The sequence below is a fragment of the Diorhabda sublineata genome, chromosome 6 (genome assembly GCF_026230105.1).
Source record: "Diorhabda sublineata isolate icDioSubl1.1 chromosome 6, icDioSubl1.1, whole genome shotgun sequence".
NCBI classification, from domain to species: domain Eukaryota; kingdom Metazoa; phylum Arthropoda; class Insecta; order Coleoptera; family Chrysomelidae; genus Diorhabda; species Diorhabda sublineata.
Window position 1 is genome coordinate 32,426,281 of NC_079479.1, and position 125,240 is coordinate 32,551,520.

At 32.6% G+C, this 125,240-nt stretch overlaps 1 protein-coding gene across 2 annotated transcripts; it reads right to left on the minus strand.

Moving 5' to 3' along the window:
* Positions 1-1,948: 1,948 nt before the first annotated feature.
* Positions 1,949-112,564, minus strand: LOC130445714 (homeobox protein araucan-like). 2 transcript variants are annotated; one of them, XM_056781539.1, is made up of 8 exons: positions 111,815-112,564; positions 69,465-69,494; positions 47,760-48,098; positions 25,335-25,453; positions 16,479-16,792; positions 13,064-13,643; positions 12,233-12,309; positions 1,949-5,600 (listed from the first exon to the last, which is right to left on the minus strand). In XM_056781539.1, the coding sequence occupies exons 1-7, from the start codon at positions 112,058-112,060 to the stop codon at positions 12,270-12,272; spliced, it is 1,668 nt and encodes a 555-aa protein (XP_056637517.1). In that variant the 5' UTR covers positions 112,061-112,564; the 3' UTR covers positions 1,949-5,600; positions 12,233-12,269. The 2 variants fall into 2 exon arrangements, with proteins under 2 accessions (XP_056637517.1, XP_056637518.1); XM_056781540.1 differs by lacking the exons at positions 69,465-69,494; positions 111,815-112,564 and adding an exon at positions 57,542-57,800.
* Between the last annotated feature and the right edge of the window lie 12,676 nt (positions 112,565-125,240).

Genomic DNA, 125,240 nt, shown 5'->3' on the forward strand with positions numbered 1-125,240 from the left:
TAAATGAATAGAAAATCGAAAAATTAACATTTCCAATATTTTTTTCTACGCTTTGTATGTTTTTTTTTGATGCACAACATTTGTTGAAATGTTGGTTTTTGAACTTAAGTCTCATAATTAATCAGAAAAATCTATGACATCAACGAAGACACAAACACATGGCGGATACAGAAAATCAAACTTCGATTTCATCTGCAATGTTTGCGTCCAATTCAACGCAGATCTAATCGTTTCTAGTTAATAAAAATGCTAAGAAAACTGAAAATATATTATAAAAAAACCTTTTCAAAATCTACACTAGATAAATATTTGAAAATGCGAGCCGTGGCTCATAACTTTGATACGTATGATGTCAGAAATTTGGATTTAATAAGTTTTGTCTTGTTGAGTATATTTATCGTTGATTGCTACTACTTAGAATTGTGGAAATATTAGGTTTCCATACAATATAAATTTACGATTCGTAAAGTATTGAAATTCAAGGGTTTTAATAATTTTCTCTTCTTATTGCGAGATATATTTCAATATTGAATTTGCAAAAATAGGTAAGGATAGATCATAGATAGTACAATAGAATTAAAGACAAACAGAAAAGTTTACCACATTTTTACCGTTTTATAGTAACCTTTCTACTATTGAATAACATCATAAGCGTAGCTTTGAATTTTCAAGGAAATGCATTATGGCCCACAAACATCACTCTTTTATGTCAACACTGTAATTACTTTGAAGGAATTGGCGACAAAATTTCGCAAATTGCATATCGCAAGCTGTCTTATATTTCTTGCACTTAAAAAGAATTTGTTCCAAGGTACCATTCTGGTAGATTATTCCCTAACATATTTACTTACATGACCTGCTATGAAACTATTATGATACACTGTTTTCATATAAAAAATTATTGACTAATATTCTCATCATAGTTGCCAGATTGATGAAATTGGATATAAATTAACAGATTTGAATTTTTGAGGTGAAAAATTCAAGCAGAAAAACGATTTGGTAATAAGTAAAGAATGATAAAGCTATTAAAGATATCAATAGTTTCTAAACTCAAGAAAATAATGAATAAGGAATGAAAAAAGAACGTATACCAACGAGAAGATACAATTTACGGCAAGATGAAATTTGATTTAATGGCCAGGAAAAGGTGATTCAAACTTGGAGAATTATCAACGAGACGCGTTAGTAAAAATGTGAGTGGAAGGGAAGTAATAATCTTTATTAGTACAAGAAAATCATGGGTTCTATTCAGTCTACAAAATAAATTATAAACACGGAACATTACATATCTAGAGAATGTTTTTTAATCATTATACATCATTATAAATATGAAATAATATATAATATTTATATGATATAGTATGATCATATAAATATGTCACCACGACAACCACTGGGGATTGACCGCCCCATTGTTTACTTTTTCGTCATAAAGACTTTTCGGAAATTACAATCCGGGTTCAGGTAGATCACTTACCAGCTGACTACGGGTTCTAACCCAAAACGAGATTCAGATTCAGATAATTTCCGAACGTGGTGTTTAATTTCGATGGAAATTTCAAATTTAAGACAGAAACTTTTGATTTTTAACACTTCTACTCACTCACGCGGATTTTGCAGTGAATACTAATAATTTTCGTTTGTATTCTGAAATACCGAAAAATGTGAAAACCTCGGTATCCCATCAATGATGCTGCTCATGAGAATTAATAGTAGGCAGCCAGTTATGGGGAATAAATAACTAAAAAAACCATAGATTGATGAATGGCGAATTTTCTAGAACACATGTGACCCGCTATACTTTGGATAATGTATTGTTTGTTTCACAAATTTTGAAAATTTATATTCCCTCTGAGTCAGATCAGATAAATCGATTGATAGTGATTGATTTTGTACTAAAAAATGGATCAAGGTGAAATAAATGAAACTCATACTAATCATGATATAGTCTCTGTTAATACTTTAATCAAGACAATCATAATATCCTTCTATACATTGAACTATTTACAAACAGATAAAATAATTTACAACTTTTCGGCTCGAAGCCAACAAAAATGATGTTAGTTTAATAATAGAATCTTACAAATCCATGATATGGTATTTTTTTATACACAACAATTGTCTAATTATTTAAAAAACGAACATAACAATAATAAGTATGTAAAACCAGAAGTACAACTAGAACGACTCTGTGATTGCATCTAGGATTAATACCACAGATAATTTCTAGGTAATAATAACTTTTTATGAAAAAATTATAACAATAGTTTATTTGATTCTCTTTTTTACATTTAAACGTAAACTAGATTTTTCTTTATTTCATAGTTTCACATTAGCCAGCTTTGTCATTTTTAATGTTTCAAAGAAGCAAAAATATTGGGGTGAGTGAATATTGAATCGTATCAAAATGTATTGCAACAAAAAAAATACTCAACAACATAGTGTGTGTCTAATGATAATAATTTTATTTATTACGATCTTAACGATTTATGGTGTAGTGAACTATTTGTAACAAATTTCTAGAAATCTCACGAAGACTATGAAGAGCTTTCTAATCAAAACAGGCTGTCAGCAACTTTTTCTTTTAGAAATTAATTAGGCAACTTTGTACGTTCAGGAGCTGTTAAATTCCATTTATATTTTAATATTTCGAGTTTCAAATGCATATTTTTTGTTGGCACACATCGTTGTATAGAAGAGGGACCCACATCGTTGTGTAGCTAAGGCGTTAAAGAGAATTAACAAAAATAAACATTAAAAAAAATATTATGATTATTAATTCAATTATTAATAATTATAATACATTGTTTAGTTAATTATAACATAATTTTGAAGAATACCAACGATATAGATGAATTTCGTTAAGCAAATTGTCACTTATTACTAATTCTACGGAGGATTGTATGAGGTACAAAATGCAGAAATGTGCAGATACCTATATCAGACAATTTATTGACAATTTAATAGTCCAATGTATCTCTGTTTTGTAGATTATCAAAAAGCGTTTGATGAAGTTAGCTGGAGCCATATTTGGACCATAATAGGGGAAATGAGAACGCCAAAATACCACGCGAAAGTCGGAATCGATGGGCTTTACTCGGGGACATTCAGAACGGCAGCAGGAGCTAGACAGCTACCTTATTTAACTTTTATAACGAATACATCATGAGAGAGGTTCTAGATGAGTGACAAGAAAGAATATCAGTTGGCGGAAAGAGGATCAACAACCTGCGCTACGCCGACGACACACCGGTCATAGTATTAACCATACCAGCGATAATAGAAATCATGAGCAAAATGTCTGTTATCAGAGACCACAATTCTTCACAAATATCAGAAATTGCAGGTTACAAAGTGGTTAACAATTTTAACTATCTGTAACTCAATACTCCATCTAGCAGATAAAAACCGAATAGAGGCTTTCGAAATGTGGGTTTTTAGACTACTCTTACGAGTATCATGAATACCAACCAACGTATCCGTATTACAAGAAATTGGTTCGAGATTGGTAACCAGAATAAACTACTGGGACAAAGCTAGAAGATCATGAATAATGGAACGATTAATCAGGGAAAGAAGGCAAACGCCCAAGAGGTAGATCTCCAAGTAGATGGGTAGACCAAAAAAATCCTTGATAAATATGAAACTGCATCATGGCGAAAAGATTGGCAAGCATGGAACAAACTGCTGAATCAAATATAAATGGTGTCACTTTATCCTTTTTGGAGGATAATGGAGAAAAGAGGAGGAGTGGATACCTCCTTTTGCTATGGTATTCCAAAATTTCATGTGCCATCAATTTTCTGATGAATAATACATGTTTGTGACCTTTCCATTTACCACTTTGGACAATAATAACGAAATTGCAATAATCCCTTCATCGTCGTAAATTTTAAATATAGTTTCTAATAACTCTTTGTTATGATGAAATTTTTATAAATTTTTCATATTGGAACATTTATTGGTGGTCTGTAAATGTTTGATATTATCTGAGCTGAGTAAACGCTTGAAGTGGGAATATTTTTTACTTTCTTGTCTTTGAAAACGGACCACGAAATAACATTGAAACTCAATTCAAATATTTGATAAACCGAGTAAGGTTATTTTTGAAATTGAAAGTAAATTTGTACGTCAAGTTACTTAAAATAATACAATGAACTAGTTGCTTGTTAGCTTTTCCCAATTAAATATTAGATGTGTTTAAAAGTTTGTAAATATTTCATAAAAAAATAACAAATTTGTAACGAGTATGAAAAAATTGATGGTCCATATACTTAATCATCTAAATACATTTTAGAGGATTGCACTGTTTGTTAATTAGATTTACTATTATTTGAATTGTCTCTTAAATATTAAAGAATTGTATCAGAAATCTAAATCTGACATTCTTTAGAAATAAAGACGTAATTAGAGAAATTATTACAGTTATTGAAGATTCATTATATCTTTGTTTTTCACATAATTTAATTACTTCTTTAAACATTGAATATGTATTTCTGTATTAGTTCTGAGCCTTACTTTAGTTTCATACCATTTTTTTGCTGGTAATCATTCACATGTTGTACCAGATGCTATACCGTTCAAATTCTTTATTCAACAGAAGATATTTAGTAATAATTCAATTAAATATAACAATCAATGATTTGCTAAACTGTCTTAAATTTGTTTCAATATCCGTCGCGGTATATAGCCAGTTAAGTAGTTGTTTTTTTTTTGTTTAATGCCAAAATTTAGCTTGAACCTATCAATACACAAAATATGAGTCGTTAATCTATACAACAGAATATAAACCATAATTGTAATAAAGATATTATGAAGAATTGTGATAAAAAAAAATTCATTGTTTTACTAATGATTTTTTTTTAATCAGCTTCATACCCAATCCTGTATAAAATATGATACACTGGATTTAATGCCGCTCCCAATATTATTTTTGACTAATGATAATCATTAACATTTAAATAACAAAGCAGCTTCGTCTAAGTTTTGGTCCAGATATTAAATGATTGATTGCACATAAAAGTATCACGACATATTTTTTGCCACCGTTAAGCGATTCTAATAATTTGTGATTGCCACATTAACATAATTATAAAAGTAGTTCGTATAGAATTTAAAAAAATAAAACCGTTGTTGACATGTTTAATTGATCGAAACTATTAAGAAACAGTTTTTTTTTTAAATATATAATCCTGGTATTAAATCCATTAGATACTATAACTGTAGATCGGGCAAAAAGTATTTGCTTTGAGGGGATATTTGAATAGTTGAAAAAGCATTCGAAATATCCTGTTTCTACTTTCGATATTTGAAAACCTGTTGCCTGATCGGTTTATGTGATTGGAAAATACACAATAATTTACAAATTTAAAGTGCGAACAATTCCTAGAACTACTTCTATCCATCGTCGCCAACAAGTCTTCTTCGTTATCTTTTTATCATCATCAAACTTTCTTTTGTTCTTTATCACAGATATAAATAAATGCATTTACACAAATGTACAAACAGATTGCATCTCAGAGTTCTTCACTCACATTGTATATTTATTTCATTTGCACTTTGCCCATTAATTGTCAATGACATCGATAGGGCCAAATCTGAAACAGAAAAATAGACGTTTTATTTAGAGAAGTTTCATTGGACCAATTCAGCTCTCAAGTTAATACAAGATATGTGGTAGTTGAAATCAGAGGATAAACACCCACAAATACAGCAAAAAAGTATAAAAAAATGTATCAACTCCACTATATATACACCAAACTATGCTGTGCATAAAAATTATTCGAAGATTTTTTGGTATTGGAATATAATGGATGCACCTTTGTAAATTAAAAATAGTATCCGATTAGGGATTAGTCAAACTGCAGTGATCCAGCTCTTTGCCATTGAAGGAATAGCGAGAAGAATCCAGAGGATCAAATGTTGCTGAAGTAAGAGCTTAATCAGTTACTGTTCAGTAAGTTAAGTTACTAAATTATTTTAATATCAGATTGTAGGGCTAAGGGTAATTGTTTTCTACTAAAATATTTCCTGGTGTATATACGTATAGCTGACAAGAGTTTTTGGAACTGCCACATTTTTTTTCTCTGCTTTCTTTTGCTGCTTTGCACTATTCGAATGTTTTCTTGATACACTGTTTTCGTAAACCGGCAACATCTCCAAAGTTTATGCTTTATATAAAATAAAAATCAAAAGCTTTATTCCACTTTCGCCCAATAGATGAAGGTGTTTTGATTGGTCTACAAAGTTTTTAAAATATTTCATTCCATTCTCCTTGGACGGGGCTGTGCTAGACATTTCTTGCTCGAGAAACTTCAAATACTATTTTCAAAATCTTCACCTTTTGGGTGGAGGTGTATGAAACAAGATCAGTCGTATTATAACGCTTCGAAATTGGAATATTCGAAAGTATTCTATGAATAAAGCAATAAGCGTGAAGCTTTTAATTTGTATTCTATATTAGTCCTGTGTACAGAAAGTAGAACAAAAACAAAGAGAAAATAAGAGTAGTTGAGATAAAAATGTTACTATTTACAGGGTATCAAGAGAATTGTGAATCATTCAATAATCAAAATGTCATGTCGACTGCTAGATATCATCCTCTGTTATTTATAAATGATATAAATACAGAATTTCTCAAATTACATACAGGAAAATTTCTTATTTTTATTGTCATTTCAACTGATTTTTTCTATCGCTATAGGTAAGCATAATTACATTTCCATGTTAGTGAATAACATCTTAATCAAGAGCAGAATATTAAGAAATTATGTACGAGTCTAGTTGATCATAAATATCAATTAATCAAAACTATCTTCGAGTTAACAGACGAATCTTTACCCGTCGGCTATTACCGTTAAACAATTTCCTAAACAATTGAAAAGGTTATTATGTCAAAACTGGTTAGGCCACCAATAGCTGCTACATGATCTATATCTTGAAGAACTTTTAAGGCCCAGCTGGAGACACATTCTAAAATAAATGTTAGAAGCAGAGGAATTTATATGATTGTAACAAATCTTACTCAATTATGTACCGAAATTAGTTATTTTATATGAAAACTCATTATTTGCATTGGTTCACTTCCTCGTTCAATATATTTATAATACAGGTCTGTATTGGTGTCAATTTCCATATTTTTTTTATAATCAACAACTTACGTTGTCCCTCATCGTACTGAATTACTTAATTATATCAAACCCGAAATAGATCGAAACATCAATTCTAACTTGTTTCTTTAAGCTTATTTTATATGAAAAGACATAAAGTCAAGACGATTTTCCAAGAAAACATATAAAGAGAAAAGAAGTAAAAAAGTTGAAACAACTCATGTTTTTCAAGGTATCGAGTTAATTTTTCCAATAGAATGTTTTTTTCCGATCTCATGATCTGTTAGTTTTGCAGGTTCCTCTGTATCAGTTCCTGGGAGGTGGACTGCCAGCTGTCCATCCATATATTAGGTGGTCGTCCGGGTTCTCTTTTCCATATTGGTTTCTTTCTTTCTTTCTTCTTTCTTTCTTTCGTTTCTTTCTTTTTTCGTTCTTTCTCTCCCCCATCTTACGATGTCTTGCACCTCATATTGTTCCCTGATGTCAATGTTCCTGATTCGATCTACTCTTGTTTTTTCCACTATAGTCCCGAGCGTTTTCATTTCGGCTACTCGAAACATGCTTTTAGTTGTGTTGGTTTCCTCTCTGGTTTCTATTCCGTATGTCATGATTGGACTCATACAAGTCTTTAGATCCTAACTTTGCTATATTTTCGCATGTATTCGTTCGTCCATATTATCTGCTTAAGCAGCCCGATATGGCAGTCGCTTTTTTGATCCTGCTTCTTACGTCCTTCACTGGGTCCTGATAACTCGACAGGTCCATACCCAGATGTTTAAATTGTGAAACTTGTTCGATGTTTATTTTCCTGAACTACCAGCTTACACACTTTTAGGATCTGTTTGAATCCATTTTAGATTTTTCTCAGGAAAAAAATACTTATTCAAACACGTAACTCTTACAAAAATCGAAATAAGGCAAGAAACTGACTGAAACTTTGTTAATGTCTGTAAACACCAATACCTGTTTTGGATTTTTTTTTATTTTCCAAAATGATATTTTTATACTATTGCTTGGAACTCAATTATCAATCAAACTCAATTTGAATTCTATGTGTCTGATTGTCAAAAACCCAATGGAAAACAACATTCTTTGGATTCATAAATTTACTTTCGTAGTTACCAGAATGATTTTTGGAATTTAATATTATAAAATAGTACGAAATTAAAATAAATGAAAAAAAAATAAAAAAAGAAACTAAAAATGCCTTAGTAATAGGTTTCTTGTATTTGTTCTCAAATGTAATCTATCATTATCTCAAAACATTGTCTTGGATATCATTCAAAATTCATAATAACTGTATAATAGTGTCCTTATTCTCCTGACGTTTCCTGGAACGTGTTCAAATTCTTTTATAGTTAACTGAAGTTGAATGTTCTTTAAAAATCTCAAATGTAATTTCTTTATAATTTTCACTACCAGGAATCTCGTCTCTACTATCGCTTAAATCAATATTTTTACTATAAGCTTGTATCTCCAACAGAAAATCATCAACTTGTAGTTTCTCATATATGGCAAGGCAAAGGAAAGATCAAAGATCTGCGATCTATTAATCGAATTTATTGGTTATTTTGTTTCTAATTTCCACATCCAATAAAATACAGTTATACAAAGGCTTGAAGTCGCTTTGCTACTTTCCTCCATCTATTTTTGATCGTGGCTACTTCACGGCAATTCTCTATTCAGTTTCTTTCTTAATCTTCTCTACATGCTTCTATCCATTTTTCCATGAACGCCCTTTTCCCCTTATGTTTTCACTCAGCTATCTTCATCCATTTGTTTCATCCAACGTAGTTTTTTTCCCTTTCATATGTCCATTTCGTTTTTACAACACAAATTATTTGACGAATTGAAGATTTGACAAATAGTAATGGAAATGGAAATGGAAAAGACTGAAGATGATATACTATGGAAAAAAATTATTAAATACTGTTGTTTATCCAACAATGTATCAAAATCTGGATATCTTCAACTTTATATAATGTAGAAACAAACTATATTTGTTGAAATTAGTATTTTTATGGTCTAAAATGTGTATGGAAAATCTATAAGACTTCAAAAATCTTTTCGATTCCATTAATTTCTTGCAGATAAATAATTTCGTAAATGTGATAAGTATTTTTTTAACTTCGTTAACCACGCCTATCTATTTACTTATCGATTCAATTCGTACTCACTTTTTTACTTATCTATATCAATAACAAATAAAATTTGATCACAAGGCCGATTAAACAATCTTTGATACCAATTGTAAATTTTCATTATAAAGAAAATTGTGAAATTGTAGAAGGCTGAAAAGAATTTACGATGACCAAATAACTTAAAGGTTTTTTTGACAAAATAGAAACGTAATCATTCATCTTCTGGTTCTTGGACAAATGGAAACTTGTCAATTTTTATTCCTCAATACTTTATAACTTTCAATTATGTAAAAATCATCAAATATTAATACATATACAATTTTTATAGATTATATAAAATCTTAATTGTTAAAAAGGCTTTATAAAATTTTCTCTTTTTTCTATGTAGAGACATAGAGAGTCCTTCTTAGTTAGTCTCAAATCCACATTCATTTACATTGGTTTTCTTGGAACATATAACATGTATTCTTAATTATTCATATATTTATCCTGATTAATGTCTTTGGATTAAATTCTATTTTTATATAGTTACGTAAAAAGACAAACTTCTTCAATGAATTAACCTTCTCTTCCTGTCACTAATTAATAACATAGAAAAACTTCCTCGAATAGGCATATCCCAGAAAAAAGCCTTAGTATGGTAATAACTAAATAAACAGGTAGACTTGCGGTGCAACAGAGTCGGATTCATTTGATTTATACATACTACACAAAATCTAGTCTAACATAAAATTATAAAAGCAAAGGGGATTCTTAAATTGTTATCCTGGAATCAAATAGATTCTACTGGGATAAATTCGGCGAAACAAGGTGATGTATTATCATGAAATAAGCAAATAATAATCGATTTTGTTACAATAAATTTATTAATTTTCATCTATCTGGTTACGTATTAATGTGTCCTTCATATAGAATGCCTCGCCTCCCGCGTTGTCTTCTTCATCTTAGACTGAATCCATCTCAGATGCCAACATCACTTCCATTTTTTAGTAGACCTGTCGAGAGTCTCAGATGAGGGTATAGTGAGCATAAGGGGTTGAAAGTTACGTTGTGATGTCCTTTTAATCGAAAACGATAAGGTAAATGGTTGGTAATATAAGGTACATGCCTCCCCAATTCCTAGTCAAATCTACATAATCGCTTCATCTCTTTCTTGGTCATCCGATAATAAAGCGACCCAAAAGCGAGCAGCATAAATATTTATTGTATCGTTCATTTCGCGAATCAGTGTCATCTGGTCTACTGTTTTTCTAATCGTCTCACTTTTCTCAAGGAAAACTCGCACCTTGCTGTTTGTCTTTGTCGTACCTGGTTCTTATTATTGGCCATGGTATGTGGTTATTCGGCCACATTGAATTGTTAAAAAGCTTGGTTGTTCGGTTCTCGAACTTTGAACAGCTTCTACATCCAGATATTTCGAATTCTATTACTTCGATGATCCAGGTTTAAATCTTTTTAAATTTTGTCGTTTTGTTTGCTATTAACAACGCGTTTAGTTATTTGGCCTTTCGATTAAACACCTGTAGAAAGTGCGTGTAAGCCGTCTTCGTTTTTTACCGTAAAATTTGCTTTTTATCACTCAACCAATATTCCATATTCATATATCCGTTCCTTGATTTTATTAATCGCTTCCCACATTAATTTGGTACCTTGGTCCGAAAGTTGTACACGACCGAATGCTTTTTTTATGTCTACAATACATGATATAGTGACTGGACATAACCTTACGTATCGATTTGTTCAATTTATAGGTTTTAATGGGTTACGTTGTTTATAGATTTCGTGTGGCCCGGATTTTGTGTGGGTCAGTCCGAACCTAGTCTAGTTAATGGCCGAGGACCATTCACTGATCGCTATCTTGCTTCATTTGTCAATGTCACAGAGGTGGCGATTGTGACTGCAGGGCATTCTTCATTCTGCGGACGATTCTCAAGCGTGGGCAATGCTTACGACGATGTTGCCAGATCGTAGAGATAAATTAAGAAATATATTTTATAAATTAGTATTACAACAGGATCAATTTATTCTATTTTGAACGAGCTATTTTTTTTTTTTAGAAAATTTATCTAATTGCTACATAATTTTTTCTATGATTTATTATACTGGATGCTTCATCGATATATTAAGTAAACATTTTTCCACAACATAGTTTCCTTTTAAGTGTATCCGTCGATGCTCTAATCTTTTTATTCCTTCCAAATAGTTGATCTGGTTGGAGATCAGATCTGGTAAATACGGTGGGTGGTCAACCAATTAGAAGTGCATTACTTTTTTTTCAATTATTGTTTTATTTTTTGGAAGTTAGTCGATAGATAAAACTCCATGAATATACCAAAAAACGGTCGCCATCACTTTTTCTACCGATGAAATATACTTTGCCTTTTTCAGAGGAGTTTAGCCCTTTGCAAACTCATGTTTTGGCTGTTTTTTCGTTTTAGGATCTTAGTAATGCAAGAAGTCTTAATATTTAGTTAGGAATCGACCCAAAAAATCCGATTCAGCTGGGAAATGATCTTTCCAATGCGCTTTTGGTCCAAAGTGAGCCAAACGCATAAGGCAAATACGTTCTTTGGATATGGCAATAGCCGTCATCCTACGGTAGCTCAAACTATAGACTTTTCCCCGTGTTCTAGCAATAACGTTTCACTTCCAGGAGAGAGATTCTTATCAGACTAGAGGATCTAAGGAGTTTTTGTTGGGAATAAAATGTCTTGTTTCTTCGTTAGGTCGGAAATTTATACGATATCAAAATGTTCAAACCGGTTCTACAGGATGTTTTTAAGAAAAAAATTGAAATTAAATGATTTGTTTTTGCCAAAATAATCAAATATCACATTCTGAATCATCATTAAATTACCTGCTACATTTCTTTAATTGTTATTAGTGCTTAATAACATGCATCATTAATATCATCATTGATCTTGGAATAAAATATATTTTGTGTTATTGCGATACATTCTAAAAATAGACAGGGCTTACCAGGTGGACGAAACGACGAGGCCCAGGAGGGAGCGGCTCATACTGGTGACACGAACCCTCCGTTCATGGTTTGGGAGCTGAAACAAAAAAAAACAAAAGAATTAGGATATCAGTCGGATAAGAAGGTCCAATTAAACTGTGGGAAGATTCTAAATGGACCCGAACCGCGATTTGCGTGGGGTGAGGCAACAAGTTCGAATTTCTCTCTGATGACGGATATATTCGTTTTAATTGTATGTATCTTTTTACAAATAAACAGCTGTTTTGGAGAAGTGTCTAGAAATGTTTTAAAAAGTTGCTATGGAAATCTGATAAATTGTTTCAGTTATTTATAGTTTTGACTGTCACTACGATACTATCAATCGTGGTTACACAAAATTAAACAAAAAAATGTGTCAGACAATTCGTATTAATTGTTTTCAAGCATTTTTCAAGTCTCACTGTCGAAATACTTGGAATAGTTTTCAATAGTTATTTGAATTTTCTGGCAACAAAGATTATTTCGTATGAATAACAATCAATTTAAAATGTTGACGCTTCTATAACAAATAAACAAATACGTTTCCGTTTTTTTTTTGAAACTTTATAAAAATTTTTACTTTTATATTACTTTTCACTATTTATTACATAATATTTTTTCATTATCGAGATAAATTTATTTCCACTATTGAATCAATTCTTCCATATTGTCAAATATAAAGATTCTTTTGAGTAGAATTTATATTGAAGAAAAAAAAATAGAATGTCTAATGTTCCCATAATTTACAAGAACTTTTTTATAAAGGATAAGTTTTTTTCCTAAGATTAATAAAATTGTAAATCAACACAAACCTTTTATAAAAAGGCTTGAAGGCTGCATTGTCCGTCGTCGAAGGAGGCATTTGATTCGATTGCGGAACCGGTGGCCTCTGAGGTGATTGTATTCTGCTAAATCCACCTAGAAAACTTGATTGGGAATACCCACTATTTCCAGACGACGATCCTATACAAGGACCTTGACCAGGAATTAAATTACTCGCTACACTAGGAAGTTTCATACTAGGAGGAGTTTGGGGTGGCGTATCCGTCTGTACTTCTGGGAAACCCTGTTGACAATGACTAGGTAAAAACCCACTACCGCTGTACCTCGAACTGGGAAGTGCAAAACCGTTACTTCCGAGCCATTGCTGCGACGCTGGTGGAGGTGGAGGAGTTTTGCAAGCTGCAGTATCTGCTAACGACCATATTTTTGGTTTTGAAGGAGGTAGTGGTACACCGCAATCTGAAGTTTTCATTTCGGATTTCATTCCGAATCCGTTACCCAAGATGTGGTGCATGCTCGTTCCAAGAATGTCATCTTTCCTATCTTCGTCAGTCATATCGTCGTCGTCTAATTCTTTGTTATTTTCTGATTTTATTCTACCGTGAATGTCTGCAAATAAAAAATCTAGTAACAATTTCTACTGATATATCATCACAAATACTACCAAATGAATAAGTTTATATATAACTTTCATATTCAATATTGAAAAAATAAAAATTCCGTCTAATTAATTGTTCCACGTATTTATGAATAAATTCTAATCAAATTTTTCTTTTTGTTTCTTGTTTAATTTATTTTCCGTATTCATATTCCAATTTCTAGTCGAATTTACAACGCTCGGACTGTCCTATTCGGAGGCTGATCGTTGGATCAGTGCGCAGATAAATTCTTTTTACGTCCGGCAGGTTGCTGGCCTCACCTGAGAACCCTCCTCCTTTACGCGGGATTGGGACCAGCAGTGGCAGTCACCAGGCTACGCTATCCACCCAGCAACCAACCACCCACACATAGTCAGATGGGGACGTAAACGTAGAAGACATGTGGACAAAATGACCAGAGAAAGATTAGCAAAGATCGCACGATGACCTTTAGGAAGACCTCCAAAGATGGATGGATTCATGGACATCAAGCTGGAAACTACAGGCTTAATGCCTACAATACGTTGAAGAAGAAGAAGAAATCTTTCTAGTGAGAAAATAAAAATAATTCGTGGATATACAGTATAAATACGAAATAAATCTTTTTCTGTGTGTATATTTCCAGTAAGGGGGAATTGAATTGGAGTTAATGGAAATCAAAGAGCGTATCCCTGTGAAGTAATTAAGGGCCATGATAGGGTGGGTGATGGCAATATCTTTCGAAAAGGGCGCAACGATCCAGATTAGAGGGCGTTAAAGGGAAACAAACTTTCACTTATGGCAAATTGACTTGGAAGTTCATCAACAGTTAACTTAATATTTGAGTTTATTACGAGAATTATTGAAATAAATTGGAAACAAAATAATGGGGAGAAACAAAATAAGTAGCACTCAACTCATTTAAAATAAAGATTTTAGTACTAAAAAATAAGGTATAAAACGTTATTAAACGATCTTGGAACATCATATGTTGTTCTGAAAACTGAATATATTATGGAGGTATAACAAGCAAGAAAAGACATCACAATTCCAAATCTCTAGGATAATAGATTGTTATGTAGAAACTTTTTTTATTAACGTTCACAATAAAATAATTACTCAATTTTTTCTCATTTTCTAGCCTGTCAGTGGATAAAAACATTACGGACTAATGAAAGTCCTTAAATTCAGAAAATCACTATATAAAAATAATCATTGCCTCAACAGCGATGGTCATTCTCACAGAAACAAATTGTATTGGATTCTTTTTGCGATCTATCTATCTTTCCCTTGTTTTCATAATGTTTAGGGATTCTCGATTCTTATTTAGTTATCTGAGTACCTCTTTATTAATGGTATGTACAGTCCAGGGGATTTCGAGGACTCTTTGATATCATCACATCTCGAACGCTTCTATTTTATCCATACAAAAAATGTCCACGAACTGCGACTTTTTTATAAGTGAGAGTTGGTTTCCATTTGCTGAATGACTCAAGTTTATTCTACCTACAGTCATCTATTTCGTTTTTCTGATGTTTATACTAATACCCTGTCGACCAGTCTGCGTACCCCTACATATTTTTGAAAAAGATTCTGGAAGTTATTCTTGAAATGATTATCATATGCTGAACTAGCATTTCTGGAGGGTTGTTGGTGATTCCAGTGTGAGATGGTTAATGAGAGATTGGTAGATTTCATGTATGTTTTGGACCGTTGGCTGGGCAGTAAAAATGATTTTAATTGACTGTATAGATAAAAGAGTCAGTACATATGACGATATGTTTGAAGGGGGTCAGTGATATATTTGGAACCATGAAGAATGCTGTCTAGTTCGTCAGTATAATCATTACGCGTCCAAGGTACGCGAAAGGAATTTTTATATCCACGATTTCATTATTTTTAGTGATTATTATAAAATGTTTTCATTATTATTAATTTGTACGTTCTAATAAGTTATTTGTTAAACTAATAATTTATTTTGTGACAGTTAATCTTATGAAACAGACACTTTTCTTTGATTAAATTCAGTTTCTAATAGTTGATGTGGTATTAAATATGTCATTCATGATAGATACAGACGATTCGTGATGTGGCTCTAAAAATATGTGAACAACAAACTCATTTATTTTCATATCAAGACGTTTTTCGCTTCCGAGGAAAATTTATTATCGTATATTGTCTTCGAAATTTCGAAAATGTTTATTAACAGTTCGGGCATTTCTTTTTCATTTGCCAATTTGTTTTTCTAGCATAATTATATTTAGAGACACATTGAAAACTGAAATTTTATCAAAATTCTTTTCTTTCGCTGCATCAATTGAATGAATAAAATTTTCCTTTTACTTATTATTGAACAGAATATTTCTGGTGATAGTACGGACAAAATTACCGTTAAAGGAATTAATCCCCTGTCCAATAAAACTCCAAAGTATAAAACAAGATTAATTATGTCAATCCTTATAAATCCCAGCTCTACAACTATTTTTATATATATACAAGGTCGTCTAAAGTTTCATGTATGTACAATAAGGATTTACCTTATAGACCTGATTCGTGGTGTACTTACCACTAAGGTATTAATGTCGGAATTTAATTATACATCTAATGAAATTACATTTTATTTAATCGAAATTCGAGACTATCAATACTTATTTGTCGATTCAATCATTAAATAGTATATTTCTTTTAGAAACCAGTGCTTTATTAATAACAGAAATATGAAATTCGATTTTACGTGAAGTACGGGACGGAAATATATTTCCTTTATTTAATTAAAAACAAAAAAATGTTAAAAATAAAATAAATAACAAATAAAAAGTTTGTTTACCTGTTTCGTCCCGTTTCTCATCATCATCTTTGTCCTTATCATCGCCATCGGACACAAGAGCATCGTCATCGTCGTCTGTCTTATTTTTTGGTTCCCACGTCATTTTGTTTTCTTTCTTCAGTCTCCGTCTTGCGTTAGCAAACCACGTAGAAACTTGCGTTAATGTCATTTTAGTTATGATTGCCAACATAATTTTTTCTCCTTTCGTGGGATATGGATTTTTTTTGTGTTCGTTCAGCCATGCTTTTAATGTGGCCGTAGATTCTCTAGTAGCGTTTTTACGTCTGGCTGCTAAGTCGTACCCGGCACCATACCTGCAATAGAAAAATTTATACAAAATTTAAATCTACTAACCAAAAATACAATTAGGAGTTGTACAGTGTATTTCATATAGTCACTACATATAAAATAATTCCTGTTGTTATGTAACTAATCTAATATGATCATCTACAGAGAATGTCAGGAAACAGAATACCCAAAATAGCTTCTAGTGTGGACACCAGAAGGGTAAAGAAGAGGAAGACCACGAAGAAGCTAGAGAAATGAATTAAATAAGGAAATACAGGAGAAAGAACTAACAGAAGACATTTTTCATGATATATATAGAGGCGGTTGAAAATTGAAAGACGTTGTTAACTGAGATATTTATTAATACCAACCTAGAGAAGAGACTAAAGAGGAAGGCCTTTGAATTAGTTGTCTAAGTGCTTAGCGTACAAGCAAAGTGCTAAATCTTCTACTAAGTAAAATTATTAGTTTTAAGACATCTACAGTAATCTAAGTTGATTGATGTTGATTGTGTTTATGATCAGATTAGAATATTAGGGAAACGTAAATAGCAAATTTTATTGATATTAAATTAGAAAAAAATTATCGTTACCAATGAAAATAAGAATTTAATTTCCCAAAAATTGATTCTTGTTTTCTGTTTTTAAACAAAAAGTGTTTATGGATCCAAATTTTCACTAAATTGCAAACAAAATATTGACATGAACTTTAGTATAATTTCTCGTATTTGAATGACAATACATGAGTCAATAAAAAGTTTTGTGAGATATTTAATAGCACACTTTATCTTTATATGATAAAATTAATTATATTTTACTAATTTGTACCAATATTCACGCCCAAAATTCCAGTTTTCGTACTCAAGTAAAGTGTAGTTATTTATGAAATTAAAATTTATGACAAAAAGTTGTTTAGTATATCATTCTAAAACACTATATCGTTTTTCATAACAAAATCGCCGTTTTCATTGTTATTGTCATTATTTTGGTTTATACCCGAAATCAGTTCAAGTTTTTCTTTCCTATTTTATAAACATTGTTTGTTAGTTTTAACAGATTGCTTCAAAACAAAATTATAAATACGAAAACGAAATAATTTTTTGAAAACCAGCTAATTTTCATTTGTATATAAAACCTCTTCGCAGTATAATCCAAACAATTCATTTCAAAATCGTCAATTTTTAGGAAAAGTAGCTCGAAAAATAAATTAAAAGAAAAACATATTTTGAATTGTACTTTTATTATTTCGTGCTAATGCATGAAATCGTTAGCATTTCAAAATAACAATTTTCAAACATTCTTATTACAAAATGTCATTTGAATAAATTGAAATCACCTCACAGTAAAATGAATCAAAAATATCAAATGTAAATGGCTTGCTTGCTTGCAGATTGAGCGGTCTTTGCCTTCTTTGGTTTTATTTCTGTGAATCATTGCCAAACACTCGATGTAAACATCATCACAAAGCTGTTTCGTTCTATTGTGAGCCAACGCGGCATCCATCTTGTCCACAGATTTCTCATGTCCAAGTTTTTAGTTAATATGCGATGTATCGCACTTTTTGACATGCCTACTATGTCTGCCAACTCGTGCACTTTCAATCGACGATAATCCAGTGCCATTTTGTGGATTTTCTTAAACATTTCTGTAATCGTCACCTAATTTGGTCGACCTCTGCGTTGCTGGTCTTCGCAGGTCGTACGGTCTCGTTTAAACTGTGCTATCCAATATTTTACTGTTGATAATGCAGAAGCAATCTCACCCAGAGTAGAATCTAGTTCAGCTTTTATATTGATTGGGCTAAGACTTTTCAAATAAAAGTATTATAATGATGATGACTAATTTTTTCCATGTTTACAGCTTCTCTGGAAACGTTCACTATTTATGACTGCCAAACAAATAATAAACAACGTGGAGTCCTCAAATTTGAAACATATGCTGTATAGATTATGTACTTTCTAATACAGTTGTATTTTTCAAGCAACTATCGCCATCTCTAGGTCATACCAGGTTCTTCTGGGACCATTCTTATATTAGTAACAGAAAATTAATCCATTTTAAAGTAAGTGTTATGAATTAAGAAATTTTAAGTACCTTGAAATCAAAATTTTGTCGCCAAATTGCGGATTAAGTCACAAATACTTTACGAAGAAAAGTGAATTTTAAAAATTATTAATCATATCGATATTAATGCAAGAATTTGTTGTGAATTGAATTGTCAAAATATATTCTTCGTCTAATCTATTAGCCATCTTAATAGTCATCGTTTTATTCCGAATTTCCCTAGAATTTTTCCGTTCAATTTACTAAATGTTTCATGTTCACTAAGCTGTTTAATATACCAATATTACAACGATACGGAACTACACAAAATATCTCGCCCAAAAAAAAACAAATATCATAAATAAACCATAACCTGCTAGTTACGTAAAATTATTCAAAAATCACGTGACTCGTAGTATTAACTCCGTAAAAACACTTAAAAAACACCGGAGCAAAGCAAACATAAATAAATATAACCTCATTTTAATAAAAGACGCCGTTTTAGCTGCCACAAATAGGGAAATATTTTCAGTTGAAATTTATGTGTATCGTTACCGTGCCGGGTACTAACCGGTGATATTAAGAACACGATATTCGACGCATTATTTAATAGTTACAAGAATGTCTATAACGTCGAGTTAGTTGTAATTCATCACTAAAAATACAAACGAAACTAACGAAAAAAGTTTCAGAGTCACTAGAAGTCAGGAAACGATTGTGACATCACTTAAATTTTTTAATTTGGTTAATACAGTAATTCCCTGAAGTGGTAGAACGCTTTTCCATTATTTCCATACCAGTTTTTGGAAAACAATTTCGAATTTTGAATAGTGTTATGGGTTGAGAACTCAAAATAAAATGTCTAAGAGGTATTGAAGACACTGAAGCCTTACTAAAAATCAAATAAAGGATCGAAACGTTGGCATTCTAATAAACTTTTGGACAGTTTTATTTTGAGTCCTCAGCCCACAATACTATTCGAAATAATGTACTAGGAAGGACAATAATATAAAGAATAGCATCTTCATCTGGGTTTTCCAAATCTATCGACAGCACATATGGCACAGAGCCTTGATAAAGATCAAATAAAGGATCGAAACGTCGACATTAAAAAAAACTCAAAAAAAACAGTTTTTTTTGAGTCCTGGACCCACTACACAACATTGGAAATTTCTGATATTGATTAAGTAGTTCACAGAAGTTTTTCCAGCCTCTTTTTTATTATTTATATAAATATATTTTCCTCTGGCAGCATAATAGGTTTTGTTTTATTGATTACTTCTTCATTTTATTGATATGTTTTTCTTTGGAGTAGTTCGATGAAATTCATACGATTTGAACATCATTTTCATCGCCTTGATGAAAGAAAGTTTGTTTCTTCTCCAAATGAGGTTGTTTCCTTGTAACTTACTCCTTCAATCGGTATAATAATGTATTTTCCTTTTCTTTTCCCATCAATCGAAGGATTATAATATGAAATAATTGGACATATTTATATTTTTTAACGGTCAAATTATTCAAATTCCGCTTATCATTATATTCGTTCTTATTAGATAAATCAACAGACATCCCCCGAACGAAAATTAATCAGCGCTTTTCTTCGGAAAGCGAAAAAATGATTTAATGGCAGATTTCTTTGTGGAAAACTGTCAGACTGATGTATAGAGTTGCCCTCCCTAGTCGGCGGTTTTCCCCTACACTGGGATTTGATTACGGCTAGAGTGGTTTCACCCCTATTAAACTGGCTACTTTTTGTCATAGACAGGGAAAAGGCGGTCACCGATGTCACTTTGATGAAAAAAATAAAAGTTACGCTCAACATAGGCGTTTCGGAAAAAATTGACAATTTGGAAAATACATCCATCCAATTTGTTACCATTTGTGATGAATCGTATTTATTCGTGGGTATCTATTTTTTTGAAAATTCACGATTGTGAAAGAACGACTACTACTAAACTATTTGACTCAAAAAGGCAATGACACTAAGAAGAAAAATTTGTTGAATAATTAGTCATTTTCCATCAGAGAATCAAAACATTGAAAAATGTGAAGATACAGATCCCAGTTCATAAAAACACAGAAAGAATTAGAAATAACATTTGCAGTGATATAACTAAAAATTTTGGTAAATTTGAGCTAAAGATTCGGAGCTGCAAAGCAGAAATGTAAACTTCAACTATTGACAAATTGTTTGAAAAATTAGTTTAAAGGAAGTTCTAAATAAAAAGGAATCCATTTAGAATATTCTAGTACTTTTAAAAACGAGACTTTCCACGGAATATTCTGCTTCAAAATTATTTGGAGTTTTTCAGCCGATGCAATCTTTTTTTATTCATTCAAAATACATAGACGCTTTCCAAAGAAAACTATTTTTCTGGGGTTTTTTTGTCCCACTTAGTGTTAACACTACCCCATCGATGACCCACGGGTCCAAAGATAGCAGCTCGCATCATTAAATCTAGGGAACTACCTTTGAGATTGCTTTTTTGGATGATGGCAGTGAGAAAACTTCAAAATAAAATGAAAAAGTTGTAGTGGGCTGAAGAATATGTAAATTGATCGTATGATGTTTGGAGTGATGAGTCAAAGTTTGAGATTTTTGTGCCTAAGAGTGTTGGATGTTTTGTAGGAAGGGCGACTTGAGACCTGGTACAAATTGAAGGGATTTTAAAGATAAAAGGCTACACAAATCGAAGGAAAATGTAGTACGTTTTTGGTCAACGCCTGACCAGCGAAAAATTCATCTTCTAAAATCTAATTGGAAATACTTAAAAAATAGTTAAACTTGATACAAAAATTGGAATAGTGAAGATTTAACAACTGACGAGGATTTGACATAAAACAATTTCTGATTATAATATAATGCAAATACGTATTTTTATATGTATTGAAGAGTCATCTTAGACATTTTATTGAATCAGTAATGGACTCTATTTCATCCATTTTATGAAAAATTAAAGTTTATACATCACACTCTTCAGAAACTTCGATCAATTAACATAAGAAATATAGAGTAGGTTTCCGTGGAATGAACTTTTTCTATTTCTATTGTACAATTGACTTAATCTTCTTTAGGACCAAAAAAAATCATTTCAGCGTTTCCGTAATATGTCTTCTAATAGTCCATTCTTCTTTTGTTGTATGTATGTTTATAGTATTATACACTAGGGCCAATAAAGGTAATTCATAATTGAATGTTATTACACATTATTATGTCATTTTCAACGACTCGGTATAAGGTAAAACGCCAACTATACGATTGTATCTATAAGCAATAAATTGAAATGGTGCATTGCGATTTGAGTTTCTACAGTCACCACCTGGGTCGCGGCGCCGCCGGCGCACCGACGCGCCAATCAATAGCTCTCCCTCTTCAGCCATTTTGTCTTAAAGCCATTCCGGCAGTGGCAGTCGATCCGTGACCGGGAATTAGCGGCACAACAATTCAACCGACCGCCGGATCTACTTCATATACTCGAAATACTTTATACCTTAAGCTCAGCTTTCCGCTTTTATTCGTCGAATGTATATCGACGAGGCGGCGTTGCCGTTTGTTTATTTAACGTAAATAATGAATGATGCGTTTATTGATATTTTCTTTATTGAGGTTTTGTATGTATTCGTCGGTGAATTGTGGAGCCTCATTTTTATATTAAATAGTAATATATTGGATAATTTTGTTAAAATAGTATAGGCTAAAAACAAATACATAAGGTGTTGTTAAAATAAAAGATATGATGATTAGGTAATTTAATGAAGTTCTCGAAGACGGCACTCCCTTAAACGCGGACGCGGATTTGTGAAAACTCTTGTCAAATAATCTGGGGTGATTGCTGCCATTTCCTGGCGGATATTTTCCTTTAGCTGACTGATATCCCTCCGATTGTTCATGTTTGAGGTGCCCACACAAAAAAAAATCAAGAGGCGTCAAGTCAGGGCTACGTGGAGGCCAAGGGATATATCTCTTTTGGGAATAAGTCTTGCAGGAAACATCCGCCTCACAGTCGCCATAGATTACTTTAATATGTGACAGGTCGCTCCGTCTTGTTGGAAGCAAGTTTTCGTATTCGCTATTCTTCATCCGGCAAGTTCTGAAGTCAAATAGCCCTCTAATATCGCAATATAGCGGTCAGTGTTAACGGTGAAGTTTCGTCCTCGTGAATCTTCAAAGAAGAAAGGGCCAATAATTCCCTTTCCTGAAATTGCTGACCATACTGTTACTCTAGGACTAAGCAGTGGTTTTTGATGATTTATTTTTAAATTTTTTTCGATCCAATAGCAACTGTTATCGGTTTACGAATTCATTTAAATGAGCCTCATCTTTCTTTAGCAAATGCCAACCTTGCTCCAAATTCAGTATCTTTTAATTCCTGTGTTAACTGGAGCTTATAAGGATGCAGTTTAAGTTCCAACTTCAAAATTCGCTATAAAGTCGCGACAAGTTTAAAGCCGCTGATCGCTTCCGAGTAGACACATGCAGATTTTCTCGTACTGACTCCTTTACCCATCAATATTATCTGTGGTCCCAGACCTTCTTGGACGACCTTTTGCTGGCGGTTTAAACGTGGTTCCCTCAAAACGCTTAACGCATATTGAGGGTAATTGTGTTTTGATCTATATTCTGAGCGTATGAACGACCGTTCTCGTAAAACGTGCGAGCACAAAAAGTGCGACGCTTTCCGCCTAAGTGACTCATGGCAACTAAAACTCCACAAGGGCAACTATCCAACCACTGATGATGCAATATGCACGTTTTATTGCGCCACACTGTATTTCAAGATATGAAATAAACTTTCCTATTTCTGTTCTAATAATAATAAAGCAAATTTTTATCATTGAAGCTACTTTAAGTGTTTTTCATAATATTCTTTTCAAATATATACAATTACTTCCATGCGTTTTTAGAGGCAACTCCAGAAGGAAGATTTGAATGCTGGATAGCTCATCAACTTTAACCTTCTGACTGATGTAAAACAGTTTCTTTAGATTGGTCTTTGCAAGCAATCAGCCTTTTAATGTACATTTAGCTTTTTTTTCAATGCACCAGTCGACGCTATAATATTTTCTTTGATCAGGTCATGAGGGATCAACTTTTCGTCCAACGCCCAATTGCATCACAATCTCACAGTATGTCACAATAATCACATCCAAATGACACGTTTGGTTGAATGTAAACTCAACAATGTAAAATTTGTAATGAAAATGCCAGTGACATGCTAATGATAAATAGCAAATTTGCTATACCGGAAAACATTATCGTTGTTTCCACATACCTTTTTTTATTTACTTTGCCCCGTGGAAACATACACCATTAAACCGCGTTGTTGTTTCCAATGATAATTCAATCGACACGGAAAATTTCACAAGGAAATTTGATTTGGTAACTTGGCAACGCTGCGAAAATGAAAGCTTTGGTATTTGTTTCGTTAGCACAGCCCCGTTTTTCAGCCATATAGTAGAGGTTAATATTTCTAATTTCCAAGTAAAAGATTACTTAGCAAAGCGACAATGATGGCAGTTGAGAACAGGAAGAGGTATTATACAAAACCGCAACTAGCATGTCCGTTTGATCTATCTACCCGATATCGCTGTTTGTGATCTCTCGTGTAGTTTCAGTGTGGAATAAAGAAATGTGAATGCGCTCATCGTATCATCATGCAACGTATGAACACGCTCGATGTTCGACAAAATCATTTTGACAACAACGTTGTGACAAACTGGTCACGACATTATACGTTTTAAACTGTTGTGTTCAATGAAGGGGAACACAAAGAGACACAGGCAAATGTAGCATGATTTTCCGTTTATTAGAGATTACGTGTGAGGATATCCGTTTCAGTTCAAATACTAGAATGCACATAACTGTTTTTTCTTTTCAAATTATAGTACAGTGATATTGAGGTAGGTTCCGGAAATAAATACGGCAAGAGGTATGAAGAAATATGCTATTAATCGAAGGTGTTTGTTGGTTTTTAGTAATAATTTAAAAGCCTATAGATTCTCTAGTGAAAACATGATACGATTAAGATTCATGACGTTTAATCAATTTGCTATGATGAACCCAAAAACTCAGTTAGACAAGTCTAACTTAGTTCATTTTACCTCTAGACACAATTAGTTTAAACTTGAATGTTAACAGGAACAATCAAGTAAGGAAAAGTAATAAAATAATAATAGACAGAAATAGGGCAAATTTTTGTACACTTTTTGAAAATCTATAAAGTCGTTATAAGAATATCTGGGAGTTAATTTCGGACATAGCATTATTATCAAAATACACCTATAAACAAGATGGTGGAGCAGTGCTGAATTCGATTTCAAAACATAGATAAAACCCGAGTATCTACATCAAATGAAACTGTTTTATATTCTACAGAATATGCAATAAGGAACCAGATCTAACGATGTATAATAACGACCAATAAAAACGGTTAAAGCTATCGGGAAGTTACTAGAAAATCATGAGGAAAAGATAAAGATACATTTTTAGTGTTTATTTACTATGATATAATATTCTAGAGCTCACCCGTAAGCTGCTAACGTTGGATCATAAGGATAATATCCAGTCGTAGGCTGTAGACCCGCCGTAGTCCACGCTGACATGTCAGCTGCACCACTTGCATCTTTAAGGGCGTAAGGGTTACTCTGGAACAAGAAAACATCACAATAATTTTTTTAACAAAGTTAGTTTTATCAATTTTCATACACAATCGTATGCAGTATGATTTACAAGAAAATTGAGTGGAAACTTATTTTGTTCTCGCGATCATATTAGAAACAATTTTATGTTTTACTGTTGAACTAACAAAATGTTCTAATTATGAGCATCCCCATAACTCCCTATGCATTTGTGTTATCTGGAGGCACCACGCCCTCTACCTCTACCTTTAACTTCTCACCATACGACTGCAGCAGCAGAATTTCGAAACTTATCTATCGTTATGATACGTGCATCAAATCAACAAACTTCCTAAATATCCCTCGTATTTTCAACATGGATCTATTCTTTCCATATTATTGAAACCTTCTTTATTTGTTTGTCTTATCTTTTATAATTATGGTAACTAAATTCTTAACCAAAAAGAAAAAATAAATTGTAACCAGTTATTTCTACAAAATTGTTTTTCCAAAAGCTTTTTGGGTACTTAACTCAAAATACGATATCTAAAATTAACAATAACCACTTATTTTGACAAATATTGTAACAAAAAGTCATCCAGCGTGAAATATCGAACAATGCTCAACAGGGTAAAACCGGAGATAACGTCCATCGTAGTCGCTCTGGAGGAAGACACATTCGAAAATTGTTTACCTTGGTATACATTATAGGATTTATATAAATATCACCTGGAATGAGCTATAATCGCACCGCCTAACGATAACAAACTCTCTTATCAATATTTATATAGTTATCTGACTGTGATTGAGTTCTTTGTCGGCATTTAATGGCGACATAACAACCTCGATTATAGTCAACAAGATATGTGCTAAAGTAAAAGATAAATCCGAAGACGCCTACATAGGTCTTTTAAAAATGGTGGTCAATCGTTTGCACCATTGAAAATACTAATATCCATAATACTAAGTTCCAAATAATTATTTTTTGCTACTTAAAAATCATTTTCTTTAATTCCGTAAACTGCCAGAGGTAAGTAAATAGACGTGCTTCCCGTAAAATATCGATTCTGATTCTCTAAAGACGATTTCTAAATTTATGAGTAGTTTATCTTGCTTTCAATACGTGATGCGACGTCTAAAAAAGGAAAATGAAATATTTTTTCCGATTTATACAAACCTTTGCACTGCCACAATAATATTTCATATATGAAATTTGAGAGTGGAGTTTTTCGTAACTTTTTTTAGTCTGAAAAATGTTGAATTTTACTTAATTACATCCAACAAACATTATGGAGGTACATGACTACTCATCACATTCTCAAATTGGAATTTAATTAAATACTTTCGGCATCAAATAAACTCTGATAAAGCGATAAATATTGAACGGATAGATACAAGACATACTCTCTCTTCTTCGTGGTCTTCTCCTTACTCCCTGTGGTGTACATTTTAGAACCTATTCTTTGTACATACCAGATTAGTTATTCGATTTGGATGTCATCGATTAATGTGTGTTATCTTCCTTATTCAATCATTTCCTGCACAGTCTCTCCTGGATTTGGTTGCTCTTTACCATAACTTCATTTCGATCATAATTAACATTTTTTCCTTAGGTTTAATCATCCATATTTCGCTACCATATGCTAGGAATCGAGTTGTTCCATTCATCATAGATATAGTCATAGATCCGCGATCGAAGATTTTCAAATTGCGCATGCGATCGGTTCCCGAAGAAGTGACATTATATGTAAAGTTTACTGTTTCTACAGCATCTCATTTGAGAACTATCGCCAAAAATGCTCTACCTACAAGACCTTGATAATTCTAGTATAGACTCGTGGTTCTGCAAGCCCGTAAAGCACCGTTTTAGTAGACTCCTTAATATCTAAGCATCTTATGAAAATTAATCTCCTATCCAAACTGAAACATCAGATGATAAGTATGTGATTACGTTCAGCTCAATCGCACATTCCATATAAAAATTAACAGCTTCTGTATAAACGCCTGTCGAAGAATTTAGTTCAATCAAAAACAAAAAACCAAATGAAGAAAAGAATGTAATAACGTATACATATTTTCAAAATTACAAATAATTGTTGTTGGTAGATGTAACACGTTATCATTTATACCAGTAACAAGTGTTATTCTCAATAAATGCCCTTACGCAACTTAACAAAATCAATTGAGTGTTGTTTACTGTAATATAATGTCGGTAATTTAGCGAACAGTGGTTAGAAATGGTCTTTTTTATAGACGGCCGTAACAGCGGCGCGAGGCGCGAAACCTTCCATCCATCTTCTCGATCCCTAAGGGTTTTCCCTCTTTTACCGCTAGCGCCCTCCGAATCGTCTTTCCGCAGAAAGATTTACGCGCCCAGAATAAATATACTGAAGAACAGAGTTGGAGAAGTTATCTCTAAGAGATAACTGTGCAAGTAGCCACCGAAGGCAATAGAAAAATGGATCGTTTTTTATTCCCAATTATCTTAACTTAACTATAAAATTTTACAGTATAAAACTTGATAGAAAGTAAGTCGTTACACCTCGACAATGTTGCCAAACTTTGAGAGTAATAAGAAGATTGAGGAAGTGTTAATCAATGAGGTTATGTTGATATTTGTATAATTAATCGTTACTTCTACTTTTAGTTGATAAACTTATAGTAAATCTGAAGCTTTTTCAACTATTTAAAAGTGTCATATTTTCAGTAAAATCCGATTTTCATCACAAGAATTATTACTTCGGAAGATAGTTGAGTCTATGGATATGATTCCGAGACAAAAAATAAGATTCATCAATAAAAAATTAATGACTCATCTCGTCCTTGAAATAATCATCAAATTATAATATCTGCACCCTTTATAACACGATTTGTGAAGAAAAAAAATTGAAAATCGGACTTTTTTGATAAAAGTCTTTCAACAAATGTTTCACTACTAGAATCACCACCATGCAACTATTTGGATTTTGACGATAAAAGGAAATCATGATAGAACAATAGTCATTCCAAAAACCTTCCAGTCAAGGCAGTATCGCAGAAATTGCCTTTTTTATTGTATGTTGAATAATACCCCAACTCTATCTAAGGGTAACTTCACTTCATAGGCCTCAAGTATCCGGTTAGGGCGGGAACACTTATATAAAGTGAATTTCGAAATCATATCTATCAAACCTTCGAGATTTCAGTTGCCAGAGTTTTATCAGTGGGATACTTTTAGGGTAAGGACTTTCTTTCTCATTGATTCAAACAATTTTATTATGATAATGCAATGTTTATCATTTGAAGGAAATTCAATAAAAAGAAACAGTCGTGAGACTTTGGAATTCTTCTTTTGGATGTTGATAAATTTAGACAGTTTGTATATCTTGTATTCGTCGATTATAATAATAATTACGTTATAAAAATAAAAGTTATTAGAATGGTTCAAGTCATTAATTGTACTTTTATGGAATTTAAATCGTACTTAGACAGTTTTCTTCGAATCACACTGTAGTTTTTACTTGGAATTAACGATTTTAAACCCTTTTTAACACTAATCTAATTAGTTATTAATGTTATATATATATATATATATATATATATATATATATATAAGAATTATATAATAATTTACTGGTATCAATATTAAATAACAAGTTATTCCATCGAGGCCATCGCAACAAAAAGAACAACATTTTGATTTTATAATATACATATTTAATTCGCCGTAATGAATGATAATTAATAATTTTATTCGAAGAGCGTGCACGAGAGTGACAGCATGGCGTGCAAATAATTTTTATTTCACTAACACAACATTCGAACAATTATTATTGTGTTTACAATGCTCCAGCGATGTGTACTACATATTAAATTGCTTTATATCGTTATATCGACATACAAGCTCAAACTTGCAATTTCACGTTGTAATAAAATATAATGAACATTCGGTAATACCATCGAAATAAATACCATCAACTATTTTCTCGAATAATTTCTCCATTGTTAATAATTTTGGTATATAAAGGTGTTTTAAGACAAAAAATTCGAGTGTATTTGAGTATATTTTCTAAATCATACATTCGAAAGTTAATAATCCGTTAACAACTTTTGCGGAGACAACCTGTAGGTACAATCGAAAGAATATAATAGAAATGGATTTTCGAATCAATTTTTTAACGAAAAGTACTTTTGGATTGTTCTACATGCCAAGGAAACCGTTCGCCATAAAGAAACATTCGTAAGAAAATTATCATAAATTGTAGTTATTTATTGAAAATATTTATTAAAACACAATGAAACTGTTAATTGTCGAATATCGTTTTATTTACTTAAGGAAAAGATTAGCTGAATTTGTTTATGAAATCCTTTAATTTCTTTTGATATGTTTCTAAATATTCTTGATTTTAGATCTCTTCTGTTTCAAAATAATTTTTCAAAAGAAAGATAAAAATCGATGTTTCGACATTTTTTTAAGTCAAAATTTGTTATTGATACTGACAAAATTGAAGTATTTATATTAATCAATAGATCACCTATATCATGTACAGCAAAATAGGAATAAAATCAAAATTTGTTCTAATAAGAAAAATTAATTTTTCCCTAGTCCTTACATCTCAAATATATAGCAATAATCAATCAAATTATTTATAGTTTTATTTACGAAATAAAGTTATAAATTTTACCTGAATTATTTAGGTATTTTTTTTCATTTATAGCTTTTTCTTTTTTATGAATATGAACTATATTTATGTTTTTTTGATATTTCACGGTTCGTTAATGAAGTTCTATTTTTTCTATCGTATTGATGACCTCTTAGTCTATTTTCTAAATACTGAGATGTCTGCCCTATGTAGACAGAATCACAATAAGTACAAGCCACTTGATATATGATAAATCTTCTTTTGTTTTCATGTACATCATTATTTTCACGTCATCTACGCACTCTCGAAGTCCCGGAGCACCCTGTATAAAACACTAATCACAATTATTCTATCGTGTATCGTTTGGTTAGTTATAGTAACTAAGAACTGATTTTTTTTTAAGTGATATTTCTACCAATGCCGAATATTACGTATGTTATTTTTGAACATTCCAAGTTTTAGTTGGTTTATTGTGAGGAATACCTTTTTGACAAGATGTTCTTTGAACTTGTGTTCCTCTATTCATTTCGTGAAGAACGTACATCAACAGTTTAATTAATACGGGTTCGTACATTTATAAAACTAAAATAGCAGCGTCTAATATTCGCCTGAATAACGAACATTCTTGCATTTCAAGAGGTAGTATATGTGTCTTCGCATAATTAAATCTTTTTTTCTATTTTTCCTGTCTGATCTGCATTAATGTTTCGTAAGGCAAACAGAAATTATAGATACCTAGTGATTCTGCATAAAATTAATGAATTAATAGATGTTAAGCAAGCATTTGACAATGTGTATCATTAAACTTCATAAACATAACTCTTGAGATACAATTTCCATTCAAAAAATAATAATAATCATGTTTTTTTCATGACAGGTGATCTGGAGAGTTTACTGTTTATTTGTAACAAACCTTGTCTCATCCAGGATGTTTTTTTTGTACCAAATCCTTTTATTAACTTCCCTCAAATCATAAACTGACTGAATTTCTTATGGCATTCGGGAGTTGGAGATTATGTGAAGACAGCTCTCTTCTCTTTATGGTATTGATAATATTTATTATTAATAATTAATAATTTCTTTGGGGTTGGAAATATCAATATCGAGAATCTGAGGGAAGATTAATCTTGGTTTGATTCTAAAAACTTGGAGCTGAACGAAGCAAAAACTAAATAAATTACATTTAGCTCTGCAAAATGACGTACCAGAGGGGAATCTGTGAAGTTGTTGGTTATCCTGTTATTAATTTAAGGGAATATATAAACTCATTATACTCAAAATTTCATTAGAGCATATTTTGGGACAATTACGTTCCTCTAGTGGCAGACGATTCACTCTGCATCATCTGGCTTATAGTATCTCTCTTTACCAGAGTTCAAAGGATTTTTACTCTTCGGTAAACTTCTTTGTAATGTAAGAAGTCGAGTACATAGCAGCAAACTCTACAAGGAATATCCTTGTAGATCCTGCAATTGCTTTGCATGTGTATATTTGAAACACTTGTATGTATGTATAGGGGTGTACGAAATAAGGCAATTCATTCTATACCACCAGGGTTTCGTGTGGACTCAATGTACCGTTTTCTAGGCTGCATCAAACACAATTTTTGGTAACTATCATATCACTTTAGATATCAGTTTTTAACACCCAAATTGCTTGTACCATTGACCGTTTTTCTTCAATATTCAACTAACTGTTTACGACGACCTCCTGCCTTATATACGCTCTTCAATAATTTGAAGACATTGTAAAAACATTAACCTAGTTACAGCTAACCAAAACATTTAGAATAATAGTTCGACCCAATAATACATAGAGCAGCATTATGTTCTTTTGGTGTTGTCAGATGGCGTGCGCCTGTGTAACCGTCAATACGCAAATAATGCTTTTTGTACCCTTGGAGCTCAACCCATTTGGCAGAAGAGAAAAGACGTTATTAGACAGCTTTTATTCTTTGAGACATTTTTAAATTTATATATACACAGAATCTTCTTCATGCATAAGAAGCATTAGCTTATCTAATCTCTGATCAAAATTCTACTGGAATTTGATCTTGTATGCTCTTGAAGAACCACGTTGTCCTCGTATTTCAAAATTTTCAATTTCACATTGTGGTATTTCTTGAAGAATAGACTATACAAATACATGGTATAGAAAAAACAGGATTCTCACTTGCAGATATCTTTTTATGGCAGATTTATAAAACCCTGAGCTCATTGTTAAATTTAATTGGTTCAATTTATATTATTTAATTGATTTAATTGCCTGATATGATTTTAAAATGCGTATTTACAAGAGCACATGTGAAGACAATGTCGAGACAAGTATTTTCAGAATAACAAGCAGATATTTTATTTAATATTCAAAAGGTGTAGCATCGTATTTTCATTCATATCAACACAAATACTTCTTAATGACATCACTTGTGAACGTTATTCAGTAGAATAAGTTTAATTAAAACAGAACGAAGAGCGGTATTTATAAGATCAACGCACCGCACGTTGTTCGACATTAATGTAGCCTTGATAGTGGAAATCAGTAAATGGTAGTAATTAAACTAAGCAACAAGAAATGAAAAAAAAATAGAGAAGATACAGAAGAATACAAAGACATTTTTTTTAAATAATAATACGAAGTCAATCGTAGGCCTACAGTAGTATCATTGACTTTGGATTATGCGAAAGAAAAAACTATAAATAGTTGAAATAAGTGAAATATGGAACGATTCCGACCTAAAAAGGAAAGAAGACACTTTTTTCCATAACCATTTCGAGAGGTTGTATGATAAAAATCTCTATGCTGCAAGTGAAACTTTTAGGAAACAAGAAATAATCTCTTGTGGACAAATCTGTTGAATATGGTGGGTAGTCAACCAATTCGTGAATTTTACCCATGACGATCATCGAAGACCCGTTCAAAACGGCTAAAACTTTATATTGATACATAGGTACTGTCTTTTTCAAGTTGAAATCAGAAGCTTTCCAGATAATTAATCTAGCCAAGATGAAATGGTCACAGCGATAATTTTTTTGGAAAAAGCTACCTAGAAGAAAGGACAAATGATCAATGACAGATATTATGTCAACTTATTGGGTGCTTTACAAAACAAAGTGTTCACTTACACAAAATATTTTTGGGTGATTGTATGAAATAAGGTCTTCAATCTTAAGAACAACAAAACTAAGACTGTTCCAGACCAATGTAAAATCTGTTTGGCCAAACCGGATGGATTTGGAACACAACTGAAGAAGAGAAAAGATACGTTAAGACTTTGAAGCGCAAATGGAGATGCATACGTCGTACCCTACGGAAACCAGACAAATGCAACTTGCAGAAGAAAAGAGGCAGATCTGAATAATCATCACGAAGAACTTTATAAAATGAAATGCAATACATAAACTTGACATGGTAAAAGCTAGAGACAGGAAGAAATGGTTTTACTACAGCTGCTGAAATTCCAACGGGTGCCTTCTGGAAGCTATATGGTTATGGGTGAAAGACAAAACTCATAGATTTCATGGCAGAAATCCATGAATTGGGCTGGGCAACGAGATTGTTCGTCTATCCAAAATGTGAAAAATCTCCACTCACAAGCAAATATCTATTAAATAAATTGGAGAACTTGGTACAAACTATTTAGATCTCAAATAGAAATAAAATGATTTCTCATCCAACAATCTATGGAGAAAGAATGAATATGGAAGAGGAAATAAAAGCTTGAAACAGCTTGTAGGCTGAGCCTCAATTCTTAGAACGAATAAGGTTATTTTTTGTTTTAGAAAAAGGTCGTAGCGGTTCCAATTTTTGTTCTAAATAAAGTAAATTGCTAATCGTAATTTGACGTTACTATATTACCTTTGTGAGTTATGATTCTGTGATTCTCGCTTCGTCGGCCGAGAATTTCACAAAAAAAAGTAAGATCCTCTTCGGAGAAGTATTGTTATGAGCTAACGGCGTGACAATAAAAATTCAATTTTCACATTCCTGTCGGTCGTCGGTAAACAAAGTCTAAAACCGAAAGCGATTTCATGCCTCTGGCGAAACTTCATTGTTCGCAGTTTTTCAGCAGTCGTCTACAGTATTTTACAACGTATATAATTAGTTACTTCATCCATTATTTTCAGATACCGCGACACGAGTATATATGGTGACAAGTACCGCAATTCTTTGGTGCTAAGTGTAGCTTTATGATCCAATAAAAACCAATTCGCTCACAACAAATTTCAATCTCAATGTATCTGCGCTGTAAATGTATATGAGTGAGATTTTCCTCTAATAGATGTTTTTTTGTGTTATATAGTGAATTTTTTAAATTAAAAATAAAAAGATAGAAGTTTGGAAACCAAAAAACAACGCAAAACCATAGATTTCCAGTTAAGGAAACAGTATTTGAAATTTTTTTCGAAAAACGTATTTTTTTGGAAAGTACATTCAAGCACCTACAATTTGAAAGAAAAACAATTGATTGTCATAAATCTATCTAAATTTTTAGGTTAGGATTTCCTTACTTCATGATTTTTTTACTTTTAAGATTAATAATGTTTTGTATTTTTCTTAATTAACCAAAAAAGTGTTGAAATTTTGTTTTTTTTTAACTTAGGTCTCATTTTCACTTAAAATGAGTTGAAAAAATTAACCTAATAAGAAAAAAATATTGAAAATAACGATTTTTCCGCCGCATTTCATAACGTTTCATCGCTGGTAAGCCTACATCGTATAAGCGACAAGATTTGAAGAAAAAAGTGCTTGTCCATGAGGACCATCAAGACCTTCTCTTACTTTTGTAATCACCATAGCTAACATTTACCAATTTTTATTCGAGTTAGTTGAACACCCAACCTATTCACCATATCTGACACCCACTGATTTTTTACTGTTTTCTTATCATAAAATTTCATTTGTAGGAGAGAAATTTCCATCTGATGAGATCGTTATCGCATAGAAAAACGCCTTGAATTATTTGCAAGGGTTAAAAACGTTAGGTCGGACATTTTTCAAACAATACTCCAATCCAAGCTGAGATCTTTTATGTACTCTGGACAGTTGATGGTAAAACAGTAGCAATAAGACAAAATGAAATATTTCTCTAACTGGTATAGATAATATCTTTGGTAGTTGTTTTATACCTCATCCTCTTCCAAATCGACGTTCATCCTGAGTAGTTTTGGTATTTTTTTAAATTTGACTAATTAAAAACAAGCATTATCAAATTTAACATCAACAATGCACAAAAAAATTATATTGGTTATTAAGATGATCCCTATTTTTGTTCATTGAAAGTATATCGCCGAAAAATGGAAATAATAACCGTACCTCGTATCAATGTGTGAATCAATACGATAAAACTGGTTATTGTATAGCAAAAAGTGATATTTATTAGGTAAACTTTACAAAAGCAGCAATTTGTAGTAGTTGTTCGCACTTGTACTTGTAAGGCGATTGTTCACTTCACGAGAATTCTACGTTGGAAATTTTCTCCTTAGATGTTCTTGAATATGCAGTTTAGACAGAGACGGCTTCATTCTTGAACATAACAAAACCGGATGTGTAACAATTAACAAACATCTTTTCTATATTAATACGGAGCTCAATTAAATGAATCTTTAGCCTAACAGGCTTCTTCCACCTCCCAATGAAGTTACCACTAATTATTTATATACTAAATAAACAAAAGTCACAATAAATGAAATTTTTAAGAGATTTACTAGCAATTTTAATCTTTCTCTGTCTTTTTCTCCCCTCAGGTTTCCACACCCTATTATTTGGAAACATATGAGGACGACGTCCTCAAGGAATATCTCTGTTCATGTCAAACGTGGGTCAAACTTCGGCCTCAATCGTTCAGGTCATCGTCTTCACGGCTCCAATAAATCTTCTAGTAGGAATGGATGAAGATATATCGCTGCTAAAACGAAAAAGAAACTAGAATTGGAATGAAGAAGAGAAAAGAAAGGGAAGATACTCTTCGATCCGATTTTAGTGGAAGAGGGACCCACAGGTTAATTAGGAGCGTGAAAGGAAGCAATAACGGAACTTATTACCTGAAGCTAACGAGACAATTTTGATACTTTTCGAAGAAGATCAGACACCAAATCGAGATGATTTAATACAATTTAATTAATAGTAAAAAGGGCCATCTCGAATAATACTAAAATAGAAGTACCGGGAGGTTTTAAATGAGTAAATTAGATTACGGTTTCAATTGGTAGGTTTTAATTTTGTAATATGAAGAGGAATCCAGTACAATTATTAGTTTATCCTCATAGTAAAGGAAAAATCAATGCAGTTCTTTCTCTTTGTTCTTTGTACAACTTTCAACGAAAACTCTGAACTGTGAAATATTTTTCAAAACGTTTTTTTAACCTTAAACAAAGATATTGTCTGACTCTATCACCCAACGATCTCTTTAATAGTTTTTTTCAGAGATATTTGTAAGTATGATTTCCAAGCTTGACTTCTTTCTCTTCTAATTGAACTTTGTTGAATAAATACAAAAATTTCTCTACATGGCCACGTATATGTTCAAAGAATGATCTATCTTTTTATAGTTATATATATTTTTGGTAAAGTTACCATTGTTTCGCTAATCATATGATGGCTAAAATAACTAATCAGACTGTACGAATTCAAATTATAACACAGATTGAATAATTTAATTTTTTTAATATAAATCTTACTTGGAAAGTAAAATTCTCAGCCTACTATAGAATCAAACAAAATTTCATTGTCAAAATATTTTATTACTCAACATATTCTCCTTTTAATTGGATACATTTATTACAGAGAACCTGCAACGTCTCTAGACCTCCACAGCTTTTATTACTTCCTCGTTAGAAGAAAATTTACGACCCTTTAAACTTTTTTCCAGTTGAGGAAAGAGATGATAGTCGGACGAAGCCAAATCTGGTGTATAAGGGGGGTGTTCTAGTCATTCAAACCCTAAATCACGAAATTTTTTGCATGGCAACATGAGATTTGTGTGCAGGGGCGTTGTCCTGCAAAACCAAAACACCTTTGGATAGCTTTCCGCCTCTTTTCTCTTTAATTTTCCCCATAGATTGGTCAGTAATGTGGAATAGTAATCTCCAGTTATTGTTCTACCCTTATCCAAAAAATCATTCATGATTACTACATGGCGATTCCAAAAATCTGAAGCAAGAACTTTTCCAGCAGATTTTTAGACACGAAACTTCTTGGGTCTTAGGGGACCAGAGTGTCGCCATTCCATCGATTGTTGCTTTGTTTCTGGATCGTAGAAATGTACCCAAGTCTCATCCATAGTAACAATTCGGTTTAAGAGGTTTACATCGTTTTCAGATCGAGCACATATTGATGCTTCAACCCTTGCACGCTTTTGGTCAACATTCAAACATTTGGGGATCCATTTTTCTTATGTCCAAATTGACATGAACTATATGATGAACGCGTTCGTATGAGATATTCACTGCTTCAGATATCCGATTTAGCCCAATTCGATAAAATCATGTCATGAACTGCATCGATATTTTCGGGGACGGGCACAAAAACTGGCCTTCCCGATCGGTCATCATCTTCAATGGAAAATTTACCTCTTTTGAAGCTTGCAGTCCAATTTTTCACGGTCGCATACGAAGGACATTGATCACCAAGGGTATTAATTATATCTTCGTGAATCTGCTTACCTCTTAACCCTTTTAAATACTCCAATTTTTCGATTTTCACAATTTCAGTGAACATCTTTTTTCTTTAAATTTATTGCGTAACTCTGGTTTACTTTTTGACGTCAAACTTCACACTGACACTTCTAATAAGTTATTGTTCGTTGCTATGGTAGCGCAATATTTTGTTTATCCATGGAACTAGTCTAGGCTAACTAGATATCAATACATCCTCGTAATATTAAAAAAAATCTTAATATTTTGATTTACTATGTTCTATTGTAGAATTACAAAAAAAAATTGTGAATGAATCGTTCGATAGATGGTGCTAGCTACGCAGTTTGTTTTTATGCTTGAAACTAGAACACTTGAGCCTCTTATTTTGAAATAGTTTTAGTAAGTTTTTGATTTAGAAAAAAATAGAGGTTTTACATAAAATCCACAACTATATAATGAAATAGCATTTCAAAAAGTTTGTTATATAGTAATTTTAATAACAGTTTATAATTCGGTAACTTCCTCAGCTGGAAATCATAGTTGTTGTATAGAAATTGTTCGTTTCAAATAAGGAAGTATGACATTGCTTAGATAAAAGGTATACGCGTTTTAAACAATCAAAGAATGTATAAAGTTTGTTTTTTTAAGAAGTCACAGGTGGTTCACTTTCAAATAACTGTAAACACGTATATACTAGTTTGTAAAGTTTGATATTTTTGCTTTATCTTAATGAACTAATGGAGGCCATCTCCACTTGATTTATAATCGATTTAAAAATATATTTTTAATAATCTGTATATTTGTACACTCTTCAACAACTTTTATAACCATATTCTTATTAAACTGCCGTCAGTTTTGGACTACGAGTTTCTGTGTTTGACAACAGAGAGCAGAGCCTCCAGCTATCTTCTCAATGGATATCTTAGAGTTACTTTACCCTGCTAAGATACTAAGGAGTAATCGGCAGTCCTTGGAAGAAAACAGAGGTTAGGACGGGTAAACACCAAAAAACTCATGGTAGCTGTCCACTATATGGTTCAATCATTCGTAGATAATTAAATAAAGTTTTCCCTATTATGTGAATCGGGAAATTAGAAGCATTGCTAGGTACGAAAATATAGCGCAGCTGTTAAATATAAGATATAAGGACCAATAAATTTTTCCCTGACGACTCCTACCAAAACATAATTTTTTAATGCGCTGCGTGTGTTTCTTTTGAATCCAGTGGAGGTTTTCTCAAGCCCAGTAGCAAGAATTGTGTCGATTTACTGTACTATTTTATCAAAACGTTGACTGGCTGTTAAACAAATACTAAACAATGTCTACCGTCGTTAGAATTTTCATCCTTTCTCTTTTAGTTAAAATAAAAATAAATGTACTCGATTTCTTATATGAATTGTGACCGACCAGGTAACCAATCATAACGAGGATTAAAATTAAAAATGTCGAATCGAAAGTACTAATAGTATTTTTGTTTGTTTTATCGGTATCCATGATGAGTTTTTTTTTATAAAAGATTAGATAAATATGAATTAAGAGTATGTGTTATCCTACAAATCGTAGATTCGTTTTGTTTGTTGGTACGAACAACTTGTTTCTAGTTTCTATTCCTTACAGTTATCATTATCACAATTTGTAATGTATGAGCTCTAGTAGTATTGAGAATTATGCAACTTTATCAAAAAATATGTATATTTACGTTCTATATGATTAATTTCAAGCACGGTCTTATAATTAACGATATTATACATAATTTACTCCTCTTTGTATCTCAGTTAACAAGCAACGAAGAATATATAATATGCCGGCAGGTGTTGCTAATTAAAGCGACATCATTATGTTATTAATACGTTTAACAGTTTTTATAATTAATATCAGTTGAGGTGGAAATCAAAATTTCTTGAAAATAAAAAGTGGAACTGAAACATGCTTCATTGTATGTTAAAAGAAAAACGAAACAATCAATCAGCTTTAATAATCAGAGATTAAAAAATTAGTAAATACATTTTCTTCACCATTTGGTGATTACTATCATGCCAGGTCGATCTAATATCTATGAGACCAAATAGATATCCTTATATTGAGGTTCATGGTTGCTTTCTCGTCTGATAGGTAAGTTTTGCTTGTACATTCGTACCCAGACATTAGAATGAGCTGAAGTAAATAGCTTTCATTTTTTATAGTATAATCAATAACGACCAAAATTTTGCCTAATTCGAATGAAAACACGTTTATTTTATTGTCAGTGACTATTAACTTGTTTTATAACTAATTTTTCCGCACATGCCCGCTGACATCGGAAAATTAATACCCATCAATTTGGAATTGTTTATATTCTGTTACCCAGCGGGATATTTTATTTATCCTTTCAGATAAAAGTCAAATTTCTAATTGATTATTTAAATTTCATTCGTTTTAATGGCTAACTAAGGTTAAGACATGCATTAATTTGTTATTAATTATTATTTATTAATACTATATAGTCGTAGAGCAGCATATGGATGTTTTGATAGGCATCTATCGAATTATTTTTTTTTCAACTTTCATTAATTATCTAAAAAGGTTGGGCTCCTTTTGAAATCTTTTAAACGTGACATAATTTAAATTAGTGAACTTGTTCATTAGATTGAATGAACGAATTTTGATTTCGGGAGTAAATCAATAAAAATTCAAACCACGAATATTTCGGATATTCAAAAAGGATACGCTTGAAAATCAAGCACCATGAAAAATAATGCAACGGAATAGAAATTTTATAACAAATATGATATTTATCATAAATAAAACTGACAAATGTTACATCATAACCATCAAGCTACAAAACTCTTCCTCGTAAGAAAAGACGCTGTACAATAAACCTGTATATCCAAAAGGAAATTACCTGACTGAAAGCAATAGAAATAAGGGATCACAAGGTGATCACTCCAGAATAAATGTATAGTTGACTATATAGACTCAGTAAGACTTTTAATCAGCTTCAACGGTAGCTTTGGAGGAGTTTTGAGTTTCGTGACCATTGAGATTTTCAATCAGCTTGCTTTGAGCTATAGCAGCACCAATTTGCAGAACAATTGGTCGAAACCAATTCCATTTCACCCAGAGTAACTTCTGACACTTTAGGTGTAGTTTTGGTGAGGGGGGTTCCGTACACATTAAGCTTGCTTTGAACTATTACTGGGTCATGTTTCAAAAAAATTTGCCGAAACTAATTTTCATAAGGATTTAGCGGGGTTTTTTTGACAATTGATGACCAAAAATATTTATCTGGTTAAAACAAAAACGTATATTGATATTTCTATTGCATCAAGTCTATTAAAGAATACATTAGATTGTCAGATAAAATTTTGAATGTTTCATATTCATATAAATAAAACCCCAGAACCTTCTCAGTCCTTTCAAAACTACCACAGTATTTGAGAGTACTCGGAAAGGAGGCGAAGTTTTTGGACCAATTTTTTCAAAACTTAGTACAATGATAATACAAAGAAAGCGTTTAAAAATTTTAATAGGCTCGAAGTTCCGAAACTAAAACCAATCTTGCCTTAAGTTGCCGGGATTTCATCTTGCCTTAATTAACTGATGATTCAGTGAGACTTTCAATCAGCTTCAAAGGTAGCTTTGGTGAAGTTTTGGGTTTCGTACCCATTGAGACTTTCAATCAGCTTGCTTTGAACTATAACTACGTCAATTTGCAGAACAATTGGTGGAAACCGGGTTTTTTTGACAATCGATTACCAGAAATATTTATATGGTTAAAACAAAAACGTATATTGATATTTCTATTGCATCAAGTCTATTAAAGAATATATTAGATTGTCAGATAAAATTTTGAATGTTTCATATTCATATAAATAAAACCCCAGAACCTTCTCAGTCCTCTCAAAACTACCACAGCAGTATTCAAGAGTACTCGGAAAGGAAAAGGAAAAATGTTAAAAGGCACGAAATTCCAAAACTAAAACCAATCTTGCCTTAAGATGCCGGGATTTCATCTTGCCTTAATTAACTGATGATTCAGTGAGACTTTCAATCAGCTTCAAAGGTAGCTTTGGAGGAGTTTTGGGTTTCGTGCCCATTGAGACTTTTAATCAGCTTGCTTTGAATTATAGCTGTACCAATTTGCAGAACAATTGACCGAAACCAATTCCATTTCACCCAGAATAACTTCTGACACTTCAGGTGTAGTTTTGGTGAGGGGTGTTTTGGGGTTCCGTGCGCATTAAGCTTGGTTTGAACTATTACTGGGTCGTGTTTCAGAAAAATTTGTCAGATAATATTTTTTATCGAAATAGATAGAAACGTCCAACGTAATTTCTATAGAAAAACTCGTGTGTTGAAATATATATTCAAAATTATTCGCAATTTCGAAATATCAAATATCACATTCCAATTTTTCATTATAATTAAATATGTCTCGTTAAAGAATCTACAGGTAGCAGCTGTTGTTTTTTAAATAAGAATTAATAGAGGCAGTTCGTCTGTCTACATACAATTGAATTACTTTTGCTTGATTTCCTATTAGATATTTTTTTGATGATAAATATTTAGTTACGTCAACTTAATGATAAAGTTTCTTTTTAAAAACATTTTCCGACATTACTTGAGATTTGATATCGTTATTTGTATAGTCCCCACGTTATTTATCATTGTAACATGTTTCAAGTTGTGATGTTTATTTCCAAATGTTAGTTTAATTGTGGAAATTGTAGAAAATTATTTGTTATTACTTCCATTATAATATGAATAAAAATTGTAACGGTTTAACGTGTCAGTAGCTCTAGGGAAGCTTGATTTTGAATATGATGCACCATAAAGGCATGATTTAGTCCCTTCAGATGATTTTGAGGTGCTAGATAGATCTTATTATAAAAAAGGTATCAAACATCGCTTGAAAATGCTTGAAACCACCAATTAAAGAGTAATTGGAGAGATGATAGAATAATAAAATGTAATTTTATGAAACATTTATCCAGAATGAATGGTAGGTAAGTTATAAAAAATAACGTTCACTTAATTTCAAAAATAAAATCACTATTTACTTATATTCGTCTTTAAGTAGTAATAAGAATCGATAGTGCTTGTGTATATTTGATATTAACCAGATGGTTTCCTTTCAAATACCTGTCCATAATCAAAGTTATAAACGACGTAAGGTTGCAGAAAAGGTGTTTGGTACGGCATATTTATGCTAATCCACATTCTCACGACGTCTTTGATACTAATGGGATAAATTTTCGAACGACGGTGTTGAAATTGTAAATTTGAAGATCGCCGAGTTTATTTTTTTTTTTTTTTACTTAAATAAACAAAAAACCCTGAACAATACGAATGAGATACTGTCGATTCCAGGTATATGCGAAAACTTTTTTAAATTCAAAGACCCTGAATATTTTACAAACTTATACCGCAAAAAAGGTTATTTAGAAAATAACTAAAGTAGAAACGTTCTGCGCCAATCAAAACCCATAATGCTGTTTAGGTCTACAATATACGAGTAGCTGAAAATAAGTGATTGTCACTAGGTGTTTGGATATGGAGAAAATTTCTTTATTTAGTAATTTGAGTGAAATTAATACCAAAAGAAACGATATATTCCTATTTCCAATGAATCACACACTCGTATATCCCTCGAAGTTGTCCTCGGATGTTCAAAATTGGCGAAGTAGGTAGGTAATCAGAAGAGAAAAAATTCTTAGTTAGCACCAAACTCGACGACTCGGAATTCAGTGATTTAGTATTGATACTACAAAATTTTAAAATCCCAAATGTTCTTTTATATAGGTTTTGGTTTTAATGAGAAAGGATAAGATACGAAGTTGGTCCAAAATGTACCTAACCCGACAAAGAAAACACAAAAATTTTGGAAAAAATTCATTTATTTTTCAACGTTTCAGCGTTGTTTGATAATTTTTTAGAATAAGAAAAGTGAAGCTTCTCAAAATAGCCATTAACCTATTTACTGCTGGAGAATGAATAGAAAATAATCCAAGTGGGCTAAATCTAGTGAATAGGGTGCATGATGTATTAATTCAAACTTTAATTCATTAATTTTGGCTGGATATGTGAGCTGATGGATTGTCTTGATGGAACAACACTTTCTTCTCACCCAAATACGGTCGTTTTGTTTGATTTGATTTTGATTTCTTCACTCAAACGTTGCAATAAGTTCGTATAAAATAGTCAATGACAATTAACCCACGCGCATCCCAAAACCGACGCCATGACCTTGTCTGCAGATGGAACGGTCTTTGCCTTCTTTGTAGCCGTTTCTCCCGTTTCAGTCCATTGTGTTAATTGTTCTTTTGCTTCTTGTGTGAAGTGATGGACCCATGTTTCATCCATGGTTATGATACGGCGCAAAAATTTGCCAAACACTCGATGGAAACATCTGGACAACGTTGTTTTTTTCCATTGTACGCAAAACGCCGCACGCATTTTGAGCACAGTTTTCTCATGTCCAAATTTTCAGTTAATTCCTATTTCTATGTCTGCTACCCGCACTTTTAGTCGACGATCATCCAGTACCGCTTTGTGGATTTCCTTCAACATTTCTGGAGTCGACACTTTATTTGGTGGATCACTTAGAAGCTGGTATTCGCAGGTCGTACGATTCAGAGCTAGTGTTTTACCGTTCTGGGTGTTTATACGTTTTAGTATGAAAATTTCGCTTCTAGTGGATGAAAAGCTTAACATAACAGTATTTTAAATCAAATAAATGAACGGGAACTGGGATATAACTATATATATTAATTTTAAATATAATATACAAGATATATATATAAGCACGATTATCGAAAAAATATACTATGAAGCTTTATCTTGATTTTATCTTAATATTAATAAATCATCAAATGTCATTCTTATTATAACCAAACCACTTTATGTTTCTTTAATGACTGAAATGTCTGAGTGAACGGAATATCCTTTCAGATTGATATCTCTAGAAACTTGTTATTTCGCTATTGGAATGGGTGGTCATACATATAAAAATATTATCAATTACGATGTAATGTAATGTAAATAAATTTTAATATATAAGAAAAAAGCTGGAGAATTATAAAGTAAATGGGAATGTGGGTTACAAAGGCAGAGTAATTAATTTCATCTCAAAGTTTAATAATAAGGGATTTATCAGCCCAAATCCTGTCTATTAATGTTGTTTGAAATTGAATTGTAATTTATCCGCGCTCTTCATTTCAACGTAAATACTCAAATGCAGTCTATATGACAAATACTTAGAGCATCGGATCAGATCAGGCAAATTTTTATTTACTTAAACTATGCTTATTCTTTTGGGAACAATCTATAAGAATCATCAATTGGATCATTCACATACGCCCAAAACTTAATAAATGTTTGTGTCCAGTTTTTCTATTCAAATCTTGTAGTTCAGTGGCACGTTGTCGTTGAAAGTCTCCAATATTTCCAAGATCTTTGTCAAACTTTCATTGATTTCATCGACACCCGTGCTAAAATGATTGTTGGAAGGGTTGTCACACAATAACAATCACTAATTTACCGAGCTCTTTATTACTTTTATTGTCTTCAAGAAAATCCGCAATGTTTCAAAGAGGTTCTCAACAATTCACACAAACACATCACATTAATCAAACATTTAACAGTCGTAATATTTTTTCTAGATTTTGAGATTTTCCGTTATTTCTGTAGGTAAAAACTAAATTAAAAGCTTCTGTGATCGACTAAAGTCACAAAAATATCTCTTTACAATATTTTGGTTCAATTCCTACGTCTGATCCCTGCTAGCTTTGTAATCCTGCAGGTTCTAAAGCAGTTTCTAGGTTAAAATGATCAACTTCTTCATCTTGAAAACTGATCATTATCGAAATTGATAGTGAAGGTTTTTGCTCTCAATTTTTAACAAAATATACAGAAGAAATTTGAAACATTGGACAATGGTTGAAATGAACAAGACATATATGATAAAATTAGAAGAATAAAAGCTTCAAATACCTTGGCATGACACTAACACAAAATGGAAAATTGGAATAAGAAATAAACGAAAGAACTGAAACAGCAGGAAGATCATTCAATGCAAACAAGATGCAGTTTATAGCCTAAGGAAATACCAAATGAGTTTGCTGAGGAAAATAAATAATAAATAAAGATACGACAAAATAAGGAATAAAACTATGGGAATGGGAGAAGAACTAGTAAAGAAGATTTATATGTAAGCACGAATCGAGGGGAGCTGGATAGAAGAAATTAAGATGGCAAGGAGTACACAAGGGACTGGATCGGAGAGAAGGAACCTGCTGTGGAAGAGGGAGCCGACGTAATGAATGAATTCCAACATACCTTGCACCTGAGAAAGCAGAAAAGCTTCATTGTAGAGGGAGAAGCCAAACGTGCTATGTATTTAGTATAAGGTTGGATATTATGAAAATTGTACCTCTAGGAATCCTTCAAGGTCCGCTTTAGGACTTTGTAATTTAGTGTTTTATTCACTGGACTAATTAATCGAAAGTGTTTTATATTACCAACATCTTTGAGTAAACCATAATGAAAAAACAACAAAAAATAAGCAACATTATATACCCAATCTTTTACAATCATTGTTAGATTATTTACATGGGTCAAACATGGTTCTGATTTTAAGAATAGATTATATCGCCATAAATATCATAAACAATAGGTCATTAACTGACTAGTAAATAAGAAAAAAATGTCAATCCAGTGAGGTGAATTATTTAAACTTTCCGAAAATTCATAGGAAATACTTTTTGACACCAGAAAGTCAATCTCCAGTCAACAGCTTTACGTTGCACGGGAGTACGCATTGAAATTAAGGAGATAGAACTTTGCTTTGCACCCGAAGTAAGTCTCCATAATTTTTACTACAACTGTAAACTGTTCTTTAAAGATTTCGATTTATTCAAATTTAAAATAACTGTAAATATTTCCAGTTGGAAAAAGTTTTCAATTACTGAGGGATTTATGGGCAAGCCGAAAATAAGATGGAAGTGTAAAATTTCATTAGTCGAACATGATACCTGTTATAAATGTTGACCCTTTCCTAACACCGCCGTTGAAATTCATTCTCTCGAAAGTTAAACAAAACAAGTCGGCGAGAAACAAAAGAGAAAAGAGGACCGAAAAAAAGCAAAATCAATATTTTGTCTACGAGCCCCGAAAAGCCTTTCAAGTGGACAGGACATAATCCATTAAGTACCATACAAGTATAAAAGCCGAATACTACAAGTCAGAGCAAACTAAAGTGAAATACGAGTATACGTTCGGGGATATACAAGTGGGGGGGGGGGGGGGAGTTTTTCTCCGATTTGAATTAGATTTATGTAGAGAAACTGAGTAGGTATCCAGATAAAATATTTGTTTCGTAATATAACGTATATCGCAATAGTTTTGTCACAAAATTCAGTTAAAAAATAGGTCTTGTAGGCTGGAAGTAAGAAAAAGCATTTATTATTTTGGTTTCCCAGATCTCTAAACCCGAATTTTTCAAAACAAAAATATTTCGTACAGAAGCATTTTCCGTGCCATAATCAAATGTGAAGAGGGAAAACCATGTCTGAACGTAACCAAAAAGATTTTTCCTAGAGAAAAAGCACAAAAACTGGTTAAAAAACGAAGTAGGGGCTTCCGCGAGGAAAGAAATGGTCAGAAACTCCGAAAAAGTTGTGTTCTAAATCCACCCCAAACCAATTGGCATGGAAACCAAGATGCTGTCATCAATTAAAGCATAAATTTTGCTAACGAGGGCGGGATGTTAGGGGCAAATGCCCTAACAATATAAAATATAAAGAAAAAGCTAAATTCGCTGATGAGCGAGGTCTATCCAAACCATATGCGGGCCGAGTAAGCGTGAAAACTGTAGATTCTGAACTTTCTCGCAAAATTAGTTGCTTTCGTAGGTCTCATTGGGTACTTTTATCTCGCGAAGTGTATGGTAGAGGATAGCAGATCCAAAATGAGGTACAAGTACAAGTTTTCCATTCCTATCCACATTTTTTATTAGCTACTTATCCAAAATACTTATCACAAAAATATATGTTAAATAATTTGTGCCAAAACCATAGATGATTTTACAAAATTACTTACCAGAGGTGAATAAAATGCCGAGCTATCTACTCCTATACTAGGATAAGGATTTTGGTCAGTCGAAGGATAAGGAGTACCATATACTCCAACACTAGCGTTCCGATATTGTAAAGCTGCCAATCTAGCTGAATCATATTGACAAGAACATACACTTTGGCCGGTTACCGGATCCGTTACAAGCGGTCGTCCAGATTCACAGCACTGAGTCGGTCCAGTAGATGAAGTCCCTCCTGGTGATAAAGCACCTGGAATACCGGCTGATCCGCCAGGACTTAATGATCCACCACCAGAAACTGGCGATGATCCTGAGTTGGTGGTTGGTTGACCAGACACCAAAAGCTATAAAAATCAATATCAACATATATAGTTTCAAAGTATCAATAACGAAAACAATAATTATTCAAACTAGCTGATTACCATAGATTAGTAGGAGGATTATTTTAGAGAAAAGTTTGAGTGGAAATCTTTCAAAGTAGTACACTTGGTTAATAGTGCACTTATTTTGATATTAGAAGTATTTTTAAAAAGAAGTTTTCTTTGGATATAGCTTTCATGTGTTTTATTGAATCCTCTCACTACCAGGAATGGTGTCTAAGCATTATATTTTCACCACATAAGAAGCATAAATCTGATATTGCTAAATTTCGTGAGTAACGTAGAAGAAGACTATCAGTGACTCAAAATGCCATACCAAAAGCGAGTCATAGCACGGAGTCATGTCATGTTAGGAAAGAAAGTTGAAAATCGTAATTGACAGATATTTTTTTTAATCACACTGATTGCAGCATTAAACAGCAATAAAAAAAATGATAAAGTCCGAGATTTTTAACTTTGATCACACTATCAATCCAATGTCGAGTGAATTTTCTTCTTAGTCAGCATGAAATTAAATTTGTAGTAGTGGTATTAATTATTTTATAGCTGGAGAAAGCAATCAGATTATTTCATATTATTCATCAACATTATTCTAATCTCGAATGTACTAAATACAAACAAGATCACAATACAGATAAAATTGACTTGAATAGTCCTTAAAACGTTGAAAGATATTAATATCAATACGTTTAAAGACAATGCCATTAAATTTACATAATTGAATAACGTAATTTGATATCTAGTTCGATTAGAAACGGGCTCGGAAATAATTATATCATTTGTAACTTGTATTTAATCCATAACATTACCGAGTATTAATTTTCTCATATTTGTAAAACTTTTGTAATAAATTTAAGTAGAATCAGAAGCCAAAATACATGAACGTGTTATAGATTGCCGCACACGTTTAGAAAAAAAAATAAAATTTGAGGGTGATACATAAGGGATGAGTTGTAGGAAAGACCCGTCTTCATTTCATATAACCCCCCTGTATGTAAGTAACGAAAAAAGATTTTCTTTAGACACAAGTTTTTCCCTTTTTTATGAGGGTTTTATTTGTGATATTAGTGAACTTAAATCACGAAAAGTTGTTTTGATATATGTATAATTATATCCCGAATTTTTATAAAAAATGTTTGAGACATATTGTATAATAGCACGCTTCTAAACCAATAGTCAATAGAAATTGAACAAAAACTCTATAAGTTAAAGGAATATTTGTCGACGTTTGTACGAAAAATAATACCGTTTGGCAACATCTCCATTAAAATTTTCGAGTCCGTACATTTCATTTTTGACATTACCATCGAGGAAGTTGTATTTAATTTAATATTTAGAGCAACGTTGTGCAATCAAGTTTTATATTAAATTTACTGAAAATTCGAATGTGACTTTTGAGATATTAAAGGAGAAATAGCTTGTTTTCAGCACACACCCTCCATCAATTATAGATCGCGCATTTAGATTGTTTCTAGCGTATCAGATCGGGCTCTACTAAGTGTCAACTAGAGTTTACAAATAATTTGTAAGTTTATATTTTTATAAAGCAGTTTATTACATTAGAAAATATTCAAATATTGATTCAAAACATTAGTACTCTCAAAAAAGTAAACTTTAATGAATATAAGCAAAAATATACACACAGGAAAGAGTCCAACTTATTCACATTCATTGTTTAATTTCTTAGGTACATTTCAATAAATATAGTTCATCATAAAGGATTTGTATACATGTGACTCTGCTGTGCTGTTTGAATCGATTTTTCCATACTGGACAAAACCACTTCTTGGCTTGAGCAGATCTTCTGTCGAAGTGCCATAGATAAACAAATGATAGAAGCTAATCTATTCAGATGTGGATTGATGAGAACTGGCCAATGATATTATGACTTTTGTCGTATAAGTCTTGTAAACAATTTGAGAATTTGTAGTTGCTATGTTTAGAAGACTACAGAAAACAGTTAGAGGCCAACGATTACTCCATCGTGTAACGGAATACTCTCAGGCTTATTCTGAGAAGAATCTGCATCTATTTTATCGTCATTATGAAATGTTGAAACACATTTTTCTGTTTTCTCGGAATATTTGATATAAAAGTACGTTTATTTTCACTATATCCAAATGCACACATGGTAATGTTGATGGATCTAAGTTGAAGAAGCTCTGGAGGAAGTTCTCTTTTGTTTGTTCTAATTGTGCCCACATGAGTCAGTTTTTTATTATGATATAGTTTGTTGACAAATTGCACAGATGTAAAATAGTTATCGTTTTGTCAATTGGACGTATAAGCCGAAGAACTACACTTGCTGCGTCGTTTGGTAATTTGTAAGCACCTTCAGGTTGTTTTCCTACATAAACCTCAATATTATGCAAATAAAACGTCTGGGTATCAGTAAGGGCATGTATATTTATCCCGTAGTTAGCCGGTTTGTTGTTTAAATATTGGCGAAAACGGTAACTGCTTCCAAAAGCCTCTAGTACCTCATTAATGGCCACGTATTGAGCTGGGCTGTAACTACTTCAACACTTGCTTACAAAACTTTAAAAAATTTGTGGAATTGTGACTAAGTTGTCAACTGCTATTCTCTCTTGTCTGCTGTTTGGGTCATCAAATCTAATTCCTGGCATTAGCTCCTTCTTCAACCCCGATTCGTTCGTACTTAGATGTTGTGCTTTTTTCTAAATTTAACAAGCCCAAAAATGCCATTATTTCCACCAAATTTGTGAGTAAACAATCACGTAGCCATTCCTAACAGACTCTTATTTGATTTAACTTTAGATTGGTGAATGTTTCAGTATCTTGAAGAACATTTAGCAAGAAAAAAATGTTCCGGTAATCAATCATTTCAAATTTATTTCTGCCTTCTTTCAAGGAAGTTTGGTAACTATATTTTGACGTCTTCTTTTGGTGTTATTATTTGTTGGTGCGTGTTTTAGCCTCGGAGTATCGTCTTTTCAAAAAATTGAGGCGTTTTGTTGGTGAGAGAAAGATACATTGATTTCATCTTTATCAGCAGATTTTTTGGTGTTTGTATAATGTATATTATGTTCTGAGTTTTCGTCGCCTAAATCAGAGGCAACTGTTTTTCACAAAAAAATGAAATTTTCCATAAAATAAGTATCTTTTTTTGTTTTCTAATATTGTTTTATGAATAACTTTACTTTGTTAATCATGTAACTTACCAAAAAGAATTCATAAACGCCTTAGGTCGCGTTGTTAGATTTTTTCTTACACTTCTAGCTAACTAAGGCAACAGGGTAGTTAATAGAAAGACCGCGCATTCTTCGAGTTTGCCCAACTATGCAAAAACGCTCTGTTGCAAACTCTTTGAGACATTTCTTGAATATGGGTCCGGTTGTACAACTTCAAGTGAATAAAATTTTGTTAGATCTTTTCTAGCAGCCGCGACCTATGGAAGGTTAAATATCTAGAAGACATGAATTTATAATTAAAACTTGTGAGAGTTTTTGAAACATCCGACCACCATTTAAGAATAAGGATAATGAAACAGCAGTTAGAACGATCAATCTACATCGATTTAGATACGAGAAAGATTCGTGCCAAAATTTTGGACATACAACTGAACAGAACAATGGTTAATCTTCAATAAATCCTCGTGACTTTTTTGTCGAAATTAAAACATAAAAAACGGTTTGGGATAATCTTCAGCTAAACATAGAAGATAGATTCTACAAATAAATTTCACAATAAGGTCAAAAAAAAAGACTTAAACTGGAGAGGCTGAAAAAACGACGGGAAGGAATGCTGTTTGTAGAATAGGAACCAAAATGGTTCTAAATTGATCAATATCTGAATTTACTCATAATTGGTGTTCAAAAATTAATTAATTAGTGGACGAAAACGGCATTTTTTGATATCAAACAACGAGCCAATAAGAGTTATTATTTTGTAATCTCAGTTTAAATATCTGAACTTCCTATTCGAGTCCACGGTGCAGTATACCTAGACGACTAAGTGAGAATGGAAAATATTGACATTAACAATTCTATTTGCTGTATAATCATTTCAAGTACTCTCTTAATTCTGTCAACAAATTAGTTATCAATGTGAAAATGGAACTATCTAAATCCCTCCATTAGGAATCATTCCTATAAGCATTAAAGTATTTGTTTTGAAAACAATTCTAGAGAATCATGTGAAGAGGATATACATCAATTTTCCATTTTGTGCACGATACTCCATCACTTTCTGTCACATTATACCAAATGAATGATAAAGTGTTAGTCTCTAGTCGAAACATCTGTTCATTAAATTTCTAATATATAATAGTTGATATTTATTTAGAAAGATTATGTTAGAATCAAACATTTTTATATTTATAACTAAAAAGATTTTTCTGTAAAGAGTGTTATTAAAAACCAATCTATTAAATCAAAATTTGATTTTTTTTATCACGTAATAAACTGGGGATTGTATTACCATAAATATAACTATTGACACAGCTATTGTATAAATCAGTTGAAAGAAGGTTGATTTGAAACAATAAAGAATAATTAGAGACAGAAGAAATCGATGTTAATCTTCCTTATCGTATAAAAAGTCTGTAAAAATATAAATGGAACTGAATTTGAAATCACAACGATCATATTGATTGTTTGAAGAATTTTGTTTTGGTGGTTTTCTTCCAAAACTATTTATTCCCCCCCTTTCCTTTCTACATTTCCTTCGCGTTCCTATCTTTTCAACTAAACTTCTTTATGTATGTTCAAAGAACAATTTCTTCTTTTTACAATTTCTTTCGTACCTAGTTTCACAAGCATTTTCATGTTAATGGGCTTCTTCAGTTTTTCACCTTCTTCATCCATCAACAAAAGTTTTTACGTTTTATTTTTTCATTAATAATTCTATAGTTTTATATTTTCCAATATTAATGATTTCTTTTCATTTCTTATCTTAGTTATCATCGTCTTATCCATATAAAGGGTGTTTTTAAATTTATGCGACTAAATTTAGGAGGTGATTGCTCGAAGGGTCTTTCCTATAATAAAATTTCTTATGCCATCCCTTTCCGAGATATCACCCTCAAAAGTTGGTGATTAAAATTGAGTTTTCATTATTTTTCTTAAATCACCAACCCCTATTTTATTGCTTATTCTTGGTTAACCCTCTGCTAATGCACGAAAATTACATCAAATTTCTAGCTTCATTAGAATTAAAAAAAATTTTAGTCCACAACTTTTAAGCGTAATATCTCGGAATGGGATGGGCTCAGGAAAAACCCATTAACATGAATTTTGTCGCATGAATTTAGAAACGCCCTGTTAATGCTTTTGGTGCTTTCTTGTTTATGTATATATGATCTCCAGAATCAACTCTAATATCTCATTTGGGCCGCCTTTTTCTTCAAGCAAATGATAATTATCTAAAATATATGTCTGCCTTTGTATGATTTCAAAACCTACTTTCATAATTTTATAATCCCATAAAATATTTGTAATTTTATTCATGAATAAAGTTACAGTTTCTGTGATGACCTAAGATTCATGTGAACTAGTTGATTGAGAAACTTACACTTCGTTCTCAAAACGACATTTATCAATAAGAAAGTGCTACTTGTCAGGAGGCTAAAACAGGAATCGGTTAAGTATATTTCAAATTTAAAATGAACGTCCAGTAGTTCAAATTTATGGCAAAACATGAAGAAGAAACACGATTCAGATCCAGTGAGAACCCCCAAGTTACAGCCTTTCGAAACCCGCTCCTATAACTGGATATATTTTTGAAGACCCCTAAGCTCAATTCTAGGGTCCCTATAATTGGAATTTGTTACAAATAGTTCTCTGGAGATGCAATCAGGTCCGTTGCTGTTAAGTGAAATGAAGTTTTAGAATATTCTTGGCGCCATTCGGACTATTCGAAAAGATTGATAAAAAAATATCTGGATCCAATTTAGATTGTTAAAATCTGAACAAAAATAGGGTTCTCAATGTAGGACCCTGCTCAAAATTTTTAGACATAGGAATCCTAGAATTAAGTATAGGGATCTGAACATTTGTTTCCAGAGGTCTTCAAATATGATATTTGGAATAGCTAGTTTCGACTGAATATTCAGATCAGGCTGATTGTTGAGCGCACGTGTCAGAATTCTGGAGATTTTGTTGATTAAAGTCTTAATTGAAGAGGATCTTCGCAAACAACAATTGAGAAAAGATCTGCACGATTACAATGGGATTACAAGGTGTTTTTTGAGCTGCTTCCAAGGAACCAAACGATCAATTCTCATGTTAATTGTTAACAATTAATAAAACTGGATGAAGAAATCAAAGAAAAACGGTCAGAATTGTCAAATCGGAAAGGTTTAGTTTTCCACCATGTTCCACACATATTTGGCAACTAGTGGGAAACTATTGGAGCTTGGCTGGGAAGTGATGCCGCATCCCCCATACAACCCTGATTTAGTACCATCTAATTACCATTTATTTCGAAGTTTGCAGAATTTTTTGAACGGTCAAATTCACAAATTATGTTGACGTTAAATAGCACCTGGTTCAGTTTTTTGCTGATAAGGACCAGAAATTTTATAAGCACGGAATCATGAAGCCGAAAGAAAAATGACTAAAGGTCATTGTGCAAAATGGAAAATATATAATTGATTAAAAACTATAATTTTTTTAGATAAAAAGTGTTTTATTTTATACTACAAAACCGAAATTACTTTGTCGTCTAAAATGGAATCAAATAAACTTTCCTGACACAAAGTCATATAAAATTTCGTCATATTTTCTATATTGCAATATTCCCGTAGTACATAAGTTTCTTTTAGTCTTCTTGAAGTAGCTTCTCCAGTGAATATGGTAGTTGTTTCTTCTCCAGACTACGTAATCCACTAAGACGCTTTTCATTCTGAGTTTCTAATAGTGCAATTGTTCTAATCTCTGTCAATACAACATGTTTTTAGTTCGAAAAATATGTAGGTACTGTTAAAGCAATCAACCTTAACTATCTATTCGCATAAAAAACATTCTAACAAAGTGAAAACAGCTTGTTGTTCCAACCGTTAACATTGAACATAAATTGTGTGTACATAAAGATAACTTGCCGGAATAATGTTTAATTACTTTTTTTTACTATTATTAAGCCTCATAAATGCGGGAATTAAAACATAAATTAATGCAAGCATATATAAGGTTTCATTTCATTTAGGATAATTCCGATGACGCTATTTCAAATATAGTTTCATTATAAAAACTTTGGTTCACCTTCAATGGGGAGCTAATGAAAAAACCCTGCAACAGGTCTGATTTTAAAACTCTTAATTCTATCACAATACAGCTCAAAGAATTTGTCTTGGAGCTTTTAAATCCAAGCCCGTATGAAAGCGTCTATCGTGAATCCAATGAACTTCCTCTATACTGGGCAACAATAATTTTGTCTATATCGTAGTAAAGTCTCCAATTTGTTACTCCTGGTATAAAACTGCCTTCTAAGAAGATCTATTTTCCTTTTATCTCCTCGGTAAGTCAAGAGTTTGATAAATAATATTGAAAATAATCTAATCATCCATTAACAAAATAAAACAAAATATTTTCTACTATGTTTGTGCGGTATTTCTTCAACGATTTTCTACCCGAGAAAATTTTGAAGACAATTTGTTGTTCATTAACGTCAAGAGTAACCGTAAAAGCAACTTTTCTCTTTAAACGAGGCATTCAAACGAAAATAAACACCTTATTTTAAGAGCGGCTGCTACAAAAGCTTCCAAATAATTTACATCGTTGAATCTCGTCATAAAATTCGAAAAGTCAAAATAATAATATGAAATAATTTGTGTGTTGAATCGCCCGGTGAATTTTTTACTAGAATCACGTTGAATAAACCTTGCACTAGAAAAAAAAATACGTTAATACTATTTTTTTTCTCGACTACCAGTTGCTGGCAATAGATAGTGATTTCCCATTCAACGAAACACGAAGGAATCATAGTTCTTAGCGTCGACAAGGGCTTCGTAACTGTTCATCTCAAACCACGACATTATACATGACAAGTTAATAATAGTTTCTATGTTTTATATTCTTTCATATCGATTTCTTGTAGTTGCTACTCCACTAAATTCTTTGTCATATTTTTTACGGTGTATTTCAATATCGCACATTAGTTTATCTCTTTTCCCGAATTGAATTTGTTTCTTTCTACATCGGCTGCGTAAAAACTGTTGCTTCTCACCATTTTTCTTGGAATCTCCGATATCGGTTTATACGAAGTCATTTTTATATTGTTAGTTGGTGCAAACACGACATAATTAAAACGGTTTTTTTTGTAACTTTTGTATGAATCCTCCTCCTTTTCCCATTATCCTCCAAAAAGGATGAAGTGACACCATTTATATTTGATCCAACAGTTGTTTCCAGGCTTGTCTATCCTGTACAATATTTTCGACATGAATATGAATGAATAACGTAGTCAAAGCAAAAGAAAAAATCACAAAGCATGAAGAAAAAGAAAAATTGGGTGACGATAGAACTCATAATACACCAGAAGGAAAAGGAAAAATGTTAGGATTACCAAAGATAATGTAGTTACAATTTCTAAGACCTACAACAAACTAAGAGAAACTGCAATGTAATTATTAGTCCAATTGCACTCTATTCAGGCAATTAGGTACTATGGTGACAAAAATAAGGACACGAGGATATTTTGTTACATGAAATGTATCAGCACGATTCACAATTTATGAAAAAGGTTATCCCACATAAAATAAATAGAAAAATTGAAAAGGAATTGAAGAAAAACATATTGACGACAATAAAAGAAACCAGAGTTATGGTTAAAACACATTTGGAAGAGAGTACAATGAAAAAAAAAAAAACAAGTTAGGAGTTGGAACCCTTGAAGAAGAAGACTTAGGCAAGACAAAATCCAGAAATACTGTTAAAATCATGTCTTAAGTGACTGGAATTGACAGATACACCCACAATGTGCGATATGAATAGCTGAGAAAGCGACTTAGATTGAAAATTGACAAGAAAAATGTTCAAAAAAACATCGAATCTGTGAATTAAACAAATAGAATTCATGGAAGTTCCTTTTACAAAGGTCCTATTGGTAATTAAACTCTAGTTGTTATTTGGCGGTAAGATACTTATGAATATTGATGATAATACGGTCCTGAAAAGTTGTATTATTATATCTTATTTTTTAAAAAAAAAACAATTGAATGAATGAGCGAATTTATGAATCAAAAATTGATTTTTGAATCCTATAGATTGTTGGATACATATTCTACCATCCCTGTATAAAATTATAATTATTCGATTTAATATTTTTTCGTTGAAACACAGTTTTTTCGTATGTTGTTTTTTACAAGCTGGTATACAACTTTTAATTTACAAAAAAAGTCGAATCAATAAAATTTTTATTTATTAATTTATTAAAATACATTAGTTTACCTGTGAAGCCGTCGGATAGGAGTAACCGAATTGGGCATACGCTGCCATAATCACAAACGTGTCCTAACAGTCAAAGATGTACCCGTTTTAATATACCACAGTCACTCCACAACACCAAATTAATCCTTTCCTATGCACGAAAACACTATTTTTGTCTTTGGTATGTCCAAAACTAGTCCTCGATCGTCTCATATGTACAAGAATTATACCGTATACGAGGTTAGATCCGAGGCGATCAGATTGTAACTGGGATCGTAGTTAACTGGCGAAACCAACGGAAATGATCTGCCCCCTTCGCTCGCATTTTTAGGCGTGACGAAACGTAACTACCAACAACTACATAGAAAATCCGGAGCTAGTTGAATCGTACGTATCGTGAATGGTGCCCCACTACGTATTCGACTATTTGGAGGCGTGTAGCTCCGCCTTAGTGGAAATAGTGGGGTTAGAACACGCGTGACTATCTTGTTTATGGGGCTCCACAGATCCGGACAAATCCCACTTCGGTGCAACAAAAACGCTAACTGAATTTATTGGATACAAGGTGTTTGTCAGAATGAATCGCTCTCATCATTTGTATTCTGATTCGGACGAATGATGCTACGGTTTTTACATGAAAACCCACTTTACATCTTGTGCTCTTATATTCTTATTGTCACACGCGTCTTTACAGATAGAATCGAATATGTTTATTAATTGGACACGATATTAAACTCAATTGTTTGATAACGTTTAAAATCGTTCAGTAAAACTTTATTTTATTAATCATATCGTCATATCTGGGTAGATTTTTTTTTGTTTGGAGTCATGTCTATTCACAGCCATTACAGGCGCGGCTTCAGCTTCTCTAAATTTTCCCAACTGAAAAGTAGCAATTTCATATAAAGAAATTAAAGAAATATAAGATGAAATTTGCGTTGTAGTTGTAGAATTCTGCCACTGAATAATGAGGTCTTTCAAGCAGAAATGCCTTTTTCATTCTCCGGAACTTATTGAATGTATTTGTTGCAATTTTTAATTCTAATTGAATTGAATTTTTTGGCATTGATAATGATGCAACTTTTTACCACGTCAGGTTTTTCTTCTAGTAGGGTCTCTCAGTTGAATTTTGAATGTGTTCTATTATTTAAAAATAAATAAATGTTACGAATAGTGTTTTTTTGAAATTTGAAGATAGATTCAAAGATGTACAGAGTACAAGACCTCTAGAAGAGCAAACCACAAAATTCGACTCCAACAACGGGTAGTAAATTAGAGTAGTACGAGAATCGAGCTGTTTAGATACAGATTCAATCGCAAAACAAGCAGAAGATAATTTTTTGCATGTACAGACCATCGAAGAGCAGGAACTTGATCGAATTTGAGGATCGTATTTAGTCATTGTCGGGTTTTAGAAGTTGTAAAACTCGACAAAATTTTTCCTGTTGGCGTTACACCAGAACATAATAGAAATAAGATCTTTGCCCACGGTAGAATGTAAAAACCACTCCGGGTTACACTGATATCATCTGCATTAATTCTTAAATCTGTGACATCATTAATAAATACCAAAAGAATTGGACCTAAAACTGAACCATGAAGTTTACTTATACAATAACGTCCTTATCTGATGTGAATCTTTATTCTAAAAATGAAATTTTTGTCTCTGGGGTTCAGATCTGGTACAAAAATTGAATATTCAACCGATTCGACGTGCAATTCGTGAATTCTAGCCATGTGGATCACAGAAATATGAGAAGGTACGCTGTCTTCAAGGACAAGCACTTTTTTATTCAAACGCGGTTGCTTATTTGCATGTAGGTTTACCTGCAGGGAAACTTCAAAAGACCAAGTTCGTTTCTTCGATGAAGCATTATCAGAAACGACAATCGTAGCAAACAAATACCATGTCTGGAAGTATCCAAAAGACACAGAACTTCTATGAAGAAAGAACTACCAATATCTGTGTGGACTGTTTTTATAAGTGTATTGGTGGGTACAGTTATGAATCGATGGAAATCTTATCTAAAAACCGCATTAATGATGCCGGAGATATCTTCCTTCGAATGTAATTTTGGTCCAAAGTTAACAAACGCTGCATCTAACACGCAGATAGCTTAAGCAGAAATCTTCGATTCTGGCATGCATTGTGTTATCTTGCTATGCCGATATAGCCTCTTCTATCTCTGTAAGCTCAATCTGATGGTCTTCCAATACCATTTACTGAACTTTTTGAACGATATCGCTGGTTTTTTTTTCTAGGAAAAGGAAAGTGATAAAAGATCTATCAGAACTAACTTCCTAAAGTTGATAATTGAGTTCATGCTTTGAAAAGTCTAATAATATCCTAAATAAAACCGTCGAAAAAAATTTTCGACAATCTTGGAATCAATCAAATAAATATCTTTGAGGTTAGTTCTTTTAAATACTTTCTCCATCAAATTAGCTGCCAAATCCGAGTGATATTGATCAATACATAGGTAATAGTGTTTTTTATAGGCAGTTCCTTGTATCAATTTCGAAATGTCTTCATCATCTTCATATTGGAAAATACCCGAAGTCTTTGTTGCTTGTTTTTATTTTGTACATAGAAATGTATACGTAATTTATTACCATAATGGTGGGTCCATTTACTGTAAACAATGAAACCATGGCATAGAATTCAAATTACATCCAACTGCTTTTTAATAACCGGTAAGTGGATGTAGTACGAAGACAATGCTTCGTGATGTGTTCGAGAATTCTATCATGAATTAATAATAACAAGAAATTTATCATGGAACTAATAATGCATGTATATTTTATACCAGGAGTTCAGTTTTTTTCCTTACGTTCAGTTAATTATAAAATTTTTATGAAGGTAAAAATCGTGGCGAAAAGAATACGATTTTCATTTAAATATATTGAAAAATGAGAAAAAACGTTTATTTTGAAATAATTGGAAAGAATTACTTAATTATACCAGTATAAATGAGGTTAACATGCAGCTTTATAGCTACGAATTTTGGGGGATATGAGTTAAAAAACTTTTTTGAAACTATTCCTAAATCCACTGATATAGACGTGGGAAAAGCGGTATTATCGAAGCTGCTTTTCTTCAGTTACCAAGATTAAATCAGGAGATAGATTTTAACAAACATGCTTCAACACGTCACACCCACTTAAGTCAACAGAATTTCAACAACAATCTACAAGGTATCCAAAAAGAGTATCGGGTATTTGTTTTAGCGCCACATTCGGAACGGAGCGACGAAAAGAAGCGGGGAGGGGTTCGTGGCGTCCGCCATTTTGTGGAGTTTTAGTCAAGATTAAAAAGTACTCGGGGACGCATCGCGCATTTTGGGTACGAGCGTATTATCGTAACGGTGATTCAATAGTGGCTGCTCAACGTATCCTGCGGAATATCGTACACGCCACGTCACGCCAAATGATGATAGCATTAGGAAATGTATCAGGATGTTCGAGAATACAGGTGCGACAGTTAACATTCAAAACCCTGGTCGCGCTCGTTCAGTTCGTGATGAAGAAACAATTGAAGAAGTTGAGGCGTCGGTTCGTCGGAATCCATCTTTATCCATCCGAAAGCGTTAAACATCAAAAAATCGTCCTTACATTTGATTTTAAAGGAAAATTTGCATTTAGAAGCCTATAAAATTCAATTGATTCAAGAATTGAAGGATACGGACTATGCTAATCGACTGAATTTTGCGAACGAACTGATGCAGCGACTTAACAACTTTGAAAACATACTGTTCAGCGACGAAGCAAATTTTCACCTGAATGGTCATGTTAATAAGCAGAATTGTCGGTACTGGGCAGTCGAGAATCCGAGACGAAAGCATGAACGACACCTGCACAGCCCAAAGGTCGTTGTTTGGGCCGCTATGTCTGCTAAAGGAATTATTGGTCCTTATTTTCATGAAGATCAACGAAGCCGAGCAATCAATGTGGATAGTGACCGTTACTGCGATATGTTGCGAAATTTTTCGGTCCTAGAGTTGCAGGAGTTTGCAGGTTTCAACTGAAGAACGTGGTTCCAGTAAGATGGGGCCACTTGCCATACCTCGATGGAAGTTGTGAATGAATTATTTCCTAATAAAGTCATTTCGCGAAGGGGTAACATCAACTGGCCTCCCAGAAGCCCCGATTTTAGCCCGCTTGACTATTTTGTATGGGGATACCTTAAAAGTAAGGTTTATGAGAATAATCCAACGGACCTAACCCAATTGAAGGAAAACATCAGGTCAGAAATGGCAGCAATATCAAGAGATTTGTGTCGACGTGTTATCGCCAATCTTCGTTCCCGTTTAGAAGAGTGCCAGCAACGTAACGGTCATCATTTGGATAACATCATCTTTTCCAAATAATTTTCCAATTTATATGGTTTAAAAAAACAATAAAAGTTTACTTGAACTCACAAATATCCGATACCTTTTCTGGACAACTTATATATAGACATTAGGTTCAGTCTTTCTATTCATTTGTAATTATGTATTGAGTGGCGTGTCTAATGGAAATTGGAAGATTGGGCACTGAAAGTTGTAGACAGTTCATAGACAAACTCTCTTATAAAAGATACACATTCATAGAGTTAATAATGAAAAGAAAAGAGTAAAAACTCTTTACTATTCTGATTGGATCGTCTTGAGGAAGTTTGGAGTCGTGAGAACGGTAGAGAAGAAGTTTTCATATTAATAGAGAAAGAAGAGATATAGAGAGTTGTAAACCGATGCTTTTTCTCTCTCTTCCAATAGTGCAATTCCTCTTACACTCTATTTTCAATATCAAATTCATGGAAACACTCAAGCGTTGTGTGCCAAATTTAAATGAACGAAATGTGGACGTGTTTTTATAATAAAAATTTGAGTTATATTTTGTAATATTCCAGATTTATAAAAAGTGTATTATCATATTCAAAAATAAAAGGGGGTATAAGTCAACATCGTATTCAAAAAGGCTTTGCGAAGTCGCCACTATCTAAATATCTCTAAAATTAAAGAAACTTGTAATGATTGATATTTTTTCAAACTACGCTTGTGCCACACAATAAACTATCTCATATTTCTCTATCGATTCCTTACTATGAGTTTTTAGAAAATTTAGAAAAAAATCATGAAACACTTTTTTCAGTTGTAGTTTTTTGAAATCTGTAAACAAGACGGTATAAATGGGAAATTTTTTCCCAAATTTTAATCGAACAAACTTTTTTAAAAGTATAGAGTAGTAGTTATGGCCATCCGACAAGCTTTGGCTTGAGACTTCATAAGAGACGAAAGGAAGCAGAAATTATAAAAATTTCCAAGAAATTCAAGCCCCATTTGCTTCGTATTATTTCTTCAAATTCTAATTAATTATTGGAATATTCAAAGTTTAACTATGCAATATTTATTTTATTCATTTAAGTGACATCAAGTCTATTTATTCGATTTTCTGAGAAAGGGTAGTAGCTTTTACCCTTAAAAAATAGGCAGTACACATGGTTTATATAAACCGTAATTTCAAATTTTCATAAAATTGAATGAAAAAACATTTTTTCTACAGTTACATAAATTGCTAGTCCTCCACGGAGATATAAAATAGTTATGGTCTATTTCAGAAAGGTGTAGAGTAATAAAATGGGGAATTCCGTCCAGTTCGGCTCAATTTCAGTGTAGTATTGTTTGTAATATTAAAATTTCAAGTAATTGCGTAAAAGAATTAGGAAAAGTATGTTTTCTGACCTGAAGTGTCAATATCGAAATATTGTGTAGGGATTACTTAGGTAGTAGATTATACAGTTACGTTTAACCTTCTATTAGTGCCTCTGTCTAATTCCAACCCTATTACAGATTCGGTTTTCCTTTTTACGAGTATCCTACCGGCCTTTGGCACACTATTTTCAGTGTTTGTGAATGGATAACAATAGGCTAAACCCATATATTAACCTCAAACCGGGTGTTACTACCTGTACTTGATAAAAAGAAAAAAATTTACAATGAAATCAATGCCAAACTATGAAAGTAGATTAAATAATCGTTGGGTTATTCTGTGGTCCCTTTGCATACTTAATGAGGTTTTATTACTCTATATCTTTCTGAAATAAACTATAGATTTCCTCGACCAAAGTTAGTGTTTATTTCCCAATAAAAAATTTGAAACTGATGAACTTGAATTAAATAGATATTGAAATGATCTACATTTTTGATTATAATATAATTTAATAAAAACATAGTTATTGTGAATTGTGGGCTGATAAAAGTTCATTTTAAGTCTACTTGCGTCTCATCAGTACAGTTTAGAATTGCTAATCTGTACAGGAACGACAGATTTTTTTGTTTTTATCATTTTTAGTGATTAGATAGGTCATAATTTATTATTATCTTGAAACACCGGATCAAATTTTCAGCTACGATTTTATGGTACCATCATTTTAATAGCTACAGACGTAACTTTTTTTAATTTACGATTTTTTTTTCAAGTCACACCTATTCGCAACCGACCCATAAATATACAAATTACCTAAAAAGACATAAAATTTATTGTGCAACTTTTGGATTCTGTCACTTAAATCAGTGTTACTGGCGCCAGTATATGGACCGATAATTTCGGTGGCGCCTTCGGAAATAGGTACCCCGTCAAATTTCGACCTACGTTTTCAAAAGGATTCTTAAACTAGAATAAAATCATTTGTTAAAATGTAACCGCAACGATCTTTGATGGGCTTTAACCAACTTCAATCCTTCAATTATTTATAAAATAACGTCAACCAGTTAAAGGTGTCGATTCGTTCTATCAAAAACCACAATTCAAGTTTTCAAAATCGATTCAAATTCACACATTCTTACAATTTTGCATGAGAAACATAACTTTCTGGTTCTGATAACTTATTTCGATACCTTAAACGTTCTTGTGAATTTTCGAAGCTTCAAAACGGCCTTCTGCCATCAAAAGACAAATAACAAAACTTTTATTAAAGACTAACGTCAACCAGTCGATTCGGTCTATCAAAAACTACAATTCAAGTTTTCAAAAATCGATTCCAATTCATACATTCTTACAATTTTGCATGAGAAACATAACTTTCTGGTTCTGACAACTTATTTCGATACCTTAAACGTTCTTGTGAATTTTCGAATCTTCAAAACGGCTTCCTGCCATCAAAAGACAAATAACAAAACTTTTATTAAAGACTAACGTCAACCAGTCGATTCGTTCTATCAAAAACCACAATTCAAGTTTTCAAAATTGATTCAAATTCCTACATTCTTACAATTTTGCATTAGAAACATAACTTTCTGGTTCTGATAACTTATTTCGATACCTTAAACGTTCTTGTGAATTTTCGAAGCTTCAAAACGGCCTTCTGCCATCAAAAGACAAATAACAAAACTTTTATTAAAGACTAACGTCAACCAGTCGATTCGTTCTATCAAAAACCACAATTCAAGTTTTCAAAATTGATTCAAATTCCTACATTCTTACAATTTTGCATTAGAAACATAACTTTCTGGTTCTGATAACTTATTTCGATACCTTAAACGTTCTTGTGAATTTTCGAAGCTTCAAAACGGCCTTCTGCCATCAAAAGACAAATAACAAAACTTTTATTAAAGACTAACGTCAACCAGTCGATTCGGTCTATCAAAAACTACAATTCAAGTTTTCAAAATCGATTCAAATTCACACATTCTTACAATTTTGCATGAGAAACATAACTTTCTGGTTCTGACAACTTATTTCGATACCTTAAACGTTCTTGTGAATTTTCGAATCTTCAAAACGGCTTCCTGCCATCAAAAGACAAATAACAAAACTTTTATTAAAGACTAACGTCAACCAGTCGATTCGTTCTATCAAAAACCACAATTCAAGTTTTCAAAATTGATTCAAATTCCTACATTCTTACAATTTTGCATTAGAAACATAACTTTCTGGTTCTGATAACTTATTTCGATACCTTAAACGTTCTTGTGAATTTTCGAAGCTTCAAAACGGCCTTCTGCCATCAAAAGACAAATAACAAAACTTTTATTAAAGACTAACGTCAACCAGTCGATTCGTTCTATCAAAAACCACAATTCAAGTTTTCAAAATTGATTCAAATTCCTACATTCTTACAATTTTGCATTAGAAACATAACTTTCTGGTTCTGATAACTTATTTCGATACCTTAAACGTTCTTGTGAATTTTCGAAGCTTCAAAACGGCCTTCTGCCATCAAAAGACAAATAACAAAACTTTTATTAAAGACTAACGTCAACCAGTCGATTCGGTCTATCAAAAACTACAATTCAAGTTTTCAAAATCGATTCAAATTCACACATTCTTACAATTTTGCATGAGAAACATAACTTTCTGGTTCTGACAACTTATTTCGATACCTTAAACGTTCTTGTGAATTTTCGAATCTTCAAAACGGCTTCCTGCCATCAAAAGACAAATAACAAAACTTTTATTAAAGACTAACGTCAACCAGTCGATTCGTTCTATCAAAAACCACAATTCAAGTTTTCAAAATTGATTCAAATTCCTACATTCTTACAATTTTGCATTAGAAACATAACTTTCTGGTTCTGATAACTTATTTCGATACCTTAAACGTTCTTGTGAATTTTCGAAGCTTCAAAACGGCCTTCTGCCATCAAAAGACAAATAACAAAACTTTTATTAAAGACTAACGTCAACCAGTCGATTCGTTCTATCAAAAACCACAATTCAAGTTTTCAAAATCGATTCAAATTCACACATTCTTACAATTTTGCATGAGAAACATAACTTTCTGGTTCTGACAACTTATTTCGATACCTTAAAGGTTCTTGTGAATTTTCGAATCTTCAAAACGGCTTCCTGCCATCAAAAGACAAATAACAAAACTTTTATTAAAGACTAACGTCAACCAGTCGATTCGTTCTATCAAAAACCACAATTCAAGTTTTCAAAATCGATTCAAATTCACACATTCTTACAATTTTGCATGAGAAACATAACTTTCTGGTTCTGATAACTTATTTCGATACCTTAAACGTTCTTGTGAATTTTCGAAGCTTCAAAACGGCCTTCTGCCATCAAAAGACAAATAACAAAACTTTTATTAAAGACTAACGTCAACCAGTCGATTCGGTCTATCAAAAACTACAATTCAAGTTTTCAAAAATCGATTCCAATTCATACATTCTTACAATTTTGCATGAGAAACATAACTTTCTGGTTCTGACAACTTATTTCGATACCTTAAACGTTCTTGTGAATTTTCGAATCTTCAAAACGGCTTCCTGCCATCAAAAGACAAATAACAAAACTTTTATTAAAGACTAACGTCAACCAGTCGATTCGTTCTATCAAAAACCACAATTCAAGTTTTCAAAATTGATTCAAATTCCTACATTCTTACAATTTTGCATTAGAAACATAACTTTCTGGTTCTGATAACTTATTTCGATACCTTAAACGTTCTTGTGAATTTTCGAAGCTTCAAAACGGCCTTCTGCCATCAAAAGACAAATAACAAAACTTTTATTAAAGACTAACGTCAACCAGTCGATTCGTTCTATCAAAAACCACAATTCAAGTTTTCAAAATCGATTCAAATTCACACATTCTTACAATTTTGCATGAGAAACATAACTTTCTGGTTCTGACAACTTATTTCGATACCTTAAAGGTTCTTGTGAATTTTCGAATCTTCAAAACGGCTTCCTGCCATCAAAAGACAAATAACAAAACTTTTATTAAAGACTAACGTCAACCAGTCGATTCGTTCTATCAAAAACCACAATTCAAGTTTTCAAAATCGATTCAAATTCATACATTCTTACAATTTTGCATGAGAAACATAACTTTCTGGTTCTGATAACTTATTTCGATACCTTAAACGTTCTTGTGAATTTTCGAAGCTTCAAAACGGCCTTCTGCCATCAAAAGACAAATAGCAAAACTTTTATTAAAGACTAACGTCAACCAGTCGATTCGTTCATCAAAAACCACAATTCAAGTTTTCAAAATCGATTCAAATTCACACATTCTTACAATTTTGCATGAGAAACATAACTTTCAGGTTCTGATAACTTATTTCGATACCTTAAACGTTCTTGTGAATTTTCGAAGCTTCAAAACGGCCTTCTGCCATCAAAAGACAAATAACAAAACTTTTATTAAAGACTAACGTCAACCAATCGATTCGGTCTATCAAAAACTACAATTCAAGTTTTCAAAAATCGATTCCAATTCATACATTCTTACAATTTTGCATGAGAAACATAACTTTCTGGTTCTGATAACTTATTTCGATACCTTAAACGTTCTTGTGAATTTTCGAAGCTTCAAAACGGCCTTCTGCCATCAAAAGACAAATAACAAAACTTTTATTAAAGACTAACGTCAACCAGTCGATTCGGTCTATCAAAAACTACAATTCAAGTTTTCAAAAATCGATTCCAATTCATACATTCTTACAATTTTGCATTAGAAACATAACTTTCTGGTTCTGATAACTTATTTCGATACCTTAAACGTTCTTGTGAATTTTCGAAGCTTCAAAACGGCCTTCTGCCATCAAAAGACAAATAACAAAACTTTTATTAAAGACTAACGTCAACCAGTCGATTCGGTCTATCAAAAACTACAATTCAAGTTTTCAAAAATCGATTCCAATTCATACATTCTTACAATTTTGCATTAGAAACATAACTTTCTGGTTCTGATAACTTATTTCGATACCTTAAACGTTCTTGTGAATTTTCGAATCTTCAAAACGGCTTCCTGCCATCAAAAGACAAATAACAAAACTTTTATTAAAGACTAACGTCAACCAGTCGATTCGGTTTATCAAAAACTACAATTCAAGTTTTCAAAAATCGATTCCAATTCATACATTCTTACAATTTTGCATGAGAAACATAACTTTCTGGTTCTGATAACTTATTTCGATACCTTAAACGTTCTTGTGAATTTTCGAAGCTTCAAAACGGCCTTCTGCCATCAAAAGACAAATAGCAAAACTTTTATTAAAGACTAACGTCAACCAGTCGATTCGTTCATCAAAAACCACAATTCAAGTTTTCAAAATCGATTCAAATTCACACATTCTTACAATTTTGCATGAGAAACATAACTTTCAGGTTCTGATAACTTATTTCGATACCTTAAACGTTCTTGTGAATTTTCGAAGCTTCAAAACGGCCTTCTGCCATCAAAAGACAAATAACAAAACTTTTATTAAAGACTAACGTCAACCAATCGATTCGGTCTATCAAAAACTACAATTCAAGTTTTCAAAAATCGATTCCAATTCATACATTCTTACAATTTTGCATGAGAAACATAACTTTCTGGTTCTGATAACTTATTTCGATACCTTAAACGTTCTTGTGAATTTTCGAAGCTTCAAAACGGCCTTCTGCCATCAAAAGACAAATAACAAAACTTTTATTAAAGACTAACGTCAACCAGTCGATTCGGTCTATCAAAAACTACAATTCAAGTTTTCAAAAATCGATTCCAATTCATACATTCTTACAATTTTGCATTAGAAACATAACTTTCTGGTTCTGATAACTTATTTCGATACCTTAAACGTTCTTGTGAATTTTCGAAGCTTCAAAACGGCCTTCTGCCATCAAAAGACAAATAACAAAACTTTTATTAAAGACTAACGTCAACCAGTCGATTCGGTCTATCAAAAACTACAATTCAAGTTTTCAAAAATCGATTCCAATTCATACATTCTTACAATTTTGCATTAGAAACATAACTTTCTGGTTCTGATAACTTAAAAGTTCGTGCAAGGTAGTTTTGAATTCAGTTTTTTCAAATATTTTCCACTTTCTAGGCCAAAATAGTTGTAGCTGTAAATTCAATTTCTTTGGATGTTATCAACATTGTTGAAAACTTTTATCTCTAGTTTTTAGACACATTATAAAACAATATCAAATTTTGTAGAATTTAGTGCATGACTGTCGTTACTTACCTCTTTGGTTGTATATCTATACGCGTTTTCCTGAAAACAAGAAAAATGCTATTCAAAATTGACAATACCTTCTAATAAAATATCTAATTATATCTCCATAATGTTAAGAACAAGTTCGCAAAATGGTTCCCTAGGCCGGTACTGTAAAGCTACTAAGGAATTTTAAAAATCGGCGAATTCGCGCGGCGCTTTTTGGGCGGCGTCTTCCACATTTTTTATAAATGGCGTTACCTACGTGATAGTGACAAGTGAATTATTATAAGTTAGTGTAGTGTATAGTGTGTAAATAAATTAAGAACGTAAGAGAGAGTGTTTATTAATTCACCCCACAAATAAAAAGAGTGTAAATAAATACAAAAAATGTTAAATTGGTGTCAGAAATGGGATACTGTAAATAAATACCGACATAAACATTGCCAAGTGTCTAAGTGATCTCAAAGTGAAGTAACTAGAAGCCGAACTGGAGAATCCTGATCTGGAAACTTCCGGTTAGAAGAGTTAATCGATAGAAAGACTCAAAGTGTCACTGCTAAGTGACGGATTTGATCTAGAAACTTCTCTATTCAAAGAAGTGTCCTCCACGTTGATCTCGTCAATTTCGACTTTGAAAAATACCAAGATTTTCCTATAAATCAGTTCGATAGTTTTCTATGGTAGGTGTGTATATATCATCCAAAAATATATTAAAAAATGTCAAACTATCACGAGAATTTGTACAAATTTGAGATATATTAACGGTCAGATATATAAATAGCAACAAGACATTTTTTTCTAAACCTACACGACAATAGATAGTTAGCACCCAGTATTTATCTTGATGACGAATCTTCCAGTTGAAATATGCTTTTTAACCCTTCTCAATAAATGGTGCGATTGCTTCTTTTCCCTTATAAACCTTAGAATTTAAAGTACTACATAATCAATTGAATACGGTTGAAATTAAATTTTTTCTGGAATAAAATTAGATTTTAAAAACGTAAATTGTACGTATGAATAAACTGGTAGACCCGCAAAACAGTTGTATTCATAACAATCAGATAAAAGCTGGTCAAAACATGTAATTTTCAAGTAGCCGCTATCTCTTTCAATAATGACACTCGAGAAACCGAGCAGTAATTATGTTGATCGCTCCAAAGAGCTGAAGGATAGAACCCATCATTATGGGGCAGGTGACGTGCTTCTATTAATTTTAAAAATTACACTATACGTTTTTTCGAAATATTACTCTTTTAAATATGATAAAAGGACTGTTTTAGTGGTAATCAAAACGATATTAACGTTGGAATGGACGTTCTGTGACATGGCAGAACTCGAAATTAATACTATCATTACGTTTAATAATATTTTTCCAAAATACCTTAACTGACCGAAATACGGGGGCTATTTGACGTAAGCGTTTATCATTCCCTATGTTTCTCTCATCATATCACATAAATATGAAAAAAACATAACTTCGAATGTTAATTAAATCATTTTCCACAAGATAAATCATTCAAAGGAACCGATGACACGTTTCTTTAATATTTTGTTGAAAATTCTTCGTTCCATGGTATTTTTCTAAAAGTTACATTTAAAAAAATCAGTAAGGCGGGTGCACTGATATGTTAATTCTAATCAAAAGCTCGTCAAAATGTTTTCATGTCTTTAGATGATATATTATTTAATTTTTTTGTGTTGCAAGTTTTGAAAGAGCAGTAGTTATATCCTTACCTCAAAATCCACTGAATTTTTTCAACAGTATCTATCATTAATTTTTAAAATAATCCACATATAGGTAGATTATAGAGCACTATATTCAAAATGTTTTTTCTGTTAAGGTTTCCTCGAAAGAAACTTGTAGACATCGCACTCAATATCAGACAAAACACGTGGTTGATGCACGATAGTGCTTCAGTACACTTCAGTCGGACAGCTAGGCAATATTTATATGCAACATATCCCAAAATTGGGATGTACAGAGTTAAATCCTTGTGTTTATGGGGTTACCTTAAATCATTAGTCTACACTACAGTTGATATCAACGATTGGAAGAATCGTATTCAAATAGCTCCCTAAGAAATGTACCTCAAATCTTTGAACGTCTACGGCAATCCATAACACGTACTTGTATTTTGGTTTAAGATAGTTATTTCAAAATATTAATTATGAATCTTATTACATCTTCAGATTTTTAAATAAAACAAGGATCTAAATTTATAATTTTATTTCATAAAACTTCATCTTGGAAGATTTGATACGAAATAAAGTAAAGCTTGCTGATTCCACCCCTGTAGGTATAATGTAGCTTTTAGCTTTATTGAAATTTTGGAAAAAGAATAAAAACTCAATTTTATTCACCATTCATTAAGGGATATATGCTGAGGAAATTTTTTTATAAGAAAGACACATTTTAATTTCATACGAGCAATCATCTACTAAATTTCTTCACATGAATTTAGTTTCACCCTGTATATATATTGTCAAAGAAACTAGTATAGAATGAGATTTAATATTTGCCTAGTTTCACCTTGAGTCCTACTTATGAATGAAGAGAAAAATATTTTTGTAGTAAAATATCCTGTCAATCATTTATAACAAAAAAGGATTAAGATGTTTATAGTTAATCTAACTGCATTTTAACATGTATAAATACTAGTAAAATGTCTATCTACAGAAGGTATTTGTTTACAAGAAAGTCATAAACTCATAATACGAGATTATACCACAATTTTTAGTTGTAACTTTCTTTTGTAAAGAAAAAGTCTTTCAGTGTTGATTGACACGAACAAGTATAGAAAGTATAACCACAGAAGATAATTTTTGTATGGTACTGAATCGATTTGCTTCCCGAATAATGACACCTAGTTTTTTTGTAAATTTTCCATACAATTCGTATATACCTGACTCACAAAAAGTTAACGCGAATTCCAGATGGGCATCACGTCGATATTGACGAAATCATAGTGGAAATGACGCAGATTTTCGGCGAAGAATTCCCATTCGCAACCATAGAGTTTCGTACTGAAAATACCCTATTCTAATGTACGTTTTATCTGCTAAATTCGAAAAATATTATCAAATGTTTCCATTATCTCAACAAACATAGATATAGGACGTTTTCTGTATATTCGGTTTGTAGAATATTTGATTGTTGATTTTGACGCATAAGCCAACCATCAAAATATAATAAATTTAATTACTGATATGACAGAATATCTAGTTTTGGAGTGTTTTTATGATAAAACTGTCGTGTCTCAAGCAAAACTTATCATCAGAGTAATGTAGGAATCCGTTCGATGGCGAGGGTCTATAAATGAATTGCTATCTTGTGTTAATATTCGCCTAAAAAGTAGGTTGTCGATAAATAGAAATAGAAACAGTGAAATACCCGATTTCTATCTGCTATTCGACCGATTCCAGTCCTTGCTACATCCCAAATTCCTGAGGTGGATCTAAACAATGAAAATGCCGTAAAACAAGAAAAACCCGATGATGATGGTCATGATCTAGCAGAAAAGAATGATCTATAGCACAATTTCGATGATCCAAGATTTTAATTCGTCTCAAGACACAGCAATGTTTTCCTGGGTTCAAAATTTGTGTTCCATTTTGCCATCGATGGAGATAATCTTGTTAAATAGAGAATATTCATGGATTTCTGTGGGTCAATAAGGATAAGAATCGACATCATATGAAATATAAAGGAGATGTCAATAATTTGTAGATCCAAAGTGTCTCCAATCCTACATATAAACATGAATTTAATTAATAATTCAAGTAATGAATCGAACAGTGTTTAAGGATAAGAATGGAAAGCTCTCAAAGGAGATATTCATGAATCATTAGGGAATAATGCAGATGATGTGTACACTCACAATCTTTCTCCACTTCCATGTTAATTTCTTATGATTGTCTCAATCATAACAATGATGAAAGGTTGCATGAAGACATTTTATAATCAACCAATGCTTCCAGGAATCCCTTATTTACAAGAAACAGACCAAAACATAACAACCTCCTCAACCAACTGCTTTTTGACATCAAGTCAAAGAGCCATCTTTAACATATTTACAAATATTCGCATTGATTACGGGACTTATTTTGAAATCTTTAGTTGACGAAATTTTCTCTATTCTTAAATGTTAATAAAACTGGAATAGTAGATTTCCAGACATTATCAGAACGCGTGAGATATTTTTCAGTTTAAATACTGGTCCAAAACATCTTAGACTGAAATGTGTAACTTTCAAAAAAGCGTCGCTATCTAAGAATCGGGATTTTCCATAACTGTTTCCATTCTATCCTATCCTGTATCTTTTGTTTTATTTCCTCTCATGTTTTTCCTAGTTTTTCTCCAGTCATATTTCTGTCCAGCTCCTCCTAGGTCTTCTTTTTGTAAATTCAAGCTTCTATATCTTCCAAATTAAACGTTCTTATGAGGTGGATAAACTATTTGTGTCGTCCTCCCTCTAATTTGTTTTAAATTGATATCAAGTTTAAATTTTCTTATTTTTCTTTTTTTATTTTATGGTATTTAGTTTTATTTTCCATTTTTCATTTTAGATCTCATCTCAGTACTATGTATGTACCTTTTTCCTTCATCTTTCATCCTTCATCCAGTCCACCCGTTTGTCTCTTCTTCCATTTTTCTATCCCATTTAATGTCATACCAAGGTATATGTGTAAACTGTCATTGTTTATTTTCAAATTTAAGTATAGTTTTTCCATATTTTACCTTTATTTCTATGTCATTTGCATTTCTTATCTTCGAAATTTTCAAGTCTTCCAGAATATGATAAGAAATAATATCAAAAACTAAGTTTTCTCGGTTTAATTACAAACCAATGAGTTTAAGTCGAATGCCATCACGCTTTCGATGGAAATACAATCCAATATGGGTCCAGGTATATAGTCCTCCGAGGTACTACACCAGAGGACATATGAAATAAATACAAAATAATCGCAACAAGTGCCATCTCATAATTTGAACATTGCCAATACTACAATTAGAGAAAGTGATACAACAGGACTTTTGTATCTCAATGTATTTATTTCCATACAAAAGATAACGTACAGAGTGAAATATTTAATTATGTCGGATATAATCGACGCCTACAAGGCGGCAGTGATTCTGTAAAAAAAATTTTTAGTTAGAAACTTTCGTGACAATTGTACCGATTGACAAAACCAAATACAACGCTGTGGTAGCGACAAAACCTTATTAATAATTCAGTGGAAGTATTATCTCGGACATTAATTGAATTTTTTCCAAATAGACCGCACACGTGCCAATCAAATACGTAAAATGTTTAAAATAAATTTATATTCTTCATCTAGCAGAGGCCAGGTGGTACTTAGATCGTGCCGCCTCAGCGGAATTTTATATGAACTTACATTAATGTTTTAAATAATGAAGATGAATACAGAGAAGTTGTGCTTCGATGAAACATAAAACGTTCGACGGAAAACATAAAAAAATTATTTAATAAAACAATATATTGTTCGGCGGAAAACAAAAAACACGTGCTACTTACCAGTACCGCCTTCAATAGGCCACCATAAAATAGTTATAATTGTATTGAATAAGTTTGTGATTATTGTAATGATATGAAAGACAAATAATTTCAAAATCAAAATACTTCTTAACGTATTTGGAAACATAATCAAGAAAAATTGCTTTATTAGAGTGGTTTTCGTGTTAATCATTGAAATTCACTTCTACTAATAAGTGTTTGAGCTCGCGACTCGTTTCTACAAGCATTTTTATACATGTGCTTTCCATGTAGTCAATACTTATCCAGTCGTCCAGTTTTCCTGTTCAAATAATTCAAATCTTTTCCTTCATCTTTTTTCTTCTTTGTTAAGACCTGAAGGTCTGTTAATTTGCAGCTGTAATTATCTTTAGGTAAAGTATTGTCCAATCTCCTTCCATTTTTTCAGAATACCATCTTTTCATATCTTCTACAAGACAAACCAGATCTGTCAACCTACAGATCAATATATCAACTGCGATAACCCAGTGTTTAGAGCTGATCTATCAATCCAACTCCTTTTAAAAAGTCTACAACGTGGAATGGCTTCAATTCTTCGTCTTCTATTTCTCACGCTCCCAGGTGTACTGCTCTGGAGTTCCTTAGTGTTTCAGACTTTGACAGAATGTTGATAGAGGTTTCGTCCTCTGTGCAACAAAATCTGCATTATCTGCTTTGCCTACCATCTTCAGGTGTTCTTTGAGGCGATAGTTCCCCGATAGAACTCCTGCTAGTATTCGTCGATTGTTCTTACTTAAGCTGATACAATCAGCAGATCTATTCTGTTTATAGTTTCTTGGCTTTAATAACGAATTCGTTATACTAGTAAAGTGTGATACTAGACGAGAAATATGCTGAAACAACCTGGTATTCCGACAGCTCAAAAACGTTGATACAGGAGAAGAAGCAAGCTCAATTTTTCGAATGAAAATCACGGTAATTCATTCACTGTCATGTGAATCAAGGAATCAATAGTCTGGAAATTATAACAGACACTCAACACACTCGATACTGTAGAAATTAACTCTATACTGGTATTTGATTGTATTTAAAATAACAACTAAAGAGGTCAACCAAAATAAGTAAAATAAAAAGGTGAGGTAACTTATGGGAGATTATATCATGAGAAAGACGATTGCAAAGAAATACACTAAGAATTGAAGCTCTGAGCTGATAGATTTAGAGGACCATAAAGGATCTGAATAGATCATAGTGAGATATGCCTCAAGCCACTTCAATAAGTATTTATCCAATTTGTTGATGGTCTTTTGGATACTGTTTTTCCGCGCAGTTTCATTCGAGTCATCCGCCACATAAATATATTGTAAATTCGATTTTTTTCATTTACTTGCGCGTGTTGGTTTCTACAAACTGTTTGCCTAGAGCAGTGATTCCCAAAGTGGTCCACGGGAGACTTCTTCTATGAATATAGGCAGATAATATTTTAAGAAGCTCGGCGACTGTTACTTGCATATTCAGTACAACGAGTCACTTTTCGATTGGTCAACTTTGCTTTTTCGATATTCACTCACAGAAGAATCAATCAACATTTTATTGAAACTTTGTTTAGTTGATTCGATTATCAAATAATTAACTTTATCGAGCAAACAATTTTTTTACAAAAATTGCTAATTCTTCGATGAAAATCAATCAATCAACACAAGTTTCCATAGATAGATCTAATCTAAGAGAGTCCACCGGATCCAGCAAAATTTTGTGGTCTATGAAACAAAAAAGTTTGGGAACTAAAGCATTGCCGATATCAAAGCAAATAATTCGCGATGATTTCCATATTCTTTTCAAACTTTAACGTTATCCAAAAGTATTCTGATAATAAAAATAGAAATTTCGATATAACTATTTGTGAAATTGATTATGAATTTGCATGGCTTTCTAGTTTTCAGAATTTAAAAAATGACCACGTAAATTCAGGTAGTCGTTTCTTTTACCAGGTATAATTTGTAATCCGTTAAGTAAAAGCAGACTTAAAATCTGTGTTTCCGGCCGCATGGGGCGTATTATGTTTTAAGATAAAAACTTAATGACATAGATTCTATTCTATCGTGTATACCATACAAATTTTCGAAAAACCAAACGAAATAACTATTCTTGTAGTGGGACCACATACTATTTATATATAAAAAGTTTACTCAAACATAATAGAATGTGTGTGCATTTTTGTAACACTAGGAAATTTAAAAATTAAAAATATGACAGACGGAACAAACGGAATTTCATTGCAGAGACGACGTCAATTATTACGATCAAGATCGCAATATAAATTTGCTTTAATTTATTTCTCTGGATGTAATTAGATTGTCATGTGTTTCTATATTTGTTTAGTTCCATTTTTGCATCATCTATGTGAAATAATAGAGAACAGATCTCAGGAAATAATTAGAAAATATAACAGTATTGCACACGTCGTGTCAATTCGAAGCATTTCGCCATTGCGATGGGAAACTACACATAAATAATTAATTATTAACAACTACTTCATTTCAATCTCATAAATACGTTTGTAGACTGACGTTTCAAATAATTATGCACCATGAAAATTAAAACAAATTTCATGCATATTCATAAACACATTTACTGTTTTAATTGTGGTATAAATTTACCCAGCTTCGTTAACCAACAATGATTTTGTAAGGTGAATTCTTATGAACTTGCAGAACCGTATTTGAATCATTATTACATCAGTCAAGAGAATATTTGTGCGAATAAATACCAAATGCTATAACTTAAATGACAAAAATTTGTCAATTGGATCAAATATACTGTTTTCTCTACTTGATTGAACCAACTTCTAGACCAAATGTACAACTATATAATACCCGAATGTTAGTCGATGGAAATTGCGAAAAGATGTTCTCTTATAACAGGTTAATACACCAGGTAACAGGTAATTACAATAGCCTCAATAGCTCAAACAGATTTCTAATAAGTTGATCATCCTCCATCATCTCCAAAATTGTTTTAAAAACTTGAAGACTTGTTCACTCCTTAAGGAAAGTTCATGATGTGGTATCTTCTATTCCATACGCTTCTAAGTGTACTGCTCTTCCACATTTCAATAGAATTTGTCCTCTATATAGCAGATTCTACACGTTGTATTCGCGTCTGAACCCAGCATCTTTAGCTTTAGGTTTTCTTTGGTTATATGTTGCCAGTTTTGCCAATAAGTTTTTACGCCTTGTGAATTGTTTTCTTTTCTTATCTACCTACTTTTCTATTGTTCTATCAGTGTCCTGTAGCCGATTGTATGTGGTTCAGGTTCCACGAAAGGCTTATCCGCCCCTACTCAACTATTCTGTCTGCTATTTCATTTCCTTCCAGTCCAGTGTATCCCATTGGAGGGCAACTCTAATATATTTTCCTAACTAATCCAGACATTCCTTAACCAGCTTGAAACTTATAAAACACGAGCTCAGAGCTCTAACGGCTTCTGTTTCCGACAATTCCAAATTGAACGGATGCAGTCCTCGATTGCATGTATTTACTAGAAAATTACTTAGTGTATTGGATAGATCGATACTTATTTTTCAAGTAAAAATCAAATATATAGTTTTCCTATTTGTATTTTGTCTTATATAAGTTCAAAATTCGAAATAACTTGAAGGTTAAAATTATTCGTAAATGGAAAAGGGCGCGTTTGGTAAATACGGTACAACATCGTAAATCCCGAATCGCTGGGATAGGATTCGTTCCGGATTTTAGATTTTTCCGTATTTTAGATCATACAAACATTTGAATACATAATATTAATATAAACAGATGGAGAGTTATGTATAAAATTGGCAAGTGATTGTGCATTTTTTTGCATTGTAAGATATTGAGCTGTTAACTAATCCTAAGTGCAACGATCTTTTTGAAATTGGAGAAGCGTGCTTACGAATTAGGCGAATGGATTCAAAGATAAATAAGGAAGGAATAGTTAGAATTTTTAATCTTTTAAAGAAGTCCTTGCAGTGAGACCTGCTGTTTAGTCCGAGTAAATATCTAACAGCTCTCTTTTGTAGTTTGAAGATTGGCTCAAATTGAGTCGCACCACACGTACCCTAAAAGGGAAGGAGATGCGACTCGATAAGAGGATAATAAACTGTTAAGGTGGTGGATAAGCTCTGTTCTTTGGAAACTGATCTCAGCACAAAACAGGAGGAACTCAATTTTTTGGAGAAGGTAGCGATATGTAACTCCCATTTCAAGGAATTGTCCACAGATTCAACTGCGTCAATGGTGGTGTTATTCAATAAAAAAGGCTGCAATGTACATTGGTTTTAGAAACATTGAGTTGTTTCAAGAGAAACTAATATCGCCTGCAAAAGGACATATTTCACCACTGAAGTCGTTTATAAACAAATTAAACAAAATAGGGCCTAATACTGAGCTTTGTCTTGCAAGAAGACATCGTTGAATCAAACCTTACAAGCCGACTGTCTGTTGGTAAATTATGACTTAAACCATGCGAGAGGTGTGAGTGTTGTTGATTGTACAACTGGAAATAGAGGAAGGAATCAAATTTTTGAACATATGAGATAAATTTGCATATTTTAATCATGACAAGTTTCACTATAACTTATACAACTTCCGATGAACCACCCTGTGATTTAAAAACTCATTATAAATTAATAAATACGATAAAACTCATTATTTATAACAATATTTAATAGACCCAAACAGTGTTTTAGTTACGGTGAGTAGCAGCATTATTAAAAAAAATTTATTCTTTTTCTTGTTCTACTAGACAGTTAGCGTATGTACTTGTATGAAGTAATTTGTACATACCGACATAGAGAATCGACAATTACTTTTCTATGTAGTTTGTTAATGTTAATAATGTTAATAACCGTAACAAAATGGTTTACCACTATTTTATAATATTCTAATTAGACGATATTAGCACTTGTGTCTTACAACCCTTTAATTGCTAATGCATTTCATTCTAACATGAAATGCAAGTCATTATTTAATAACTGAAATTCGTTGTTAAGATCTTATCAAAAACTAATTTCTATTGATACAATGTATAAATGAGGTTAGTTAAGTTTTTGACCAGAACTTCGTTTTCAATCGTAAGAAGTTACAGGATGATTTTTACGACCGTTTCTTTACATGCTTTTTATTATAATCCCTTGTATATCTTTTTAGCCATGTAAATTTTAAATTTCATAAATTTCATGCATTTAACGGAACTTGACTACTTATATTCATATTTAACTTAGATAAACTTAAAATTTCGTACATTTAACAGATGACTTATACAATAATTTCGTAAATTCATACGATTATCCATGTCGGGTTAACCAGGAGAACATATAACGACATATTTGGACTTCAAATTAATTCTTTCTATTAATAATAATATAAATAACACTAAATTCGATGAATGAGCGTCAAATCCACTAGAGGTCTTTACCTTCAGCGTCTGAAGACGATAACTTGGTTATCGAAAAGCACGTTAGACAGTCTAATTGTGAGTGTTAGTGAATTAGTGGTGTAAACAGTGTATTCGGTATGAATATCGCACAACGGTTCCAGAAATTCCAACTTACAAAAAGAGTAAAATCATTTATGAGGTTCGAATTAAATACAAGCAACCACGCCTGTCTCAATTTACTCTTTAGGTATTCTGAAATGAACGAAAACAGGGCTAGAAACTATTCAGAGGGTAACAAGAATAATGTTTATGATGAATCACCATCCGAATTCATCTACTCTTAAAACGACATTAACCCGAAAAGCGAGTGAAGCAGGCTTAATGGATTTTATGGACCTACATTCTAGTCAAATAATGAAAATACGTGAATTATTTTCCAGAAAATCAGTAACATAACAACGTGTATTACTCCCTTTGTTATACAGAAGAAATTGAATCTTAGACGTACTCCACGGGCAAAGCATATCAAAGCACATCTTTCTAAATTATCGTACGAAGGCTCTATGAGATTCATATGTGGACATCGTGCCGGCCAATTGAGTATTATAATTCCCATTTTCTTCAACTATTCGGCAAAAATTCTGACAGTATGTGGTACATGAATACATGAAGTAGAAGAGGTCACGGTATCTGGTAGCACTTCCTTAATGTGCTTCCAATTAACCAGAACTTCATTATCAATGAAAATCAGTTCACCACAGGCATGAAAATTGATTCCACCTCAAACCATAACTGTTCAGCGTTCGAAAACGAGACTTATCTGTCACTAAAACTGTTTCCCATAGCTGTACATGCTGGACGTCGAATAATGTCTTTCTCTATGATGCGTTTTCAAAAGTTAGAACTTCGTCGGAACTTCGAAAGAGCTATCAATCTGAACGAAAATAGTAAAACAGTCCAAAAGCCCTAGGACGCGGTAATAATTCGTTTACAACTAAACGAATAGTAATTTTCAATTAAGTTCGGTATTTAAGAGTTTTTGGGGTCGCTGATTACGTATCCGTTATCTTTTTTTCGTTCATTTCAGAATACCTAAAGAGTAAATTAGGGGTTGCTTGCATTTAATTCGGACCTCATAAATGGTTTTACTCTTTTCGTAAATAGGAATTTCTGGAACCGTTGTGCGATATTTATACTGAATACACTGTTTACACCACCATTACACCAACACTCACAATTACACTGTCTGACGCGCGTTTCGATAACCAAGTTATCGTCTTCAGAGACTGAAGGTAAACAGTTTACCTTTAGTGGATTTGACGCTCATTTATCGTATTTAGTGTTATTTATATTATTATTAATAGAAAGAATTAATTTGAAGTCCAAATATGTCGTTATATGTTCTCCTGGTTAACCCGACATGGATAATCGTATGAATTTACGAAATTATTGTATAAGTCATCTGTTAAATGTACGAAATTTTGAGTTTATCTAAGTTAAAAATGGATATAAGTAATCAAGTTCCGTTAAATGCTACCTTGGTGACATTGACAAAGATAATGTAAGGAATTTATGAAATAAATGTATGAAATTTGAAATTTACATTGCTAAAAAGATATACAGGAGATTATAAAATAAAGTATATAAAGAAATAGTTAGAAAAATCATCCTGTAACTTCTTACGATTGGAAACAAAGTTCTGGTCAAAAACTAACCTCATTTATTCGTTGTATCAATAGAAATTAGTTTTTGATAAGATCTCAACAACAAAAACAAAATGGCGGATCCAATATGGCGATAACTATACTATTATTACTAATTACTAATAATTTTCAAAAGTTATAGTAGAGGAGAAAATGTAACAACAAATATTTTCGACATCTTTATTAATCGAAATTCGAAGAAAATTCCCTTTCTTTTTCGCTACTTGTAATTACTTGTAACATTACCCAAATTTGTGTCGTACAAGCACGTGCGTTTAACAGGTCAAAATGAATGAAAAACATTTTAATTTTTTGAAAAACTTGAAAAACATACATACTCGAATTGAATCAGACTTATCCAACTACAGAAATCATTAATTCCTATTTCGATTAGTAGAATCCACTTTAAAAAATTCAATAACTGCACAAAGCAGAGCGCACATTTGTGCAGCTCAAACTTTGAGTGGCGTCACTCTTTGAACGGCCGCGTTTAGAATAGTATTAGAGCCTCGTGGTTGGCTTCGCGGGCCCTATGAACCTCCACGTCATTCAGTAGACGTACCACCCTAAATAGTTAGGACATTGAAAGTCCCTGAATCGAAATTTCATTTTAGGGATTTTTCACTGCGTTTTCGGGCTTTTGGACACTGTGCGGCGTGGTTAGTTGATAAAATTCAAGGTGCAAAAACCTTATTACCGTTTACAAGACATCTGACCATCTAAAACGTCACATATGAGTCTTATCTCATGTACTAACTAGTCCCGACGGAATTGAAGACTTTCTTCTCCTTAATAACCAAATTACCCATCAAAGCAAACACATTATTCATAATCTGCTTTTAATACGAAAAATATTTTATATCATATTGATTTTCTTTGTAGTAATGAAGTAGTAGCATTATAAGTACTTCATTTTGTGACATAATTTCGAACAATTTCTGTCGATTTCTTAAAACTTGTCGGTGGTTTTATCCATTGAAAAATTTCAAATCGAAAATTCGTTTATTTATATTTTTATCGAGATATTTATTCAAATTTCGTACATTACATTCCTATTATTGTCGTTTTCTGGCCATAAAATTCGAACTAACCGCTAATTTATCGCGAATAAATCATTGCAAACAACGGATACCTTTCTTTCGACCAAATTAGCTAGAAGTATTTTACGATGTGCGGAATACAATGGTTTGCATTTTTCCAGAGCATTCCTTTTCGTGAACTTAGACACATATATTATTTTGTAAAACAAGAAGCCACGACCTATAATGTTATATGCGGGTCAGTCCAACAAAAAGAAACTACAACACACAAGGTGTTTGTTTATTAGTCACGAACTTGTGGTATTTCAGTACCGTCTTCATAATATACCTACCTAAGATATTTTTATTCAAGATTCAACTGAAATATTTATTTTTCTCTATTCAAACAAACAAGAAAGATTTCCCAGGTGCTTTCCAAATTTACTAGGCTTTATTGCATAGAAAAAGTATTTTACATCAAGAATCTACTTCTTCCAATATCAATTGCAGATTATAAAAATCCTTGCCGAAAATTTTGTTTGATCTACCATAGGCGTAGATACCTCATTTTATACATTTATAATTTTTATAAATACTTTTATAAATATTTATATCTTATGCTAGAAATTATTCGTTAAAAGGCAGTCGAATCATTATCAATTAAACGGTATTATACGTAAATAGACTAGTAAAATGTATCTGCCTGCCAGGCAGTTTGGTTTAAACTGGGTACCAGACGTGAACTGAGCCCTTTTTGTATCACATTCGTTTTCTGGGAAACGAAATTTCAAAGCAGAAACCATAAAGGAGAATACATTCTTTGCAAATATAATAAAAGATAAAAATATTTCAATTCCAAAGTATCTTTATAAATAATAATGATAGTTACAATCATCTGAACTAGAATCATCATTTGATTGAATTGTTGTTGAAGGGTTGTAAAGAGGGTGATACCACATACTCATCTTCTCCTTTGATAACATGTTCAACATAGTTTATCCGAATCGTGATCATTTTGATTCTTCAAATGATTTTTTGTGTTTATTGATTTCAACTAATAATTCTGTGTTATAAATAAACACCATTTTTCGTGTAGATGTTGAGAAATCTTGTAGTGGGAAGAAGAAAAATCGTATTAACATGAATTCTTTCAATAATTCAAACAATAAATAAAAATTTTTAAACTTCGAAAGTTCGGAAATATTTTGGAGTTGGCTATTTTATCTACAGTAGAATGTTGAAAATAAAATTACATTCATTTTAAGTGTTTCGAGGTTCCAAAGCATGTGAGGTACCTCAAAATTGGAATCAAATTCGATTCACTCACGATCAAAAACCAAAAACAGAGACAAACAATGAAGCAAAATGAAGAATACAACGTATAAAAGAGAATACAAAGAATGATGCAATATGGACGAAATTATGTAAATATTTAAGACATATGTATATGAAAATATTAATTTTTTAACCACATGAACACGAATTGAAAAATTGATCAACATGTATCAATTTTTTCCATAAAAATTGTAAACATTTCCTTTAATAAACGGAAAAACCGTAAACATTAATTTATTAAATTAATAATTGAATTAAATCAATAATAATTAAATTTGGAATGCAATTTTGTTCCTAATATGAATTATCAAAATTAGCAGTGGCCAACTCAAAAATACTCTGCCTCGGGGGGTAAGCAAATGATTTTTATACTGAACTTATTATTTCCAGTTTTATTGCGATACCGCTTCTTAAAGAGTAGCTACTAATTGCGAAATTTCCTTTTGGAAATTTATACCAATTAATCATTATTATGTTGTTTTTGCTACAAAGTTTCGTGAACAAATCTACCTGTATTATATGAAATAAATTTCGCTGTATACATTGACAACATTCAATATTATTGATAAAATAATATGAATAAATGCAAAGAAGCAAATAGCTATTTGATGTTATTCATTAATATTTGATTATGAACATTTTATCTGGTGAATTGTTTGCTTAATATTCACATTATAAACTAAAGCGACTCTTTGGCCACGTTCCAACGAGATAATTTTATCTTTAATTTATCACAGCAAATCTGGATTCATCGTTATAATCCTCATGGAAAGTTGGTCGAAGCCACTTTTCAATGAGCTGTAAAGATGACGAAAATGTTTATCTGCATTGATTAATTGTAATACGTTTTATTCAAACTATATGATAATAATAATTACAAGTCTTACATGTTGTATAAATGATCGAAATGAACTCAGTTTAAGAGTCCATTCAAACTACAAGTTAGATAAGCATATATCAATAAAAAAAACTAACAAGAAGAGTATTGGATTTCTAGAAGACAAAAAAAGTAAAAACCCAAGTGAAAAATACGAAAAAAGCCGAGTAAGACTAAAAAATTAAGGACATGAATCATCCAATTGCTGTAAGGAAATAAAACATTAGATAAAAAATTGTGACATGAGTCTACGTGAGTTATTTTGCATTAAGATACGGAATATTTGAAAAAAACAAAATTTACAAATATACGTACGTACTTAAGACACACTTTTGAGTGCGAAAAACTGCGTGAAAACGTATTATTAAGGTCCCCGTAGTGTAGTGGCTAGAGTACGATGTTCACATGCGGGAGATCCTAGGTTCAAGTCGCTCTGTTGTTTTGTTAATTTGTTCTTATCTTGATTAGATTGTTCGAAATATTAACAAATACATGATATATTTTACAAGAAAAATTACCACTAATCTTTTGTATTTTTGTTGGTAGAGAAAATATTGTATGCAATTCGTGAATAAAGGTTTTCACACCGCAGATTCATTACTTAGAAAGACATTGCTTTTATACAGAACGATTTGACAAGGTATCGCCGAAACAGCTAAATAATTGTTGAAACTTCTATCTCTCAGTGAATTTATTGGTACCATATTAAGCTTTCGCTAATTTTTTATTATTATATGAGTCCACATTTATGTAAAAAACCCAACAAAAACACGTCATTGCTCTTGAAAATTAGGAGACATCCATTTTCACTTGATAGGAAAGAATTTTGGAAGGAAATTTTTTAAAGTATGAATATACAAAAACCTTGCTTTCCGTGTCTACCTGTCTATTTATCCCCTTAGTCCTCAGCCACGAAATGCGAGTTTCAACATCATTTGGACAAGTTTTATATAAGTAAAATATTCATTTCAGTTACTGTATAATTCTCGACCTTTATACAGGCTATCAATTCGAAAACATACCTCGGACCACATAGATAATTAACAATATTCTAAGCTAGCAGCCGTTACTTTTAAGAGGTCCTACAGCTTCCTTTGTCGCATCCCGCATTTCGTACACCACACCTTTCTATCTATCCACTCATTTTCCTGGATAACACTGTCTTTCATGGTGTGTTCAATTCCCTTCTTCCTGGACCTTGAGTGTCTTCCTCGTCTTCTTCTATTCTGCGGTTAATACATCAATGTTCTGCCTCATCCTCAACACATATCCGTACTAAGCAATTGCTTACTCTGTATCCTCTCTGAAGTCGTGTTCTTCGTCGTTTATCCTCATTTCGTATATGCTCTGTTCTGGATATCCTGCACGATCTTTTCAAGTACTCCATTTCCACAGCCTTTATTATTTTCTCCTGTCTATCCGTCCGTTATCAGCACTTGTATCCATTCGTTGAAATGGGTTCCACTTTGACTTTGTATCATTTTTGTGTTTAGTTTAATTTTTTTTTGACCAAAGCGTATTAATATAGTTATTAAAGTGTTTTGGATTATACAGGACGAATCTAGATGAGCTTAATCAGGAGATTATGGTAGCCGGTCCAATACTCCTGTTCCAATCAATCTAGAAGGAAATCATTAAGCTACTATCTAAATAAAAAAAATGATGTGATGGAACTTTCCATTTTCCATACTAGTGTCTTTTATTATTATTTATATATACAGCCAGTTCATAAATAAAGTTATTGTTTCTTTTCAAAAAAGGCTGGGATCCCTAGGATCACAACCTTTCATGGAATTCCATAATAAACATCAAGTTTTGATTTAAAAAATAATTGGAAAACAAGAGGAGTTGAAAAACATGTAGTATGACCACAGGTCTGGAACAATCGAAGAGGCATCTTTTTCACTCTACTGAATGGAGACAAAAAAGATTAAGAAGAGACAAGGAGAGTTACTGGTATACTCAGTGGAGACTCTTCGGTGAGGTACAACTTGAGGAACATCTACAGGAACCAAAGAAAACAACCGAGTATTTTCTCTGGTACCGTAATTCCATTCATGATTCTTAAAGCTGGAAGAGGTGATTTGTATAGCCCCCAGGTGGGGATCTATACCTTATATAGCCCCCAATTCGGAATCTGACTGGTGTAAACAGTCTGGGGATTATCTGAGGATCAAGTCACTGTTTACGCGTCACTATCTTTTGATTCTGTGTTATGACCTTTACAGTAGAGCAAATTTTGTCCAAAATATCATGATTTTCATATGTAAAAATCGTCATTGTTTCTCAAAATTTGCTTTTATACAAACGAAATTATTCAAATGTAGTGGTGAACCATTCTTGCCACACTACAAAACGAAGTTGAAGGTTCTGCGAGATGTCTAAAGTTTCTCTTTGTACTTTTGGCATAAACATTGGATATTATTTTTACAAATAATAAAGCTCCGTATATGAAAATTTCGATTTAATCATCGTAGTTATAGTACAAGATAATAAGGACAAAAGTTTTTTTATTAACGACTCCTCTATGGTAATCAGATTTCCAAACAAGTACAAGCAAACTCCGGCACGTCACCTTGATGAATCTGATAAAAGAAAAACATTTTTGTAATCAGCATACAAATTGAAACAAATGTTTAAGGGTTGTATTACATGAGTGTTAAAATATCTTTAATAATCTCTTATTACATTAAGAGCATGCGAACGGAAACAATATTCGAAAAAAAATTGGATGTTTATTATCAAACAAATTTGTATACTACGTAAAATAGATACTTATTTCTTTATGAGAATGGTCCTTGGCCTGACCTAGAGATGGCTGTAGTTGCTTGAAAAATACCATATTAGAAAGTATACAATCTAAACAACGTATGCTTCTAGTTTGGAGTTGCCACGTTGTTTAGTTTTTGTTTGACAGCCACGTTTTCAATGAATTGGTGAACATGGAAAAAATTGGTCATCGAAGACCAGAATCGTAGTGGTAAATGAGATGACGACTCAGTTACTTCTGCGATAATCCTCGTAGATATTTGGTTACTATTTCATTGTTCGATTTGATATAGTTTATAAAAATCTTTTCAGCACTTTACACCGTTGTTTGTCCATTCCTTTTTATCGTACTCAGTGTTTTCTATTTTATTCTCTACATATTTTTAATAAAATATTTTATTCCCCCTTTTTAGTTATAGGTCATTCTGTACCTCAACTTATCTCAACTCTTCTTTCGTCGCTTATTTCTCAAATTTTATTTGTTAATGTTTATTGATATTCCCTCTAAGGAGCATCAGCGTCTAAGTGCTACTACATATACTTGTCCAGCATCAAACAGGCGAGAACATAGATAAACGACGTCATTAATTGTTGTACATTTTTGACGTTAGATTTCCAGCTCAGTGAATTTCTACTAATTTAACGCCATCTTCATCAATTGTAACAAGTTTTTATTGACAAATAACTGAAAAATTTATCGATGTCAAAATACATAAAATTTCCGAAATGCACAAATTGGCTTCAAAAGGGTCACCACGAAAACTATGATTGAGAAATTAGTTTCTTAAATTGATGAAAAGTTGTTTTAAATTGTTGTACAAATGTTGGGTTACCACAAATTTTGGGCACTTTAACAAACATTCTGAAAAATTGAGAGAGTTACATATGAAGAAAGTGACGATATTACATAGCTAAAATGATAAAAGATAATAAAAGCTCTACATTTTCTTTTAAACATTGCCAAATAAAAAGTCATTGTAACCATGAAATTTGTTTTAAAAAATTTAAATACTTAGTTCTAATACTTAACTGGCACAGTCTGTAGGATAAGCCCAGGAATGGCAATATTAAGAAGTAAAATTGTAAAGAAAATTATTAATAACGCAGATAAGGTTATTTCTGCATATTTAATTAAAATAAAATTTTAGTCCATAGAGAGGGGTCTCAAATATCCATGCAAATATTTGTGATTGTCTTTTGGGAACGTAGTTAAACATTGTACAAGAGCACTTGAGTTTACCATCATTCATTGATAAATATTTATTGTCTTCAATTTCAATCGAGTAACTAGTTTTTTATGTTACAAACTTTCTCAAATGAAAAGATATTTTTACCAAACCATTTTCCTGTACACCGATTTCAATTCATAATGTGGGATTCTCCTTTTAAATTGTCAATTAAGATATTTAAATAAAAATATCTCTGCTCCCATCTTCGTAAAGTGAAACAATGATTATTCCATTTGAAAAATGTATTTTTAATTCCGAGCCAGTTCCACTTCATACACAGAGTTGTTCATAAAACGACAGCTGGCCACATTGTTGTATATTAATTATGAGGTAAATTTATTTTCTTACTAATTAAACGGAGGTATCTTATCAAAATTAAATGTAAATTATAAGAGTACTTAAATTTAACGTTTGTATAATGTTTGTTTTTGTAATTTTTGTTACAAAATATACTTAATCGGTTGGCATTTAATAAGTGCAAATGTTGCTCAAATTAAAGGAAAATTTTGTTATCATAGTTATTTACAATGTATTGTATATCTAGTGAAAACAGTCAAGTAAACAAACAATGAAATTACATTATAGGAACATTCGAATTCAAGGGTCTGATTCTAATACAAAAATAGTTATATTCAACAGGACAAACTGGAACGAAGATCAGTGATAACACTTTTCTAACCATATTTCTTTTTCAGCTTGCATTAGATTCGCCGGATTATGCTCAGAAACATTATTCTCAAGTTATCTTCATACGAAATAGTCAAACGGAATGAGGTCTAGGTTTCTGAGAGCCTAGTTGATGTTACCTGTACTCAATATGATCTTATTAGGAAATCACTGTTTCGATTGCTTGACTTGATGTATGGCTTCATTTTGTTTGAACTACGTTTTTGAATCTCCTGAAGCTCTGACTTGATTTCTTTTCCAGATTACATTATATTCGCCGGATTATGCTCAGAAACTTTATTCTTAAGTTATCTTCATACGAAATAGTCAAACGGAATGAGGTCTAGGTTTCTGAGAGCCTAGTTGATGTTACCTGTATTCAATATGATCTTAATAGGAAATCACTGTTTCGATTGCTTGACTTGATGTATGGCTTCATTTTGTTTGAACTACGTTTTTGAATCTCCTGCAGCTCTGACTTGATTTCTTTTCCAGATTGCATTAGATTCGCCGGATTATGCTCAGAAACTTTATTCTCAAGTTATCTTCATACGAAATAGTCAAACGGAATGAGGTCTAGGTTTCTGAGAGCCTAGTTGATGTTACCTGTACTCAATATGATCTTATTAGGAAATCACTGTTTCGATTGCTTGACTTGATGTATGGCTTCATTTTGTTTGAACTACGTTTTTGAATCTCCTGAAGCTCTGACTTGATTTCTTTTCCAGATTACATTATATTCGCCGGATTATGCTCAGAAACTTTATTCTTAAGTTATCTTCATACGAAATAGTCAAACGGAATGAGGTCTAGGTTTCTGAGAGCCTAGTTGATGTTACCTGTATTCAATATGATCTTAATAGGAAATCACTGTTTCGATTGCTTGACTTGATGTATGGCTTCATTTTGTTTGAACTACGTTTTTGAATCTCCTGCAGCTCTGACTTGATTTCTTTTCCAGATTGCATTAGATTCGCCGGATTATGCTCAGAAACTTTATTCTCAAGTTATCTTCATACGAAATAGTCAAACGGAATGAGGTCTAGGTTTCTGAGAGCCTAGTTGATGTTACCTGTACTCAATATGATCTTATTAGGAAATCACTGTTTCGATTGCTTGACTTGATGTATGGCTTCATTTTGTTTGAACTACGTTTTTGAATCTCCTGAAGCTCTGACTTGATTTCTTTTCCAGATTACATTATATTCGCCGGATTATGCTCAGAAACTTTATTCTTAAGTTATCTTCATACGAAATAGTCAAACGGAATGAGGTCTAGGTTTCTGAGAGCCTAGTTGATGTTACCTGTATTCAATATGATCTTAATAGGAAATCACTGTTTCGATTGCTTGACTTGATGTATGGCTTCATTTTGTTTGAACTACGTTTTTGAATCTCCTGAAGCTCTGACTTGATTTCTTTTCCAGATTACATTATATTCGCCGGATTATGCTCAGAAACTTTATTCTTAAGTTATCTTCATACGAAATAGTCAAACGGAATGAGGTCTAGGTTTCTGAGAGCCTAGTTGATGTTACCTGTATTCAATATGATCTTAATAGGAAATCACTGTTTCGATTGCTTGACTTGATGTATGGCTTCATTTTGTTTGAACTACGTTTTTGAATCTCCTGCAGCTCTGACTTGATTTCTTTTCCAGATTGCATTAGATTCGCCGGATTATGCTCAGAAACTTTATTCTCAAGTTATCTTCATACGAAATAGTCAAACGGAATGAGGTCTAGGTTTCTGAGAGCCTAGTTGATGTTACCTGTACTCAATATGATCTTATTAGGAAATCACTGTTTCGATTGCTTGACTTGATGTATGGCTTCATTTTGTTTGAACTACGTTTTTGAATCTCCTGAAGCTCTGACTTGATTTCTTTTCCAGATTACATTATATTCGCCGGATTATGCTCAGAAACTTTATTCTTAAGTTATCTTCATACGAAATAGTCAAACGGAATGAGGTCTAGGTTTCTGAGAGCCTAGTTGATGTTACCTGTATTCAATATGATCTTAATAGGAAATCACTGTTTCGATTGCTTGATTTGATGTATGGCTTCATCTTGTTTGAACTACGTTTTTGAATCTCCTGCAGCTCTTTCTTGATTTATTTTTCAGATTGCATGAGATCCGCCGGATTATGCTCAGAAACTTTATTCTTAAGGTATCTTCATACGAAATAGTCAAACGGAATGAGGTCAAGGTTTCTGAGAGCCTAGTTGATGTTACCTGTACTCAATATGATCTTATTAGGGAATAACTGTTTCGATTGCTTGACTTGATGTATGGCTTCATCTTGTTTGAACTACGTTTTTGAATCTCCTGCAGCTCTTTCTTGATTTCTTTTTCAGATTGCATTAGATTCGCCGGATTATGTTTAGAAACTTTATTCTTAAGTTATCTTCATACGAAATAGTCAAACGGAATGAGGTCAAGGTTTCTGAGAGCCTAGTTGATGTTACCTGTACTCAATATGATCTTATTAGGGAGTAACTGTTTCGATTGCTTGACTTGATGTATGGCTTCATCTTGTTTGAACTACGTTTTTGAATCTCCTGCAGCTCTTTCTTGATTTATTTTCCAGATTGCATGAGATCCGCCGGATTATGCTCAGAAACTTTATTCTTAAGGTATCTTCATACGAAATAGTCAAACGGAATGAGGTCAAGGTTTCTGAGAGCCTAGTTGATGTTACCTGTACTCAATATGATCTTATTAGGGAGTAACTGTTTCGATTGCTTGACTTGATGTATGGCTTCATCTTGTTTGAACTACGTTTTTGAATCTCCTGAAGCTCTGACTTGATTTCTTTTTCAGATTGCATTAGATTCGCCGGATTATGTTTAGAAACTTTATTCTTAAGGTATCTTCATACGAAATAGTCAAACGGAATGAGGTCAAGGTTTCTGAGAGCCTATTTAATGTTACCTCTACTCAATATTATCATATTAAAAAATAACTGTTTCAATTGCTTGATTTGATGTATGGCTTCATTTTGTTTGAACTACGTTTTTGAATCTCCTGCAGCTCTTTCTTGATTTATTTTTCAGATTGCATGAGATCCGCCGGATTATGCTCAGAAACTTTATTCTTAAGTTATCTTCATACGAAATAGTCAAACGGAATGAGGTCAAGGTTTCTGAGAGCCTAGTTGATGTTACATCTACTCAATATTATCATATTAAAAAATAACTGTTTCAATTGCTTGATTTGATGTATGGCTTCATTTTGTTTGAACTACGTTTTTGAATCTCCTGCAGCTCTGACTTGATTTCTTTTCCAGATTGCATTAGATTCGCCGGATTATGCTCAGAAACTTTATTCTTAAGTTATCTTCATACGAAATAGTCAAACGGAATGAGGTCAAGGTTTCTGAGAGCCTAGTTGATGTTACCTGTATTCAATATGATCTTAATAGGAAATCACTGTTTCGATTGCTTGACTTGATGTATGGCTTCATCTTGTTTGAACTACGTTTTTGAATCTCCTGCAGCTCTTTCTTGATTTATTTTCCAGATTCCATGAGATCCGCCGGATTATGCTCAGAAACTTTATTCTTAAGATATCTTCATACGAAATAGTCAAACGGAAGAGGTCAAGGTTTCTGAGAGCCTAGTTGATGTTACCTGTACTCAATATGATCTTATTAGGGAGTAACTGTTTCGATTGCTTGACTTGATGTATGGCTTCATCTTGTTTGAACTACGTTTTTGAATCTCCTGCAGCTCTTTCTTGATTTATTTTCCAGATTCCATGAGATCCGCCGGATTATGCTCAGAAACTTTATTCTTAAGATATCTTCATACGAAATAGTCAAACGGAATGAGGTCAAGGTTTCTGAGAGCCTAGTTGATGTTACCTGTACTCAATATGATCTTATTAGGGAGTAACTGTTTCGATTGCTTGACTTGATGTATGGCTTCATCTTGTTTGAACTACGTTTTTGAATCTCCTGCAGCTCTTTCTTGATTTATTTTCCAGATTGCATGAGATCCGCCGGATTATGCTCAGAAACTTTATTCTTAAGGTATCTTCATACGAAATAGTCAAACGGAATGAGGTCAAGGTTTCTGAGAGCCTAGTTGATGTTACCTGTACTCAATATGATCTTATTAGGGAGTAACTGTTTCGATTGCTTGACTTGATGTATGGCTTCATCTTGTTTGAACTACGTTTTTGAATCTCCTGAAGCTCTGACTTGATTTCTTTTTCAGATTGCATTAGATTCGCCGGATTATGTTTAGAAACTTTATTCTTAAGGTATCTTCATACGAAATAGTCAAACGGAATGAGGTCAAGGTTTCTGAGAGCCTAGTTGATGTTACCTGTATTCAATATGATCTTATTAGGAAATCACTGTTTCGATTGCTTGACTTGATGTATGGCTTCATCTTGTTTGAACTACGTTTTTGAATCTCCTGCAGCTCTGACTTGATTTCTTTTCCAGATTGCATTAGATTCGCCGGATTATGCTCAGAAACTTTATTCTTAAGGTATCTTCATACGAAATAGTCAAACGGAATGAGGTCAAGGTTTCTGAGAGCCTAGTTGATGTTACCTGTATTCAATATGATCTTAATAGGAAATCACTGTTTCAATTGCTTGACTTGATGTATGGCTTCATCTTGTTTGAACTACGTTTTTGAATCTCCTGCAGCTCTTTCTTGATTTCTTTTTGAGATTGCATGAGATCCGCCGGATTATGCTCAGAAACTTTATTCTTAAGGTATCTTCATACGAAATAGTCAAACGGAATGAGGTCAAGGTTTCTGAGAGCCTAGTTGATGTTACCTGTATTCAATATGATCTTATTAGGAAATCACTGTTTCGATTGCTTGACTTGATGTATGGCTTCATCTTGTTTGAACTACGTTTTTGAATCTCCTGAAGCTCTGACTTGATTTCTTTTTCAGATTGCATTAGATTCGCCGGATTATGTTTAGAAACTTTATTCTTAAGTTATCTTCATACGAAATAGTCAAACGGAATGAGGTCAAGGTTTCTGAGAGCCTATTTAATGTTACCTCTACTCAATATTATCATATTAAAAAATAACTGTTTCAATTGCTTGATTTGATGTATGGCTTCATTTTGTTTGAACTACGTTTTTGAATCTCCTGCAGCTCTGACTTGATTTCTTTTCCAGATTGCATTAGATTCGCCGGATTATGCTCAGAAACTTTATTTTTAAGTTATCTTCATACGAAATAGTCAAACGGAATGAGGTCAAGGTTTCTGAGAGCCTAGTTGATGTTACCTGTATTCAATATGATCTTAATAGGAAATCACTGTTTCGATTGCTTGACTTGATGTATGGCTTCATCTTGTTTGAACTACGTTTTTGAATCTCCTGCAGCTCTTTCTTGATTTATTTTTCAGATTGCATGAGATCCGCCGGATTATGCTCAGAAACTTTATTCTTAAGGTATCTTCATACGAAATAGTCAAACGGAATGAGGTCAAGGTTTCTGAGAGCCTAGTTGATGTTACATCTACTCAATATTATCATATTAAAAAATAACTGTTTCAATTGCTTGATTTGATGTATGGCTTCATTTTGTTTGAACTACGTTTTTGAATCTCCTGCAGCTCTGACTTGATTTCTTTTCCAGATTGCATTAGATTCACCGGATTATGCTCAGAAACTTTATTCTTAAGTTATCTTCATACGAAATAGTCAAACGGAATGAGGTCAAGGTTTCTGAGAGCCTAGTTGATGTTACCTGTATTCAATATGATCTTAATAGGAAATCACTGTTTCGATTGCTTGACTTGATGTATGGCTTCATCTTGTTTGAACTACGTTTTTGAATCTCCTGCAGCTCTTTCTTGATTTATTTTCCAGATTCCATGAGATCCGCCGGATTATGCTCAGAAACTTTATTCTTAAGATATCTTCATACGAAATAGTCAAACGGAAGAGGTCAAGGTTTCTGAGAGCCTAGTTGATGTTACCTGTACTCAATATGATCTTATTAGGGAGTAACTGTTTCGATTGCTTGACTTGATGTATGGCTTCATCTTGTTTGAACTACGTTTTTGAATCTCCTGCAGCTCTTTCTTGATTTATTTTCCAGATTCCATGAGATCCGCCGGATTATGCTCAGAAACTTTATTCTTAAGATATCTTCATACGAAATAGTCAAACGGAATGAGGTCAAGGTTTCTGAGAGCCTAGTTGATGTTACCTGTACTCAATATGATCTTATTAGGGAGTAACTGTTTCGATTGCTTGACTTGATGTATGGCTTCATCTTGTTTGAACTACGTTTTTGAATCTCCTGCAGCTCTTTCTTGATTTATTTTCCAGATTGCATGAGATCCGCCGGATTATGCTCAGAAACTTTATTCTTAAGGTATCTTCATACGAAATAGTCAAACGGAATGAGGTCAAGGTTTCTGAGAGCCTAGTTGATGTTACCTGTACTCAATATGATCTTATTAGGGAGTAACTGTTTCGATTGCTTGACTTGATGTATGGCTTCATCTTGTTTGAACTACGTTTTTGAATCTCCTGAAGCTCTGACTTGATTTCTTTTTCAGATTGCATTAGATTCGCCGGATTATGTTTAGAAACTTTATTCTTAAGGTATCTTCATACGAAATAGTCAAACGGAATGAGGTCAAGGTTTCTGAGAGCCTAGTTGATGTTACCTGTATTCAATATGATCTTATTAGGAAATCACTGTTTCGATTGCTTGACTTGATGTATGGCTTCATCTTGTTTGAACTACGTTTTTGAATCTCCTGCAGCTCTGACTTGATTTCTTTTCCAGATTGCATTAGATTCGCCGGATTATGCTCAGAAACTTTATTCTTAAGGTATCTTCATACGAAATAGTCAAACGGAATGAGGTCAAGGTTTCTGAGAGCCTAGTTGATGTTACCTGTATTCAATATGATCTTAATAGGAAATCACTGTTTCAATTGCTTGACTTGATGTATGGCTTCATCTTGTTTGAACTACGTTTTTGAATCTCCTGCAGCTCTTTCTTGATTTCTTTTTGAGATTGCATGAGATCCGCCGGATTATGCTCAGAAACTTTATTCTTAAGGTATCTTCATACGAAATAGTCAAACGGAATGAGGTCAAGGTTTCTGAGAGCCTAGTTGATGTTACCTGTATTCAATATGATCTTATTAGGAAATCACTGTTTCGATTGCTTGACTTGATGTATGGCTTCATCTTGTTTGAACTACGTTTTTGAATCTCCTGAAGCTCTGACTTGATTTCTTTTTCAGATTGCATTAGATTCGCCGGATTATGTTTAGAAACTTTATTCTTAAGTTATCTTCATACGAAATAGTCAAACGGAATGAGGTCAAGGTTTCTGAGAGCCTATTTAATGTTACCTCTACTCAATATTATCATATTAAAAAATAACTGTTTCAATTGCTTGATTTGATGTATGGCTTCATTTTGTTTGAACTACGTTTTTGAATCTCCTGCAGCTCTGACTTGATTTCTTTTCCAGATTGCATTAGATTCGCCGGATTATGCTCAGAAATTTTATTTTTAAGTTATCTTCATACGAAATAGTCAAACGGAATGAGGTCAAGGTTTCTGAGAGCCTAGTTGATGTTACCTGTATTCAATATGATCTTAATAGGAAATCACTGTTTCGATTGCTTGACTTGATGTATGGCTTCATCTTGTTTGAACTACGTTTTTGAATCTCCTGCAGCTCTTTCTTGATTTATTTTCCAGATTGCATGAGATCAGCCGGATTATGCTCAGAAACTTTATTCTTAAGTTATCTTCATACGAAATAGTCAAACGGAATGAGGTCAAGGTTTCTGAGAGCCTATTTAATGTTACCTCTACTCAATATTATCATATTAAAAAATAACTGTTTCAATTGCTTGATTTGATGTATGGCTTCATTTTGCTTGAACTACGTTTTTGAATCTCCTGCAGTTCTGACTTGATTTCTTTTCCAGATTGCATGAGATTCGCCGGATTATGCTCAGAAACTTTATTCTTAAGATATCTTCTGCGTAAAATAATCTTATTAGGAAATAACTGTTTACATTGCTGTTTGACTAAACCTTTCTTTAACATTTGAAGTATTTATAAAACATTTGTTAAAATTGACGAAATTATTTATGGTTTGAACAAGTTATTTAATAGCGTACAAAATAAATGGACCAGAAGCGAATCTCCTGAACAACTGGTAATACATTATTATTTCCAATTGAATATATCCAAGATTCATTATAAAAACACCAATTATAATATTTTAAAAATAACTAATAACGAGCTATTATCCGTCTTGCATAATAATTGGTAAAAAAAAGGCTGGAAACAAGAATGTCTGTTAAAAGAAAAGTGTGTTAAGTGGTTCGATAAGTGCTAGGTTATTTCTAAATGAAATTGAAGAAGTGTACAGGTGTCTTTATAGACTAGCCAACATGCAACAGGGGATGTGTTTTAAGTCGACGATTTCCGGAAGGTTAGTTAATTGTACACGTGTGATGTAATATTTTCATGGGAATTGTTTACTAAAAAAATATTTCACAAATTTCTTGGGTGAATATTTAGAAATAAAAATACTAATTTTCCATTCTTTTTATTCAATTATATACTATTCCTATTTATTTTACCCTATCATTTATTTTTTTTATATTTGTTCTTGCTTTTATTATCCCCTTCCACAATCATCAAATCTTTCATTGTTTCTTTTCATTTTGTATTTTCTTTACTCATTCCCATATGCAATCTTGTTATATTTATATTATTAATCACAAATCACGTTTCAGTCTTATTTCATTGAAGTGACATCTTCATCGGCAGCTGCCAAACTTTGAAGTAATATCTAATTGTGTAAAAGGCGCGATTACAACTGAAGAACTTCCCCGATATCTTTTTGGAAGAATGCTGAAACATATTTTCCTAAAAAGTCCAGATTCTGAACCTGATATAGCGTGCTGTGTTCTTGGGCCATATATACCTGCTCCTACTTGTCCACTTTCCAGTTTCGATTCTTTTTGTGATTTTTTAGTTTATGATAAAGTATGATTCAAAGGTCGCGAGGTTTCATTATCTGTACCTTATATGCCCTATTTACTGCTTTACTTTCTCTAAAGGTCTTCAAAGTGTCTAAAATGACTTGTGGTGCTGCCGATAGACATTCGTTGTTGCAAAGCAAATCGCCGCAGCTCATCTAGGATCGATTCAGCTATTGTAGTTTTTGCCACGCTATGAAAGCTGCATAGGTGGCACTACTGATTTGTACATCCAGTTCATAATTTTGGGCTTTACCTCTTTGTTTCTCTGTCCATTCTGCAGCAGGTGTATAAAGTAATTCGTGACTTATGGCTTACTACTTGAAGGTGTTGCTTCCACGTGAGTTGATGATCGAAGAGCAACTCGAAATATTAAATCTGACTTAGGGATTAGTCACCCTATTTATTTGGAGAATTTCTGAAGCTGACTTCATCCCTTGAATGGAACTAGAGCGGTCTAGGCAATATTGTTAGAACAGGTTTCTTGTTAATGAAATATGTATTGAGTTTTGTCGAATGTACTTATAGTGACTTTATTTTCACAATAGGAAAGGATCACCGTCTGTTTTATACATATTACAAAGGAAAATTAATAAAATTGGTTGTGAGATATCATCAGTGACAGAAAAAACTCAATATCTATCTTGTTCGTTTACAGAATTGACATTTTGTTAAATTTTCACAGAAATAAAATATTATTTCTTTTGAAGCGCAAATTGCGAGCTGTTTTGATACCTAAACCTACAGATTCATCAGAAATTATCACTTTTCATTCCAATAAAACAAAATACTATTTATTGTTGACAATTCAAGTTTTGTAAATGAATTTAGACGGCAAAGGAGTGGATGCTCAATCGTTAATCAATGCTAAATCGAAGTTAAAGTATGCAAACAAGTTTTCGAAGTTATTGAATTAATAATCTTGTATCCTTTTCGATGGTCGATTAATAAATTTCTACATGTATCTGCGGACCATCGATGTATCTGTGTTCATTTGGATAATGCCAATATTTCTTTCAAGTATTATAATCTATGGGTATCGCGTATAAATGTTCATAATTTCGATATTATTTTTATTTTTCTTATTAGAAATCACTTAAGGACTCTGTAAGTGTATTATTTAGACATTAAAGATTGATATTCTTTATTGATATCGAATCACGTTGACTACCTTGATATATTTCGTAAGTTCAAATATTTCAATTTAATAAAAATGGTACAAAAATTACGAGGGTGGTACCAGAAGTACATGGCCTCACCTAGAGTTGGCGGTAGTTGCTTGAAGACAATGCACCAGCTGACATATTTGTTATGTAATGGCCAAAATTAATGAATTAAAGTTTGAATTGCTACCTCACGCACCGTATTCGCCCCTTCTTCAAAAAGTCATAGTTAGTGTATTAAATCGTAGTTAAATTTAGTTTCAGTATAGATTTGAAATAACGATTTAGAGATTCGGAAACATTAACGTGTCGAAAGTATAGTTGAACAGAAGCTACTGATAAATTTTTTCAACTTTCCTGACACGTACCATGTACCTAGGTAAATTAAACAATAGACACGAGGACCTACACGGTTCCAAAAAAAATTAGTATTCTTTTGAACGACAAGGTTCGTGCCACCAAATAACAATCTATTGTCTTCACCGACATTTTCCTTATAAATTATTTCAAACGGTATATATTTGTATTTATTTATCATGAAATAACTATTAAATAATATAATCTTTTGTCTTCCAATACAAACTTATTGTTTTTCTAACTAACTGAGCTTTTCTATATATAATGCTCTGAAACGTTTTTAGTGGTAAGAATTATGAAAAAATGAGCCAAGTGCAAGGGTGAGAACGCGTTCTAAACTTGGAACATTCCGGCGTTTCGGCCTTCACTCTGAAGTCTTTAATCTAACCCAACCCGTGGTCTAAATTTCCCTACTTCAAGCAACGAATCACCCCTTCAGGATTATTCTAATGCCTCAATCTGCACTCGTAAACCAAATTTCTACCTCCTGAAGCTCCCCAACCAATTGTTGAGCAATAACAATCTAAATTCAAAAACTTTACATTTCTAATTTTTGTTTATCGGATTTTTAACAATTAGAAAACGTACTCCGACGATTCAGTTGTAATAACTAGAACAAAGAAGGAAATAGAAAGAGGATTCTGTAAACTAGAAGAGGCTGCAAATAATTATGAGCTAAGAATGAATCGAGCGCGGAATTCAAAGTATTTAGGGTTGGTAGAAATACGTAGAGATTGAAACGGGACGTAACTAAAAAATATGAGACACAAACCAACAGCTAGATACAGAAGGGAAACATGGGTTTTAATAGAGGGAGAAGAAATAAAACTGATTATATAGGGAGAAAGGTACCGAGAGGAATTTAAGGGAAATAAAAATAACTGAAGAACTTTGGAGAAGAAAAACTAACCAAGAGCTGAAGGATTTGTATTAATACTCATCAATAACAAGAAACATTAAAGTTCAAAGAGTGGGACATACTCAAAAGGAAATTAGCGAAAAGAGTCATTGGAAAAGCAAGAGGTACAAGAAGACGTAGGCCATAAAAACCTGGTTGGATACATTGTTGAAAGGTATTAGAGAGGTAGAACCTAATTGGAATACAAAAGTACAGAATCTGTGGAGAAGAATTGTGAAATCAATCAAATACGATCACAAAAGAAAATAAATCGTAGGCTGTAAAGTCTATCAGTACTGTATCATTGAATGGCTGAAACATTTAGTTCCAAACGCGGCTTAATTCCTTGAACTTGGCCAATTAGTCCTTCAATTCAACTCAATTCAATCGAATAAGGACTTTTTTCTCTATTATAGAAATTATTACTTGGCCTTTATCTAAATTTTTTGGCATTCCTTGATTATAAAAACTACGCCACATTTCTTTTTTTATCACTCTATTACGCACTCTAAAACAGAAGACACAAATATGTCAATAATTCAAAAGTTTCAAGGCATCTTTGGTGATAAAGATTCTCGAAGTTGCAAAAATAATCGACGCTCCTGTCAATAAAATTGCATACGAGACCCTATACATATTCAAAAAAAAAACCAATAAAACTTCCCGACTGCTTATTAAAAAAAAATACTGGAAAACAAAACGCGTGTGCGTTTTTGAGGCCACGCAGATTGTGTTTTGTTTCCATCGTGTCCCCATCTGTCATACTTAACTAATTCCATATGCATATTTCGTGCGGACTGGACATAATCGGACTCAAACTGCGGCGCGACTGTCACGTTTTCTTTAATTAGTCGTTAGCTGACAGCCTACTCTGATGGATTCGAGATTACCAGAACGCAAAATGTCTATTTCATTTAGCGGGAAATACGCAGGGTATTGGAATGCACAGGGAACCATATACGAGCGCAGATTATTAAATTTATGATAAAAAAAACTATCCTTCTAGTGGTTTACAATAGAAAAATTTAGATGTGTCAATAGTAGACAAAGAATATTGAAAAGTATGAATAATAATCATGGTACAAATAGTGATTGATAGTGATTATACTGAGAAAGAAACTTTAACATTTCTATGAACCGAAAATGATAAAAAAAATATAAGGTATATAAAAGCACAAAGACACAATTGGGAGGACACATCATGAGAAGGAAACCTACAGAAATGGTGATGAGGATAATATAATGGATACCTCTATGGCCAAGCGGCAGACCAAGAAATAAAAGGGTTTCCAATAGGGACAATTTTGAATTTGTGAACGCACCTTTTCACTTAACATCGAACTGTCACTGTCAGTTTATTCAATAGACATAACCTTTTCATCATGGTGAAGTACACGTCTGCAAATCTTAAAAATTTACTACAAAAATTCGGAGTCGGTTGCCGCTACTTTAAGTGCGTTAACTCCGATTTTCGGTCGTAATTCTCGACCTAGTAGACAGGCAGTAACAAGTTTAGTGAAAAAGTTGAGTCTACATATTCGTTGTGTGATGTTGCAGTGCCAGTAAGACTACGAGTTGGTCGAAGTGTCGAAAATATCGCTGCCGTTGAAACGTCCGTAGCAAATGATCTAAATCGGTCAATTCCACGGCGTTCTCAAGAGTTGAGCATCGCCAAGACCACTTTATGACGAATTTTGCGTAAGGATCTTACTTTACATCCATACAAGATCAGGCTCACTCAAGAATTGAAGCCGATGGACCATTCGAAGCGACGTACGTGCTTCGATTGATCTCTGGAAAAGATGCGCCAAGCTGATCAATTTAATCGCAAAATCATCTTCAGTGACGAAGCTCATTTCTGGCTCAATGGGTTTGTCAATAAACAAAATATGCGGTATTGAGCGGGTGAAAATCCATATGTGCTTAATGAAAAACTACTTCATCCACAAAACATAACTGTTTGGTGTGGTTTGCATGTCGGCGGCGTCATAGGGCCGTATTTTTTTGTCGACGATGGTGGTCCATGATTATCGATTATTTTTGGCTCGAATTGGAATATATGGACTTGGACAGTATGTAGTGACGCCACAAGCCACACAGCACACGTTACAATCGATTTATTGAAGAACAAGTTTGATAAGCGCGTTATCTCAAGAAATGAACCAGTCGATTCGCCGCCTCGTGCGTGCGATTTAACGCCTCTAGATTTTTTCTTTGGGGCTACGTAAAGTCATTAATCTATGCTAAGAAGCCGACGACGTTGGAAGAGTTCAAAGCCAACATTGTATGCGATACAGCAGCCGTTTCGGCCGAAATGTGTGACCAAGTCATGGAAAATTGGGTACTTCAACCCGATAATAAAGTTTTTGAAATATCTCAAATGGTTTTCATTTTATTTTGAAAATAAGTTGTCCTTATTGGAAAATCCCTTACTTGGAGAAACTAAATTGAAGAAGATACCAGAATCCTAGAAAAAAAAGGGGAGTAATCCACACCAATAAAGGGATTTTTAGGCGCACAAAGCATTAACCATAATCCCAGAGATTGAACGGCATAATGAAGGAATTAATGAATCTGTTGTGAAAATTAGGTACTAAAATTATGAATTCACTTTATGACATCAGAAAATTAAACTAATTTCTATAATTCACCAAATATATAGTAATTAACACAGTTTACGCATATTGTCGAACAGCAATTTTCAAGTAGCTCTTCTCCAAATATTAATAGAATGTTTGATTAATTCTTCTTTTTCCAGTGCCTGCTTCATTCTAATGAAAATTGGCAATCATCCTTTGGATTTCCTCACGACCTTCAGTCGTACGTATTAGATTTACGGCATCACGTACATGGAACCAATCTCGAAGGTTTTTCAACCAAGAAAATCTTTTTCTACCCAGGCCGCGCTTGCCTTCTATCTTCCCTTCCATGATCAGCTGCAACAAGGCATATTTTTGATTTCTAAAAATGTGGCCAAAGTAGGAAGCTTTCCTTCTCTTTACAATGGTTAATAGTTCTCGTTCTCTGTCTTAGCACTTCGTCGTTGGTCACCCGATCCATCCAAGGTATTTTAAGGATCCATCTTAAGAGCCACATCCACCTTACGCATGCTGGAGATCTTCAAAGTCTAGCTCTCAACACCATAAAGTTATTAATTATTTATTTCAATTCACTAATAACTAATACATACTCTCAATACCGGTATTTACGAAAAAAGGGCTATTTAATATATTGTATGGTCTCCTTTTGCCTTAAAGACAGCTTTACATCTTCCTCCCATCTTAAAAATTAGGTCCACACATCCCCATTCTATTCTACGACTGCAAATAAGAATGATTATTTAAAAAAGTATTTCTGTCGCCCACCATTTTAACCTGCTCCAGACATATTTGAAGTCTGAAGACGAAGGGAAATCCGATGCGACATTTGGCTCCGATTCTAAACAAATTAAATTCTTCTGCAGCATATGAATACTCGAAGTACGAAGCTAGAATAATCAATTCCTCTTAGGAACCTTTGTAAAGTAACGAAATTTATTCTACCACCGTGCTGATTTCGTCCAATACCATCATTGACAACTGTACCACTCCTGAGCTGTTGGCAACTATGACTCCAATCCGATCATATTACTAGACTATTATTTGCAAAAGTCGTAGCCTGAATTCATCGATAATCAATATTAGAATACTGATTGATATCTAGTTTTTGTGTTTTAGAACGAAATCTAACCTTGGGAGATTGACATTAAGGTAGAATTCTTAGGGACCTTCTGGTTCGTGAATTGACGTATTCTTATATTTTCACAGTAACATTTTCACGCATTTATCATTTAAAAATGTTCTTGTTTTGGCTAGGTTTATAATTGTAAACCCAAATGTAGCTCATGTACACTACCTACTATATTAACAAATAAAATATTTTATTATTATTATTAGTTTAATGACAGACGGCATACTTAATGTATGAAGCTCCAACGAAGGGGTAGTGGCAGCGGCAGAGTTGGGAGAACTGTACTATAAAAAATTATATCCGTTAAACAAGTGATTGGTTTATAAATCTATGGACGAGGCTAGTGGAGAGGTAGCACAATAGACAAAGTTCGATAACTCATGATTATATATTAACAAAACTATATACACAAAAACATATACAATAAAAGATTAAACTAAGTCTCCGGAAACAGCACAGCTTCACTGAATTATTGGCGTTCGAGATCTGATCCTTTCGCTGTGTCGAGAATGAATTTCTTTTCGATTCCAAACGCCTAGCCTGGGTTCGTGTAAGTATGGAACAACGAGCAGGTAGAAGGTATTGGTTTATTCACAAAAAATGTATCGGGTGCATCGGACAAGATTAGTTGGCAGCAACTATTTATATTGTCTTATACTCTGTGCTGAAATACGCAATGACAAATTTGAACCACTTCCGGCTTTGTCAGTCTGCTACTGTAGCTACTTGTTGAAATCTCTCTATTGTTAACAAGTAAGGATAGCTGGGACTTCATTTGATTTCAAGTCGGTTTTGATTCTTGAGTTTTTAGTCGATAGAAGTTTTCTGTCTGTCTGTATCTACCTTACTCATAAAGTTTAAAACTAAGCGACTTCAGGATCTATTACAATAAAGCAGATGCAAGCCGTTCCGGAAGAAGTCCGTCAAATTTGTTTCCAGTATGGATTCAAAGTTTGGGTTAGTACATTGCTAGATTATTTTCCAGGTAGTAGTCATTTGTGAACGTATCTTATCAAATGAAAATTTTAAAAAGAAATATATCGTCGATAGAATTTCAAAAGTGAGTTTAAAATTTCGACAAGAACATCGCTAATTTCAAACAATTCGGATATGCCAACAACGTTTATACCTTGCTTTCAACTAATTTACCTCGGTTGCGAATTTTATGTTCTCAAATTCAAACTTTCCTTACAAGTTTCCTACTGAAAATGGAATTAGTGTTTGGTTGGCCGAAGGCATCATGCTCATTTAGAAGGAATTTCATATGTTAGTATTCTCTATATTCTACGGTAGAGTTTTATTCGATTAAGATACTTTGTATTCTTACCTAACAGAATATGGATGTTCAACATACTTCATAATTCCTTGTAAGGAGGATATACATTCATTTTCTTTAATACATGTTATTTATTTTATATAAATAATAAATTTTTTGTTCAATTATTTGATTCCTTTTCTTTTGATTAGTGTCTCAATAATTCATACTTCATCTGTTTTAATTTTATTTGGGGAATTGTGTTTTTCGTAACACTCTCGTCATGTATGTAATAAAGGAAGTCATAAATGGAATCAAAGTCCAGTCATACTTACATTGGCTACAAAAGAAACACCATTCTATTCTATACCATTCCCAGCTGTTACCATATGTCCAAACTCAAAAGCCAACGCAGATATGTACTTCGAAAAACTGACACCAGAATGGTGAGTAGTTAAAACTAATTCTCCGTGTGGTAACCAATAGCTCTGAGTCTGATTCCTAATCAAGGGACTGTCCAAATGATTTTTTTGATTAATGAAAGTTTTTCACTGAGTAGAATAATGAACAACGGACAGAAAATGACACTGAAGATATTAAACTAACAACTAACAGGCAAGAGCTACTAGGAAGAGAAAGTTAAGGTAGATGGATTATTCGTTGGTAGATCTGGCGTAGAAAGTGAATGGATGGAAAAGTGTGTAGCGTGAAGACTCATCGTTGACGAGGGTAGCCACATCTCTGGCTAAAGTACCATTTGAACGAACGATAAATAGTATTGAGTCCATTGATCAATCAATGGATCTTTTATATCTGACCATGACAGTAATTTAAAATCAACAAATTAAATGTTCTCAGTTCAAATCTACTGATATCCAAAGGAGGAAAAGACGTTGGGTTGAATCAATTGCGTATAAAACTACTCAGTGAAGTTCTATTTACATTATTTTCTTTACTAAGCTAGTTGTTTGTTTATCCGTGAATCCGCAATCTCGACAACATTTTAATTTAAATTTTGAGGTACTTAAATACCTCAAATCTTTTTCAAACTTACTGTTTCTAATATTTTTATTAAAACTGTGCCTCAATTTGATTTCGTGGCATTAAACTTTTGGACTTTAATCCAATTCCTTTTGAATTGCATACAAAAATGAAATTCTATATGAGATATGTGTATTATCTAGAATTTTGTGTTTTTCGAAATTCAAATCGCATTAATTGGAGCCGACATTAAAATCTGCCAACCAATCAGAATACGAATTAAGTTTGTGTCGTGAACTATAGCGTCAAACGTTGAATATTAATCGATTCACACTGTATTAAACATGTCACGCGATGTTCGATTTTTATTTATTAGATAGCGTGTATTATTGTCTTTTAAAGAATACGTTGTTTTCGAACAATGGCAAAAAAAGTATCGTCAGCCAAACACTAGACGACTATTAATAAGTTTGAAGTTAAATTGATTCCATTCTGTTGGTTTCTTTTCAACTACAACGACATGTTATGATTATCGTGTGCGAGACATATGCATGTAATAATAAATAAACAATTCCGTGATTTGAATACAAGAGACAATAATAACCCTCTTACAAGAAACCACTCGATTATAGATCTGCTGGTAATTAGAAGGGCGAGTGAATAGTTGCTGTCTTCGTCCTCCAAATAAACGTTTACGTTTGCGATAGCGATGAAATTATCCCTACTAAAAGTGGAATAAAAACAAATTAGTTTCCCAAATTGCGTAAAAACGACTTGCGCCAAACTATTGCGTCGACGCAACTGAACGGCTGCTTCGGGAGCCAAAAAACATACCCAATAAAAAAAACAGGTTGCATGTAAATTTCGTCAACACAAATTTAGTTCTGACACCTACCAATCGTGTCGCTAGATTTACTACTGTGTGAAATTCATCTTCTTAAAAGTGATTTTACAAATATTAATAAAAAACATTTGAAATGTGAAGCTGTCCCATCTATTCCTACCTCTAATCTGCCTTCATTGTCTACTTCCATTTATGAAGATCCCAGTTATGCCATGACTGTATAGTAAGCCAAGAAAATTCATATGCTGTAAATACAGGTAAAATAGGCACTGATATGAGCGTCGAAGAGCATCAAGTTGATAGTCCAAGTGTTCATGCTTTAATATCTGGCAATTTACTCATGGAAGAGCCATTGGAAATTTCAAGTGAATTTTCAGATTCCACGGTTACAGAGGAAAATTTTGACACACAAAAATCGGATTTATGACTGTAGCTGAAGCTAATAAAAACAATGTAACAATTTAAATGATAATGTATCAAGTTCGTCGCAATAAAATAACCAAAATATGGAAATTGAAAAACAGTTTGAAGAATAACAAAGAACAGTTAAAGACATTGGAGAAGATGTGTAAGATTGTAACATTTGAGTGTATACACAAGGTGCAGGAAAACGATGGACTATACTATAACAACCTTTTATTTCAACTTTGATAGAATGATATAGTTTAATCATTTTACTAAACTAATTGAATCACTGTTTTATTTCTGGTCAGTATTTATTTACATATTACTCTTTTCACTTTGTTGGTTAGAAAAGTCGGTATTTGGTCAGTTTTCTTTTAAAAGTGATTGTAAAGCTTGTCCCTGTTCTCAGATGTTTTTCTATCGTGAATTAAAGCAACTGCGAAATCAGAACTAAATGGAAATGAACAACATACAACTATGTTCGGTGTCGAGAGCAGTCTATTCAGTCGTACGCCAATCGTCATCCTTTCCTGAGAGAAGTTGACACAACACGAGATGAAGAAAAAACCGAGAATTGGTGCCTTGTAACTCTGAATTAAGCTCTAAATTCCTGTTTGTCAGAATTTATAGTGCAACTATTAATTGTTGTTAATATCTCTTCTTGTCAAATTTCATCTTGGAATAATAATAAAACCAAAGCTTTTTCTTCTATTTTTTTATTGACTGTGTAGAGCTCGGCAACACAACAACAATCTTTGGAAAACACTGCACTGGTGCAATTCGTGAAATGGCGAACATTCACGTTCACATGGTGAACACACTGTTTACACTAACACTCACAATTGTCGTTGACTTAGACGTGTTTCTATAACCAAGTTATCGTCTTCAGAAACTGGAGGTGAACAGTTCAACCATGGTGATCACCAACGTGTAAGAAGCTGCGTTATCCTAGAGGGAAAACAAAATCTTCTTCAAATGCGGCAACATTTCGCAATTTTCCCCTTTACTTTATCAAACAATGTTGAATCGACCATTTTGTTAAATCTGCATGAATCAAATCTAGGAAATATTTATTCGAGTACGGTTTTGGCTCAAAGTGGGTAACATCCAACACGTGTCTTATCCGGATAGACTTTTGCATCTTTTCTGTCTATACCTACAGAAAAATCTTCACAACGACTTACTCATATGATTGTTAAACAGAAACTAAGCGTCCAAAATAGCTTAACATGTTTAGGTTGAATTTGGATGTGCCATATCTTGCACATCGGTTTCAAATGAGGAATTGTATATTTTTAAATGTGATCCAAGAGAGTTTTCGACAGATGGTACACCAGTATACGCCAGAGACAAAAATATAGTCGAAAATAAAGACCTACGAATGTGCTACCGAGGCAAAAAATTTGATTTTTTTGGCCAATGAGGTTATGACCACGATTTTTCATAAAAAGGGAAACCTACAATAAATCAATATGGTAAGACAAGTTTCGATATTGAGCTTGAGAAAAACGTTCCCTTTTCTTCATAAGAAGTGAAATTGGTCAAACACAACGATCAGCCGTCAATGGGCACTAATGAAGGACCAATAAATAAACATGTAATGAATGGAGGCCTATACGTAAGCAAGCGTAGGAGTAGGCTGCATATGATAACGATGATGATGATGATGAAATAGTAGTTTACAAAATTAGTAAAAAAATTTACAAATAAATAAATGTCTCAAATGTGTTTTGCATTCATAATAATTCATAACTGTACTTGAATAACATTAGCATTAATATAATATGTAAAATAGCGAAACTAAAATAAAATTATTTGACTAGTTCTAAATTAATTTTAATAAACTTTATGTGGTTTATCCATGTTCTTTGTTTATTTATTTAAGATGTTATTCTTTTTCAATGATTCAATTTCTTTTCACAATAATTTTTGTTTTAACGCTCGGCGATTGTAGAAAGCTACATTCTTACAAATTTAATTCAAAGATCCAAAGAATTCGCTCATTGTAGATCTACAGTTCTAATTGCAACTTTCTACAGAGAAATTTGTTTACATCTATATTAGTTTCAATCAATTTATTGAAGGTTTAAGTTACTGTGCACGTAAAAAATTTGAATTGGTGTTTAATGGCTAAATTCAACGTATTTCTCAAATAAGAGGCTTTAGATTTAATCCGATAAAGAAAAGCACTTGTGCTTTGACTGTTAATAAAAACGGAGTTTCCATTTGAGTTTTATAGTTTCATTTAGAATTTTAGAAGAATTTTATACAGCAAAATATATGTGGTAGTTAAATTCTTTTAACAAGACTCATATTAAGTAAAAATCGTTTAGTATTTTTAGATTTAATTATACTTTCTGCGGTTTCCACTAAAGAAAAACCAGATTAACTCATTCTTTACGACGTTTTTTGTTGTCATAGATAGTTTACTATATATATAAAAGTTATATACAGTATTTGTTATAACGTATTGAATTATTAGTGACATACTTTAATTCTTATCGAATTGAATTCAAAAGTAACATAAAAAAATGATGTTTCAAACATTCATTTCGTCGAATACGTAGTTGAATTGATTAAATTAACATAGAAAAAATATTAATTTGGTCAAATAATTAGAAATAAAATTACTTAATATCGAACACGATTGATGAGAAATTATAATCTTTGAATTGAAAATTTTAGTTTGAGAAAACGATATTCCAATAGAAAAATATGTCACTATTTGTTTTTTATTCTTAGAAAACTATTTTTAATTAAATTTAGGTGTATTTGGGTAAGACGAACTATGAAAAATAATAATATCCAAGAAAATAGAGTGGTTGGGGGGCCTATGGTGAATGTCAGATCTTAAAGCACAAAAAAAAATGAAGGATATAAATATTTAAGAAAATAGAAGACTGAAGAAAGTAATTGAATAGGAAATAAATTAATTTAGGTCAGGATTAGCGTACTATAAGAAAATGTCTTCATATGATGGATAGAAAAATAACATAAAAAGATAAATGACTTTATTTGAATTAATTGTGGATATTAGACATCATACTAATAAATTAACAAATTCCACCGAATACATTTTTTGCCATTTAATCGCATTTTTTAGTTTTTATATTTAATGGATTTCATTCTATTACTTTTCTGGCTATTTGAATACTTTAGTATCATAATAATCGATTTTTTTTTAAATAAATATGAATGTTCGTATATCTTTTTTACCTGATGAGTATAATAATCCCCGTTATCCCCATGATGAGACCTCATATCATGGTGCTCGATTTCCTGATGTATATCTTGGCTTAAGTCATTATGCGCGCTCATATCGTGATGATTATGATGATGCTGTAAGGACATATCTCCAGATATGTCCTGTCCGTGTGTTTGCATATCTGCCATATTCTGTATCTCACCCATCCCCACGCCCATCATTAAAGGGGATACGTGGGATTCCCAACCGCCCTCCATCTTGAAAAACACCCACGTAACGATTGGCCCACCGTGAAATAGTTAATTAACTATGGAGAAAATGCCGCGGAAGAAACAACCGACATTTCATCAAACAAACAAAAAAAGTTATTTTTGTCACGAACTTCGGGTATTGTTTGTATTTACCGGCCGTTGCCGGCTATCACCTCTCACTTTGGGGGACGCGCGGCACCTCAATCACAATTTTCGGCCAATTTCGAAGTATTAGAGCACAGTCACATGCACGGCACTGGAGTCACAGTGAGTTACCGGCGTATAGGTCGGAAGTTCGTTCGTGTCCAGAGCGTATGGGTAGAGGAAGGCTCAGTGTAACAATGTGTGTGGAGGACAGCGGTTCCGTAGGCAACGTGAGAGACTGCGTGAGGTCGGTGGTGACCGCCCCCCTCTATCCCCACCGTGGATGCACCGTGCCAACCCCCCGAACACTATTATAATTAGCTGCACGATGTACATGAGCGACCCCGCGGGTCTTTCGCCTACTATGTGTGTGCTCTCTATTCACCGTTTCTCTTGCAAAACAACTCGACACTGCCTATTTCCCATTGGTTGATCAAATGGAGAGGTTAATTATGCAAAAACATCAACTTTTTTTTTATATGGCGTTTCTAACAACAAAGTTTTAAAAACTGATATATTCACGTCCCAGATAACAAACTACCTTTTACCACTAATGGATTACGTTGTCATTCGATAAACGAAATCAAATTATGTCATTAATATGAACAAACATCTATAATACAATTCAAAATTTGTTGTAGTTATTTGTTCAATTAAATTGTGTATTTCTATTACGGGGGCCACAAAAAACAATAATCAAAATTATCAAAGCAGCTTCTACCGTTACAAAATTTTCGTATTTCAATGTTCAACCAGAGCCACCGAGAAATGGGGGCACATGGGGCATATTACAGGCCTCAGGCTTCACAAGGGGCCTCTTTTTTTATTCATACATTATCTCTGACCACAAAATTTGATAAAATTCAAACCACTTTGAAATCAACAAAACAGAATACAGCACGCAATAATTAATTAATTTTATTTTGTTAATAAGTATTTTAAGCGATAGTCAATTGAATTTAAAAACTAATTAAAACCAAAAATAATTAGTCCAATGCCAAAATTTTCTCATTTCGAACATAGCTGTGTAACAGTTTCAGATTATATTGGAATTTTGGGTCCTGTAACTCTATTAACCTATTTGTTTCAGAAAAGCCACGAATTTTTATTAAATTTAAATTGGGCCAGGCTACTATCTGTCACAGAGGGCTCGGAAAAAGTCTCTCAATTAATTATTTGTATACTTATTTTTGAAAATGCTTGAATAGGTCATAACTTAAATCTACAACGATCTATTATCTTTTAAACCACAACTAGTAATATGGGCCATATTTATTTTCAAGATCATTTACAACTAATCTAGAGATATCTATAAGTGTTTTACAGAATTTGGCCCAATGTTGTTCGAATTTCCTATTATTGAACCCAATACGCACTGCGCTCTGCACAAAAAGTTTCAAGTCTTCTCACTACCTCACTTAACCTAGCAGCTTTGACGTTCTCGTGATTAAAAAGTCGTTTTTTATACTTCTTTGCAAAATCTTTTTTATAATTCCTATTGCTATGTCCCTGTGGAGGACGCTGTTTCTTACAAAAGTCGTTAACACTAACCCTCGCCGTCATATGACACAAATTATTTCTAAATGATTTTTTTTTTCAATTCCCATTAAACGGGATTGTGTAGATATTGGTCAGCATTGAATCCTCATTGGATGTATTAGTCACGTACTTCATATTAACAAAAGGAATGTATGGGCAAGTGTCACAGGTGATCACCCGAAGAAATTCTTTGATCGCACGTCGCACTTAAAAAAGTTTGTTGAATACCTCTTCAATCTGCAATAGGACAAAAGTTTATAGAAAGGTTAATTGCACAATATTGAAATAAGTGGCACTATCAGTGCTAGTAGGAACAAAATCTAGCGAGCTGGAGGATTTACAAGAATAGAAATGGAAAGAGTGTCTACAAAACAACACGTAAGTGATTGAGCCCTCAATACTTTGATATAATCTTCCCAGATAACATTAGGGTTGAAACAAGGAGATCCGTTATCCAGCTCGGCTAGAGTTTTCGTAGAAACAGCAGAAATGGTGATTCTACGAAAACGCATCGATATTCATAGTAATGACAACACATAAAGGAAAGGAGAATTGAGAAGTTTTGCAATAAAACTGAGTGAAGAAAAAGTAATGAGCTTAGAACAATGGAGAGTGCTACATGCGATAATAAGCTCCAATAAAATCTCTAGAAAGGCGAAGCAGGAACATCTGTACAAAACAATAATAACACCAACATGATCTACGCGGAGGCAGAGAATCAGTCAGCTCTTAAAGCAACAAAAAAAATGATGGACATGGAACAAGGAGAAAGAAGAAAAAAAGGAGAATCAACGAATCAAAGATGACATGCAGAGGTGATGGAAGACCTGAAAGAGAGATAGAAAGAAAGTTATGTGAAGTTATGACAATATTAACAGAAAAATACTATAATGTCTCCATTACAGCCACATATGTTAACTATGGAGTAAAATCCCTGAAGATTAAGAAGATTTTACCCCTTTGGTGAATCATGAATCATAAACTTGCTGAGCGTGCTATTCAAAGTCTATGGAAGTACTTTGAAAACTCACAAATTGATTTTCAAAAGTACACAGAATATATTTTCACATTGGGGGAGATAAAAGAGAGATTGGGGAGAGACAGGGTTTATAAACATTCAAAAGCATTTGACAGTACTCCCGGTACACAAAAAGGACTAGGAGAAATGATAATAAAGATAAGTGATTATGAATCCGAGAATTCTAGGACAAAAGAAGCATGAAAACAAGGAGGAGTACTGAAATGATCATTATTATGATAAATAAGTGGTTCAAAATTGGATGCCCAGAATGCGTTTCGTCAGAAACAGCCGCCATATGCCCGAAATTATTTCATATTACAGTTTTATTTTCCTATAATTTTTCGATTTTGTACATTTACAATAAATTTCTCTAGAGAAAGAGAAATAATATCGAAATAGTTTTAATACAAATGAAAAACATTTAATTTATCTACATATTCACACATTATTAGCTAGTTCTAGATAAGATCTAAATAGATCTTAATTGTACAATAAATTGTATTTGTTCAGACTTTTCTTTTTGGTACAACAATCCTTACTCAGTGTAGCGTCACCCACTCATACTTGTAGCAGTGGTCACAACATTTCTTTATATTTATTCTTTTTTCTCCTTTTTCATTCATTACAAAGCAGGAACATGGACCCAAATGAAATATCGTGCACTATCGATACAGTGCTCGTTGAGATTATATCAAAATAAGTTTGGGTGATAGGCGGTACCAACAGAGTCGACAAAAAAACTTATTAAGAGAAGATAATTAAAGACAAAAAAAGTTCTTTATTTAAATATCAAATATTGTCAGTAGAATTTATTTATACGGAGACTGAAGACGAAAAAAAAAACAGAAACTATAAGATGTAGTACAAATTTGAAAGGAGAAATCCTATTCATAGTTAAGTTAGAAGATTTTTTTCATTTCATCACATAATTTTCCACCAACAACATCAGATGGTTCACAACTTAATTAGGAAAATAATTAATATTTTATATACATAAATCCTAAACAACCTTTCGCTAACATTAACGAAAATTATTATTACTCTATATCTGCTGCTGATTTAGCTACAACATGGATTCTCCTGGATACTACATTTAGTTCTTAATGCCATAAATCCGTGCCATGTTTTTCATCACGCAGTCTTCCAACAACAATCAAATAGTTCGCAATTTACTTCGGAAAATATGGTCATAAATCTTGTTGTTTCAATTTCTCTCACTGATCTTGGACTGATCTTGGACCCTTAAGGTGAAAAACATCAACAAATTAGAGGCATTCGAAATGTGGGTATATCGTAGAATCCTGAAGATACCATGGACTGCCAAAGTGAGGAATGAGGATATTTTCAGGCGTATCAATAAAGACCGTGAACTCTATAACATCGTGAAGAAACGAAAGATTGCATATCTTGGCCATATAATGCGAGGCCATAAATATCAATTCCTTCAGCTGATAGTCGAGGGCAAGATTGAAGGTAAGAGAGGATTGGGACGGAAGAGGATGTCATGGTTGCGGAACGTGAGGCAGTGGACGGGTATACAAGATATTCAGACATTGATCCATACCGCTAGAGATAGAGAAACCATGAAAAATGTGGTCGCAAACATCCATTAATGGATAAGCATTAAAAGAAGAAGAAGATCTTGCTGGAGATCCATTTTATGCAGAAGTGATACAACTTGATGCAATATAACGTACAATGCAATGCAAGGTGCAATATTTCTTGATCAAAATCACGCGCATGTAAGAATACGCACTTGCAACATTATCGGTGTAATGCAATTTTGATGGTGTACAAATTGCAATTCTAGGGAGAAATCTAGTTACTTTTGACTTAATAACCAACCAAATGTCAGTCTTAGATCAACTGACTTTCGCAAACTAATCATTTCGACGTCGTAGTAAATTTAACTTCATTTTAATTTTGTTCTTGGTATTATTTGTTGAAATGATTAGTTTTATGAAAGTCAGTTGATCTAAGAACTAAACTAGAATTAAAACTTATACGAAATAAGAATGGTACAAAACTGATCATGATAAAAGTCTGGGCATTCTTTTAATCAAGAAATATTGCACGTTGTATTGCATCATGTTAAGCGTCCTTAATAGTTAAAGAAGGACTAGATTGCGACTGTCAACTAAACTGATCTCAAAGAAATCATTACTATGAAGTTTGTTCAATTTCTACGGTCTCTGCGTTAATTCAAAGGTTCATTACAGCTATATCTTTAGCATAGAGCAAAGAAAACTTCTAATTTGAAAATTTTATCTTGTACGACCCAAATCCAAGCTTTTCCGTAACATCTGGACGACTTCTTACAGTATAAAATCATAGTAAACACAACCATTCACTTCAAATTATTTCTGTTGTTATCAGTGGATGTGTTCTTAGTTGTATTAAAGGCTTTTAAGATCACTGGGTTGTTGGTTCCGTAAAATTGGATTAAATTTCGAAACTGTACATTAATATGTCCAGTAAAATTTGTTTCAAAAAACTGGTATTGACGTTTCGATCTTTTTAAAAATATTTTGATTGTGGCGAACAAGCACCATAGTGTAGTCTTTTCAATACACATTCCAAGATCTCGAACAACCATGTACTCATCATCAGGGACCGATGATGAGTACATTGTTGTTAAAGAGCTTGGAATGTGTTTTGAAAGATTTGAAACACAGTCAAAATATTTTAATAAAGACCGAAATAGTTAGAGACGTCAATTTTCACTTATGCTTTTAAATTTTCTATCAAGATAGACTTGAAATCAAGACAATTCATCAACAAAAATATAGATGAAGAGGTCGAAGAAATACAAATTGTTTTTTTTTACCCCGATAATGGATAAAGCTTCAATTGGTGATTGGTGATTGTGATTAAAAGTATTCCAAAAGTGTCTCAGTTACGCGCCACTGACTATTGCGGGAAATAGTTTCTATTTAAAAGTATGTAAAGTGCAATTATTGGTCGTCAAGACATAAACCAGTGAAAAAATAAATCACTTAGAAAATCTAATTCCCCTTAGCAATTATAAACCTTTTACAAGTGGAATCATTAAGATAGTAGCAAAATAATCAGTTACATTAAGTATTGTTTGTAAGCGTAACAATGAGAGTCACTTAAGGAAATGAATCCCGAGCTAAGAAACAAAAACTAGAAAATGTACTTGACTTTTAATGTAATTGTCATGTCGTTCGAGGAAATACGCGTAATTATTTTGGAGAATTTTTTTATATATAAATTAGTCATACCTACAAACTTCGCAGTAGCGAAAATACATAAATTTACTCCTTTCCTCTGTCTAGTATGCTTCCTTTCTTTCCACCTCGTTTTCCTTATAGTTCACCTATTCTTACTTAAAGGACTATATCCAAGAATTTCGACCTCCAAACTGATACGCCGGGACGAATTTTCAAAAAACTAGTTCAACTTATTCTTAGTAATTCCGTTCAGATCAAAAATCCGCCCCATTATTTACATTAAATAAAATATTTCCTTTTGTTTCGACCATTGGCAATGGCGTTCATAATAATCTGAGCCTATTTCTGTCGTACAGGTTTCTTCCAAACTGTGCTAACAGTTTTCTTTTCGTGACACTCCTTATTTTCCTTTTCCAAAGTTTTCGAGGATCTGTTTCCAGTATCAGTGTCCTCTTCCTCGTTTTCTGAAACTACACAGGCACTCTTATATCCGGTTTGTAACTTCATCTTCTAGAATTTCGTTTATATCATTTGCGTCATCTTCGGCTTCATCAAACCCCTGTATCAAAGTTTTAATCACTATAACACCCCATCCATTATTTATAATACAAAGAAATTTTTAATAATAGAAAGGTGGACAGGGATACAGTGATTATAATATCCATTGTATATCTAAATTCCATTGGAATAACTTTCAAATCTTTTCGCGTATTAGTCCAACAGATGCCACCTTTCCATTTAATTCATTCCAATGGTTAATGGTGGGACAATTAAAGATAGAGATAGAACAATTAAATTCAATTTATTTATTGATTGCGTTGTATAAAAGGTGATGATGTAATCGAAGATGTTACTCGACGGATAGCGTTTGATATATCATAGATTATAGTAGCATTCTGGGCGACCAAAAGCTTTTAAGCATATAGGAAATCAGATCCGTTGTGCCCTACTGGACATTATAAAAGACCCATGTCCTTTGAGAAGCCGATCTGGTGTTTTAGCTTGAACCTTTTGATGGGACTGCGAGGCTTGCCCAAGTGTTTGAACCGCTGGGCACCCACAGCTGATGTAGACGTTCATCGACTTATTTATCTTTTCAATCATCTTTTTTAAGCTCAATATTTATGTATAATGTAGAATATCAGTTGTTTACATTTTTTTTGAAGCGTTTACATAATTTTAAAATTATGTCGTTTATCAATTACGATCTATTGAGGATTTTTGGCGTCTCTCAAGGAAAGGGAATGAAAAAAAATTTTCCTAACCTACCCTCGTATTTTTAGCTACTGATATTCAGTACCTATATTTAGATTTTTCATGGGATTTTTACCTGTATAAAGATATTGCAAAAATCATAGAAAGAATATGACCGAGTCATAAAAAATCTAAGTATAGACACAGAATATTAATTGTTGAAAATACGTGGCTAGGTTTAGGTACAATAATCTACTAAGTCATAGAGTATGTGGTAAAAATTTGAAGCCAATCGGAGGGTTCCCGTTTCAGAAACTCCAACCCATCCCTATGTCATTTGTGTAACGAAATAACCAGGAAGTAGCAGTGATATATCTTGACATTTCATAATAAAACAAATTACTCTTGTTTTTAGAAGCGTTATTAAAACAAGTTACGATAAAAAAAAATGTAGAATCGTGTAACACAATGTTGTTCTATTAACATAATTTTCGGTCATGTTAATGAGTTGTAAGACAATATTCCTTGGAGTATTTCATAACTATGTCATCAAAATATCAGACGAGGTAAACCGGTTCCTAATTGCTGTTACATATTTTTATTGTGTGACCGCGAGTCGGCTCTCGAATGTAGTAATAATTCCAAAAATGATGTTTCTATTTGGAACAGAAGACTTTATGTTATATTAACAACTGTATTTTCTTATTGTAATTGGATCACTTCAATTCCATATTTTTTTTGATGTTATCATAGCCTCAAAAACCCATTCTTACTGTAGTCAAAAGTGGTCTCTCAACGGCCTGCTTGAAATGCAGACTCTGAGGAGATGGATTCAATTGATGACTGGATACCACGTCCTCTGTAAGTACCCAGCACACGGGGCGCCGTAATTAACGACTTCGAAAATCCCTGCATACCAAATTTCGTTGGAAAATAATGATTTCTTGTTTGCGATCGTTTTGTTTTTTGAAAAACTGTTGGAAGGATTCGTAATCAGCGATCTCGAAAACCAAATCTTTATGAATTATCTCAATTTTTCCCACTTTTGGCCATATTTTTGGCATTTGGAACCACTGTGGCGCGGTTCAAACATTTGGACAAGTCTCACAGCTTGTCTAATGATGTCAAATCAAGCCAAAGTGACTGATCTGCTTTTCAAAGGGCATCGGTCATTCTTCATGGGCAAAATATGTAATAATTAATATATTTGAAAATTATATTGAGTCACCCTCATCAGCTGACATAGCTGAGGTAAATTTGAATCTCATATTAATCGAAAGTACCTGAGGTGACGTGATTCTCGACAGATAATCAACCGCGGTGATTTTTTCACTTCTACTTGTTCAGCAGTGAATGCTAATTCAGCGGAGTAGATCTTTACCTCTTCTTTTGTCAGGTTAGTCGCATGATGAGGATGTAAAGGTCGAGATAAGGGTGGAGGTCGAGGACGTGGTACCTCTAGAAGGTCACGGTTTGTCTTTTCGAACGGTGTACCACGCGACTTCTCTGTAATTGGTCCGTTCAAAGACATCTGATCTCCTTGACTAACCTAACCTAACCTTCCCGCCGCCGTTTGCTGCTCAGTACTCACCACTCCACCAACAAATCATTTCAAGATTCAAGAGTAACGTACTAAGGAATATCGTGGATGTACTTCGGTACATTCTAAATATTAGTCTCGACAATGATCTGGATGTAGGCAAACCTATGGTGGAATTTGTTACGTAAAAATTCAAATTAGCTGTGAATTGTTTAAGAACAAACTTTAGTATGTTAATAGAATGCTACGCAAGAGTAGTTGTTACTTATACAAAAAATTATATAGTCATAAATAGCGTAGAAAGTAGTGAAATTTCAAGTATATTGTATGTTTAAAAGTTACTGAAAATATGACTATAAAATTTCATCTAAATAAACTAATATAGAATGTTAAATAAAGTGTAGTAAAAAAATAATTAAAATGTAAATTTTCGTTTAAAATATATGAGAATTAATATTAATAAATATGCGCATTAATTACAATTTAGTCATTGTGCATATAATGCAGTGAATTATCTGATTTTTTGTTAAACTGCCGACAAGCTTGTTAACTTAATTAAGGATTAAATCTCATTAAAAAAATATCGATATCAACTAAATATTTAACGAGGTTGAAATTCGGTTCACAGCAATGGAAACTTTAGTTATTGACAGGTATTTTAATAATTAACAAAGTAAATCCCGAAATAATTGTCGTAATTTTATATCGAAGTTCATAAATTATTCTCGAATAAATATACAAGATCTCCAAGTACTTATAACCTATGGACTGTGTAAAAAAATTGTAGGTGCTAAATAATGAAAAAGACAAAATGTATACAAAAAAGTCAATAATGCGTTGATGATATATCGATTCTGCAGTATACACATCCGGTCAATCTTACGTAACACTTTGGATTTTGGAAGTATCAAAGTGCAGGAATCCTCAATTTGTGAATACAATTGATTTTTCAAAAATTGTAACTCCGAGAAAAACCCAAAGAGACAGGGAGTGGGCTTTGAGAAAAACTGTAGTGAATCTCAAGAAGTAGTACCGGAAAATAAAAAGAGAAAGACTAGCTCCAAAAACAAGAAAAGCTCGTAAGACAGAGTGTGGGCTTTAAGAAAATTCGTTGTTGGTATTTAAGAAGTAGAAGATACTGGAAAGGAAAAAAAGGAGGTCTATCTACAAAAATAAATTAGATGCGATCAAAAACAAAAATTGTGAAAAAAACCAAGTCTACTCAGTCCTTATACCGTAAAAAACTGTGAGATCCACTTAGTACAAAGTTCAGCCTCTACTTAAGGCACCTTCTGTCTCAAGTTATTACGTAATTAGCCAATCTCTACTACTACATTAATATTAAAAATCTTCTGTTGTTGATGGAAAATAACTGCTGCACATATTTCTGTGTTCAAAACAAACTATCCCTCCCAAATAGTAACAACATGACGTGTTATTATTATTATTTCAGTAATAATTTCTGAAAAATGAATTAAAATCCCTTAAATTGATGGAAAATAACTGCTGCACATATTTCTGTGTTCAAAACAAACTATCCCTCCCAAATAGTAACAACATGACGTGTTATTATTATTATTTCAGTAATAATTTCTGAAAAATGAATTAAAACCCCTTAAATTGATGGAAAATAACTGCTGCACATATTTCTGTGTTCAAAACAAACTATCCCTCCCAAATAGTAACAACATGACGTGTTATTATTAATATTTCAGTAATAATTTCTGAAAAATGAATTAAAATCCCTTAAATTGATGGAAAATAACCGCTGCACATATTTTTGTGTTCAAAACAAACTATCCCTCCCAAATAGTAACAACATGACGTGTTATTATTAATATTTCAGTAATAATTTCTGAAAAATGAATTAAAATCCCTTAAATTGATGGAAAATAACTGCTGCACATATTTCTGTGTTCAAAACAAACTATCCCTCCCAAATAGTAACAACATGACGTGTTATTATTAATATTTCAGTAATAATTTCTGAAAAATGAATTAAAATCCCTTAAATTGATGGAAAATAACCGCTGCACATATTTTTGTGTTCAAAACAAACTATCCCTCCCAAATAGTAACAACATGACGTGTTATTATTAATATTTCAGTAATAATTTCTGAAAAATGAATTAAAATCCCTTAAATTGATGGAAAATAACTGCTGCACATATTTCTGTGTTCAAAACAAACTATCCCTCCCAAATAGTAACAACATGACGTGTTATTATTAATATTTCAGTAATAATTTCTGAAAAATGAATTAAAATCCCTTAAATTGATGGAAAATAACCGCTGCACATATTTTTGTGTTCAAAACAAACTATCCCTCCCAAATAGTAACAACATGACGTGTTATTATTAATATTTCAGTAATAATTTCTGAAAAATGAATTAAAATCCCTTAAATTGATGGAAAATAACTGCTGCACATATTTCTGTGTTCAAAACAAACTATCCCTCCCAAATAGTAACAACATGACGTGTTATTATTATTATTTCAGTAATAATTTCTGAAAAATGAATTAAAACCCCTTAAATTGATGGAAAATAACTGCTGCACATATTTCTGTGTTCAAAACAAACTATCCCTCCCAAATAGTAACAACATGACGTGTTATTATTATTATTTCAGTAATAATTTCTGAAAAATGAATTAAAACCCCTTAAATTGATGGAAAATAACTGCTGCACATATTTCTGTGTTCAAAACAAACTATCCCTCCCAAATAGTAACAACATGACGTGTTATTATTATTATTTCAGTAATAATTTCTGAAAAATGAATTAAAATCCCTTAAATTGATGGAAAATAACTGCTGCACATATTTCTGTGTTCAAAACAAACTATCCCTCCCAAATAGTAACAACATGACGTGTTATTATTATTATTTCAGTAATAATTTCTGAAAAATGAATTAAAACCCCTTAAATTGATGGAAAATAACTGCTGCACATATTTCTGTGTTCAAAACAAACTATCCCTCCCAAATAGTAACAACATGACGTGTTATTATTATTATTTCAGTAATAATTTCTGAAAAATGAATTAAAACCCCTTAAATTGATGGAAAATAACTGCTGCACATATTTCTGTGTTCAAAACAAACTATCCCTCCCAAATAGTAACAACATGACGTGTTATTATTAATATTTCAGTAATAATTTCTGAAAAATGAATTAAAATCCCTTAAATTGATGGAAAATAACTGCTGCACATATTTCTGTGTTCAAAACAAACTATCCCTCCCAAATAGTAACAACATGACGTGTTATTATTAATATTTCAGTAATAATTTCTGAAAAATGAATTAAAATCCCTTAAATTGATGGAAAATAACTGCTGCACATATTTCTGTGTTCAAAACAAACTATCCCTCCCAAATAGTAACAACATGACGTGTTATTATTATTATTTCAGTAATAATTTCTGAAAAATGAATTAAAACCCCTTAAATTGATGGAAAATAACTGCTGCACATATTTCTGTGTTCAAAACAAACTATCCCTCCCAAATAGTAACAACATGACGTGTTATTATTATTATTTCAGTAATAATTTCTGAAAAATGAATTAAAACCCCTTAAATTGATGGAAAATAACTGCTGCACATATTTCTGTGTTCAAAACAAACTATCCCTCCCAAATAGTAACAACATGACGTGTTATTATTATTATTTCAGTAATAATTTCTGAAAAATGAATTAAAACCCCTTAAATTGATGGAAAATAACTGCTGCACATATTTCTGTGTTCAAAACAAACTATCCCTCCCAAATAGTAACAACATGACGTGTTATTATTATTATTTCAGTAATAATTTCTGAAAAATGAATTAAAACCCCTTAAATTGATGGAAAATAACTGCTGCACATATTTCTGTGTTCAAAACAAACTATCCCTCCCAAATAGTAACAACATGACGTGTTATTATTATTATTTCAGTAATAATTTCTGAAAAATGAATTAAAATCCCTTAAATTGATGGAAAATAACTGCTGCGCATACTTTTGTGTTCAAAACAAACTATCCCTCCCAAATAGTAACAACATGACGTGTTATTATTAATATTTCAGTAATAATTTCTGAAAAATGAATTAAAATCCCTTAAATTGATAGAAAATAACTGCTGCACATATTTCTGTGTTCAAAACAAACTATCCCTACCAAATAGTAACAACATGACGTGTTATTATTATTATTTCAGTAATAATTTCTGAAAAATGAATTAAAATCCCTTAAATTGATGGAAAATAACTGCTGCACATATTTCTGTGTTCAAAACAAACTATCCCTACCAAATAGTAACAACATGACGTGTTATTATTATTATTTCAGTAATAATTTCTGAAAAATGAATTAAAATCCCTTAAATTAATATGTTAATGATGTTTGTTTGAAAATAAGAGGCTTAAGTATTGTTGACTAAAGCATTAAAATAGTTATAGGCACATAAATGATATTAACAACTTTTTTTCTGAAACGACTCTGTTCAAAATAATTTACACTTAGTAAGATTGCATGTTTGTTGGATAATTCACCGATTTAATATAGTGA

Bases quoted from the DNA above. Each gene is read 5' to 3' on its own strand.
- LOC130445714 (XM_056781539.1), bottom strand. From the start codon at position 112,060: ATGGAGGGCGGTTGGGAATCCCACGTATCCCCTTTAATGATGGGCGTG. The intron at 25,454-47,759 runs GTAAGTAATTTT...TTCTTGTTCCAG, and splicing joins CGGCATTTTATTCACCTCTG to AGTAACCCTTACGCCCTTAA. The intron at 12,310-13,063 runs GTTTGTGTTGAT...TTTTTGTTTCAG, and splicing joins TTCAAGCCTTTTTATAAAAG to CTCCCAAACCATGAACGGAG.